At 36.5% G+C, this 122,203-nt stretch overlaps 10 protein-coding genes, 1 long non-coding RNA gene and 2 pseudogenes across 23 annotated transcripts; 7 read left to right on the forward strand and 6 right to left on the reverse strand.

Annotated features, from left to right (window-relative positions):
• Nucleotides 1–21,708: 21,708 nt before the first annotated feature.
• On the forward strand, nucleotides 21,709–23,544 carry LOC103335754 (S-adenosyl-methionine 4-1-methyl-2-pyrrolidinyl-3-oxobutanic acid methyltransferase-like; annotated as a pseudogene). The gene is made up of 4 exons (XR_016127948.1): nucleotides 21,709–21,810; nucleotides 22,010–22,416; nucleotides 22,593–22,851; nucleotides 22,939–23,544. The product of XR_016127948.1 is annotated as an S-adenosyl-methionine 4-1-methyl-2-pyrrolidinyl-3-oxobutanic acid methyltransferase-like (transcript).
• A 6,993-nt stretch (nucleotides 23,545–30,537) lies between these two features.
• On the forward strand, nucleotides 30,538–32,528 carry LOC103335681 (AAA-ATPase At3g50940-like). The gene is made up of 2 exons (XM_008238702.3): nucleotides 30,538–31,711; nucleotides 31,961–32,528. Exons 1-2 carry the CDS (start codon nucleotides 30,677–30,679, stop codon nucleotides 32,363–32,365), a joined length of 1,440 nt encoding a protein of 479 aa, XP_008236924.2. The 5' UTR covers nucleotides 30,538–30,676; the 3' UTR covers nucleotides 32,366–32,528.
• Nucleotides 32,529–33,051: 523 nt separating this feature from the next.
• On the reverse strand, nucleotides 33,052–38,364 carry LOC103335682 (bifunctional dihydrofolate reductase-thymidylate synthase-like). The gene is made up of 12 exons (XM_008238704.2): nucleotides 38,072–38,364; nucleotides 36,861–37,372; nucleotides 36,385–36,784; nucleotides 36,233–36,277; nucleotides 35,959–36,024; nucleotides 35,479–35,540; nucleotides 35,327–35,401; nucleotides 35,067–35,232; nucleotides 34,863–34,986; nucleotides 34,612–34,718; nucleotides 34,294–34,478; nucleotides 33,052–33,331 (listed from the first exon to the last, which is right to left on the reverse strand). Exons 2-11 carry the CDS (start codon nucleotides 37,295–37,297, stop codon nucleotides 34,368–34,370), a joined length of 1,593 nt encoding a protein of 530 aa, XP_008236926.2. The 5' UTR covers nucleotides 37,298–37,372; nucleotides 38,072–38,364; the 3' UTR covers nucleotides 33,052–33,331; nucleotides 34,294–34,367.
• A 3,351-nt stretch (nucleotides 38,365–41,715) lies between these two features.
• LOC103335683 (diaminopimelate decarboxylase 1, chloroplastic-like) lies at nucleotides 41,716–46,239 on the reverse strand. The gene is made up of 8 exons (XM_008238705.2): nucleotides 45,671–46,239; nucleotides 45,299–45,473; nucleotides 44,270–44,419; nucleotides 43,582–43,743; nucleotides 42,744–42,929; nucleotides 42,286–42,408; nucleotides 42,036–42,125; nucleotides 41,716–41,938 (listed from the first exon to the last, which is right to left on the reverse strand). The coding sequence occupies exons 1-8, from the start codon at nucleotides 46,168–46,170 to the stop codon at nucleotides 41,858–41,860; spliced, it is 1,467 nt and encodes a 488-aa protein (XP_008236927.2). The 5' UTR covers nucleotides 46,171–46,239; the 3' UTR covers nucleotides 41,716–41,857.
• Nucleotides 46,240–48,159: 1,920 nt separating this feature from the next.
• Nucleotides 48,160–51,522, forward strand: LOC103335756 (phosphatidylinositol/phosphatidylcholine transfer protein SFH3-like). The gene is given in 15 exon segments (XM_089055104.1): nucleotides 48,160–48,204; nucleotides 48,514–48,646; nucleotides 48,649–48,763; nucleotides 48,871–48,970; nucleotides 49,075–49,341; nucleotides 49,485–49,562; nucleotides 49,679–49,780; nucleotides 49,875–49,924; nucleotides 50,087–50,186; nucleotides 50,307–50,375; nucleotides 50,514–50,603; nucleotides 50,710–50,827; nucleotides 50,917–51,134; nucleotides 51,136–51,297; nucleotides 51,421–51,522. Coding segments are annotated over 15 exon segments (1,749 nt in total).
• Nucleotides 51,523–54,627: 3,105 nt separating this feature from the next.
• LOC103335757 (phosphatidylinositol/phosphatidylcholine transfer protein SFH3-like) lies at nucleotides 54,628–62,038 on the forward strand. 2 transcript variants are annotated; one of them, XM_089053863.1, is made up of 15 exons: nucleotides 54,628–54,742; nucleotides 54,922–55,101; nucleotides 57,754–57,982; nucleotides 58,091–58,190; nucleotides 58,295–58,561; nucleotides 58,777–58,854; nucleotides 58,977–59,078; nucleotides 59,170–59,219; nucleotides 59,354–59,453; nucleotides 59,810–60,004; nucleotides 60,149–60,226; nucleotides 60,677–60,811; nucleotides 60,953–61,036; nucleotides 61,136–61,201; nucleotides 61,315–62,038. In XM_089053863.1, the coding sequence occupies exons 2-15, from the start codon at nucleotides 55,065–55,067 to the stop codon at nucleotides 61,330–61,332; spliced, it is 1,539 nt and encodes a 512-aa protein (XP_088909989.1). In that variant the 5' UTR covers nucleotides 54,628–54,742; nucleotides 54,922–55,064; the 3' UTR covers nucleotides 61,333–62,038. The 2 variants fall into 2 exon arrangements, with proteins under 2 accessions (XP_088909989.1, XP_088909988.1); XM_089053862.1 differs by lacking the exons at nucleotides 54,628–54,742; nucleotides 54,922–55,101 and adding an exon at nucleotides 57,078–57,424.
• Nucleotides 62,039–63,189: 1,151 nt separating this feature from the next.
• Nucleotides 63,190–68,071, forward strand: LOC103335684 (phosphatidylinositol/phosphatidylcholine transfer protein SFH3). Of its 2 annotated transcripts, none has more exons than XM_089053864.1 (15): nucleotides 63,190–63,433; nucleotides 63,734–63,903; nucleotides 64,274–64,523; nucleotides 64,631–64,730; nucleotides 64,835–65,101; nucleotides 65,319–65,396; nucleotides 65,639–65,740; nucleotides 65,831–65,880; nucleotides 66,080–66,179; nucleotides 66,278–66,370; nucleotides 66,504–66,593; nucleotides 66,856–66,979; nucleotides 67,067–67,446; nucleotides 67,558–67,644; nucleotides 67,756–68,071. In XM_089053864.1, the coding sequence occupies exons 2-15, from the start codon at nucleotides 63,855–63,857 to the stop codon at nucleotides 67,771–67,773; spliced, it is 1,788 nt and encodes a 595-aa protein (XP_088909990.1). In that variant the 5' UTR covers nucleotides 63,190–63,433; nucleotides 63,734–63,854; the 3' UTR covers nucleotides 67,774–68,071. The 2 variants fall into 2 exon arrangements, with proteins under 2 accessions (XP_088909990.1, XP_016650709.2); XM_016795223.2 differs by having other exon boundaries at nucleotides 63,427–63,551.
• A 602-nt stretch (nucleotides 68,072–68,673) lies between these two features.
• On the reverse strand, nucleotides 68,674–75,705 carry LOC103335685 (phosphatidylinositol/phosphatidylcholine transfer protein SFH8). Of its 3 annotated transcripts, none has more exons than XM_008238710.2 (15): nucleotides 75,491–75,705; nucleotides 75,327–75,401; nucleotides 74,459–74,762; nucleotides 73,667–73,766; nucleotides 73,308–73,574; nucleotides 73,129–73,206; nucleotides 72,923–73,024; nucleotides 72,760–72,809; nucleotides 72,386–72,485; nucleotides 72,163–72,261; nucleotides 71,953–72,066; nucleotides 70,751–70,883; nucleotides 69,442–69,845; nucleotides 69,088–69,162; nucleotides 68,674–68,983 (listed from the first exon to the last, which is right to left on the reverse strand). In XM_008238710.2, the coding sequence occupies exons 2-15, from the start codon at nucleotides 75,358–75,360 to the stop codon at nucleotides 68,960–68,962; spliced, it is 1,884 nt and encodes a 627-aa protein (XP_008236932.2). In that variant the 5' UTR covers nucleotides 75,361–75,401; nucleotides 75,491–75,705; the 3' UTR covers nucleotides 68,674–68,959. The 3 variants fall into 3 exon arrangements, with proteins under 3 accessions (XP_008236932.2, XP_008236930.2, XP_008236931.2); XM_008238708.3 differs by having other exon boundaries at nucleotides 71,953–72,069; nucleotides 75,491–75,693; XM_008238709.3 differs by having other exon boundaries at nucleotides 71,953–72,069; nucleotides 75,327–75,432; nucleotides 75,491–75,690.
• Nucleotides 75,706–83,926: 8,221 nt separating this feature from the next.
• LOC103335686 (Homeodomain-like superfamily protein) lies at nucleotides 83,927–90,960 on the reverse strand. Of its 4 annotated transcripts, none has more exons than XM_089054764.1 (14): nucleotides 90,368–90,960; nucleotides 89,941–90,038; nucleotides 89,480–89,847; nucleotides 89,342–89,408; nucleotides 89,091–89,257; nucleotides 88,946–89,009; nucleotides 88,514–88,842; nucleotides 87,996–88,401; nucleotides 87,819–87,919; nucleotides 87,625–87,668; nucleotides 86,103–86,307; nucleotides 85,676–85,832; nucleotides 85,250–85,341; nucleotides 83,927–84,549 (listed from the first exon to the last, which is right to left on the reverse strand). In XM_089054764.1, the coding sequence occupies exons 2-14, from the start codon at nucleotides 89,984–89,986 to the stop codon at nucleotides 84,403–84,405; spliced, it is 2,193 nt and encodes a 730-aa protein (XP_088910890.1). In that variant the 5' UTR covers nucleotides 89,987–90,038; nucleotides 90,368–90,960; the 3' UTR covers nucleotides 83,927–84,402. The 4 variants fall into 4 exon arrangements, with proteins under 4 accessions (XP_088910890.1, XP_088910891.1, XP_008236933.2 ...); XM_089054765.1 differs by having other exon boundaries at nucleotides 89,941–90,034; nucleotides 90,368–90,958; XM_008238711.3 differs by having other exon boundaries at nucleotides 89,091–89,260; nucleotides 90,368–90,508.
• A 7,303-nt stretch (nucleotides 90,961–98,263) lies between these two features.
• Nucleotides 98,264–99,687, forward strand: GBF6 (G-box binding factor 6). The gene has a single exon (XM_008238713.2). It carries the CDS (start codon nucleotides 98,930–98,932, stop codon nucleotides 99,401–99,403), a length of 474 nt encoding a protein of 157 aa, XP_008236935.2. The 5' UTR covers nucleotides 98,264–98,929; the 3' UTR covers nucleotides 99,404–99,687.
• Nucleotides 99,688–108,966: 9,279 nt separating this feature from the next.
• LOC103335690 (pentatricopeptide repeat-containing protein At4g21065 pseudogene) lies at nucleotides 108,967–111,828 on the reverse strand (annotated as a pseudogene). The gene has a single exon (XR_016127713.1). The product of XR_016127713.1 is annotated as a pentatricopeptide repeat-containing protein At4g21065 pseudogene (transcript).
• Nucleotides 111,829–111,844: 16 nt separating this feature from the next.
• Nucleotides 111,845–116,331, forward strand: LOC103335691 (chaperone protein dnaJ 10-like). Of its 4 annotated transcripts, none has more exons than XM_016795199.2 (11): nucleotides 111,845–112,306; nucleotides 112,427–112,462; nucleotides 112,554–112,666; nucleotides 112,849–112,908; nucleotides 113,068–113,150; nucleotides 113,520–113,688; nucleotides 113,780–113,909; nucleotides 115,047–115,205; nucleotides 115,624–115,787; nucleotides 115,896–115,976; nucleotides 116,083–116,331. In XM_016795199.2, exons 3-11 carry the CDS (start codon nucleotides 112,580–112,582, stop codon nucleotides 116,164–116,166), a joined length of 1,017 nt encoding a protein of 338 aa, XP_016650685.2. In that variant the 5' UTR covers nucleotides 111,845–112,306; nucleotides 112,427–112,462; nucleotides 112,554–112,579; the 3' UTR covers nucleotides 116,167–116,331. The 4 variants fall into 4 exon arrangements, with proteins under 4 accessions (XP_016650685.2, XP_016650684.2, XP_016650686.2 ...); XM_016795198.2 differs by having other exon boundaries at nucleotides 112,578–112,666; XM_016795200.2 differs by having other exon boundaries at nucleotides 111,845–112,462.
• A 130-nt stretch (nucleotides 116,332–116,461) lies between these two features.
• On the reverse strand, nucleotides 116,462–116,751 carry LOC148916314 (uncharacterized). Its single transcript, XR_016127714.1, has 2 exons — nucleotides 116,686–116,751; nucleotides 116,462–116,597 (listed from the first exon to the last, which is right to left on the reverse strand). It is a non-coding gene; the product is annotated as an uncharacterized LOC148916314 (long non-coding RNA).
• Between the last annotated feature and the right edge of the window lie 5,452 nt (nucleotides 116,752–122,203).

Raw genomic sequence — 122,203 nt, forward strand, 5'->3', positions numbered from 1 at the left:
TATTATTCAGTAGAGATAAGTGATGGTTGCGCTGCATTACATATGCATCATAAAGACAGTGATGTTTGGGGTGTGTGTGTGTGTGTGTGTGTGTGTGTGTGTGTGTGTATCGTTTGAGGTATATCTAAGGTGTGGGAGAAGGCCTTAGATATATTTGAGTAAATAAAAATGTGGAATGAATTCAAGTGATGGGAGCAGGGCTTGAATATATTGAGGTGATGGGAGCAGGGCCTCTAATGAAAAGTGAAAGTTGAGAGATTTATAAACAAAAGAAAAATGGGTTAAGGGACGGATGTGCGCTAGTTCATATTTTAGGGTATTCGGAGCCACAGTGATAAAACGCATGGTATGGGACATGCAGGCTTGTTGCCCTAAGGTATGAATTAGTGGGATTAGTGGGATTAGAATGGAGTGAGTTCATGGCATCACCGCATATGCAAATTTATTTACTTGGTCTGATTGCATAACTTATATATCTTGTGTTGTTTGATGTATAACACTTTGATTAACTATGATAATTGACCTTGAGGGTTTTGACGGTACTCTACTGGGCATTAGAATGCTCATACCCTAATAGATTGTGCAGGATTCAAGGCGAAGTTTGAAGAAGCAGGTTTCAACCAAGCTACTAGGTTTTTGTTGTCGATTTGTGTAATTAACTTTTGTAAGTAGTTAACGATTTGATAAAGATCTTAGTGTGTATTTAATTACGAGTTACTGCGACTCTGATTCTGTGTTGTTAAGTAAATTTGTATTTATTTGTGGCTCTTTTTCTCATCATATCATGGTTGTATGATTTTATTCTTATGACTATGGTATGACTCACACCCTGATTCGAGAATATTCCTTATTTTCGAATCGGGTCGTGACAGCTCCATCTGCATCCACAATATACATCAACAACAATAAGGGTTTTTTTATATTTCTTTTCTAAGGATAAATGTTTCGTTATCGGCTTAGGTCCCCTCTCCCATATAGGCTTCCATAAGGAGTGTACACTAAAACTTTTGCTCTTGCCGAGATGCAACTACTTCTCTTTAATATACATATAAAATAGAGGGTTGGTGAGTTGAAAAAGGAGATTAGAATTTTTTTTTTTAGTACAAGCGATAGTCTAAATTTACACACATAATTAGAGATGGGAGATGTCATGGGGGTTCAAACTTAAAACCTCTAGTCTGCAAATCAATACTATTTTCCAATGAACTAAACCTCTCGATGGCGGGAGATTAAGATTTTATTAAATAGCTATCAGTCATTGAAAGAAGTTGAGAGAGATTGAAGACAAAAGCAGAGGGGCCAAGGGATAATAAATAATAGTAAAATTGCCATATTAAACATATGACTATTGCACAATCTAAGCCACTCAGATGATAGAAAAATCCTAACTGAAATACCAGAATTAAGGTTCGGTTGTTTTTGTACTTTGAATCCTCAGCCTCAAGCTTTTTCATGGCCACGTGAACAGTTTGTCCGAAAAATCGATAAGGAAACAAAAGAAAAACAAGCAGATACTTGTTGCACCTAGTGTTTGTGGAATGAATTAATATGGCACACACTTCTGGTTAGCACCTAGGAAAAACAAGCATACAGAACCATGATCCCCTCTACATCTACATTATGGAATTGGTTGGATTGAAACTCAATGACATGGTTTTACATGTAATGTGTAATATAGATTATTAGATATTAGCTTGACAGATAATAGTAAGTAGCTAGTAACTAACGTTAAACCACATTTATGGTTGTTATCTAGACTACATGTCAGAAATATGTTTACTACAATCAATAGCTTTTAAGTGCTAACTAGTTAATAAGCTAATACCATAATTACTTGTTTGGATTCACTCCCCAACACTTCCCATTATCCGAATAGTTCATTTTCTTTAGTCATCACGGGACGATCATCACTGGGAAAAACAATCCACTCAAATCGAAAAGTATTCAAATATGTCTAACTGAGACAACAGCAACAAAAAAGACACACTAGTTTGGGTAAAAAGGTGAATTGTATCCCTTTTTAAACAACATTAATGTAGAATATAATAAATTTTTCACCAACAGGGTCTAGTTTAATGAAAAAAGGTATTGAGTTACGAATAGTGGTATCAAGAGACGGGATAATGGAGCTCTAGTCAACAGAATACTTGTCACATGGTGAACATTAAGATGAAACCTCCTTGAAGCTTCAAGCAGTTGGTGTGAAAACCATCTTAATCAATTCTCTTAGGCCTTCTCCAACTCATTTGGTCCTAAATCCAAATTTTTCCCTTCCACAAAGTAACTATTTTGGGTTTTGCCCAGACCAAAACAGTTTTTTTCCCCCAACCCTTTATTCTCAAATTTTTAGTCCGCAATTTTATTAAATTGTTTAAGAATGGTTTAAGTCTAATTTTTTTTTTCCATGAATAAATTTTCTTCATTTAATCTTTTTAAATAACTGCATAATTTAATTTTTTGAACAATTTGACTTAAAATATTGAAATTTCATAAATATAATTTTATTTGAGAAATAAGTGAATATTTATAGAGTTTGGAGTGAGCTTTGGGGTTGGATATGATTTAAATTAATTTAAAATTTTATTTTAGCCATTAGCTTTAAATATCAGTCGTTTGATTTTTTTTTTTTATACCATTAAAATAACTTGACTTTAATCTGAATCATTGATTTGGGTTAATGTTGAAATAAATAAAAAAGAGAGAGAAAAAAAAAAGGGTACCACACCTACGCGCGACATCTTCTACAATATTTTCGCCTAATAGGATTTTGTTTCTCACGGCCCATAATATAGAGTGCTGCTATTTCTACCCACCTATCACTACTACATTTTAGTCTTTGCGCGACGAAAGGGTATTCGTCGCGCAAAATGATTTTAGTCGCACATCATTATGCGCGCGATGTTTCGTTGATCCGTCGCGCAAAGTTCGTGAAGAAAGGATTTGCGCGACGAACAAATGTCATTCGTCGCGCAGTTTGCGCTACGTATAACAACTTCGTTTCAAAAAACATTTGGGGACGACCTCATTGTCCGTCGCACAAATATTTGCGCGACGAAACAGCGGTCGTCGCAAAAAAACTGCGCGACGGAATTGTCCGTCGCGAGCTACATGAACCTTGCGCGACGACATATTATTCGTCGCGCATACACATCTTGCGCAACGAAATTACTCGTCGCGCAAGATTAAAATATATTTGTCGATTTGTTATTTAAATGTTTTTGCGCGACGATTTACGTTTCGTCGCGCAAAAGCAATATATATTATTAAAAAATTATTATTATTTGATTTTTAATTTTGTAAAAAAATAAATTTGGTTTTTTTAATTAAAATGAAATTACAATAAAAAAAATTAATCGTAAAGAAAACATCTATTATATAAAATAAAATAAATGTATACAAATTGTAAAAATAATTATAAAAATAAAAAACTAATCAAATAATGTTCCGAAATCTACTTGGTCGTCTGCCACATGCGGCTCGGAGGTATGGGTGTCTGCAGGGGCCGTGGTGTGCTGGGATGCTCGGGGTGGACGGGCTCGGAGGTCGACGCACTAAAATTCGGGATTGGAATGCCGGACCGCGCGAGGGACTGCAGAATCACCGACATCTGACCCTCAAGCTCGGCAACCCGCGATGTCAAAACAGCCACCGACCGCTTGCTCGCGACGATGACCGCGGTCGAGGTTCCTCTCGGGCATTCCCCATCCCCTACAATACGCTCCCGGCCTCCTCCCGATAGTCCGATCCAACGTCTGCGTCAAAATCGAAATCCAGGCATCATGCGGAGGATCCACAGACTCGATCGAGTCTCGGGAGGAAGTTGGGAGGCGGACTCTTGAAGAACCAACTGGCTCCTCTCCACCATCGCGTCTGCATTTAACATTACATAAAATATAAATTCAAAAATGCATATAAATTGAAAGTGTAACATAAGAATTAAAAATACATAATACTTACATGAAGGGACTCGGCCAACTCATTCCCAGTGTCGAACATAAACGTCACCAAAGACGTCGATCTCTGGGAATTTCGACCCCCCCTTAATTGAACAAGAGAAGAAAAATATTAGTATGAACAAAAGAAATTAATAATAATGACGTATTAAAAATTAAATATAAATTATATTATTCTTACCCGACGCCGTGCATCCATCCTATATGAGAAGGGCCTGGAGTGAATGGTGAAGAAGAGTCTTCTTCTTCCTATTGCCCTTATTCACTTGGGCTTTATTCTGTTATACAAAAAATAAAACGTAATAATTGAACTATAAATAAATTAAATAATAATGAGATATAAAAAATAAAATAAACATTAAACAAATATTATTAAAAAAATACCACATAATCGGCGCCTGAAAATGAGCGCAGAGCCACGCCTAACTATCCTCCCGCCCCTCATGCTCATTCGGGCAACCCTCCTGAAGAGCGACTTGCGGATCATCAAACGCTGGAAATGGTGGTGCAAGTCGCTCTTCCACTGCTTGTACCTCTCACCGAAGAGTCTCGCTGACGTACGCCAAAGTCTCCTCGTTGATGTCCTCTAAGTCGTAGTTCGTCTGCAATAAATTGATTACATACATTAAGTAATAGAAATATATAAAGTTTGAAAGAAAAATAATTAAAAGATAGGAAAAATACCGACAACTGGCCGCGAACTTGCATCTTGATCTCGTCAGGTATGACCTTCCAAGACTTCCATTGCATCGGGCAATGGGTCCGAACGACGTGCCCAATGTCGTGGGCCAAGGAGCTATGCAAGTCCGCCGTCGGTGCAGCCCGATGGCGCTCGTCATATCCGATGCTTGATACGATCGCTGGTCACCCGGTGACCTTCGCTCTTCACCGCCGACACGGCCCTCGGGTGTTCCTCTTGGCTGCAAAGGGATATGACAATATTGTTACATATACAATCAAATTGAACCATAAAATTCCCAATTAAAAAAATGTTAAAAAAAAATGAAAGGGGAAGGGTATTACCTGTAGGTGCCCCGAGGCACCAAGATATCGATGGATGTGGTGTCGGTGGTGGTAGCGGGCGGTGTCGCCGCCTAGCGCTAAGAGGCTGCACCACCGAAGAAGATGATGATGCAGCCGCGGGATCCCCAGGACCAGCTAGCACGTGGTCTGCTCCATCGCTGCCGGAGCAAGGTGATACGGCCGAGCCGGGCTCGAACTCGGTGTAGCCGTCACCGCCCTATGACGTCTAATCAAGTCTGACATCTGCACAATTTCATTAATCCAATGTAGCACATACAATGTCAGTAAAAAATTGAACTAACTAATTAAAATCATAGTTTGACCTAGGGTTTGCGATTTCGGAGTATCCGGGACTCCGATCCACGATCCGTCGATTCCTAAACGATCCTATAAATACATGGTACCACATACGTGAGTTTCAGCTCGATCCAACGGTCCGAACATATCAAACCCTAAAATCGCACAATAGGTTCGAACCGTTCGACACTCAAACGATAACCAAATTCCAATCCGAGCACACCTACGCGCTCGTGACAACGAAATGTTTGCACTGGGACAAAATGCCCTATGCCACAATACCCCACGCGGCGGCAGCGCGTGGGTGCCCTAAGCGATAACAATCCCCGGGAAATCCTACAAATTAAGGGGCAAGGTTCCTACCCTAGGTTTAAAACATCAATTGGAGGCACTTTTGTTCTCGGACCTACCCCGAAAAACGGACGGAAGTGGCCGGAATTTCAATTTCAAAACCGGCCGAAACCTAGGGTTTGAAATTGACTACCCTATGCACACAATCAATCAAATCCTACACAACCATCAGCTAGAGCATGAAAAATAGCCCAGAAAGCATACCTCAATTGCCGGATTTGGTGCCCGGAGGAGAGAGAACAACGGCGGCGAAGATTCGGCCTAAACGGAGCAATTCACGGCGGCAGGATGGACGGCGACGCGGAGAAGCTCCGGGTTCGACGGTGGCGCGGTGGTCTGATTTGGGGCGGAGTAGGGGCTGAGGTCACGGCGGAGAGAAATGGAGGTTTAGGGCCCGTTTGAGAAATTGGGGAAGAAGGAGAAGATCGCGATTTTCAGAAAACTTATTCGACTTTGCGCGACGAATAAAGATATCCGTCGCGCAAAGTTCATTAAAATAACCTTTGCGCGACGCAAAAGTAAAATTTTCGTCGCGCAACATTATAAAATTTGACATTTGCGCGACTTAAAAACATGATTTCGTCGCGCAAAGTTGTGAACAGATATACCTTGCGCGACGAAACAACTAGTGTCGTCGCGATACTTGTCCAGCCAAAATTTTGGGATTTGATTTTGCGCGGAAAAATCATTGCAATGAGATTGCGCGAAATGTGTATTCCAAGTGTTCGGGAGGAAATTTTTTATTGTTTTGCGCGACGAATGGGCACATCGCGCGCTTTGCCAAAAAAATTTAACCAATGTGTTGGAGCGGGAGGGAGGGAATTTTTTATTGATTTTGCGCGACGAATGGGCACATATTCGTCGCAAAACTGGCTTTTGCCAAAAAATTTCACTAAGTGTTGGAGCGGGAGGGGAGGGAATTTTTTTTATTGATTTTGAGGGACGAATGGGCACGTATTCGTCGCGCAAAACCATACCCTAGTACCCTAAACCCTAAAACCTGTACCCTAAGCCCTAAACCCGAACTCCTGAACTAGTTTCAATGATCCAACCGCCAATCTTCTTTTTTCATAGTTCAAGATCGTATACGTCAAAAATCATAATGAATGAACATTCAGAGATTGAGTAACGGGACAAAATGTTTCGACGGTTCTAAACAAATTGTCCCGATTCAACGGTGATTTTAACTCCGATCTTGAAAATTTTTTACAGCTACGGTTCTTGACCCTATATGAATACAGAGATGTAATTCGATCTTCAATTTCAGATATTTACAGTACAAGACATCACATAATCTTATGTTAGACTGAAGGAATGTATAAAGAAATTATTCAGTTTTTATGAATATTGTGTTTTTATGGAATACGTATTCTAGGAAACTAGTTTCAGTAATCTAGCCGTCAAATATGTTTGTTTATACTTCGAGATCTTATACGTCAAAAATGAGAAAAAAAAAACATTCAGAGCTCAAGTAACGGGACAAAACGTTTCGACGGTTATAAACGAAAAGTCATGATTTAACGGTTATTTTGACTCTGATTTTGATGATTTTTTACAGCTATACTGTTTAACCCTATGTGAATACAGTGAACTACTTCGATCGTCAATTTCAACTATATACGTGTGTATATTTCAGAAATATATATATGTATATGTTTGCGCGACGAGGTCTGTTCTTCGTCGCGCTAAAGGCACTTGCGCGACGATATTATTTGTCGCGCAAATGATAGAGTATGCGCGACGTGTACGTTATCCGTCGCGCAAAAGTTGCGCGACAATTATGCCTTCGTCGCGCAAGATTATTTGCATTCACATATTATTAATCTGAAGTATTCATCATTACATATAATTAATTGTATGAAAGTATGATTTATTCTATTTTCTTTCGATTTGAGAATGGAAGGATTGTTGATAATCTTATGTTCTTTGTATTCATTTTTTCGGTTATATGGTTTTCATTTTGTAAAAGTTTTTTGTGAAAATAAATTTAAACTTTATGATACAAATTAGTTGGCTATATTTATTTACCAATGATTTATAACTACAATTATTTTAATAATGTTTCACTTGGTATCATATATAATGTTTGGATATAACAAGTACATATATGAAAACATTTGCATTACACAAAATATGTCCACTAACATAATAAAATTACAAAAAAAATTAATCATTCATCATCTGAACTATAATAACTTTCGTTATCGTTGCTATCATCACTTTCGGTCTCCCAATCCTCTTCCTCCTCCTCCTCCTCCGCCTCCTCTATAACTACATCATCGTCGTTGCTCGGGCAAACTGCAACATCATATCGCGGAAGATCACCGAGGTCAATTGTAATTGACTGAATCGGTATTTCGATTGAAGACACTCCTTGTATTTGAAATGGCTCTTGTATAACATTAGTATCTCGAAGTGTTTCCGCATCATTTTCCATTGAAGATTCTAAACGTTGGTCAGCTACATTGTTGACGTTGTTGTCAGTTGGGTCTAGTTCTGGTATAGCATACACGTTCCTGTGATCCATCTTTTGAACAACGTTCCAACCGCTTCCGGCTTTAGGGTCATCTAGATACACAATTTGTGTTGCCATGTTTGCCAAAATATAAGGGTCGTCATCATACCAAGTTCTGTTCATGTTCACAGATAGTAAGCCATGATCGATTTTAACACTTCCCGGCCTATTTGGGTTGGTGTCAAACCATCGACACTTAAACATGATCACTTGGTATCGATCTTTGTAAAGCAATTGCACGACAGTTGTGAGTTTGCCATAGAAATCAATGTCCGTACTTTCGCCTCCACCTAGGACATGGACACCGCTGTTTTGCGTACACAACTTGTCATCTCGTGCTTCGGCCAAAAATTTGACACCGTTGACATTACAACCCGAGAACAATTCAGCGCGAATCGGGCCGAACGCCAAGTTATATAACTCATCACTGTAAGTTGGGGAATTCGATGATTTCAACTTATTCACCTAATATTATACAAAACCATTCATATGTTAGTCTGACAAAATTTATAAAAAACATTTATATTTCTCAAATAACAAACACTGATAACTTACAGAATCCAAAAACCATTGTGGAAACAATTCACGGTGTTTCTGGGCAACCAAATGTGATGGATGTTCTCGCTTCATCATCTCTTCATGCTCATATAAGTATCCCATGATCTCATCACAATTGTTCAGTACGAACCAATGCGCTACCTCCATGTCATTTCTAGAAAACGACTCTCCGCGTCCAGGATCTCCAAGGGTCGTGCGCTTTGGGCAAAAACAGAAAGTTTTTCATTTCTCATACCTCCATCATGATTGCGCTGAGGACGATTGAAAACCGTCTCCACATCTTTTAAATACATTCCGCAGAAAGTAAGCGACTCATATTGAACCCAAGCCTCTACAATTGATCCTTCGGGCTTCACTGCGTACACTTTTTTTCAGCTCTCCGAGAAGCCTGCCAAAATAAAACGATATGATTGAAATTAGCAAGCATGTGATAATGATGCATACACAAATGATAAGGATTATATACCTTTCTATTGGATACATCCAGCGATAGTTGACAGGACCAGCAAGTAATGCCTCTTCTGGCAAGTGAACCATCACGTGCATCATACTTGTGAAGAAAGCTGGAGGAAATATCATCTCAAACTTGCATAGGACTTGGACAATGTCATGGCGCAATCTGAAACATGTCCGTTTTTCGCAAAGTTTTCGCCGTCAGTTGGGAAAAAAATCTGGACAACAAAATGATTGGCTTCACTACATCTTCCGGCAATAGGTGTCGAATACCAACAGGAAGTAGGCGTTGCATAAACACATGGCAGTCATGGCTTTTAAGTCCAGTAAATTTACCCCCGTCAACATTCACACAACGTGCGATATTAGAAGCATACCCATCGGGAAACTTTACTGACGATACAAACTTTAGAAACTCTTTCTTGTCATTCGGTTTCATAGAAAAGAATGCAAGATCCCTTCTAGCTTTATCATTGTCCCTATTCATCCATAAACCCCTTCGTATGCCCATTCTTTCCAAATCAAGACGAGCTTTGATCGTGTCCTTTGTCTTCCCCTCGATATCTAGAATCGTGCCCACCAATGTGTCGAATACATTTTTCTCAACATGCATCACATCTAGATTGTGCCTCAATTTTAGTTTCGACCAATATGGGAGCTCAAAAAACATAGGCTTGTGCGTCCAGTTCATATGTGTAGAAGGTCCGACTAACTGCTTTTCCAAGGGAGCAAAATCCAACCGGTTAAGCTGGTCCAATATCTCATCATCGGACCATTCTCTGGGTCTAAGGCGACGCTCAGTGTTCCCGTCGAACTCTTTATCTTTTTCCCTCCACTCATGGTCCCATGGCAACCATCTCCGATGACCAAGGTAACAAACTTTTCCAGCATGCCAACCAGAAGTTACATCTTCCTTGCATACATGACATGCCATATAACCTTTTGCTCCACCTGAAACCATTGCATATGCTGGGAAATCATTCACGATCCACATAATCTGCTGCCCGCAAAGTGAACATCTTCCCAGTTGATTTATCGTACGTGCGAACACCGTTTGTCCACAAATCCTTCACTCATCAACCAGCGGCCTTAAGTAAACATCGATTGACCTCCCAGGATCCTCAGTTATCAAAACAGTCATCATCATGTATTCTTTTTTCATGCATTTCCAAGGCGGCAAATTATATGGGAATACGAAAATCGGCCAAGTGCTGTGGTGTTGGTTTAGAACCCCATACGGATTGAATCCGTCAGTGGCAAGTCCCAATCTAACATTTCGGGGATCAGCAGAAACTCGGGAACGTTCGATCGAACTCTTTCCATGCCTCCCCATCTGCAGGATGCCGCATCACATCATCGTCTACCCGGTTTTCCTGATGCCATCTCATGTCTGTGGCAGTATGCGTCGACATATACAATCGCTGCAACCTAGGTTTCAGGGGCAAATAACGCATGACTTTTTGTGGGATCTTAGTCGTCCTATTCTGAGATGTCATCTTGAACCTCGACTCATTGCATATAGGACATGTATCCAACGATTCATGCTCTTTGTAGAATAACATGCAATTGTTTTTGCAAGCATGGATTTTTTCATAACCCAATCCAAGACCATTCAACACCTTCTGCGCCTGTTTATGGTCTTTCGGCAAACAATTGTCCGTCGGAAGCATTCTCTTGAAAACCCCCAAAAAGTAATCGAAACACAAGTTCGACATACGATACTTTATTTTTCCGTGCATTAGCTCCACAATGGCCGTGAGAACGGAAAAGCTCTCGCACCCCGGGTATAACTCTTGGTTGGCATTTTTTAACAACTTCTCATATTGTTCAAACTCCGCACTGTCTATTGGTGTAGGCACATCATCTTACTCTTCTTGATTCATGTTGGTCGATGCAAATGGAAAAACATCCTGTATAATATCCATGACTTGATCATTAGCATCCACAATAGGTTGAACATTGTCCACTCTTGTGGCATTTGAAGACGAAGCATGCTCTAATTGTTCCCCGTGAAGGTTCCAAATGTTATATGTCTCAATCATTTCATTCCTTACTAAATGAAATCCAACATTTTCAATTGTCTCCCATAACGTGTTGTTGCACCTCCTACAAGGACAACGGATTCTAGTTGCACCCGGGTTGTGTCTACGTGCAAACTCAATAAAATCCTCGATTCCATCCAAGTATTCGTCTGCGCATCTGTTCGGGTTTTGTATCCACCTTCTGTCCATAATTCCTGAAACCAGAATCACAACACAACAATCACAACAACTTCATACGAAGTTATAATGTCACCTTATGCCTCCGGTAAGGGTCCTATCCCATTCGAATGCATACTCCTGCCACGTAACCTACGACTACATGAGATTAGATTTCGACGTGGATGAATTTCGCCACATCTCGCCAGTTCTTGAGGTGGCCATAGGTATAAATACCTATGTACCACCCGAAGAACGTACCGAGATGACAACGAAATATCCACAATCGAAACCTAATCCTGTAGCCATAGATTACGTGACAACACTATGCATTACCAAACTGTCCAAATAATGGGACAATTCAAGAATTAATTGGACCGCAGTCATGCATTACGCATCCATGCACGAAATCCAACTAATCTCGAACGGGAAACTAAGTGTTACTAAACATAAAAATAAAAGCACGAAGTTAATTTCAATTAACTTCGTACATCACAACAGATTGTACTACGTTACGCACAACATAATATAAATATAACTTCACAAGAACATTTTAAACATATATAAAACAAATAAAATACCTTCTCAATCGTTCTCCACCAATCGCTAATTACAAATATCCCTAACGAAAACAAATTAAAAAACCTTAGTACGAACTTAAATTAATACTTTTAAACTAATGACGAAAAATACTTACCCAATCAATGTATTGAAATCCCAGCAGCGGCAGAGAGGTTGAGAGAAAGGCAGAGGCAGAATGCTTTGTTTTGCATTCGCCTCTGCAATGGCAGAATTCTAATATGAAGAAGAAAGACTTTGCGCGACGAACATACTTATTCGTCGCGCAAACTCCCGTCGCAAAAAACCAAATCAATCGTCGCGCAAACCCATTTTTTCGTCGCGCAAACACCTGCCGACATCTAACTTTTGCGCGACGCGAATTTTCCGTCGCGCAAAACAAGAAAACAAGATATTCGACCAGAACGTTGAACTTTACGCAACGAAATGTAATTACGTCGCGCAAAGAAAATATCCCACCCAGGTCATTTTTGGCGCCAAAAAATAAAATATCTCTTGTTCTCTTACGCGACGAAACGTCTTTCCGTCGCGCTAAATGAGGGGACTGTCCTTTTTGCGCGACGGAGAATTTCTTCGTCGCGCAATGTTGCCTTTAGCGACGATATTTCGTCGCGCAAATGTTTCGCGCTAAAAAATTCCCCCTTTTTTAACTCTGTTTGCGCGACGAAAAATTGTTTTGTCGCAAGCATATACATTTTGCGCGACAAAAAGTTTGGTGGCGCAAATTTTCAGTGGATTGCGCGACGAATAGTTGTTTTCGTCGCGCAAGTAATGTTTGCGCGACGATTTGTTCTTCGTCGCACAATATTTCGTCGCGCTAATAGTGAAACGTAGTAGTGTATCCTATTTTTCCACTCACCTTATCTTCCCACCCACTATGTAAATTTAAAAAAACACAATCCTATCTTTCCACCCACCATTATTCCTAAAATACCTTTAATTATAATATTAAGAGTCTATTTCATATTTTTGCTTGATTTTATGTTTAGGTGTAATAAAATATTCATAGAATTTATAAAACTCAATTAAAAAATAAGAAATTTTTTAAAACAAAAACCCATCCACACCCTTCGTCGACCCCAATCCCTAGCCCCACTCCATTGCCCAATTCATCCCCAAAAACCCAAGCCTTGACACCACCACTGCCTTCGCATCCACAGCTGAAGAATTTTAAGCTTAATTTTAGGCTCTGGGCTCTGATTAAAATACATGTTTGTTTTTTTAGGAAGTGTTTGGAGGCAGCTGAAACTCTCATCAATGTTGACCATGAAGAACTAAGTTGGTGGGTTTGGGTAACGGAATATATGATTGCAAGCAAAGTTAGGATATGAGTGGAATTGATAATGAAAGCTATGTTCTTGTCAGTGGGTAAAGCTCCGGTTTCCCAATATTCATATGGTTCTTCTAGTTCGAATCACGGAAGCACTCAATTCCCACAGAGAAAACCGAGGGGGAATGGATTGGGCTGGGGTATATTACAGAGGTGGGTGCTTGGGCAACTGGGGGAGATGGCTGCCGTGCGGTGGAGGAAGAGGGAGAAGGGTGGGGTATGCGTGTTGTGAGAGAAGGGGTTTAATATTTGTTAATAATCTTTTTAGTTTTTTTTATAATCATTTTCTTATGTTTTTTAATTGGTTTTAATGATTTTCCCCTAAGCCCTTAGAAGTCATTTTATAAAGGGGTAAATTGGTCTTTAAAATTTACAAGATTAGGTAGGTGAGGAAATAGGACAAATGAGTGGAAATAGCAACACTCATAATATATTTTCGTGTTTATGATCCCATTAACATCCTTCGTGGGTTCACATCCGTACATTTGTGAGTGGCATAACCTGGGATCCTCTGGTAGGTTGGTAGGACTTAAAGTTTCTCTATTATTTAATTGACCAAAGAAAAAAGTTCCTCTATTATTAAGAGCAACTCCACCCATTTGCCCTTTACCATGGCAAGGGGGGGATAAGGCAGCCACTATTCAGGTGAATAGTGGTTGCCCTTGCAAAAAGCATTGTGTGTTTCCACCCGTACGTTGTCATAGCAAAGGGCAAATACTATTCTTTTTTTTTTTTTTCCACAAATTTTTTTACCTAAAAAATTAATTTGGATAATATTTTCGGATAAGATTTTTGAGTTCGTACGTGTCAATATTATTATAAAATTTATATCTCAATCAAATAAAATTTTCGGATAAGATGATAAATAAAAATACAATTTAAAAGTGAATAAAATGTTGAGTAAAAAGTGAATAATAGTAGAAGTAGAAGAAAATGTATGAGGATTTAGTGTTGAAAGTGAAGAGTATTTGTAGGTATTTATAGAATCCAGAATTTTTTGGTATTTTTAAAAAAAATTCCGAATTTTTTTCATGATTTTATAACTAAAAAAAGCCCAGCCGTTGGATTGGAGGAGAGCAGGCGATCGGAGCGCCTGCAGACGACGACACCTGTCTTATAGCTGTTGGTGGAGCGCAAGGTCGACGTCGCGTGCGCTGACGTCATCTCCCCCCTCGGGCTTGAACTCGGGCGATATTTGCCTTTGGGCCAGCCCGTCTTCGTGGGTCCCACCTCCAACTAGGGCAAAAGTGGCCCGCTGGAATTGGCTTTTTTGGCTTGGACTCCCCAACCTCGGGCTTGGGCTCCTCGCTGGAGTTGCTCTAAGGTGTGATTGTGATATCAGAAGAAATTATTGAGACCTTAAAACAAACTGTTCTATCTGCATCCGCAATATTTTTATTTTGGACGAAATCTGCATCCACACTATACATCAACAAAACACCTACACTAAAAAAAAAATGCCAACAAGGTTTTTTTAAATATTATTTATAAATAAAAGATTTGTAGCTTAAGTGACTAAGCGTGTTTATCCTTACACTTGATGTAGTTTTATTCCCCTTACTGTAATATTGCCGATATGAGAAAACAAATACAGAATTTTTAAAAGTGCAAAATATTTTCATATTCTCGTACACAAGTTATAAATAGAGAGACAAAAAGTCACAAATCAAATCAAAACTTGCTCTGGAAAATAAGATTTTTTGAGTGTTTCTAAAGCCCCTCTCTGTTGTTTTGGTAGATACGAATTGATGAGCATGGTGAAGAAGCACTGAAGCTTATATTAAGGAAAACAGTAGTTCATGCAGTGCGATGATCTCTTTTTGTTCTGTTTTAGAAGTTGAAGCTGTTGGATTAAAATTTGGTTTACTTGCTGCTAAACGTTTTAGTTTTTCTAATATAATTGTTGAAGGTGATTCACATTTTGTTAAGCTCTCCTCAAGATCCACTTTGGCGCGTTCAGACTAGACCTTATTCGGTTTGCCCAAGGTGGAAACAATAAGCAAACAAAGCCTAAAATGCAAGTGGAAACCATATTGGGTCAAAAGAATCATATGGACCCTAATACTGTCACCTATGCATATAAAGCTTAGCTCTCCTCTCTTATACACACATTACAAGCGCAAAAAACCCTACCCTAATTAGGCTTGCATAAGAAGTGTAGAGTAAGACTTTTGCACGCATTACAAGCACAAAAAACCCTACCATATTGGATCAAAAGGGTCATATGGACCCTAATGCTGTCACCTATACATATGGATGAGTAAAGGGGCGTTTGGTATCCTATTCAAATAGGGAACTCAAAAACTTTGATTTTTTTTTTTTTTTTTTAAACAAGGAGTTCTTAAATCTATTTTTAAGATTCAAAAACTTGTTTGGTATGCAACTTGAAAATTGTTTTCAAAACTTAAAAATTTGAGAACTTGTGGGTTATTAGAAAAAAATTGAAAGAACATATATTTTTTGTTTTTAATCATTGGGGTGTTTTTTAATTATTCTTGAGTTTGAGTTTTTGAAAATAGGGCTACCAAATAGGGTTTCTTTGTTTTGGACTCAAATTCTGTTTTTGAGTTTAAAAAGTTAGATTCAAGTTGAATACCAAATAGGCCCTAAGACTTTTGCACACTTACAAGCACAAAAACCCTACCATACATAGGCTTGCATAAGGAGTGTAGAGTAAGACTTTGCTCTTTGCCTAGATGCATCAACGGCTTCTTAAAATTGGAGCACCACTCTAAATTTATTTGGGCTCGAGAGTTGCGAACTAGTTCTAAGCTATAATCATTCACCAATTGTTCATCAAACTAAGCCAGTGGACAGTGATTCCCTAAACCCTAATATGTGAGAGAAGGGTGCTAATATATGATGGTGACCTTCCTAGATAATTTGGGTAAGCAACCGTGAACCGTGAAGATTATCCTCTCCAAGGCCCATTTTGATAATTTGCATATCGTTATATTAATAATCTTCAGAATTGCGCCTTGATTAGTCAACAATACTTGGAAAAGATCGACCAGGAGCATCAATATCTAATGTCCATGTTAAGCTTAATTAATGTACACGACAACCAATGATGCCAAAGATGCTTTAGTTAGAGGAATCTTAATCCGTCAAACTTAGGCTGTTTGTGCACTTGGATAATTATATCATATTTTTTTAGCTTATGATATATGTAATACACACCTTATTTGCAATTATTTTTTTAAGTCAAATCATTGGTTACTGGATCGTGTTTGTTGGACTTTCTAATTAATTCAATCATGGTACAAGAATATAGTTTATTCACGTGTTACGCCTTACGGCCACACAAACTTTCACATTATGATACATGTGAAAAGATGTATCTCCATTATGATATGTGCTAGAAGACATTATGATAAAGTTGCTTACCATGAAAAAGTCAAAGCCTTAGAATAGGCTTTGAGAATGTGTCAATTGCGACCATAATAGTTCTTCGGCTAAATTGTAGCAATGATCCCTGGACTAAGATCAAACTTTATTTTTCGTCCCTCATATTGCCAAATTGTTATGATGGTACTTTAATTATGCCCCTACGTTCAGAAATCGTCTTTTTCGTCAGCTCAATCAACTTTTCCGTTAAAAATGATGATATGGCATGGACAAGTCCTACTTGACATGAACAAAAATGTATTTTCACACAAAATTTTAAAAAATAAATCTCTCTATCCCAATTTCTTCTCCCACCCGATAACCTACATCAGACCCCACCAATTTCTCCTTTAGATGTGGAATCTTGGCTCCAAGTCTCTCTCCCCCACACCCATCTTTTTGATGAGATAACACACATCATACCCAAATCCTCCAACAAAACCAAACAACAAAGGAAAGACAAGAAATTTTTTATAAAAAAAAGCCTCAGTGGATGAATTTTTTTTCTCTTCATGTAGTTGCGCTAGGGTTCTATAGTTGTTGGGGTTCTGGGTTCATGGGGGTAGGTGGTGGTCATGGAGAGAGAGAGAGAGAGTTTTTTTTTTTTTAAACATTTTAATCAATTTAAAATTAATGAAAAGATAAATATGCCCTCATTTTTAACGGAAAAGTTGAGTGAGATGATAGAAATGACGATTTCTGAAAGTGGAGGTATAATTAAAGTACCACCGTAACAATTTAGCAATATGAGAGACGAAAAGTAAAGTTTGGTCTTAGTCCAGGAACCATTGCTACAATTTTGCCTAATTCTTCAATATTTAAGCAAAAGATGTGAACGTTAATCCTTTAAAATAAAATCTGTCCATCATTTGAAAAAAAAAAGTAGTATATGTCAAATTACTAGTATGTTTTAATCAAGGCGTAATTCACCGCCATGTATTGACTAATCAACCGGTCGTCTATAACTTTATTTATTTATTTATTTAGCTTTATCAACCAGTCTTCTATGACATTAAGAAATGGACGTGCAAATTTTAAAGTTGTGTCTGATTATTTAATCAGATCATACTTATTTATTATATGATTAAGAAAAATTAATTTGTGTTGGTTCCAAAAGAGCAAGAGAAGGATTGAACAAGGGAACATATGTATATCAAAGACAAGCCCACATGTTTGGAGAAATTTTTATATGTTCCGAATACACCACGTGGTTAGTGTACCATCCAATACACATGGCCCTGTGAAAATATTTTATTTTATATCCTATGTGTATTGGAGAATATTTCCACATGACCCATGTGTATTGGATGGTACACCACTCACGTGGTGACCAGGAACATACAAAAATTATTCAACATGTTGTGTTCAAGGAATAATTAGGAATTTGAAAGGGACTTCATGGTCTTTTTGAGGTCACGTGCACAAGAACTGGTGCCTAAGGGTTGAATGGTCCTCACAATCATCTACTACATAAAAAGCCAAGAGCATTTTTGCTCACCACTTTAACTTAAGGTATATCTTCACCACCCTTTTCAACGAGAAAAGCCCCGTGCCATGGTAAGCAATCCAACTAAGTATCCCTGCCCAATGACCTCTCGACAGCTATCACCCACTAATATTTTTTTAAAAAAAATTTAATTTGTTGCCTTTGCTCTTCCATCCTATGCAAATTTTGGAACTCTACTTCAACACTCGAACCAAAAAAAAAATTCTTCAGACCAACATTCAAGCCCTTCTCATCACGACCGTCGCTCCTCTCCACATTCGATCGGCGTCAAATTCGACACCTCCATCCTCCATCCTTTTTATCCCCATCCCCTCCTCCATCATTGGTGTTATTGTAAAAAAAACCCCTTGCGCAACCAAATTTTGCATGACGAAAAACTATTCGTCGCTCAAAGTCACTTTGCATGACGAAACTCAAAACTTCGTCTCTCAAAGTCTTGCGCAACCAAATTTTGGGCGACGAAAAAAAATTTGTTGCGCAAATTCACTTTGAGCGACAAACTTTTGTGCAACGACAATACATCGTCGCTCAAAGTCTAGCACGACCAAATTTTGGGCGACGAACGACAATACATCGTCGCTCAAAGTGACTTTGCGCGACGAAACAATAAACTTCGTCACGCAAAGTCCTTATAAAAATAAATAAAATTACAAAATTATTTTTTAAAATCTTTGCATGACGTAATCCAAATATTTTGTACGTATAACACTTAAGAAATTGAATAGTATATATATTTATTAATTAGCTTTAACCTTATTTATATTTTAAATCATAAAATAAAATTATTTTATTTTTTATTATTCATAACAATTAATTTTATAAATATTGTGCTATGAACCAATTTTTCGTCTTTCAAAAGTTTGCGCGACCAACTGTTCATTGCGCAAAACTCTAAAAATTTAGGGCGGGTACCAAAAATGGGACGCTGGATTTTAAAAAAATAAAATAAAATTTAGACTTTGCGTGACCAATATTTTTTGTCGCTCAAAACTTTGCGCGACCAATATATAATTTTCGTGGCAGAAAAATTTGGTACCAAAATGGGATCACGAAATTTTTTAGACTTTATTGACCAATATGTATTTTTCGTCACAAAAAATTTAAAAATTTGGTACCAAAAATAAGACGGGAATTTTTAAATTTTTTAGACTTTGCAACCAATATTCCTATATTCGCGCGCAAAACTTTATGCAACCAATATGTTTCGTCGCTCAAAAGTTTGCGCGACCAATATTCCAATATTTTTCGTCACGCAAAGTTATACGATTTTTAAAACCAAAATAACTCCTCCACCATTTTCTCAATGTCTTTCTCTACTCTTACCTCTCCTCTCTCTTTCCCTCTCCCCAAATCCCACCCTTTCTCTCACACTCACTCGTCTCACTTAATCTCTCATCTCTCTCTTCACTATCTCTCACTCTCACTCACTCTCTTATCTCTCTTTTCACTATCTCTCACTCACTCTCTCATCTCTCTATTACTATCTTCTCTAATTCTCTCACATTCACTTCTCCCTCTCATTCTCACTCACTCTCAATCTTGCCAAAAGGTATATTCTCTCCAAATTTTAAATTTTTTTAATTAATATGTGTTTTTGGAGTTAGTTTTGAGTTTGTGTGGGGTTTGGGGTTGAGTAAAGGGGAGGGATTGGAGTTTGGGTTGGATTTGTGGTACAACAATTTTAGGGGAGATTATGCCTTCTTTTTTTTTCTTTTTTTTTTGTTATTTGACCATATTTGTTTTTTTGTAGGGTTTAAAGGGGAGGGATTGGAGTTTGGGTTGGATTTGTGGTACAACAATTTTAGGGGAGATTATGCCTTCTTCTTTTTTTCTTTTTCTTTTTTTGTTATTTGACCATATTTGTTTTTTTGTAGGGAATCATCGAGACTTTGACGGCTAAAGTTGAGGATTAGGAAGCTATCAAAACATATCCTCCGCCACTACCACCACAATACGCTTGTATTAGGATTTTATTATTGTACTTTGTTAATTTATGTGTACATTTTGAAATATATATATTTATTGGATAATTTGATCACTATTTTTCATATGTAATTTATTTTGAATATGTCAATTTAAATTAAAGTAATTAAAAAAATCATACAATTAAATTAAATTTAAAAAGTAAAAGTTTGAAAAAAATTAATATATTTAAATTAAAGTAATTAAAAAATCATACAATTAAATTAAATTTAAAAAGTAAAAATTTGAATAAATTAATATAATTAAATTAATATTAAAGTAATAATAAAACAAAAAGTCAAAAACCTTGCGTGACAAAATATTTCGTCGCACAAACTATTAAATTAGTTTATTTTAATTAATAATTTAAAACACACAAAATATTTCGTCGCACAAAACTCTAAAAATTTGGGCGGGTACCAAAAATGGGACGCGAAATTTTTTTATAATTTTTAAAGACTTTGCGCAACCAATATTTTTCGTCTCGCAAACCTTTGCGCGACCAATGTGTTTCATCGCGCAAAGTCTTTCTTCACGATCTTTGCGCGATGAAGTTTCTATCGCGCTGAAATTTGTGCGACTACAATGTATTTTGTGTGACGAAATTCTCTTCGTCACACAAAGTGTAAAATGTAGTATTGTATCTATCTCTTCTCATCTCTGTCTCATCTCTCCCTCTTGTTCTCTCTCTTCAATCCAACAACAGTGGAAGCTGCGGCGAGCTTGCCAAACTCCAAATTTGAGGTGACTAACATCAAATTTTGACGTCAATCTCTCCCTTTCTTTATATCTCTTCTTGGCTGCCTCCGATGTGGCTGATGCAAAGTGGGAGAAAAGATGATGAAACGAGGGTGCATCACCAATTCAAAATCAAGCCCAAAGGCTGCTCAATGCACTCTTAAACTTTTTTGTCATTCTCATTATGTAGTTCGTAGTTTTTAATGTTTTTTAAAGGATTTTGAGCATTTAGAGTAGAAAAGCTTAGAAGGACGCCTTTGTTAACACTCCCGCTCGGCCCAATTGATTAATTGTGTCCATTTTGCATTATAAGGCATATGTTGGTTATGTTAGTTTCCCAGCACATTGAGCCCACCCCTTACACCTAAGTTTGAATCCCTCTACCTCTAGCAATTATAAGTATCAAAATTGTAGCTTGATTAGTCAGTCATGGGAAATAGAGAGTAAGACAGCACTTCCATCAATTTTTTCATTCAAGAGAAGTGATATTTTAACAAGGAATATTATTGTCAAATGATGCCAAAGATGTGTTAGTTACGTAGGAATCTTAGTACTCATAGCCTAGGATATATAAAGTCTGTGACTTATATGGAGCCCTACGTAATAAGTTGCACTATGTGAGAACTAAAGTCACCTCTCAATAATTAGGGTGTTTAAATTTGTGCACTCGGCTAATCATATTATATTTTTCTTTAGCTTATGACGTGCTTAATCCCACGTCACCTGTCTTGGATCATACACCTGTAAACATTTCAAGTTGTTGGTTTGAAAGTTAGATAACCACCGAACTTTTAAAAAGTCTCGGCATTTGGCTATAAATATTATTTGAAAAAAATGAAGAATTGGTACCAAGAGGGAGAGAAGTATTATTTGAGAACACAAAAATGAAGGTAGAGCAAGTCCTACACATGAATGGACGAGTTGAGAAAACAAGCTATGCAAACAATTCCCTACTTCAAGTTAGTCACTCTCTCTCTCTCTCTCTCTCTCTCTCTATATATATATATATATATATCCACCACTTAAAGAACATGGTTTTCTAAAATTATTTTGATAGTTAAGTTATAACCAAAATTATGCACCAAAAAAAAATCTGGTAGAGAGGAGGAATTATGCAATATTCATGCTTCCTTCAACCTCGTTTTATTTTTTCTTCAGAGAGCAGTGATTTCAATGGTGAAGCCCATAGTTGGTGCAAGCATAGAGGAGCTGTGTTGCACTCTCTTCCCAGAGTGTTTGAAAGTAGCGGACTTGGGATGCTCTTCAGGACCCAACACCCTTTTGGTGGTATCAGATATCATAGACAGCATATCCACACAACTTACCAAAAACTCAACCGCCCACCTCCATCACTCCAAGCCTTCTTGAATGATCTTCCTGGAAACGATTTCAACACGGTGTTCAGGTCATTGCCAAGCTTCTATAAGAAACTTGATGAGGAACATGAGAAGAAGTTTGGGTCATGTTTTATTGCAGGAACGCCTGGTTCTTTCTATGGCAGGCTCTTCCCCAACAATTCTCTGCACTTTGTTCACTCTTCTTATGCTTTCCACTGGATCTCTGAGGTTTCTTTTTTTTTTCTTTTTTTTCTTTCCTTCCTGTCTTTTTACTTTTTTAATCAATCCTTGTGTCCTTATTATACTGTTTACTTCTTAATCAATCCCTGGATCTCTGAGGTAAGAGAATAATATTTAAATCGTGTCTGATAATTTATAATGCAACAACGTGTGTGTGTACGTAGGTTCCAAAAGGCTTGGTGACCGAAGAAGGAGAGGGGCTTAACAAGGGGAACATATATATAGCAAAGACAAGCCCTCCAGCTGTGTTTAAGCCATACTTGGAGCAATTCAAAAGCGACTTCAGTCTTTTTGAGGTCACGTGCCGAAGAGCTCGTCCCTGGGGGCAGTATGGTCCTCACAACCCTGGGCAGCAGTAAGAGTGACGATCCCCGCTGCATTTGGGAATTTGTAGGAATGAAATTCAATGACATGGTTTTAGAGGTAATTAAATATTAGATTCTAGCAAGTAGGGCTGCAATATATTTCCTTTTTAGCTATTTAGAAATGTATATTTTGATGAATTATCAGGGTTTGATTGGTGAGGAAAAATTGGACGCATTCAATATGCCATTCTATACACCTACAACGAAGGAGATAGAAGAGGTGATCCAGACTGAAGGATCATTTACTTTGCAAAACCTAGAAGTTTTCAAAAATGATTGGGACTCTTATATAAAGCAAGCTAATAGTGGCCTTGATAAGAAGACAAGGGCTGCAATGTTTGCCACTCACATAAGGGCTGTGGCAGAGCCGATTCTGGTGAGCGAATTCGGAGAAGAAGCTATGGACGATTTGTTTCGTAGGTTTGAAGAAGATGTTCTTGATCACATGGAAAGGGAGAACCGCCAGTACATTATCCTGGTTATCTCGTTGACAAAGAAGCGTTGGTGAGATGAATATGCAAGAAATGGGGCAACAAGATTTGTTTTCTATTTGCTTTGTTTATCTTTGTACTTTTCAGGTCTTGGACTTCAGTTATTGTTAAGAATAAATTTGTTTACATTTGGTCATCTTTGTGTGATAGAAGTTGAGGTTCCACCCCAAAATCAATTGGCAATGGGGGGAGTAGCTAAACTCCTTATAAGCCCTTGCTAGATTTCTTAATTTTCTAATGTAGAACATTTTTCACCTTCACATTCTCACATTGTGCCATTCATACTTTGATTTAAAATGCATTAAAGGAAAATGGAAGTGAAGTTCTTCAGAAAATTTTCATTTTAGTTTCTATATTTGATTCGTAAAAAACCCAAAACCCTAACTAGCTATCCAAACTCAAATTTAAGACCCTTGAAAAAGAAGTTCATGTTCGAGATTGTTATTTTTTTTTTATTTTTTTTTTATTTTGTTGATTAGAATCACACCCATTAGAGTAATTTAAATGCAGCATAAGAAGTTCATTTCAACTAAGTTTTTCTCCACTTGCAGTAGTTAACAAATCAAGTCCAATGCCACAATTCCAACTAAGTTCATTTCAGCATAAGAAGTTCGTTTCAACCAAGTTTTTGTGGTCAGAAGCAGAGCCACCTTTGACCAAACCAAAAAAAAAAACAGAGCCATAGCCGTGGCTTTGCAGCAAACTTTCATTATTTCCCATGAAACTGTAGATTAAATCACAATGCAAGTCAAAGCGTGCTAACTTATTTCTTGGAATATAATTTGGGCACACTGACCAAACTTCAACCCCATTTTTTTTTTTTTGGTGAAGGGCACTTTCATTCCAACCGAAATAGAAGTACAATAGAGAGCAAGGCTACCAACAGCCAAAAACATAAAACAGCAAGGCTACCAACAGCTAGAGAAAAAAGGAAGGCTATCAACAGCCACAGCAGGAAAAAAGATGAATCAAGCTACAGACAAATTATAACAATTTTGTTGTAGGCCCAAAACTACGACACCTCCCAATAGTGAGCGTTTCAGCCATCTTAACAGCCAGAACTCACATCGTAGGTGGACATGCGAGCCCAACAGCTTGCAACACAAAGACCAGAGAGGATGGGAGGCTGGATTCCCAAACCTTATCACACATCCTCCTTCTTGCTCGACGAGCTGCAGCATTTGCTGCTTTGTTTGCTCCACGGTGAACCCAGTTCCAAGAGAACTTACTGTAACTTCTTTGAATTGCTGCTAGAACGGGGAAAATAGTCCATCTACCCTTCTGAATTTGGCCTTTGACACACTGGACCAATTCCTTGGAATCAGATTCAAAAATCACATGTGATATCCCCATTTGAGCAGCCAAATGCACTCCACTCAAAGCTGCGTGAGCCTCCGCCTTAATAGCCAACGACGCCAGTCTGGTACCACATCTACCTCCCAAAAGCACAGCATTCGAATTGCAAACCACCACACCCAATCAGGCCTGCTTCGAACCTCCCTCCCAAGAAGCATCAACATTTACTTTACAATAAGCATGGGGAGGAGCAGACCACCTTGCCTCTGCCGCCCCAACCACATCATCATTATCATTCATATTCACAACACACTCACTTTGCACTTGCATAAACTCGCTAATCAAAGACTCGACTGCACTCAAAGTCTTCCGCGAACACACCTGAACATCCTCAAAGACAACAGCGCATTGACACTTTTCCAAATGCTGCAACAAGTATAGACAATTTGCGCCATGAACCAGGTTCCATCGTGAGCAGAATTTTGAGGTAGCAGCAAAGTCCTGTTCAGCCACTCTCCTATTGTTCTAATACTTTGTCTATTAATCTTATAACATAAAGGACCTCCAAACCAAACTCCTTGAACCCAGTTGCATAAGAGAAAGATATGCTCCTCAGTTTCAGGAAACTCTCCACACAAAGGCCAGAGAGGAGAGGAACCAAGGAAATTTTTATTAATAGCATGACGAGTCGATAAGCAACCTTGCTGATTCTCCACAAGAAATTTTTTATTTTTCGCACCAACTTCAAATTCCATATCGACTTCCATACAGTTTTATCATTACCCAAGATCCAGAAGGTCTATTGGTTTGAGAACTAAGAGAAGCAGAGATGAGTAAATTATCCCCAGATTTTACCGTAAATCTTCCATCACGATTGAAAGGCCCCACCATTCTGTCAGCCTCGTTCCCATCTCCTAAAGGCATAGCTTTAATCAAACAAGCATCCATGACATCAACTTGTCTATCAATAGCATTCTCGTTCCAGACACAGGTGGTTGTGTTTATACTTGTTTCAACCTTTTCATCCACATTTACCTCCACACCTGGCTTTAGCATTAAAAGGTGATCAAGGGAGCAGGGAATCCACTTGTCAGTCCACAATTAATCCGACTTCCATCTAATACTTGCCGACAAGTGCTGCTTAGGATGACGCCCCTACCTACATAAACTATTTCCTTCATTGTTTTCCACAATTGATATTACCAGTTTTCGTTGTGAGGTTTGTGAACTCGCAAAAAGTCATTGTACTTCTTTTCCATCCACTACCTCTAAAAGTTCATTTCCATTTATGATTATTCATTCCGATGTTTGGGGTCGCTCTCAAGTTACTACATTAGGTAGAGCACGTTGGTTTGTTACATTTATTTATGATTGTAGCAGGATGACTTGGGTATGCCTGATGAAGTCCAAAGGAGAAGTGAACTTGCTATTTCATAAATTCCTTGCGATGATTCGTACTCAATACCAAGCACAAGTTCAGGTCCTCCGCAGTGATAATGGGGGAGAATATCTGAGTTCTGACATTCAGCAATACTTAGCAACACATGGAAATACTTGTCCCTCCACACCTCAACAAAATAGGGTGGCAGAAAGGAAGAATCATCACTTGTTGGAAGTTGTCCGTGCTTCTTTGATCGAAGCCCATATGCCTCTCTTTTGTTGGGGTGAAGCACTTGCCTCTACAGCTTTCTTAATTAATCGTATTCCCTCCAGTATTGTGAAGTTCCAGACTCCATCTCAAGCTCTAACAAAAGCAGTTCTTGCCTTAGCTGTCCCCAACTTAGCACATCATGTCTTTTGGTTGTGTGGCATTTGTACACCTCCACAAACATCAACGCAATAAGTTAACTCCTTGTGCATTGCGATGTGTATTTCTGGGATACGCATCTCACCATAAGGAATACCGATGTTACCATCCTCCTACTTCAAAGATGTATGTTACATTGGATGTTGTTTTTCATGAAGATACCATGTATTTTTCCTCTACGTTTGATCTTCAGGGAGAGTACGAATAGGAATTTCAGACTCTTGATTATGGTGTTTGTGTTTATGAGATTTGGGAAATTCCTGAACTTATAAACCAAAATGTGAGTGCCTTGGATACAAGTGATATGTACTTGAATGAAAGTGGTGATGAACGCTCACATAGTTCTATGAATCAAGATGAGAGTGTTTTGGATACAAGTGGTATAAACTTGGATGCAAATGGTGATGAACACCCTCCAAATTTAGAAACTGAACCAACAGGATTGACTTCAGAATCAATCCCATCGATTGAATCCCTCCCACCACAAATGTCTAATACACCAAACCAATTGCTCGTTGAGGACGTTCTGGAGTCGATGCCTAAACCCCCAGGAAAGCAGAATCCTCCCTGTAGCAACAGGGGTATTCCTAAACCCACATATGAACCTGATCTTACAAGTAAGATCTAGTACCCCATGAGCTATTATGTGCCAAGCCATTGTTTGTCTGAATCAAATAAGGCATTTGTGAATCAATTATCTATTGTATCTATTCCTAACAGTGTCCAGGAAGTCTTAGCCGACCCAATGTGGAAAGCATCTATGAATGAGGAGATGGAGTCACTGCTGAACAACAAAACTTTGGAACTTGTGAACCTCCCAACAAGAAAGAAACCTGCTAGGTGTCGATGGGTTTACATTGTGAAATACAAAGCAAATGGTACTATTGAACGCTTCAAGGCAAGATTGGTAGCGAAGGAGTATACCCAAACATAAGGGATCGATTATATGGAGACATTTGCACCGGTAGCTAAAATCAACACAGTTCGAGTTTTGTTGTCTCTGGATGCGAATTTGGACTGGCCATTACAACAGTTCGATGTGAAGAAAACTTTGCTACATGGAGATTTAATAGAAGAAGTCTACATGGATCTCCCCCCATATGTCTAATACCAGGAATGCATCGTGGGAAGGTGTGCGGGTTGAAGAAGCCATTGTATGGCTTAAAACAATCTCCTTAAGTTTGGTTTGGAAGCTTTGTGAAGTCTATGATAGCTTTTGGCTATTGTCAGAGCAACTCATACCACACCTTGTTTTTAAAGAGATAACATGATAAAATCACTGCACCTATTGTATATGTGGATGATATGGTGGTTACAAGGAATGATCCTGATGAAAGGAAGGCATTGAAGAGTTATTTATCCTAGGAGTTTGAAATGAAAGATCTTAGTCCTTTGAAATATTTTCTTTGGATTGAAGTATCTCGATCTGCAAAAGGAATCTTTCTATCCCAAAGAAAGTATGCCTTAGATTTATTGCGAGAAACTAGCATGTCAATGTGTCAACTAGCTGATACTCCAGTGGAGGAAGGATTATTGAAGTCGTGTATTGATCATGATCAAGTGCCTGCTAATAAAGGAAGATACCAGAGACTTGTATGGAGATTAATGTACTTGGCATACACAAGGTCGGACATTGCTTATGTTTTGAGTATTGTTAGCCAATTTATGCATAATCTTGGAGAACAACACATGAGTGCAGTAATGCGAATTTGAGGTATGCTTCTGGAAAAGGAATTCAATAGATGACCGTCGATCCACTTCTGGTTATTTCACCTTTGTAGGAGGTAATCTTGTTACATGGAGAAATAAGAAGCAGAATGTTGTTGCACGCTCAAATGCAGAAGCTAAGTATCGAGGTATGTCACTTGGGATTTGTGAAGTGTTATGGCTAAGACTACTCTTGCAAGATTTGGGGTATTCGTCAAGACAGTCGATTCAATTGTACTGTGACAACAAGGCCGTGTGTGATATCACTCACAATCCAGTTCAACATGATATAACAAAACACGTGGAGGTTGACAGATTTTTTACCAAGATTCGATTAGAGGATTAGTTAGCTGATGTTCTTACTAAAGCAGTATCAAATAAGTTGTTTTCAAAATTTGTTGGCAAGTTATGCATGTGTGATATCTATGCACCAACTTAAGGGGGAGTGTTGTAATAATTATGTAATTAGTAGTTAATTAAGATTTAATAAAAAGTCTAATTTACCCTTAGTAGTATATATGCCTTGTTGATGAATAAAAGATTAAAGTATTATTCCCAAAACCTCTGAATTTCAACTCTATCTTCTTCCAACCTCCATGGCATTTCCTGTTGACATAAGGTTCAGAGGAATCCCATGAACCTGGATCTAGGAAGCTACCATGTGTGTTGGAGCCTCCTCAATTGCCAGAGCACAATTGTATCTTGAATAATTTAGAATAATTTAGAAATATTGAGAGAAGTTGACAAGTTAAAGTCACTAGAAACATCCTACTAATTATATAGTGTATTATAACTAGAGAAATCTAGAATTAGAAGACAACTTGTGGCTGAAAATGACTTTGGAAAGTTTGGTTACTATGCAACCGGCTTGTCCAAAGCAAAGTTGCCGACTTAGTTTCTCTATAAATAAGCCTATAGCCTCTCAAAGTAATAAGGCTAAAAAACTACAGCAATCCAACTCTAGCCATCAGCCAACTCAAGTATTAAAGCCTTGTACCTTTCCTATTTCAATCAATAGAATAAAATTACTTTGTTACTCTTTCAAAGGTTTTCCTTTCCAAGTTCAGCTATTGTCCTAAACACTACCAACCATTCTCTAAACCTCTTCTCCCTTAAACTAACACAAACCAAGGGCCTTCTTCAATGATCTTGTCAGCCATATCCTCATCCTGAACCAGAATGGTGAAGATATTGCCCTTAATATACGTGATTTTTGCCTCACCAAAGCTTTCCCATGCGTTCGCTAGGATATTTTTTATGGCACCCCTGTTTGGTACCTTGTCAGCTATGATTGCCCCAATCAGCTTTGGACCACTTTCCAAGCTTGAAAGGCCCAGAGATCACCAACTCCTCAGTCTTGGCGTTGTCCATGTTGTCCTCCATTAATGTCTTCCTTTTAGATAGTAGGCCCGAATAAATCCCACTGAGCATGTTGCCAATAGTCATAAAGTCTGGACAATCTTTCTCCAGAGTCATAAAGTCCAGGTGAACTTACATGCGTCTTTGGTGGCTGGTAGCCTTGAATGTGGTGTAGCTTGTTTTCTTCAGTTTTGTATTTCTGATTTGGTTTCGCAAATAGGTGAGGGAGCTCTCATTCTAGATAGAGAGATTCAAACTTGATTAGTTTTCCCTGTGCTTGAGAAAAGAGTTTTGAATTTGATGCAGCAGTTCCCTTCAACCCCCATATGTACGCACTGCCATTTCTGAACCCCACAAAAATGGTAGCAATAACCAAATGGCTACATGGTTTTCGATTTGGGTGAATTTTTATAAGGATGATCTTTGGGTATGGAATTCAAACATAAACAGTTCCAATTATGAGATTAAATTGTACAGTGGGACAAAACAAGTAGTAAGAGACATTAACTATCAATACGATAACTATACTATAATAATAATCACTTCAGATAAATGCAAAAAGGTGATTTGTATTGTGCCACTTTTTTAACAACATTAATGTAGAATATAATAATTTTTTCTCCAACGGGGGTCTCTTCCAATGAAAAAGGGTATTAAGTTACGTACAATGGTCTCAGATTCGAACCCCATGACACCTTGGTAGTGATTGTGTGCTCAGTAGAGTTGGTTTGTAAGGCTCCTAATCTTGCTACAGGTGCGGTTCTTATGCTCTGCGTACTAGACTACACTAGTCTTCATGGAAGATAATTGTTTTCATTTTCTTTTATAATTGTTTTCATTTCTTCCATGAAGAGAATTTTGAGTGAATTTTTTTATGGAGTAGGTAGGAGACCGGATAATGGAGCTCTAGTCAACAGAATACTTGTCACATGGTGAACAATTAAGAAGAAACCTCCTTGAAGCTTCAAGCAGTCGGTGTGAAAACCATCTTATTAATTAATTAATTCTCTTACACCATTTCAAAGTTCCTAGTCAACAAGTCAATCTGTTGATTCCAGAAAAAAGACACCGTCTTCTACTCCAAGACCCTACATTGGTCTTTTTCTTGCAGCACAGAAATCTTCACCATCTTCAACCTCAGAATTTCCAACACATTCACAACCAAAACCCACTTAAATAATTCCTCAACAAAAATTTGAAAATTCCCATCAAACTTAATCACCATGATGTTCTCTAAGAACATGGAAATGCCTTCAGCCAAAACGGTGATCTCCACCGCAGCCTCAGTAGCCGCCGCGGCCATGTTAATCCGGTCCACGGCACGTGACTGGGTGCCCAGTGAGCTCCGACATTATGTTTCACTGAAACTCAGAGGCCTCTTCAGCTCTCTCTCTTCTCAGCTCACCCTTGTCATTGAAGAGTTCGAAGGTCTCAACCACAACCACCTTTTCAAGGCTGCCCAACTGTATTTGAGACCCATAATCTCCCCCAACACAAAAAGATTCAGAGTCGCAATGCCAACCAAAGAAAACAAGATCTCTGTTTTCATGCTGAGAAATGAAGAGATCGTCGACTTTTTCAATGGAGTCAAACTCAATTGGAAGTTGGTTTCCAAGGAAATCCGATCCAAGTACATAGACAATCCGGACAGTAGAGGTCGATTCGGGGGATGTACGCTGAAATCCGAGCTCCAGTACTGGGAATTGAGCTTCAACAAGAAGCACAAGGACTTGGTCATTGGCTCTTACTTGCCATATGTATTGGAAAAGGCTAAAGAAGTTAAGGAAGAATTTAAAACCTTGAAGTTGTTCACTTTGAAGTATGATCGGAGGATGGGAGGGATGGGAGGAGACGTGTGGCAATCCGTGAATTTGGATCACCCGTCCACGTTCGAGACATTGGCAATGGAAGGAGAGGCCCAGAAGATGATCATGGAGGATCTTGAGAGATTTGTGAAGAGGAAGGAGTATTATAGGAAAGTTGGGAAGGCTTGGAAAAGAGGGTACTTGTTGTTCGGGCCTCCGGGGACCGGGAAGTCGAGCTTGATCGCTGCCATGGCTAATTACCTTAACTTTGATATCTATGACTTGGAATTGGCTGATGTCAGGAGAAACTCTGAGCTCAGGAAGTTGCTGATTGCGACTGCGAACCGGTCGATTCTTGTGGTGGAGGACATTGATTGCTCTGTTGAAATTCAGAATAGGCTTTCAGCAGCCAGGGCTACAAATCCTCGTGGTTTTTCTGCTCAAAGAACTGAGGTAATTCATTGGTCTCACAAAAAAATAGTATTTTGGTATTGCATTTGCTAGAGTAAAAAAATTGCTACTTGCCAACTTTGAGAGGTTTGCAATGACATGAAATTGTCCTTGCATCACTGGACATGAAGAGAACCAACAATTAAGCTCGAGGTCGAGGCCTTGAGCAAAATTGTGGTTGTTTTTTGTTGCATTTGATCCGAAAATAATTAAACTTGATCAAGATCATATGTTTTCTATATTTTCTTTTAGGTGACACTGTCAGGATTGCTCAACTTCATAGATGGACTGTGGTCAAGCTGTGGGGATGAGCGGATCATAGTGTTCACCACCAATCACAAAGACCGGCTTGACCCGGCCTTGCTGCGGCCGGGTCGAATGGATGTGCACATCCACATGTCGTTTTGCAGCCCATGTGTGTTCAAAACGTTGGCCTCCAATTACCTTGGAATTACAGAGCACACACTTTTCTTTGACATAGAGCAGTTGATAGCCACCATGAAAGTGACCCCTGCAGAAGTAGGAGAGCAGTTGCTGAAGAATGAGGATCCTGAATGTGCGCTGAGAGACCTAATTGGGTTCCTAGAGAGAAAGAAGAGTGCAACTGAGGAAGCTGCAAGTAAAGCAGAAGATGGAGAACCAAAAACTGTTGAGTAGGAAGATCACAGCAACTGTGGCTGTAAGGAAAAAGGCAAGGATTATAGACCAGGGTAACTGTAACCAGGCAAGAATAAATTAGCCGTCCTCCGGAGAAATTTAAATGAGAATATCACAATATGATTATTTTGGAGTGCCAATAACAGTTCTTCGTTTTATAGAGTTAGAATTGGACTAAGAAAAATGCGAATCGGCGAAAAGGTTTTTTCTTCTGGTGACAAATAAAATTATCAGACCACAAGCCGAAAACAAAATTTGAAACTGCGAACATGTTCAATTCGATTGAGATCATTTATATTACTAATAGTTTTTTACGGCCTTATTGGAATGAGCCCTTCTTTGGATTTGTTTTGTATAACAGGTGGCACCAAATTCAATGGATAGATTTACTCAAGAATATTGAGTCTATTCAAGGCACATTTATTTCTGAACAAACATATAAGTGGAGAATTCTTAGTTGCGAATCCGAAGGTCTACAAAACTTATATTTGGACAATTTTTCAGTGAAGTCCAAATAGTTCAATTTTATCAACGTCAATGGCATCCAAACAAATCCTATTCCAAGTACATCACGAGCTCAGACAACGGCGGCCGAGAAGCCAAAATAAAACTGATCTTTCAAAAACAAAACAAGCGATAACTTGATGAAAAAAATCCACCAAATATACTACACCAAAGAAGTAATATGATCCAACTCCAATTTCTTATAACAGTACACCATAGTATTTTTAGTAATTTAGAAAATAAAGTGATGCGTTCGTATCAACTGCAAAGTGCCAAAGCAAGCTCAAAAAAGCTGGGAAGCAAAAAATACAAAGTATCCTAAATCACCTTGGAACCACCATGTGTATTGTGGAACTAAAGGATTCCAAATTACTACAAACGCAAAGCTTCAACTATATCCAACCTAGCATTTATTCATCTGTATTGAAACTCTACATCACCATGAACCTGCAGATCCCGCTCCTGAAACATAAGATATAAAGGTTTCAGTCTCACAGAATGTTTAATTTGAGGATTAGGTAATTAAATTTTACACTAAATGCTGGTTTAAATTTACAGAACTGTCTCTTCTTTTTTTTTTAGTGGAAGAGTACTTCACAAAAAGCCTGAAAGGGAAGTGGGTCCCAAAGGGGTAGCAAGTCCAAAGTCAAACAGGCCCAAAGAAACAAGAAGACCAAGAACCCCCACCAGCGAGAGAACCGATGAGGCTATAATGAGGGGTTATAATGACCTATTACACCCTCAATCAAAACAGTACACAGGCCAGTTCCCCAATCCATCCTTACTAGACCCATCCAACTAAAGCCAGATAAGGCTAAACCAAAAAGCAAAACGCCAAACACGAGAAAAAAAAACATCATCCCAATCAGATGGGAGCAGCAGCTCCGGCAACACTCCACAAGGGCGAGGGCAGTACCGATGACTCTCAACAAAAGAGAGAACGAGCACATAAAGCTACTCTCATTTATTTACCTGAAGCAGGACAAGCCTTTCTTAAGATTTACAGAATCATCTAATTAGCACTCCATCACTCATGTTATGAAGAGGGCTACCCTTTTCATTTCGTTCCTAATTTTTGGTTTGTTTATGAAACTAGAAGCTTTTCTTATAAAATTCTAAATCAAAAATTCTCATAGACAGATCACAAGGTAGCCAGACACACATACTCGACTCCTGCGTTTTCACGCCCCCATAATGTATACCACCATATGAATTCTTTAATACGACAATAACTACACAGATAATCACGGAATCTGCTAACCAACTTGATGGGCAGAGATGCATATGTAAACTCTACAGCCCAAAGAAATCTCAACCGCATGCTATGCAAACTAATTTAAAATAGTAAAGTAACAATTTGAGGCATAAGCAGGGTTAGACTCGTCAGCAGAAACAAAAAAGAAAATGTAAAATCATGTACTTGCCTTGAAACTAACAGCAGCTTCGCCTAGAAATAAAGATAAGTCTCTGAGCTCTCTACTGAAAATTTGAGAGAGCCCTATACAGCCATTTTCATTTCTATCTTCTGATGAGGATCATAACCTATCAGTTTGAAATCAGCCGCTACAAAAGAATCTATATTCTTTTTCTCAGGATTGATCTTCAAAATCTGCATAAAAATAGAGGTAAGCAGTTGTAACTGGTCAGTGCATATAACAGGTAGAAATGAGAGAGGGATGGGTGAAGTGAGTACGCTTTCAAAACTAAAAACAAGATCATTTATATAACATCATAAAACTTACTGGAAAAGGCTTGGGCAATTTCTCAAGCTGCTCCTGCAAAGGCCTGATGTGAGTGCGGTAAACATGAGCATCCCCTAAAATATGAATGAAATCACCTGGAACAAGATCTGCACAAGATAAAAGTCTATTAAAGACAGACTCTAAAGATGCAACATTAAGGTTCTTAAATCCATTAGATAGCCAATGACACAGAAGTCCCAGCTAAAATGATCTAATCCAATAACTGATAAAACTATCTTTAGAATGCGTACCACAAACATGAGCAATCATGCATGTCAGAAGAGCATATGATGCAATATTAAATGGCACACCCAGGCCGATGTCAGCAGAACGCTGATACATTTGACATGATAACTCTCCATTGGCTACGTAGAACTGCAAAGACAAATATAAGGATGTAGTAAAACAAAAGACATATGATAAAGAAACAAAAGATGTACCATCTCAAGACAAACCTGAGCAAACATGTGACAAGGTGGGAGTGCCATCAATTTGAGATCAGAAGGATTCCAGGCCGAGAGTATAATCCGCCGATCATCTGGATTAATTTTAATCTTGTCAATAACATCTAACAACTGATCAAATCCTTGGCCAGTGTAGTCAGCATTCATGTCAGTATACCTGTAATATGGAAGAGAAATAGGTGAATTCGAAGCTAGACTTTTTTGGATAAAGTAAAAATCTAGACGCTGAACTTAAACTGAGGTACACTAACCTAGCACCAAAGTGTCGCCACTGGAACCCATATACTGGTCCCAAGTCACCCTCTTCCTTGTCAGTTAAACCAACACTGAAGTGGATACAAAAATCACTTAGAAAAGCATGAAACCTGGAACTCGTCACACATTTGGGAAGTCTAATACTTGCCTGTCAAGGTAGTCTCTAGAAGCATTTCCATCCCATATGTGAATGCCTTTCTCCTGAAGGACCTGCCAACAAATCAAATATAAGCACTAAATAGAAGAACCTACTTCTTGCCGTAAACTTCTCTTTCAGAAACAGGAAATCAATGGCGTTTATGTCTTTACCAAGCCAGCAAGGTAAGTATGGTCTCATATTCATGGAAAGTTAAAATATAAATATAACTCTTAAAGTCATCAGAACAAGTATGGTCTCATATTCAAACCAATGGCCCTACTGAAAACATCAGAACAAGTCATCACTTTTTATCAATGTACAGTGGAGAAAACAGAAACACAAATTTCAAATGCTCAACTTTGGATAAACAAATCAACTTTTCAACAAGCACAAACTCAACTTGTTCAACTGTAGTCCCCTTGTGATGTAAAGAATATGAAACAAGGAAAGCATACATATGAGTTAAAACGTTCATCGAAATTGTAATACCTTGGCATTTGTTGAACCACTTATGAACCACAGAAGTTCTTCAACAACCCCTCGCCAAAATACTTTCTATTGGACCAAATGACCACAATGTATGTCAGTTTATGTACTGAAATGGATATTAAAAAAATAATAATAATAAATAATAAATAAATAAATAAAAATTCAAGTCTCTAACAATTGAACCTCTTGCCAAGAGAGAAAATTGGTATACCTATCCAAATTAAGAAAAATAAAAGCAACACATGTAAAAGAACAAATCTGAGCATATGCACACCTTGGTTGTCAGAAGAGGAAAAGTTTTGCGCAGATTGAACCGCATCTGTGGAGATACGAAGAAAATTAGCAAACATCATTTATCCGCTTTTAATCAAGAGAATGCTAAATGAAACATAACAGTAATTTCTCAAAAACTTAGCTTGAGATTACCTGACAACCAAATTTTGATAAAGTACCAGTCCCTGTCCTATCATCCTTAGAAGTGCCATCTGAGAGGATTTCTCGAACCAGACTTAGATAAATGTGCTCTTCATGTTTTTCAAAAATCATCTTGGGCAGGAAAGAGAAATTCTTTACCTCACACTTAACGGAATCCGACTTACTACTAGAGATCAGATCATTGTTTTGACAAAGGGATTCAACTGCAGAACTCCTTACACGAACATAAGTTGTGAAGGAATGGCGAATGCTATTTTCCACCTTGGGAAAGGATGAATACCACGGCTGAAATACAGAGGAATCAATTGCAGGGATAAAAGTGTCACATTCAATGTTTGTCTCTATTTCTGTAATGTGAATGGCATCACAGCCAGGCGCATTGAGAGCTTCCCTGGATACAGAAATGTTAATAAAAGAAATAAAGAAAAACACACTTAGCAATATAGAAACAAACAACAAAGTCACACCTTAGTATCTGGCCACCCCCTATGATAAAGACTTTGTCAATTGACAGACAATAAGGAGAAGCAGCTAACAATTCCAAAGCAGATGCCATGCTTCCACATATCACAACATTCTCTGCAGTAGCAATATCAAAACTCCCAGAACGAGTCAGAACAACATTAAGGCGACCAGGTAGAGGTCGATGCTCAGGGGGAATGCTCTCCCATGTTTTTCTACCCATAACAACAGCATTTTTTTTTCCGGGATCTGATGTGGTCACAGTGACTTCCTTAAAGAACTTGAGATCAGAGGGCAATCTCCAAGGTAGTTTCCCATCCTTTCCAATACCCATTTCTCGGGTCGCAGCCACAACAACTTGGTAAGTCCTTTGTGGATTAGGTTGGGTGTTACCATTGCCATTGGCGCTCACCAACAACTCACCAGCCATAGTAGAACCCATAGACTGAAACAAACTCAAAGATAACAGCCTAAAACGAGGACCGCACAGCCAATTTTTGTGGAAGTGCGGTAAACCCTACAATGTAACATAAATATGTTATAAATCAACAAAGAAAACAAAGGATTAAAGCGCAGATACGAGCATATAATCTATGAATGAGAAACAAAACAGCAAAAGAGATAAGTGAAAGTGCATAAGATAAGATAAATGAATACATCGTAAGTTATCATCTAATTTCAAACAATTGGGGCATGTAAAGGGAAACCCACCAAATTCAACTAACTATTTAGCTATAAATTATTAGAAACAACAAACAGAGATATGGGTTGCTAGTAAAACAGATACCACCATTATTGCTGACCTAGACATCAATCTGTGCAAGACACTCAGTTTATAAGATTATCTTGAGTAACATACAGTATGAAGCTCAAGTCCAGTCTCAAAATCTGTGCTTTGAAAAAGAAAAAATCAATAACAAGTAATGATTGATAGTAAAATTTGCATGCAATGTGAAAAATAATTAGAGCAAAATTCTAATCAGACCCAGTAAAATTTTAGTCCAAGAATTACACAAATGCAATGATTTTCAAATAGTTACAAATCCTGATGATTAGAAAATTGGGAAAAAGAAGTAAACCAGCACCAATTTACCAGAAATGAAGCATAAAGTAATAGATCCTCCCCAAAAACACAATTACAATAAAATAAATATATAATAAGACAAGTGAAAAAAACAATTGAAAAGAGAAGGTTGAAATGGGTGAAGCAACTGACCGATCTCAAACCGAAGAGCGAAATCTTGAGTTGTGGGAGCCAAGAGTGACAGAAAGATGGAGAAAATTTGAGTGAGAATTAGGGTTTTGCGAGCGAAGCAGTGAGAGCGAAATGGAGAGAGTAAGAAAACACAAGGAGCGAAGGGCTGAAACCGCTTTCTTCGCTTTCAATCCTTTTTCTCTTGTTCTCTCCCTCTGAGAAGAGAAAAAAAAATAAGAGAGAAAATATAAAAAGATGGGGGAAGAGAGAGAGAGAGAGAGAAAAAATAATAATAATAATAATAATTCCAACACAGCGGCTAGCTGACATGTACACGAAGAAATCCAAAAGCACATTTGACGCGGAGTTCCGCCAGGGTCTGAGTGGTTGAGGTGGGTGTGCGTGTACTCAAATGCCCCTGCTTTTCTACATTTTTGCTCACATTGCATTGCACCGACTTTTCATTTATATATATTTTTTGTTAACGAAAATTTAAGAAACCAAAGCCTTTGAGATCAGCCTAAGCACTGATAAAGGTCCACAAAAGGATTAGAATTACGATAGGTTAAGGGGTAGGTATGATCACTTCTAATGTATGAAATAGAAACATTTCATTCAACCAGTAAGAGGGCGAGTATTAGACGGACTATAAAACCAGATAGTTTACGTTTGAATTCTTAGTAGTGCAAGAACATTTAAACATTATTTTATCACGCCATGTGCAATTAATTGCTTGTATTTTAGGATTATTTGATGTATTATATCCATTAGATAGTGGTTAGCGATCATGATAGAGTTTTCCTTGGTACTCAAAAGAAATTTTGGCTCCTTGAAAAATTTATCCTGTTAGTTTGGCGTGTCATGTTGATAAACTCTCAATTTGACTAATTAATTATGTTAACGTATTTTGTTACATTGGAGAGAATCAAATCCTTTATTTATCAAAATCATAAAATGGTATCCCATAGTTCCTCACCACTTAGACTAATGGATTCTTATTCACCAAATGTCGTCTATATATGCTACTTTGCTTTTTCCTCGTGTATTATACTTTTCTTGTTTATTCTAAATACTTTTCTTGTTTATTCTAAGTGGTTTCTTTAGGGTTGCATTTGACACCACTTGGACATAAGCACCCTCAATAGATTGTTTGTTAATGTTGCTAGAGAGCCTCTTTGACCTTTTGTATGAAAGATTTAGGATCAAAGGTCGACTAAAACAAACATGAAAATTTTATGAGAAAAAAATATGCATTTCTAATTATGTAGCTCAATGACCCAATTAAGTTCTAATGAGATGTGAAAAAATGTTGAATCGTTTTTTAGTAGTTTGTTTTGACAATCGTTCATGCACGCGTGAGTGACTGTCAACCGTTGATGTATGTAAAATATGTATATAAGAATCATTCATTCTTGTAATAACTAAATAATTCACATTTTGAACTAGCATTTTCATCTCTTCTACCACATGGACACCACAGAATGGCAAAACCCTCTTCAGATTGAGCATAATGACGAACAAATTCTCATGATCATGACTGACCAAAAAAAAAATGAAAAGCAAAGTCTTTTTATAGAGTAAAGGGTACTCTGGTTATTATATGCAAATGCTGAGGGTAATTAGGAGATTCCATGATTAACCAATAAACATAAGCACCATCTCGACACTAACGGCCCAACGCACAGCCAATGGGCACACTTAAATCCAAAGCTGTGTGCTACGTAGTACGTACGGCTGAAAGGCGGGAAATCAATACCAGTCACTAGGATCATGACACATGTCCACCTCAATTCGAACTCAATTGCATACTGCATCACAGCCGTCCACTTGGCATCTATTGAAATGTCCTGTCAGCGTCCTATAGCTTTAGGGTAATTAATCATAATTAGTTGTTACTTCGACATCTCAATTACTTATCGTGCTATATTTTTCAGTTTTAATATTTTTGGATCCAAAAAACAATAATAAAATAATAAACACGATGGCAAATTGTCTATGTTGCATACAATTTTTTATTTATTTATTGAGATATGATTTTCTTTGCTGAATTTTATATTGCACCTGGAAAAATGACCTAGTTTGGTCCGATAACACAAGAATTCTGACCTTTTCTTTTTGGAACATTTGTTTAGGCATGGATTTATTTTTATTTGTTTAATTTATGGCATTCATTGGATAACTTTGGATTGAAATCTTCACGAAGAAAAGAAGATAAAATTAGTCATTGTTTTTTTTTTGTTTTTTAATGTAGACGAGAGTGAGAGTGAAAGTCAAAGAATGCACGATGGAGTAAGTGTTTTACTACTTGAGCAATAAGTCCTCATTCTTTTCCTTTTTTTTTTATGAAAGAAAACATAAAACTAAAACTCTCTAATAAATAAATAAATAAATAAAATATGAAAGAAATTGTTACGTCGAAAAAGAATTACTTAATTTCAAAATTTTCGAAATGTTTTTGTGTACATATGCTTTCTTATGTCGATTACATTTCGTGGAAAAAAGTAGTTGTTAAAATTGAACCCTATTCAAGCCCTTCACTACTTTTGGAAGTGATCCATTCATTGGAATATGCTTGCTCCATAACTGAAAAGAAGGGAGGAGGGTGTGTGTGTGTGTGTTATCTATCAAGAACCTTACCTGATTAAAGTCAACAATTGCGGAAGTAGTGACTCATTAGGGTCAACAATTGCGGAAGTAAATAGTTTAAATGATTCTCATAGAATATTGGAAAAAAGACCAATTGCTCTAACTCCACCCAAATATATTGGAGGGAACCACATACTAGTTGGTGGGAATATTGCTGTGTCTAAAACTTCACATGAAGAAAGAAAAAGCTCAGAAAAAGGCTTGCTCTATATACAAAAGAAACTTGGAACTCAATGAAGTTTTAACTTTATGATATGACTGTTTTAGTTGTTTGTGTAGTTTTTGTCGGTTTTAGTTTTGCCTTTTGAGTTAATTTATTTACTTAAATTTGTTGTTTCGATAAAGAAAAATGAATCTCATTCCATATATCCATATCCATAAACAATCGCTCATGCACTGGATGTTTTGTGTTGAATTCTCCTTCTCCTAATATCATTTGTATTATAGAAAACAAAAGGAAAAGCGTAACCCAACTAGCAGAGTTTTGACTCGGGCCGCAGTGGTTGTGTTACATTTGAGAGGTGAGTGTTCTTTTAAGGAGGGGATAAAAAGGTGAGATTACCAGTGGAATATACCTTAATTGGTTGAGCTATTCCACCTCCATCTATGTAGGCGAAGTTTGAAACTCAAGCACCCAACGAATATTTGTGTAAACCCCCCTTCCTCCCAATTGCTTGTACTTATAAAATAAAAAATAAAAAAAAAGTTGGATTAGCTTTGATAAAATCCATTTCCCACCCATTTCCCATCATGGAATATAAATCCATTTCATAACACTAGTACTGATGTAAGTTTTCTACAATCTGATGTGTAAAAGCGCATAATTACTGACAACTCACAAGATAACATGCTGGAAAAGTCTGAAATACCCCTGAAAAGGAGATCGTGCTACACAAGAAGATGACATGCTTGGAGCTTCCTGCACCATCAAACTCATTGGTATGAGCTGCAAATAATCTCCCTATGCAAAATGGTTCTGCAACTGGGAAATTTTTTATGTCTTAATTTACTGTTTCGAGTGAACAAACAAAATAAGGTGGTACAACTTATATTAAAGAGATAATTTCATATCCAAATACAAAGGTTCCAATGTTACAACAAACAACATACGAGAAAAATTCTGGCCTCTTTTACTGGCTCTAACTAATCAAAGTCGCGCAATCAAAGACCGTCAAAGAATCGCATATGATCTTCAAATGTCTCTGCATGTCGGATCTTGGCCACTGATCCATCATCTTCAACCTGAAAACATTGTGAAAACAATGAGAAATAAGTTCCTGGAAAGAGCATAGATGTTGGTGTCAGGGTGTAGGGATTGTTGGCAGTCACAAATTCATACCCAATATTCTGGAGGTCGCATTTTAAGATTGTAAGTTGAAGCCATGCTCATGCAGTAAGCGCCTGCATCATGAACAACCAGACCAGCTCCCTGAAATGGGAATATCTAGTTCAGAAATCAAGCACCAAAATCCATAAAGAAGGAAACCTCCAGAACAGATTTGAGAAGATCATTAACATTTGCTCTAACAGTTGTATCCAAGTATGGAAGATTATAGCTGTGACCCTCCCATAACAAGTTTACACATTACCTTAGGTGGAGTTGGAAGTTCTCTATCCTTCCCTAAGAAATCTGCAGACTCACAAACAGGGCCAACCACATCAAAAGTAGAAATCTCAGCATCAGGTGGAGCAGGAGAAACCAGCTCTATATGCTGCAATCAAATCCCCACAAGTCAATGAGATCCAAACCAAAAACAAGAGGGCAATTCCTAGAGAAATGAAACAAAGCTGATGAACATTTTCCTTTAGAAAAAATTATAACAGTTTTTATAGCAAAGTGAAGAAAGGGAGACAGATCAAATCTTAGAGATAAAAGAATTATTTACATGCATGCCACAGACACAATAAGATCCAAGAGTCTACATCACGGATTACTTTTATTTTTCTCTCATAATGGAAAAAAATTTGAATGTCTGTCATCTCCAGTTAACATTAATGAGTTTTACATCAAAGGCAGACTAGCAGTTGACTGAACTTGAAAACTTACTTGATAAGCATCATACAAACTTGGGCGAATGAGTTCAGCCATGCTTCCATCGATCACGATAAAGTTTTTGGTGCCATTTGTTTTGACACCTGTTACTCGGTTGACCAAGCAGCAAGAATTTGCAATAAGTGATCTCCCAGGTTCAATGATAAGATTTAGACCCTGTGACTGGACCACGTCGCGAACCTACACCCTCAACATCAATGTCGATAAAAGTTTAGTGAAATGTTACAGCAACCAAAAGATAGAAAAAACTGTTAGTTTATTTCATTACAATTCCCACAAACACAACTGTTGAAAAAGGTTCAGTGAAATGTTATATCAATCAAAGATAGCAAAAACTGTTAGTTTGCTTCATTGCAATTCCCACAATAAAGTAAGGCCTCAACTACTCAATCCTAGGAAAATCTGAAAGAAATTCTAAAAGGATCAAAAAACAAAAGAAAGTACTAGACCTGGTACATTGGTATGAACATTGATGATTTTGTACAAAATTAAAAAGAACAGTTTGGTATGGAGACCCTATCCCTTAGAGCACTTATATAATCTCCATAAACCAAATCCTTAAAGAGGCTATACATTCTTGTAATATTTGTAGATGCAAATGTCATACATGGAATCAACATTCTGAAGAACAATTTAGAAGCATAAAATTTCAAACATCCCCAAGAAAGAACAAAGTTAGTAGGTTTCAAGGAGCACTGTATCATGGATGTGCTACTACAGGGCTACTAACTTCCTTTTCTATAATACTAAATTAATGTGTTATCAAATCGCTCAAGCACACATGAGTTACATAGTTAAGCAGGAAACAAGATTCAAAAGAGATCATACTCACAGTGTCAATAAGATCTCTGGGCGCCGGAAGTACAGCACCAGCATGATAGTAATCTATGCCAAGTCCCCCACCGATATTTAAGTAATCAACTTCAAAACCTTGAGACCGGATTTCATCAATGTACTTAACCATAAGAACAGCAGCATCCCGAAATATATCCACCTGGTAATATATATATATATATATATATAGAGAGAGAGAGAGAGAGAGAGACAGAGACAGAGACAGAGACAGAGACAGAGAGACAGAGAGAGGCAAAGAGACAGAGACAGAGAGGGAGAAAGAGAGACAGAGACAGACTTAGATTTTGTGATAAGAGAAGTTGGTGTACATCTGTCATAACAATAAGGACAACAAATGAACATATACTAGCAGAAACGAAAACAAGAAGAGTCATAAGTGAACAACACTGAACAGAACAAGAAGAAAATAAATGGCCGATAATAATGTCTTCCAACCAAGACTTACCAGCTGAATTTATAATAGACAAAATGGCAAGTTATACACTGAGACACAATTATAACTTGTGTAAAGGTTCCTGTTTTTAAAACTGTTTATTAAGAATAACCCATTGATAATGGCTTTTCTTAAAGTGTTCAGAATGACCTCATACAAGCACGGGTATGAAAGGATATCACATGTAAACATAATAATATAGAGGGGTATGAACACCAAGTAATCAGCATACCTTGGTAATAGTGGATCCAAGATGACAATGGGCACCAACAAGTTTTAGCTCATTCGGATGTGCCTTCACAGCATCCAAAAACCATTGCAGCTTCTCATTTCTAATACCGAATTTGGAGTTCTTGTTCCCAGTGGCAACATAAGGATGCACCTAAGAAATTAACACAAATATTAAAACAATATACAAACAGTCAAGCGCTTCAATATGGATAACTTTCCAATAACATTCCAACAACTGCCTGAACTTGCTATTGGAGCTGGAGAAACTGGTGGGTTAGGGTGGTCTGAGCAGTATATATGAGGCATGGTAGTGTCCCATGCCAAAGATCTGTCTACATTTTTACAATAAGAAATAAAATGGCACCAAGTTCACAAAAGTACAACTATCTGAATCTAAATACATGTGGTGATCATGTCCTAACATTTTTAGATTTTTCGCAACGGCTGTCCCATGTCCAGGCTACATAGCACATATAACAAATAATGGTTTTAAAAAAGGTGGTACCATGGTAGTTGGCAAACTCACCAACTTCAGAACTGAGCAATAGAGTACTGGAAAAATCGAACATGCCATAATGGTTGTGGCATCATTGTGAAAATATGCACTCATGGCAACAACACTGTTTATTAGCTATGTAGTTAAGAACTTAAGCTAAAAATCTTGTTCTATAAATTTAACATGATAAAGCAATAATGCAATGGTATTAGTTATATTTTAATTTCTTTGAAGTAGTTATTCTAATTGCTATCAGCTTCCTGACTAATTTAATTACTCAAAAAGTATTGATACCATGAATAATATTATGCATCAAGCACATTCCAAAACTTGAAAATATTCAGGCAAGTATGATTCTAGAGTTCAGACGCATTGAGAACCTTCCTATCATAGACTTTTAGCTTAAGCATCACAATGACTAACTAATGGCTTTCAGTTAAAGATTCCATTTCCTAAGTTTTCTAAAGACCAGACTAAACATCTCATATGTCTAACATCTGCACTTCCATGATTCATGAATATCATCATCATTACCTGAGGGTCCACGTCTGGATTAATCCGAAGTAGAACATTGACCCTCTTTCCAGCAATTCTTGCAGCAGCAACAATATTTTCCAAGTCAAACTCGCTATCAACATTGATAAAAACACCTTCTTGGGCAGCCAAAACCAAGTCCTCCAACAACTTTCCATTCCCATTAAAAATGCACCTGTTCAAACAATTGTACAAGCACATTTTCAAAACACAATTATTCATACACAGGTAAACATATCACAAAGCAGGCCACAGTTTAGATGACAGATTGAAATCCCATTGATGCCATTGATACTAAAAATAATGTAATACAAAGAAACCTTTTATTCACACACAAAAATTGAAATAAATGATGGGTATGTATAATCTTACTTTGTGGGATCAAACCCAGCTCGAAGAGCCAACCTGAGCTCATTCCCACTAACCAGAACAGCACCACAACCCAACTGTCTCAGATGCTCCAATATCTTGTAATTGTTGTTGGCCTTAATCGCATATCCAATAACAGAACTCAACCCCTCCAATGCCTCCTTATAGGCCTCGACGTTTCTAGTGATCTGTGGCTTGCTGTAGAGGTAGAAAGGCCGCCTCTCAACCGAATCGATGACCTCCTGTACCTTGAGGCCTTCACAATAGAGAAACCCATCTGAGGATTTGGAGAAGCAGTGCTTAAAGGGGGTCGTTTGAGGGTCTTGGGTGAGGGATTTTGATGGGTTTTGGGAGACGACGGCTCTGAGAACCAGGGGTTTAAGGGAGGCGGGTCTGAGGGGTAGAATGGGGTTTTGGGAAAATGGGTTTCGGGTTAAAGGATGCTTTAGGGGTTTGGAAAAGGATGATGATGAGGTTTGGAAAGGGAGCTGCGCAGCCGCCATTGAGAAACGAAGAGGGAGAAGAGTAGTGTATGCGTGAGACTGAGTACGGCTTCAAACTGAATAAGGCGCTACACAAAAGGGCAACATGGTCTGAACATTTTAGTAATTTCAGCAAAATATTAGGCGCACGTTGAACAGAAACATTACATCTCGTCAAATTTATTTCATTAAAATTGAAAAGGATATCAAAGAAAACAATTTTTTTTCCTCTGAAAATCACATTTTTGACACATATACAAATTAATTAATGGGAGTTTCACTAAAACACTCAAAATAGAGCCTTAAATTAAAAAAAAAAAGCCAAACACTATTTAAACATATAAACACACCCAAAACCCATCATTACACACACTCAAAATCCATTTATAAACACACCCAAAAAGTTGACTTTGAAGGTTAATTTTGGGTGTGTTTCTATATTTAAATAGTGTTTGGGTTTTCTATAAATACATGTCTAAGATTGGGTTTATTTATAAATTTGTATTAATTTATCGCAACACAAACAAACACTTAAAAGAAAACATTTTGCACACATATCAAACTGTTATTAGTAAAAAAATAAGAATTCTTTCTTACATAGAAAGGATGCAACATTTCAAATTGAAAAACCTAACAAAAAAGTGTATTAAATTTGAAATAATAATACACCACAAAACTTTTAACAATTGAAAACTTGTTTTCGAGCTCTCAAGGTTACTCCAAGTGTTGAGATTCATGGATTGTAACTAAGGTGGTTGATTGACTCCTCCCACCATATTATGATGAATAATAATTGATCTCAGTTTAATGAAGAAGAAAAAAGATTGTTGGTACGCTGCAATAATATTTTGGACTTTTCACTAATTTTAGGATTTTGATGAATTAATTTCTCACAAAAAAGTAATATGTTAAATCTAAATTTAGCTTTTGGTCTCTAGCATTTCTCATCTCAAAATTGGAAGAGGTTCCAAGTTCAAATTCCCTGTCGAGTGCCCAACCATATTATAAAAAAACTAGTCGAATTAGAAAATAAACTGAGTCGATCATTGTGTGAAAAAAAAAATATCTTTTATATTATTAAATAATTTTGATAACTAATTTAAAATAAGGGAGTTTCACTAAAACACCTAAAATGGGGGTTGAAATTTAAAAAAACTCAAACACTATTTAAACATATAAACACACCCAAAACCCATCATTATACACACTCAAAACCCATTTATAAACACACCCAAAAAGCTTTGGGGTTAATTTTGGGTGTGTTTCTCTTGGGTTTTTTTATATACATGTCTTGTTTTATAAATTTGTATTAAAATAATTCGATTTCTTCGCTCTCATAACCTTGTTTTATCTACCTGCTATAACTTTATTTTCTAGTAAATTTTTATTTGATGCTTGTGTAATTAACTGCTTTTATTATTACAATGGCATTTTCTGGTATTTCGAATGTTTCACAATTCTTTGCCTCTTGCTTTATATATATAGATTTATTTTTTTCCTCATTGCTTACAGATAAGTGAGACCAATTTCAGTTCCACACAATGTGAGAGAAGTTGAAGAAAAAAAATGTTGGGAACAGTTGAGAAGAGAGCCGTTGGTGGTCGTGGTTTCTTTCTAGGTTTTTGGTGGAAACAAAAAGTTAGTTAACTTTGCCTGGGAAGACAAACGACATTTGAACGATCAGTTGGGGGCTTTCCATTCCGCAAAGACTCTCTCTCTCTCTCCCAACAGAACAACCTAAAAAGCTGTCATGCATTTCACCCCATGTCCATGGAAACCAAACAAAATCTCATGTCTATCTCTGTCTTTTTCTACCTCAGTTTTGTCATCCTCGTTGTCCATTTGGTCACAGTTTCAGACATTAATTCTTGTGATATACATATATATACACACACAAATATATGTAGGCTCTAAGCTCCGTACATTGTTGTCAAAACATATTCTCTCCTAAACCCTTTGGTTTCCTCGAAACAGTTGAGCAAAGCAAACCTTGCAAGACAGACATCGATCATGTGTGACGACCATATGCCCGGAACTCTAGACCAACACCTTAAATCCTAGTAAGTTCTATTAATCCGAGATTTGTCATGGAACTTTATATGAAATCAATGTATAGTTTTGAGGTTATGTATATGTGGTCTTTCTGAAATTGAAGGAAAATATTTGGCTATAGAGTCATTCCTCCTTGCCGACAAATCACATTCTTGACATGCGTGTAGATACTTTTCTTTTGTAATTTTAATGAGTTACTTTTACGTATGCGTCTAATGGTGATATTTAGATATGTAAGGAGCCAAGCAATGTCCGAAATTGAATTAACCCGTTAACTTCGTTAACATTTTCATATGGACTTCATTAGTCGGTGCAGTTCTCGAAGAACACTCTGAAGACGAGAGGAAAACAAGGCTCGGGCCTCTTAAGAAGGTAATGAATGCCTCCACCAAGTTAAGGTGTTCCTTGAGCAAGAGGGGTCGAAGGAGCAACAGAGTAATGCCTGCCTTATTGAGGACAACATTGGTGCAGAAGACTTACAGGCCGTGGATGCATTTCGCCAAGCACTTATCTTGGAAGAATTGCTGCCTTCAAAGCATGATGATCATCATATGATGCTAAGGTTACATATTTTATTCCTTGTTTCGGTTCATGTCAACGATTTTAGACGAATGAGTTGCCATTATCTGATTATGAATAGATTTGTTATCCTTGTGTATGATGGTACAGATTTTTAAGGGCTAGGAAATTTGACATTGTGCAAACAAAGAAAATGTGGGCTGACATGCTCCAGTGGAGGAAGGAATTTGGTGCTGACACTATTATGGAGGTATTCTATAAAATGCTTTTATTGAACTTGCGTATCGTGGAGACTGTCTAGTTCACTACTATCCATGTGTTTCCTAAACCATTGCCTTTGGTTATTTTGTTAAGGACTTCGAGTTCAAGGAAATTGATGAAGTCGTGAAATACTATCCACAAGGACATCATGGAGTTGACAAGGATGGACAACCTGTCTACATTGAGAGACTTGGTCAAGTCGATTCTACCAAGCTGTTGCAAGTGACAACAATGGACCGCTACGTGAAATACCACGTACGGGAGTTTGAGAGGACCTTTGTGTGTAAATTCCCTGCATGTTCCATTGCAGCAAAGAAGCACATTGATCAGAGCACCACTATTCTCGATGTACATGGAGTGGTATGTAAAAACTGATCTTTAAGTTCAAGTTTGCATTTAATCTTATTGAAATTTTTTTTTTGGAGATCTATAATATCATTTTAATTTTTCCATCATTCTCATTTTTGAAGAGGTAATTATTAGTTCATTTAATCGATGCGCAGGGGCTTACAAGTTTAAACAAATCTGCAAGGGAACTTATCCAGTGCCTTCAGAAGGTTGATGGTGACAATTATCCGGAGGTATAGTGTAAATAGCTGTTTTATTTTAAGTTTGATAAGCTTCTTGGTTTGCTTCTCTTGCATCAACAATAGCTTTTGTATTCTATGATACTTATTGAGTCTTTTGTTTACCGTAGACCCTGAACCGTATGTACATCATCAACGCTGGTTCTGGATTTAGACTTATATGGAACACTGTGAAATCTTTCCTTGACCCCAGGACAACCGGAAAAATCCATGTAAGCATTTGTATTTTGTCTCCCTTATACTTCCAGTTTGAGATTGTGATGCAGTAATGGTGCTAAACGAGTTGATGACTATGTTTGTTATCAGGTTCTGGGAAACAAATACCAAAGCAAGTTGCTTGAAATAATTGATTCTAGGTAAGAATCCTTCTAGGCAAAATATTGTTGAGAATATATATTTTCTTCTATTCAAATGTTCATCTTTCAGTACATCTCTTAGTCTATATCTAGTTCAAGCTAAGCTTAGCAATCTCCTTGATTCACATTATCTGTATTATAACTTCAAATTTTCCTGTGCAGCGAGCTGCCAGAGTTTTTGGGTGGTAAGTGTACTTGTGCTGATAGGGGTGGCTGTATGCGTTCCGATAAGGGCCCATGGAATGATCCAGTCATCATGAAGGTGATTAACTACTAATTGTGTTTTTTCTTTATTTGTGTGATATCTTTACTCTGTTCTTCATAGTCTCAACTCTTGAATGTGAATAAAAAGCTCACGAAGTTGGGTATTTTGATTAACCAGATGGTTCAAAATGGTGAGGCCAAATGCAAAAGGACAGCTTTGTCAGGCATTGAGAAGGCAGGCTCAAAGGTACTCAGACCTTGGCTCAAGTTTCCCTCTTAATTTGTGTCTATGCATGGCCTCTCTTCTAATCAGTTTTTATAAATGGTCAATTGCCTGACTTCCTATTTTTTACTATATTTTCTTTCGGTATTCTACAACATGAAGAGATGTGATTCTCTCAACTCAAAAACTGTTCCAGAGGCTGACATGAAGTCTCAAGTGAAGCAGCAAAATTTATCTCCTTTGCCTGAAGATGTAAGCTTAATGAACTTCCATCCATATTTGGAAATTATTTATGACTAAAACATGGGAACTTTTTGTGATGCCTTTGTTTTCTTTGCTATTTGCTTCATCTTTGCAGGTTGTAATTACCAAGGAGTGCAATAGGACCTATGAGCATGACGACTTTATGCCAATGGTTGATAAGACTATGGATACAACTTTCACTAAATCAATTCAATGTGATAAAATCTCCCCAAGCCAAGGTATATATAATTCTAATAAATGTAATGGCTATTCTTTCAAATGCTGATACTGAAGTATATATGTTTCTCTTCCAAAGCTACAGATAGCTTCCCTGTGCATTACGCTTGCAGGGATCTGGAAAGACTAAGCAATCAATTTGTTTCTGGAATGATGGTTTTTGTCATGGGTATTTTCACCATGGTTCGATTGGCACGAAACATGCCTAAGAAACTGGCTGAGGTTGCCCACTATGGAAGCCCTGTTTGCTCCACTGGAATGGCAAATAAAGGCCACCACTTGCCTGCACCAGCCATTTCCAGCGAATGCATATGTGACGATGATGAAGCGCATGTCCGAATTGGAGGAGAAAGTGAATGTTCTCAGCACAAAACCATCACTCATGCCACCCGAGAAAGAGGAAATGATGTACACCACTCTCAACCGAATCAACGTATTGGAACAAGATCTGCTAGCAACCAAGAAGGTAATCCATTTTTATATATATATTGAATTCTGTTATTGAAGTTTGCACTCAAAATAATCTTGAGAAACTAAACATAAACACAAACATACTCATGCACATTTTCCTTTTGTTTCGTTTCTGCAGGCACTTGAGGACGCCCTTGTTCGGCAAGAAGAGCTTGTAGCCTACCTTGACAAGGATAAGAAGAAAAGGAAATTTGTATGTGACCGCCTAATATTTGCTTAACCAGTTCAAGTTATGTGCTTTAATTCAGAGATCTATATTCATGCAAGTGTTTTCACCTTCTTGCTTTTTGGACTGTAATTGCAGAGCCTATTCTGTTGTTGGTGAGGTTATCAGCGCTGGTGTTTTTCCAGCGTAACGGGTGACCCGAAGGGGTGAGTTTGGTGGATTTGTTGATTCAGGTTTGCATGGTTCTAGGGAGGGATGAAGTGTAACTTTTTTGTCTTTGTCAGGCTATTTGCAATGACATGAATTCTACCTTGCATTGGAAAACTTCAAGCATTGGACTGAAAACTGGAAACCTCACCGCCTCGGTTTTCTTATTTTCTTCTTAACATCAATGTAGAGCAGCTGTTGAGGGAAGGTTGCACCGAGGGGTTGGTCAAATGTTGCTAGCCACGGCAAAACCAGAGCAGGGTACTTCTCTCACCAAACACCATGGAACAAAATAACGTATTTGAAACCAATACAGTTTGCAAAAGATGCAGGTTTTTGCGATCCACATGCAGAATGCAGAAGAGGACTCTGGCTGCAAAGGAGTTTAGATAAAAATGTCAATTAAACTAGTTTGTTGTGTCAAGATCCACATGGAATAAATTATAATCTGTTCATTTCGTGTTTTTTAACCTGTTTTTGTTCATGTTTCTGGTTGTTCAGGGCTTCTGCAACAACCTTTTTATATTGTTTTTTTTCATTTTTATTGATTTTGAATTATAGTTATTTGCATTAGAAAAACCTACGGTACTTTTATCTATAGTGCTCCTGCAACAACCATTAAAAGTCTTTAAGCTCCTATCTTTAGCTCCCCAAAAACTGGGGAGAGCATATTGAAGTCTTCCCAAAGGCAAAAACTGACGATTTCAAGGTCGCTGCTTCATTCTTATTTCCTGCATCTCATGGCGAGCCAATCTTTACGACCTTGGTGAACCAGCAATCAACCGTGGACAATTGTTGACTTCTAGAACCTCTTAAATCTTTTGATATCGTTTTGACAATTCCCAAGAACTACCATGGCAAGAAACCTCTTGCCTCAATGCACTTCGGGTGAGGAGGTGCTCCACGCAAAGCTAAAATTGCAACTGGGATCTCTTGTGTAGAAACGAGATCCCCATGTCGAATTCCTTGCTTCTTGTCTACATAGACCTATGAATTCTTGAAATACATTGATATGCAAACTGCACATCAACCCTTCTTCTATAACCCACATGCAGCCGCTAACTTTACTCTTGGATTTGTGGACCAATTCCTTCCCGAAATCCTTCTTTTCATCGGTGCATGGTTTGGACATGTAATGGGCTCCTATTGGACCCCTTGGTACAACAACCCCAATTTATTACACCAATTATTTTAGTTATTTTAATATGGTTAGAGTTCAGCGTACAACATGTACAATATAAGAGCATATGTCAAATATCAAACATCAAATTTAAATTTGATGGCTGATGTGACAATTTGACATTTACATAGTTTTACACTCCACCCGATATGTCAAATAAATAATTATTGTAACAGAAATCATTTAAGATAAAGAATATAAAAAGGAAAATAATAAATGAAAGTTACAACTAACTATCTTTAAAAATAATAAAATATTCATTTGACATATTACTTTTGGGATGTCAAAAATAACATCTCAACCTCCAACCTTCATTCCACATCAGTTTGACACATCGGTTGCAATATGAGATGTTATTTCTAGCCGTTATGCCTATATGGCACTTTTGACACATCGATTGTGCTCTACAAACTGCTACTCTCCCTATAAAAATTTGAAAGATAACACTAAACAAGATAAATAATAATGTAAAGCAAACAATTAGTTTTCTAGTGACAAGAAAAACAGATAAAATTGAGTAATGTTATAGGTACTCTTACCACATTTTTTACCACAATTCTATACCACATGATGTGACATATTACTTGGACATGTCATGTCATTTAATTTCATTTTAATTTTCTTAATTTTTTTAATTAAAAACCCTTGTAAAAAAAAATGATTAGATCTTACGTTTTATTCTCCACTCAATCTCTTTATTCTCTCTCCCACCATGTCGGCCTCCTCCCTTCTTGTCCTTCCGGCCATTCTCCGTTCTCCATTATTTTAGTTGATTCTTATTTGATTTCTAGCAAACCATCTTTTCTTTCCTTTTTACTTTTATGAAGAATGATTTTATCTAATTGTTTCATTGAAAATTAAAGGAGTCGAAAGGGCCATTGTTCATGGCAGAAAGTTCTCATATCTATCTACGATGATTGGTCTTTTCCTATCAATATTGCATTGACCCTGCTATGTTTATTTATTTATTTTAAATTTACTCTTTTGTATCTTTTGTGATGTTTTTTCCAGTTGTTCTGGAAAGGAGGAGGGAGGGAGGATGGAGGGTTTAGAGGGACTTTGAGGAAATTGATTGGGGGAGAGGAAGAGTGGTGCAGGAGGAGGACACAAGAATATGAGAAGTCTGCTAAAATTTATTATTATTTATAATTATTAAATATATTTACCGAAATGAATGAAAAATAAGATAACTTAAAAATGAAATTAAATGACCTGGCATGTCCAAGTAAGGTGTCACATCATATGGATTAAAATTGTGGTATAAAAATGTGATAAGAGTAGCATTATTCTTAAAATTAACGGCTATTACAATTGATCGAATAACTACAAGTCAATGGTCGCATCATATTGTCAGTTAATGTTGTTTAGAAAGAAAAAAAAATCGATAAAGTTGCACAAGAGTTATAGTAATTTTGCCTGGAAATAGGTAAATACCGTTTGGAAAACAAAAAAACAAAAAGTTGGTTTTTGCTTGGAAAACAAAGAATGAGATTGAATGGGGTGGCTTGCATTTCGCATACTGTCTCTCTTCCAACAGAAAGCCAAAAGTGGGCAATGCATGCACAGCAGAGACCTTGTCAATGGAAATTAAAAAAAAAAATCTCTCCATTCCTGTTAACTCTTTCTTTTCTATATCAGTCATGTCATCCTCGTCTTCCCTCTCTGGCCGTGCAATCTCTGAGATTAATCCGGGCCATATATATGCTTACCACTTTTATCTCCTACCCTCTACATTCTTTTTTTTTTTTTCCGATACAAAGCAAGTCTAAAGCCGGAAGAAGGGCGGGGGAGGGCGATAGTTGAACTCTGACCATGGATGTGGGGGTGTAGTGCTCAAAATCACTGAAGTTATTAGCCCCACTTAACCCCCTACATTCTTGTCAAAAGGTATTCTCACCTACATAATTTTTTCCCCTTCAAATTTGGTAATATTGATAAGGTTTCTTATTAATTTGATTCTAATTACTTCCATGCATGCTACTTACCTAGTTGTTTCTGCCTTTGGCTTTTTCTTGAATGTCTGTTTTTTGTAATCTTTGATTTGTGTTTTGTTTTGGTTGTACAAGGTTATAGGTGGAGGCATATATCTCCCGAGGGCTCTAGTTTTGAGCACCTTATGATACATAAGTGCTTGACTCTCCTATACTCTGGCGGTCTCAAAACACTTGGGCAACCTTGTGAGATATATTAATCGCGTTCGATCGACAATATGTCTGGATCTGATGTTGACCGAAACCTTAAACCTGGTAAGTTATGACATCCAATACTTGTCTCTCTACATATGTTCTTCCTCAATCTTTGGAATGATCTTCATGATTTTTAGGTTTTTATATGAAATCCCATATATAATTCTAATGATTGTTATGAAATGAATATGTAGTTTGATGGTCATATATGTGATCTTCTGAAATTGAATTTATTAACATTTTTGAGTTCTTAGGTTTCCCATGTCGATAAGGAATATGCAGATAAATACACAAAATTTCAATACAATATTACATTATAGGTTTAGGGTTTGCCCTTTTTCGGGTCAGAGGTTTAGGGGTTTGCCTAGAGCAGAAAAACACAAACAAGCAATATAGATTAGCTTACGTACATGCTTTAAGTCCTCTTAATCTATTTCTTATGGTTAAATGAGAGATAATGTAGTTAAGGGATAGAGTAAGTTCTCCACTCATGGTTGTTATGCAATCTCTCCCTTACACCAACCTGGTTATTAGGTTAAAAGAAAGACACAATTAGGATCAAGAATATGATGATTCAAGTGGTTGATAGTCTGTGCGATGAAGTATTTTCCACTACCGATTAGCATATAGAGCATATGCTAATCGAGTTCTAGTCCCACTATTTAGAATTTGAGTCCAATCATTACAGCATCCTCAATGCATATGTAAATGGGGACGGAGATGTGACTGATTTTCATCCCCAATGGCTTTTGTTCACTCCAATGGACCGGGGAAATGGAATTGTAAAACTCCCACCTCATCAATAGATTAAAAAGAGATGGAAGGATGCAACTTATTTTACATCCCCAATTGGAGGGCCACATACCGAGAAAAAGAGAGAGTGCGGAATTTTGCACATGAGAGCAAAACATGGATGAATGTGGAGTAAGAAATAAGTTCAGAACATCTTCAATGTGTATGTGTAAAATTGGGGAAGTAAATATGATTTACGTTCCCCACTAATGCAACTTCTGTAAATCTGATTTGCATCACTTTTACATCTCCACAATGGAAATTACATTTCCAACTTTTAATCTTCCCATTAGGGTAAAAAAATATATTTATATCAATAAGAGATGTAAATGGAGATATAAATTTTAGGCTAAATTGTAGCAATGGTTCCTCAAATAAGACCCGACTTTTCTTTTCATCCCTTATGTCGCAAAATTGTTATGGTCATCCTTCAATTAGATCTCGTGTTGCATTATTGGTCTTTTCGTCAATAGAGTTAATTTTTTTTGTCAAAATTAAGGGCAAATTGGGAAATCCCATATAAAATATTTATTAGATAAATAAACCCAGTCTCCCCATTTGAGCATGTGGGGAAGAAGGGTTTGTTGATTGGGGAAGTTGATTTTAGTAGCAAGTTGATTTTTGGAGAATATAAGGAGCTCTTGAGCCACCCAAAGTTGAGCTACACCTCATTAGTTGGAGGCAAAGAAAACCCTGCTGATGTGTCCAGATAAAATTCATCATGGTTTGGAAGGGAAGTGGTTGACATACCAGAGGAGACTTGGAATTTGTCACCAGAAGGTGCCGAAGGCTTTGGCCCATCTAGGATGGTTTGGGTTGCTGGGTTGGTGAGGTAGATGGATAGGCAGATTTGGGGGAAAGAGGATGGCGTGTGGTTGGGTTTAGGTAGAAGCAGGTGGTGGCTAGGTAAAAGTCTTAGTTACACTTAAAATATCTATCATGTGCTTGACATGTGATCAATTTTGACGGAAAAACAAACAGAATTGATGGAAAAGACTAGTGGTGCAACGCGAGATCTAATTGAAGTACGACCATAATAATTTTGCAACATAATGAACGAAAAGTAAAGTTGAGTCTTAGTTGATGGGTCATTGCTACAATTTAGTCTAAATTTTATGATGTATCACAAAAATGTGTATTAAAAAAACAATAATTTCAAAGAATATGACTTTACAGGTAGATATTTGCTTCTAAACAGGCCGCCCTTTAGGGAATCAAAAAACGATTATTCGGTTGATTTTGATTGAGCTTGCCGCTAGCGTTCGAAATAAGAAACATAAAAATAAAAAACGATCCTAATTCGCGCGCGTGGGATTGGGTGCCCTTCGCTGCCATTTCCATGCGCCAGGAGCGGCCCAGGCAACCCACGAGCCACCATCGTGGCCTTTGCGGCCGCCAGACAACCTCTAATGGAGGAAATTGTGTTGCCCGCCATTTCTTGTGGTTAAGAGATAGAGTGCTCTCAGGGCCTTTTGGGATCTGCCAAGCATGTTTTGGGGTCATGGGTTCAGATTTTTGGTTTCAGCCCAATACATTTTTGACAGAAGAAGATCAAAAATTGTTTCTCTTAATCAAATCTCAACACAACTGGGTGAGTTGCAGGCAGAGATGTCATTCTTTTCTTCATATTTGTAGAGAAAAATTGTTCAAGAATATACCCATTACTTTAAAAGTAGATATTTCCTTCTAAATAGACGTAACAGTACAAAGTACCCTACAAAAAGGATATTCTTTTGTTGAATTTGTTTAGCTAACATTCATGGTCTCAGTTTTGGTTTGTTGGGTTTTCTTTTTCCAATTCAAATCACTCATTTTCATTTTGTTCTTGATTGCATTTTGATTTCATAATATCTAAGAGAAAATGGAAAAGTAAAAGCCTTGTGTTTGTGGATCTATTTATTTCACTTATTCTGTGTGTAGATGAAAACTCTGAGGATGAGAGGAAAACAAAGCTTGGGTCTTTTAAGAAGGCAGCCAACATGATTACAAACTCCTTCAATAAGGGTCGAAGGAACAGCAAGGTAATGTCTTTCCCTATGGAGGATGACATTGATGCAGAGGAGCTAAAGGCAGCTCAGGAACTCCGGCAAGCACTTATCTCGGAAGAACTACTGCCCTCAAAACATGATGATACTCACATGATGCTAAGGTTACACATTCTCTGTTTTGATTGCTACTAACATTGATTTGTGATGCCTGAGTTGCTATTATCCGGTTATGAATAGATTGTTTGTTATATTCTTGTATGATGGTACAGATTTCTACGGGCCCGGAAATTTGACCTTGAGAAAACAAAGCAAATGTGGTCTGACATGCTACAGTGGAGGCAGGAATTTGGTGCTGACACTATCATGGAGGTATTCTTCAATGCTTCTATCAATCTGGGAATATAGTGGAGACAATTTAGCCTGACTATCTAATATGTGTCTGAACTTTCCCCTTTGGTTATTTCCTTGTTAAGGACTTTGAGTTCAAGGAAGTTGATGAAGTCTTGAAATACTATCCACAAGGGCATCATGGAGTTGATAAGGATGGACGACCGGTCTACATGGAGAGACTTGGTCAAGTTGATTCTAACAAACTGATGCAAGTGACGTCAATGGAACGTTATGTGAAGTACCACATACGGGAGTTTGAGAGGACCTTTGTATGTAAATTCCCTGCCTGTTCCATTGCAGCAAAGAAGCACATTGATCAGAGCACCACTATTCTGGATGTACAAGGAGTGGTACGTGAAAACTCATTCTTTTAGTTTAGGCCAATTGGAGATACTCAATTATACTGACGACAAAGTGATCTTTTCATTGAGTTAATTATGGAGGTCTGCTGGTTGCTTCTAAATTAGTGGGGTGTCAAACATGATGTTATTTCATTTAAATTTTTCCATACTTTTAATTTTAATTTTTAAGAGAGGTAATAGGTGTTTGTATAATCGGTGTGCAGGGGCTTACAAGCTTAAATAAATCTGCAAGGGAACTTATCCAGCGTCTACAGAAGGTTGATGGTGACAATTATCCTGAGGTATCCTGTAAAAAGCTGTATCATTTCAAGTTCGCATTTAACAAGCTTCTTGGCTTGGTTCCGTAGCATGAAAGGTAGTCTTTGTATTCTGTGGCACTGATTGAATCTTTTGATTGACGTAGACCCTGAACCGTATGTTCATCATCAATGCTGGTTCTGGATTTAGGCTCTTATGGAACACTGTCAAATCTTTCCTTGATCCCAAGACCACTGCAAAAATTAACGTAAGTTTCTGCCATTTGTTCACTATAAATTAGTGCTAATTTGAAATTTTGATCTAGTACTGTGCTAAAGGTGCTGGTGATTATGCATTAGGTTCTTGGAAATCAATACCAGAGCAAGTTGCTTGAAATAATTGAGGCTAGGTATGTGTGTCCTTTGGAAAAATATATTTTCTTCAGTCCTGTTCTTCATCTTGCAGTACATTAATCTATATCTAGTTCAATCTAAGCTAATCAAGCTTCCTGTGATAACACTCTTTCTTATAATGAACCTGCAGCGAGCTGCCAGAGTTTTTGGGTGGTACTTGTACTTGTGCTGATAAGGGTGGCTGTATGATATCAGATAAGGGCCCATGGAACGATCCAGAAATAATGAAGGTGATTTTCTACTGTTAGAACATGAAATAATTATTGACCACAAACCTAACAACTTAAGCTTTTGGGGATTTTGTTAAATCACCAACCTAAGTTCGAATCCCTCAATTACAACCTCTCAATATTAGGTTGAATTCAACATGTTGGGCTCTAGTGTTGTTGGAAAGAGGCCTACATGTGAGGAAATGTTAGAATAATAAATAATTATTGGCCCACAATTTAACAGCTTAGCCTTTGGGAATAGTGGTAAACCAAATAATTTTATCAACAAGTATTTGACTTTTCTTTGATTGTGACATCTCCTAATTCTTAGTGTAACGTGAACAAGAGATCACAAAATCTGTTATTTCATGAGGCAGATGGTTCAGAGTTATCGTGAGGCAAAAAGCATAAGCAACACTCCATCAGGTGATGTGGAGGAGAAAGAAGAGAAAGAGGAGAAAAAGGAGAAAGAGGAGAAAGAGGAGAAAGAGGAGAAGACAATCTCTGAACCGGAGAAGACACTCTCTGACGAGGAGAAGATAATCTCTGAAGATGATCAGGCTTGCACAAATGTATGGAGACCTTGGCCCAAGTTTGCGTTTTTTTGTTTGTTTTTTGTTTTTGTGTTTAACTGTCTTCTTTCAGTTTTTATAAATGATCAATTTCCTGACTTTCTATTTCTTTGTTATTTTCTCTTGGTATGGTCCTGCATGAAGAGAATGGATTCTTTCTGCTCAGAAACCTTTTTAGAGGCTGAAATGCATGTGGATCATCTCTCTTCTGTGCCTGAAGATGTAAGCTTAGGGGACTTTCATGTTCCATTTACATTTTACAATTGTGACCCAAACATGTGAATTCTGCGATACCTTTGTTTTCTTTACTAGTTTCAGGCTTTTAGCATCCTAATATAAGTTGTGCTACTCAAAAGAGGGTGGCTATTTGCAACTTCATCCCTTTTTCTTTCATATGCATAAAACTTCAGGTTCACAACCCCTTTCAAGCATCATTGGGAAACTTTTTTGTAGCTTCTTGCAAGACTATGTTTTTTTAAATCACGAAAACCATTTGCATATTTAGATTTACCTACTTATGGATTAGTTAACACTTAACTCTCAACCTCTCCCTTTTTCAAAACTTTTTAGTCTTATTATAGTTCAGCTTAGCCTCCATGAGGATAAAATTCTGCATCCGGCACTTGCTGGGCCATTATCATTTTATGTTTTGATTTGCTTCATCGTTTGCAGCTTTTAACTCCCAGAATATGTAATAGCCCATATTTTGAGGCAATGGACAAGGGAACTGAGAAAGAGGCCGAAAAGCTGAACTCTGCTCTCAACCGACTCAGTGCCTTAGAACAAGAGCTGTCCTCAACCAAGCAGGTAATCATCTTGGTATTCTTGAATTCTGTCAGTGAAGTTGCATACAAAAACAAAAATTAAGGAACAGAAACTAAAGATCCAAATCAAGAGAAAAATAAATGTAATCAAGTACATTTTCTTTATGTCCCTATTCTTGTCAAGGTTGAGACTCAAAAGGAGGAAAAGCTGAAGGCTGCTCTTGACCGCGTCAATGCTTTGGAACAAGAGCTGTCAGAAGCCAAGAAAGTAAAATCTTGATACTCTTGAATTATTATAGATGTTGCATACAAAGTTAAAGCCAGAAAAAGAAAATCTAGACATTTTCTTCTTGTTTCATTTTTGCAGGCACTTGAGGAAGCCCGCCATAAACAGGAGGAGCTTCTAGCCTCGGTTGACAAGGAAAAGAAGTTTGTATGTAACTTAATAATTGCTAATATTTGCTTGGCCAGTTAAACTTTATGTCTATCTCAGTTCTATTGCAAGTTTATATTTTGACCTTCTAGTGTTTTGGACTGTAATTGCAGAGTTTATTCTGTTGGTGAGGGGGATCAACGCAAGCATTTATCTAGTGTGGTTGATTTAGTAGTTCAAGTTTGCATGGTTCTCAGGAGGGAAGAAGTGGAAATGTCTGCCTATCTGTGTTGGGCTGTTTGGGATGACAGGAATTCTACCTTGCATTATTCGTGTTATAACAGCAGGCATTGTTGTTGTGCGAGGAGTTCCAAATTAGCAACCGAAAACCACCCTCCAATATGCAGAGTACTCCTCACAAAAGTAAGAGCCTCCTCCTGGGTTGTTTTATAAGATCCAATGTATATAACTAAGGGAAGACAAAACATGCACCTAGGGGTTGGAATAACTATTAGAGATGCGGGACGTGACGTTGGCAGCTATTGAAAAACCGCTAGAGAGGTACTTTTCACAAAAAAAACTATAGAACTGCAGGGCTATTTGGAAGGAATACAATACAATTTGCAAAAGATATGGCAGGGTTTGGCTCAGGAATTGTATGTGATATGGAGGGAGAACATATGGATGGAGGAGGATCCTCTGTGGCTCTTTCCGTGCCTTGCAAGTAATTCTGCAATTGTAATATCTTCATATAAAGAGAATTTTCAGTTTTGAGATTAAAAGAAAATTAGTAATTAGGCTCTAGTCCACAGTTTCAACTCTTCGTTTGTAAAAAAAAGTAAAAAAAAATTGTATCAAATACTTAATTAGATGCGGTTCTTAACTTTTCCTTTTAAATATTTAGGTCCCTTGTGAAGTTCTGGAGTTCAAATATTATGTCGCCTCTCCCCCAAACCTGTTATGCAAACTATATTTTTATATTTTAATTTTAATTTTTCATCTCTTGAAACATAACCCTATATGTGTTTAGATAACATGGAGGACTGATGTAGACCCTAAAAGGTACACCAAAACTTGACCACAAAAATAAAAAGGGACACCAAAACATTGCAACAAATCAACATGAAAGCATCTTAATATAGCATGACATTGCTGAAATAACTCAAATGTTTGACTTAAATTAATACAAATTTATAAATAAACCCAATCCTAGACATGCATTTATAAAAAAACCCAAGCACTATTTAAACATAGAAACACACCCAAAATTAACCCCAAAATCAACAATTGTATATTTTTTGGGTGTGTTTATAAATGGGTTTTGAGAATGATGGGTTTTGGGTGTGTTTATAAAGTGTTTTATAATTTCAGCCTCCATTTTGGGTGTTTCAGTGAAACTCCCTTAAATTAATCTATGATTGCCATAACCCTTTCCTAACCCTAGCTAACTAATTGGGCAGCTGGCAGAACAATTGCAAAGCACCACGATGAAAACTTAGTGGAGCACCACAATTCACAATATCCAGAGGTGCATGACTTCAATATCTTAAAAGAAAGAAGGAAAGTGGTTGACTATCTCCTCCAACCTTCAACAACCGAGTAGGAGTTCTAATTACTGAAAATAGAATAAACCCAAGAAGCAATCGACACGAAACCACTTTTAAAAACGAGCATCTCAGATTTTCATGTAAATTTATGTAGGTCAAATTAATATGGTTAGAATAAGGGACACAGATCAAGGAATATATAAAATCTATTTCTAATCTCCTATGATACTTTTCCCTCGATCTAGTAAGTGCTCTTTTTAATATCGGCACTCCAAAAAAAGTCATTCTACACTCATCCGTGACAAAAAAAAAACGTAAGGAAATTACAATTCAAGCAATGCCGATAATAGTCACATTTCCTTATATATCATTTTTAATAACATAACAAAAAAGAGATAAAATCATCAAGAAATTTGTGTAGTAGATTTTGCGTGGAAAAAGGTGGAAGCCGTTAGGAAAAGTTAGTTTACTTTGTGCGAGGGAAAAGGAAAGAGAACGAACGGAGTGGCTTGCATTTCGCATACTGCCACCAGAAACCCAAAACAACAAAAATGGTCACCATGCACGGCACAGAGTCAATGGGAAAGACGAGACAAAATCTCTCTTTTTGGGTGCCAATCTTTCTTTTCTAAATCAGTCATGTCATCCTTGCTGTCTCTCTGGCCGTCCAATTCCAGAGATTAATCCGGGGTCATATATATGCTTACCACTTTCTCTCTTGGCCACCTACATTTTTGTCACAAGGGTAATCATTCTTTCCTGTTCTACACCCAACTCTTGCTTCTCTCTCTCTCTCTCTCGCATATGCTAGCTAGCTTCTGATTCCTCAACTTTTTGAATCTCCATAGCTACCTTTCTTTTGGGTAATTGTCATGTTTCTTTCTCGATAAATATATCGATGCAGGGAAACGTTCTCCTGTCAGACAACATAAGTTTGGCAAGAGAACGATACCCTTTCAATGTGTTAACAAGTTTAATGTTTTGTCCTTGGCTTTGTCTTGAATGTTTTGGTTTCTTGATTTTTTTGGTTTTTTTGGTGTACAAGGTTATTAAGGTGTAGGCTATATCCCGAGGGCTCTAGTTTGAGCAAGTTTTGATATATGAGTGCTTGACTCTCCTATCGTTCGGCTGTCTCAAAGGTAGAGCAACCTTGCAAGATATCAACCATGTGTGGTGACACAATGCCTGGATCTCTTGACCGACACCTTAAACCTGGTAAGTTGAAACAAATCCAATATTTTTGTCTACATGTATTCTACTCAACCTTAAAGCTTCAATGAAATGAATCAATGTTGGAGTTGTCAATGTTTTGCATCTTGTAGGAGTAGGATCATAATTTGAAAAAAATTTCCTTTATCAGGATTAAGATTGCTGGTTGAGGTTTTCTTCTTGGAAACCAAAACAACATAATCGGGGATCGTTTTCTTTTCTAGTTAGCAGCATTGTCATCCTTTTGTTCATAGGCAATGGAAATAGCATATGTGTATGTGATATGTATAGAGTAAATGGTTCAACAATGAAAAAGATATTAGGTTGTAGAAATTGTTTAGCTTATGGTTTGGAAATATGATTGTTTGGTTTTCAGTTCATGAAGAAACTTCTGAGGATGAGAGGAAGACAAGGCTTGGGTCTCTTAAGCAGAAGGCAATCAATGCCTCCTCCAAGTTTAGGCATTCCTTTACTAAGAAGGGACGAAGAAACAGCAGGGTAATGTCTGTCCCAATTGAGGACAACATTGATGCAGAGGAGTTACAGGCAGTGGACGCATTTCGCCAAGCACTTATCTTGGAAGAACTACTGCCCTCAAAACATGATGATCATCACATGATGCTAAGGTTACTTATTCGATGTTTTGGTTAGCATTGACGATCATTAGATGATCAAGTTTCTGTTAATTATGTGATTGCTTACTAAATTTTTATTTTCACATACGATTGTGCAGAATTTTAAGGGCCAGGAAATTTGACATTGAAAAGGCAAAGCAAATGTGGGCTGACATGCTTCTGTGGAGAAAGGATTTTGGTGCTGACACTATTATGGAGGTATTCTATAATATGCTTTTATTGAACTTGCCATATCCTGGAGATCATCTAGGTCGCTACTATGTTTGTGCTTCCTAAATTTTTCCTTTGGTTATTTTGTTAAGGACTTCGATTTCAAGGAAATTGATGAAGTGTTGAAGTACTATCCCCAAGGACATCATGGAGTTGATAAGGAGGGACGACCTATCTACATTGAGAGGCTTGGTCAAGTCGATTCTACCAAGCTAATGCAAGTGACAACAATGGATCGTTATGTGAAGTACCACGTCCGGGAGTTCGAGAGGACCTTTGTGTGCAAATTCCCTGCATGTTCCATTGCAGCAAAGAAGCACATTGATCAGAGCACTACTATTCTGGATGTCCAAGGAGTGGTACATGAAAACTTCGTGTCTTAATCAGATTGTAGACAAACTAAGCTTTTAGTTCAATTTCAGATTGTAGCTAGATATTGGAGATCTGCTAGTGAGCACATCTAGTCTGTGGGATGTTAAAAATAATTGTTATATTGTTGTAGAGTTGGCATTTTTCTTTTTCCATCCATTTTAATCTCAAAAGAGATAATTTTTAGTTCATGTGATCGATGTGCAGGGGTTTAAACATTTCAACAAGTCTGCAAGGGAACTTATCCAGACCCTTAATAAGATTGATGGTGACAACTATCCTGAGGTATGTTATATCCTTTAAATATCATTTCAAATTTCATCAAACAAGCCTCTTGGTTTTGCTTGGTCTAGCATGTGTTGAAGAAAGTAAAAATGCCACATCAGAAACTAGACAAAATATATATGAGTGGTTCCACTACTAATAACACCGAGGCCTTTTGAGATATAACCCCACTCCTACTGAGCTATGCATGTCATGTAGTTTTCGTATTTTCTGACACTGATTGAAAGCTTGGTTCACTGTAGACCCTCAACCGTATGTTCATCATCAATGCTGGTTCTGGATTTAGACTTTTATGGAACACTGTGAAGTCTTTCCTTGATCCCAAGACCACTGCAAAAATCAATGTAATCATTTGTCTTTTCTCTACCTTAACCTGGTGCTAACCTATGATTTTGATATGTTACGGTGCTAAACAATTTGATGATTACACTCAGGTTCTGGGAAACAAATACCAGAGCAAGCTGCTTGAAATAATTGACGCTAGGTAAGTATCCCTTCCGGGCAAAATATATTTTCTTTCAACACATTTCATCATTCCATATATCTTTTAGTCTATATCTAGTTCAAGCTAAGTTTAGCAAGCCTTCTGATTCACATGATGCTGTAAGTTATCTGTTTAGTAACCGAATATCCTATTAACTTCGAATTTGTGCCATAACACGTTGTCATTATATTCGATACAGCGAGCTGCCAGAGTTTTTGGGTGGTACATGTACATGTGCTGATAAGGGTGGTTGTATGCGTTCTGATAAGGGTCCATGGAATGATCCAGATATAATTAAGGTGATTTACTCGGTTTCTCTTTAATTTTAGTATTTTTTGTCTATCTTTCATAGTCTAATATGAACAAAAGATTAAAATCAGTTATTTTGATGAGCCAGATGGTTCATAATGGTGAAGGAAAATGTCCGAGGAAGAGTTTGTCAGGAATTGATGAGAAGATAATTTCTGAAGATGAGAATGCATATTCAAAGGTACTCAAATCTTGGCTCAAGTTTGCCTTTCATTTTGTGTGTTTACGGCATCTCTTCAAACTGCCTTCTCTCAGTTTTTCTAAATGATCGATCACCTGATTTCTGTATGTTTTTTGCATGCTACCACATGAAGAGATATGATTCTCTGAAATCGAAAACCGTTCAAGAGGTTGACGTGCATTGCCAAGTGGAGCATCAAAGACTTTCTCATGTGCCTAGGGAAGTAAGCGTAGCAGACTTTCTATCCACATTTCACAATTGTGACTGGAACATGACAGTTCTGTGATACTTTGTTGTCTTTGCTACTTTTAGCATCATACTCTTAACTTGTTCAACTCACTAGTGGGTGGTTTGGAACCTTCATATTTTTTTTCATATCAGTCGAAATTCAGTTTTACAACCATTTTAGAAACTAGTGCGGATTCTGCAGTGCTGAGTCGCCTTTTATCAGTTGATGTACGCTCACTTTTCTTCATATTTTTCAGGTTCCAATGGCCAAGAAGGGCAATCGGGGCTATAAGCATGACAACTTCAGACCAATGGTTAGCAAGACTGTTGATTCAACTTGGCCTAAATTAGTTCATTATGATAAATATGCCCTTGGTGGAGGTATATACATAAAATTAATCCATTCAAGTATAATGCTTGTTCTTCCAAATGTTGATACTAATATATTTCTTTCTTCCAATGCTACAGATTGCTTCTCTGTGCATGATGCTTGTAAGGTTCCTGAAGGACTAACCAATCAATTACTTTCTGCAATCATGGCCTTTATCATGGGTATTGTCGCCATGGTTCGATTGGCACGAAGCATGCCGAGGAAACTCACTGAGGCTACCCTCTATGGAAACCCTGTTTGCTACAATGGAATGGTGGTTAAAGGCCAACAGTTGCCTGCACCTGCCATCTCCAGCAATGACTACATGAACATGATGAAACGCATGGCCGAATTGGAGGAGAAAGTGAATGCTCTCAGCTCAAAACCCGCAGTCATGCCACCCGAGAAAGAGGACCTACTGAATGTTGCTCTCAACCGAGTCAATGCCTTGGAACAAGAACTGTCAGCAACCAAGAAGGTAATCCATCTATTTCAAGATATATTCTTGGTTTCTTCTATTGAAGTTTGCATTTCCAGAAGCTAAAATGTGAACATGTTCATTTTTTTTCTTTTTGTTTCCTTTTCGCAGGCACTTGAGGACACCCTTGTTCGACAGGACGAGCTTATAGCCTTGCTTGAGAAGAAGAATAAGAAAAAGAAGAAGAGAAGCAAGTTTGTATGTGACTGAAATACCTTCTTTTTGCTTAACCAGTTCAAGTTATGTACATTTCATATGAAGTAAAGTGTTCTCACCTTCTTGGTTTCTTTTTTTGGATTGTAATTGCAGAACCCTTTCAAATGGTAAGGTGATAGCTCCGGTGATTCGATTGGATGCCCTGGATGAACCACTGAACATTCAGTGTCAGCTGCTGGTGGCGACGTTTCGATTGTGAGCCCCACGGATGCTTTGTCAAATTGCATTCCCTCTATGTTTGCTAGTTTGGTACTGTAAACTTAAAAAGCTTTTGTACATTATTGTGCAGTGTGCCTTTCCATTCAAAGTTGTGTATATTTTGACTTAAAATGGGCACCGCTTTAGTTTGACAAAGATTTCGAGGGTCCTCCTCTCTAGAGTCTAGCTTAGTTCCGGTTCAAAGTGCAAAGATAGTTGTTCTACTAATGAAAGGTGGTAAAATGAGTAGACAGTAGACAGGCAAAAGGGTTTAGGGACGAATTACGATAATGAGTATTTGGAACCATATCAGCACGGTTAGGTGAAAATTCTAACCATTTAAAAACAAATCAGTTTTTTTTAAATGACGAATTGTTATTAACACTTCAAAAAAGTCATTGACGCACGTGTAAAAGTGCAAGATCATTATCATTTATCATTATTATGCTAAATAAAATGTATAAAATTGCTTCAAAATTTCTGTGGTCGATTATCTTTAAGCCTTAGTGAATATCTAAGAGCCCATTTGATAACCATTTCAATTTTTATTTTTAGAGAGAGGATGGGAGGAAGAAGTAACAAAAGTAAAAACAAAAACTTGAAAGTGAACAATTTCAAATAGATTTCACTTTTTAAGTTTTTGTTTTCACTTATGTGTCCTACACATCCTCCCCTCTCATCTTCCCTTTCAATCTCATCTCCACTTTCATTATCATTTCCATGGTTGCAAAAGTAGAGATTATCTTTAAGTCTTTGTTCAATTATTTTTCCTTGTTTTTTTCCTTCTATAATTGATAAAAAAATGCACCAAAATAGCCATAATTATAATCGAATCTCTGATTACTCTTTTCAACATTTCCCGGAAAACGGTATAAGATTAAGCAAATCAAACTGCACAAACATCTTTCAAGAAAATAAAACTCAATTGTCATTTTCCATATCGTTCTCACTAAGACAGAAGTGGCATCATTTCAGATGATATATTCTGTGAGATCAGAGGTTGGTATGTCAAGTCAAGTACTCGTGTAGGGATCACATCTTCGAGAAACAGCTTAGCAAATCCCGTTTCGGTAGAGTCTCTCTCCATCAGGCAACACTTCTACCAGCACAAAAACTTCTTTTTCTGATGACCAGCAGCAAGAAAAGTTCTTAGAACTCATGAATTGTGGAAATTGAAAATGAACAAAAAGAATAAATCTACACGGATAGACTGTGCGGTCAACTTACCTGGAGCTTGGCTTCTTCTTGCCGGTCGATATAAGCCAACAACTCTTCTTGCCTCATTAAAGCTTCATGTAGAGCCTGCTCCATATGAAACACACAATCAACATATGCATCATTCTGAAATGCTGAAACAAGTCCAGTAACAACCGGGAAAAAAAAACCCCCAAAGTTGAACATAGCCATTTATATAAAAATGCAATGTGGTTGCATAAGGCATGTGATTGCATTCTTTCCTGGAAAGAAATAAAAATGCAATGTGACCCAAAGTTGAATACGTTAACTGCCATAATATGATTTCACAGGTGGAAGGCTCCCATTGTGTTGAGTATTCCTACACATCAAATAAAACATTAATACCTTTTTAGTAGCAATTAACTCTGCTTCCAAGGCATCCACACGACAAACAGCAGCATTCAGCAATTCCTCTTTCTCATAAGGCATCTCAGATGGTTTAGCTTGGAGCATGTCAACCTTCTCCTCAAGCTCCACTAGCTTTTTCAGTACAGAGGGTAGAAGATCTGCCCCTGTAAATGGTGCTGTTGGTGAAGGAGGACGGCCCTCTTCTTTGTTTGTTGCATCAAAAGCAGGTTTGGGAATACTTTGATCGTGATTATCCAATGTGTTAGGAAGTTTCTTAGTTACTCGGGAAGCCACTGAGCGGAAGAGAGTGAGAAAAGTCAGGAAGAAGGCCATAAGTGCTACCAAAACCCGACCTCGAATTCCTTCTGGATTTGTGGGGATGTCTGGTTGTTGAAGTGTCCCTGAAGTAAAAAGATCATTTCATTTTCTTGATTTATATAATGTCAGGTACCAAAAAAAAATATTAAAAGAAAAAAGGTTAAGAGACTCTATAAGTTGTGACTAAAAGAAAAAAGCGTACTATTAAGTATTGCAAGGGTTCTTTTACAAAGCATTTAGTTGTGACTATATAAGTTCAATACCATATAATCTAGCATCTGGACTTGGCCAACAGGTAAAGGAAGAATTGGAATGGTATGTCCCAAGTTCAAAACAAGAATATGCAAAATGATGAGGCAAAAAAGTATGAGTTTGCTAGAGTCAAATTCCAAAACAGATTTCCCATTTCTGTAAAGGATATGCTTAGTAAAAGTTGCAATATCCTTAGCAGCTTGAAAAATCTATAATCTCTCATTCAACTAATTGTTGAGAGACCAGGATAGTTGTTGCCTGGTTGCTCGGTTCAAACAGTAATGAACTAATTCAGGAAAATCAATTTTTGGTACTCAAGAGTCAAGACCATGGCATTCTGATGAGTGCTTTCTAATATTTCCTGAAGAAGGTATAGTATGTATTGAAGTACACAGATTCATTTATAGTTTTGCTGTATTCCATGTACTCAGGTCCTTTTTTCTTTTTGTTAAAAATAGGCATTTTCTTCGAGTTAATGTCATCTGTTTCCTGTGTTCCTATCCATGGTTCCTAAGTTGTTATGCAAAATCTACACTAATATATACATAATGCGAAAAATTCAGTACTAGATATACCTACCAACATCAGTATTAAAGTAAATAAATTCCCATTTCAACACCATTTTAAGGCTGTTTAGTCCTAAAACTATTTAGTTTTAATAGTTGTTCGTATAACAACAATAAGATAAATTCAAAAATGTTATATTGGCAGCAAAGACCAGGCTAGACTTGCTGACCTTTGGCAGCATGGATTCTCTGGAGGGCCACTTGCTTTTTCCAACCAGCATCAACAGCTTTGTCAACCATAGGAACATATTCATCATAACCCAAGAAGCTACCTGCACAGTTTGCCTTGCCAACGACCTTAGCCTGCATATTTCATTATACCACATCAAAGAATACACAATTCACAATGAGTACAACCAACAATAAAGAGAATAATAAGTTTCCAGTCTATACTTGTTAATTAAATAGCATTACATATCTTAACTACCCAATAGCCCTTAATTCACAACCAATTCAAGCACACTTAATCAATGGTTACTTATCACTACACCAGCCATTGCCAAATAATGCAATGCAGACAATTCACAAAACATACACCATTTTTCATTCTTCCACTCACAAACATATTTCAATTAGAATCCTTTTATAAGAAAAAGAAGAATATATAAATAAAATAAGTATACAAACAACATCGAACAAGGAATCAGTTTCGATGTAATTATTTAGCGCTTTGCTCTGTATTGCAATCTTCGTTGTGTAGTCTAGCTAGCATCTATTAGCTAGATCAGTGGACAACTTCTCCACTGTATTGTATTGTTCTTTATTAAGTAAAGTATATTTCTTATCAAATAAAACATTGAACAAGCAATCCACCAAAGGTTCAAACAAAAACTTAACATCAAACTAACAAACAGCTACAATTTTTTTTGAAAAGACAAACAGCTACAAACTCATCCAACTAAAATAACAAAGCAGCTAAAACAATCTCTAAGTAACAATGGGGAATAACAAATAATGGAATTTCCCACACATCATAGGAAACCGAAGCCACAATGATGCCCAAAAAAATTTATCCCACGAGAAAACCACCTCCTGCCTACATTCTTTTCAATGGTGAACCCTAATTGTTTCTATTTATACTAAGCCAAAGGGAATTACCACAACCACTTCCTTAGAAGAGCCACATTTCCACTTTCCAAATTGCCCCACACCTAGACCTGCATTCTTCCCGGAACAAGACAAAATTTTCCACCTCACCAAGTAATCCACATTTCTCTTCTTCCTTCTCAACTAGTCTTAAAGAGACAAACCAGATACTTGTACAAAATAAGTTCCTTTTTCCCATTAATCAGTTAAAATAAGTTATAAGCATCGAATGGCATAAATGAATATATTAATCATAATAATTACATAAAGAAAAGGTTAAACCTACCTCTTCACGAACAGGAGTCAATCGAAGATGTGAATAATTCTTCAAAGCTTTTGGGGATGCAATATCTTCCGCTTCAGATCCTGACTCAGCAGTGGATGTATCACTACCCTTTACCTGCTTCAATACATAATCCCCCAAAAAATGTGAAAAACTGATGCGAAAGTAACTCACTTATTATTCTGCAATAAGTGAAAAGTACAGAAGTTTTACCATTGGATAGTGTGGCTTAGCATAAGCAAGAACCTTCCCTTCACTGTTTAGAACTTTAACAACTTGCCTTGCACGTCGTGCTTCACCATTAAGAACCATCTGAAACAAAGAGAAGATGACATCAGAAACAAACAAATATAACTTGCAATAAAATTTGGCAGCATACCAGGTAAAAGTTAACAGAATTTGCAGCACAAAAGAAATCTAGAGGGCAGGAAATAACCTTCAGTATCTCAGGGTTTTTCCATGGCCCCTTATCAGATCGAAGGCAACCTCCCTGATCTGCACAGGTACAGCTGCCGCCCAGAAACTCTGGCAACTCACTGCATATTTTGAAGAAATATCTTTAAGTCTCAAGCTAAGTGCAATTATAAATGAACAATAGGAAACATAATGATCATCAGAGAAGACAAAAATAATCAGAGGTTGCAATGTTTTATTGCCTATCAATCAAATATCACAGATTCAGCTACGATTCCACATGATCAACAATCTTGATTCACATCACAGTTAGAACAAGAATAATACACTAAATCTCTGTGTAAACATAGCAAGGTTATAGCATTACAGATGACAGATACACTGCTGCCCCCTCACCTGGCATCTATTATCTCAAGCAACTTGTTCTGGTATTTGTTTCCAAGAACCTAAAATGTTGCATACAAAGAAAAAAAAAGGGATTATAAATACATGACATGCCAGTGAAACCAAAACTTTAATTGCTATAGTTCCAATACAAGGAAAAGTAATTTCTACATACATGAATCTTTGATGTTGTTCTAGGATCGAGAAAAGTCTTTACAGTGTTCCACAGAAGCCTAAATCCAGGACCAGCGTTAATGATGAACATTTGCCACAGGGTCTGCACCAATTAAGAATATTAAATTTTAATTTATAATATATATAACAAGTAGCATCAACAGTCTGCAACTGCGTAATTAAAGTTTTAAACATAACATTGCACACCTCAGGGTAATTGTTACCATCAACATTCTGCAACCGCGTAATTAAATCTCGCGCAGACTTTGTAAAATTCTTGAAGCCCTAAAAACATTTAAAGCGAACAAATATAGAATCATTAGATACTATGATTGCACTGAATACGCAGATTAATTATATTAAATGGTTGATTACAGGCAACATACCACGCCTTGAACATCTAAAATTGTAGTGCTTGAATCTATGTGCCTCTTCGCAGCAATGGTGCAAGCTGGAAACTTTATTGCAAAGCTTTTCTCAAACTCCTGAACATGGTATTTCACATACCGATCCATAGTGGTAACCTGCATTAGTTTGTTGGGATCTACTTTACCCAACCTTTCAATGTAAACCGGTCTTCCCTCCTTATCCACACCATGATGCCCATGAGGGTAATATTTTAGAACTTCATTCAACTCTTTGAACTCAAAATCCTGAAAGAAACATCAACATGGTAAATGGAATGAGGAAAAAGGAAAAAAGTACCAAAACCTGCAAATTCAAATGAACTTTCAACTGTGTTTACCTCCATAATAGTGTCGGCACTGAACTCCTTTCTCCATTGAAGCATATCAGCCCACATATGCTTTGCTTTTTCAACATCAAATTTCCTTGCTTTCAAGAACCTGAAAGTAAAAATCTTCATGTTTAAAACTGGCAAATCGTATCACACAAAACAAAACAAAGATGTGAGATGGTATAAACCAAATTAAAAGTATAGAAACAATCAAGTACACTTTAAAAGCACATCCAAAGCAGCATGGGTTTAAGACCAAGATAATAGAATCATTATCAATGAACAAAGTTTACTCGATAAACCATCCACATTTGTCTACCAACATGCTATATGGTATGAAATCTTTACTATTTCCACATACACTCCCAACTATCCTAATACATTATATGACTTCTAACACCATGCATGCTACATTAATATAACAGTTGGCAACTATATTTCAATAAACTACAACAGAAAACCTTATATCTTAGATAAACCGGATTTAGGTAGCACCTATATGATTGGCAAAGTGACGCTTGAGTGAGCTAAAGCTCAAAGGAGCAGAATCAGAAGAGACTTACACCTCTACTTTTGTCATTTTACGTTTTACCATTGCCCATTTCCCTAGAAAACTAAAACTAAACCCAATCGATCTAAAGCATGGGTGTGAGTTGATTGGGGGGTCAGTTTGAGTCACCCATTCATCTTAACATCAAGTGAGGATACCACTCAAGTGGCACAAGTATCTATCCAATTATGAACTTCCACAAGTATTTGCATGCATGATTACATGAAGATGCAAGGTAAACAACTGAACACCTCAACATCATATGATAATCATCATGCTTCTCGGGCAGCAATTCGTCCATAATTAGTGCTTGTCGAAAGGCATCAACAGCCTGCAGCTCTTCAACATCACGAACATCTTCAATGGAAACAGAGCTGACTCGGCCATCACTTTTTCTCCTACTGCCCTTTTTCTTGAGAGAATGTTTGAATTTGGTAGATGCGTTTATCGCCTTCTTCTTCAGAGTCCCAATTCTAGTCCTGCGTTCATCCTCGGAGTTCTCAAAGTCAGACTTCCTCTCTCTTCTCTCATCACTACCATAAAATCCTTCAAAACCTGTGGCACAATAACAATAGCATCGACATTAACAACTGGAGTGTCATGCATTGGAAAAACATGGACATGTGAGAATACAAATATGACCATCATAATCATAATTCCACATAAAAATTGAAACTTTCTTTTAAAACTTCAAATTTAACCTAAGTATTCATCAAATTAACCATAAAGCGCATTTCTCTAAGACTGCTCGTTTTGGTCCCTGATAAAATGTAAAAATAGAAAAGGAAAACATTAAAAAGAAAACTAGAAAAACAACAAATTTTTATAGGTCGACATCTTGACACAAGAAAAAGAACAGCCATATACTCAAGCAAACATTTCTCACACACAAAAAGGGGAAAGAAAAAGTCAAAATTCAAAGCTCCTTCATCTTCTGAGTTTTCTCAGCAACCAAACGGAACCCCCAAATTTAGCAAACTGAACACATCCACAACCACAGTGCCTCAAGAGCACACAAACCTAACAGATTCAGCAGCAAGAAACAAGCACACCAAGAAGCAAAACCAGCAGCATATCGCCGACAAAAAAGCAAAGAGAGGAGAGAGAAAGACGACTCACAAGGCCTGGCGAACCGATCCAGCGGGCCTGACATTCTACACTCTGATCAGCCACACGCATCAACGCAAATGCACTCTGTCAAAAACTCGCATTTACATCAGAAACCCTAGAAACCACGAATCTCCAAAGCTATCTCACAGCAAGAAATGTGAAGAGCAATGTACCTTTGGTTTCGTGTCGCCGTTGATCAGTAGGAAGATCGGTCAGCAAGCTCCCTGTGAGCCGATCTGCAGCTGGAGCGTCTTGTCTGTAACGGATTCACAGAAATTGTCGAAAGATTCTTTTTTTCTTTTTCTCTCTCTTTTAAATTAACAAATAAATAATATCGCAAACAGGCGACGGCGAAGAGAGAGAAAGAGAGAAAGAGAGAATGAGAGAGAAGAGTTTGATTTGTACTTATAGTTGGACTTGGTGAGATGCGGATGGCGGTGGGGCCCAGTGTGTCGGGGACACGTGGCGGGTGAAGAGCGTTGAAGACGGAATCTGCCGGCGGTAGTTGAGTGGTAAATGGGAGTAATTATTTGTAAAACGCCCTCTGGGCCGGGGGTTTTTTGTAATTATCTAGTAATTGACTAATAATTTTGTCAGCCGGGAATGGAGGGAGAATTCGTATTTATGGGAGTATTTATGATGTTTTGTTCTTTGTATTTTTGCACGTGCCATGTTGGGAGATGGAACAAACTTACAATTTGACACTTTTTTTTGTCTTTTATTTTAATTTTAATTTGTGTTTATTTATTTATTTTGGTATTCTGTTTTTTATTTTGTAATGTGGAGTGGAGATAATAACAATTGGAGGTGTTTTGGTCGGTAGAGAATTATACATGCTTTTCTTTGACTTTTTGGTTCCTCATAAAATATTAAAATATTAAAAAAATTGTTGTTAGTGGTATTTTTCTGTTGAAAGTCGAAAAAATACTTAAGTACGAATTTTTTTTTTAATACAAGTGATAATACAAACTACGACGGTGAGAGAAGTTTCTCACATACATATAACTTAGGTACCTTGGAATTTCAACCTATCTACAAGTCAATTCTTTCCTTGGCTTTGATTCAAACAAATACAATCAAAATGTGAAATAGTGTATGCATAGGTAAAAGAGATTATCCGAAATTTAATTTTGAGGATCTTGTTAGAAGGTTCACCAAGAATGCCTTTTCATGATCAATTTGTTTTTTGTTTTTACATTATTTTTTTTGTAAATACTACGAGGTGTATTTTTAATCAACGGAAGAAGTGATATTCAAACTTAACACTTAATATTGGGAAGAAATACTATTATGTCAAGAGATATTTGATTTGGGGGAATCAATTAAGGAGTGTGTATTCAATATAGATTTTAAAATATTCTAAAGAAGTTTAAAAGTTTAGGTGTATTCAATCATGATTTTATAGAAGTCTATTTAATTCAGACTTCATAAAAGTTCGGATGTATTAAAAAACTCATTGATTTTAAAGGGAATACAAAAAGTGATGGATTTCATTTGATAATAGACTAATTTTAGGCCATGACAATTCTTTGCTTTCCCTTAGAGATTTTGATAGATATATTATTTTTATTCTCAAGATATGATTTCACCACTTCTACTACTACCATCTTACATGACTCAACATAGCCACCGCCATCGCCACCACCACCACCACCATTCACCGCCGCCCCCAGCATCACCCTCACCGTCGCCACCACTACCATCAGCACCATCATCATCACTGCCACCACCGCCACCCTTACTCCCATCGCCACCACCATTACCACCCCCACTATTAGCCCCACCGACGCCACCAGCACAACCACTGCTAGCATCATCACCATCACTGCCATTGCCACCGCCACAACAACCACTTTCACCACCACCACCACTACCTTCCCCACAAACCACCATTGGCACCACCATTCCCATCACCACCACCGTCATCACTATAAACTCTATTAAAATCAATAATAAAATTATAACAAGTTCAATTAAAATCTATATACGAATTCAGTCAAAATCTATGTGGAGTTTCTAGAATTCAATCAAACTCAATTAAATTCAATTAAACTCCATCAACTTTATAACTCTTTTAATTTAAAATCAAATTGAATACACCCACCTAAATTAAGGGCATGTTTACGTACTGAGAATGAGAGAATTCATGCAACAAGGTAGCTTGGCCAGAGGGGAATTAGGTCAAGTATTACGGATTTTAATGTGAAACTCACGTAATGTTTTGTATTCCTTTTGTATTAATAAACACATAAGAAGTCAAACTTTGGAATAATTTCAATACATGTATTCATTAATATCATTCAGTCATCTAATTAAGCTCAAGTAATTATTATATAATAAAAAAAATAAAAAAAATAAAAAGAAGTTGAAATACATGGACGAATACAATGCTTGTGATAAAACCACTTAAATACTTTTGATGAAATTAATTACGAAATATTTTATAAGTAAACTGATTTTTACAACAATAGTTCTTGAATGGTAACTAAAATAATGAGTGATTCAAAAATTTCAAATCACAGGATCACAATGGATGCGGTCTATTTTCTTTATTTTGAATTTACATTGTATATGGAGCAGGTTTTTTTTTTTTTGGCATCAAAATTAGGAAAAAGGAAGGGGAAAACCCACACACATAGGTATTATAGAAGCTTGAACCCGAGATTATTAGGTAGCACACCAAAGACCTGGGCCAATCTAACTAACACTTCATTGGTTATTGTATGCGGAGCTCTACCAATGTAAATTGAATCATTTCTAGAGATGAGTCTTTACTTGACTCAAATAGTATGAAATAAATAGAAAGACGATGGATAGGTTTTTAATTCAAATACTCATGTAAGGAAAGATAACCATTTTCAATAAAGGTCAAAGATCCTACAACTCTTTTTTTGGATATTTTTATCAGACTTTTCAATTATTTAGTTTGTAGATGTTGGGTTTTGAATCTTGATGAAGGCCAGACCAAAAATAGCAATCTTGATAAATAATAAATATAAATAAAAAGTAGTAATAATGTGTCTCTCCTTCACTATCAATGACCCAAGAATCTTATGATATGAGTGCCAATGCTAAAAATACAAATAAATAATTATGATTTAAGAGTAAAATTTTTATGATATAATAAATTTTATTTATTTATTTAAACAAAGTTAAAAATACATTGTTAAAAGCAAGGTGTAAAATATCGATAATATCGACGAAATATCAAAGGATATTATCAATTTTTCGAGTCTATGATATTTTGGAACATATCCATACACATATCGTATAATTATCGATAATATGAAGGATAATATCAGAAAATATCGACATCGATAATTTCTCAGATGCTTCAATAATATTTTGTCAAAATATCGTGATAATATCGAAAATATCTCTATAATATTGATAAATATCAAAAATATCGCTATATGGACATCTATAAATATTAAAAATATCACAATATGGACAACGTCAACCAATCTTGAATCCATATGGGTGACATGTTAACAACTATATGCAAAACTATTTTAGGGATTTATCATTTGATAACTACTCTTCACAATACACTTACTCAACACATAGAGATGACGAAGACAATAAAAAATTTGAACATTATAGGAACTCTATATGGTACTAAGTCACTCATGTATTTTACCATGCAATGTATAAAGTGTAGAATATTATAGTAAATCATTATAAATAAATGATTATGGTGTGTTTAATCATCTTTCATTAATTACTACATATATTTTACACTCACAATGTTTGTCAGCTCGTTATATAATCAACTTAAATCAGTTAAATTCATCATGCAAAGCATTTTCTTCCAATTTGTTTGTATATAATAAACTAATAGATAATTAACTAAATAAACATCCTCAAAAGTTTCAATAAAAATTTTCAAGTTGTTCTTACAATTTTCGTGATTTTTACTCAATTTTTACCGATATCGATAGTTTTCTAATATTTTCATCAAAATTTCCGTATTTTTAAACCACCGATATTTCTGAAATCATCGATATTTTACACCTTAGTTAAAAGAATCTAAAGAACTTCACAAATATTGTCTAAGGCTTGGGCCCCACATTTTGTCACTTTCCTTTTTTGGGTAATTACATTTCATTTTAAATGTTTATAAACAAACAAAAAACACAAAAAAATCATGTCTTCGCATGCAGTGAGAGAGGGCTAAAAGTTGGCAATGTATAGCTTTCGTGGGTGACCCACCAACGGCGCATGGCCCTTTCAATGTTGGACTCACTTTTGTATTATTTTGTATGATTTCTCCTTCATAGTTTGCTCTCATTTTACTGATCTTTTTGCGCAGCCACAGAAGTCACCTACTGAAACATTAGATTGGATGACATCAGGGTGTTCTAGAAAGATGTTGGGCATTCCTCTGGTAGGATGTTGTTAAGGTGAGCACGCGTGTGAGTAACTGAATATAGCACATATATTTTTTCTTTATAAACAAATTATGATTTCTCTCTAAATTAATTAATTAATTTTTTTATATCAATAGGGTCTAGTCCGGTGGAAAGGCTTTGATTTGGGCATCAATAGTCTCATGTTTGAATCCCACGGCACCTTAATAGTGTGTGTATGTGTGTATGAGAAACTCGCATTCCTCTAATAGTTTAAACTATCGCTTGTATTTAAAAAAAAAAAACTATTTTTTTATAAATATTTTCAAATAAACACACATTAAATTATGAGTTGTTTTTAGCGAACCATAAATTGTAACTTAAATGGGCATTTATTTTTTCCTTGGTACATAAATATGCCTTTTATTAACCTAATCTCATAAGTCAGAAGGAAATACTAAAAAGATAAAAATTCATCATATTGATATCATAATAAAAGAAAGTTTATAACTAAAACTCGTGATCAATTAACAAATTCATTATCCTTATTGCAAAATAACTTCTTTTAATCAACCACTCGAGCTACAAGTCTCAAGACAATCCCTTATCGGACTACAAGCCTCAAGAGGATCCCATTTGTTGATATGCTTACTAATATGTCATCATCTTCAACAAGTTTTTTTGTTAATTTTTAAAAAGTAAAAGAGTAGTCTTTCATAAATGAAAGAAAGCAGCCTTCAGCATGAAACACGTCCAATTTGTACATCGATGGCTGAAGCAGCTTACTTTAGTTGTTGGTCATCTCCGCAGAAACCGCTAAGAAAAAACTTGCAAAATGGGAAAAGTAAAAATTTCTTTTTATTTTCACTTTTTAATATTCGATTCTTCTCCTTGGAAGGTTGTGTGCAATGGATGAAAGCAATGCGGAAGATAGCAAAGAATTTGCTATCTGTCTCAAAGAATTTGTCAAAGATGACTTTAGGGGTTTATTCTTAATTTCTTATTATGCATGCTTTATTAGCTGTCTAAATTCAATTATATTTCTCTTATTTATTTGCAAGCAAGAGAAGAAAAATAAGTAATTTGGACAAACTGTTGCCAGATTGTGGCGGCAATTTCCACAATTTAATTTAAGATTTATATGGAAGCTTTAAACGTCTGGTTTCTCCAAAGCTCTCCAAATTTCTTTCCTTTTATATATATATATATATATATATATATGCTGAAATACTCTGACAAAAAATGTTCATAACCATTCGTCATATGTGGAACTTAAATGAATTAAATAGATTGGTTTTTATATAGAGCTTAGTAAATTATTTAGAACCGACTATCTTTTTGTCTAGTGGTATTTATCTCTACTTAGAGTATGTTTACGTATTAGTAATAGGTATGGAAAGAAAAGAAATGTGATGTAGTATAACGTCCTACATCAAAATGATTTCAACTTCCCTCTCGTTTACTTGCAATCAAGAATGAAAAAATGTATGGGCCCCACTTCAAAATCCGTAATCACATTCCCTCAAAATCAGGAATCAAATCAACTAGGGGCTAATTGATTCGAGTCCCATTCCTTTTTTCCCTTACCACTTCACAATAATTCCAAAATACCACAACCCTTTGAAAAATAAAAAGTCACACCAAGAAAAATGAAGAAAAAGAAAAATTCAATGGCTATTTATTAATCACCATTGGAAAAAACAAATTTTTTCCCTTTTCACCTTGGTTGCAAGCCCCTACTTGTCTATTATATATATATATATATATATATTCTATCAGTCCCCTTCTATAGGATTCCAAATAATTTTATATTATTACAAATTTTTTCTCAATATCTAAACCATTATTTTAAGGTTTTCATTCATAGTTCCTTACAAAAAATTAGCAAATCGGAAACCGTCTTTGTGTCTTATCAATGAACCTTCATACTAAAATTTCTATAATTCAAATGAGTAGTCAAATATTTCAAGTAATTTTTTGTAGAGATGATCAAATTACAAAATAGACGGTTTGGATTAGTGAAATTCTGATTCAAATGAGAGGATCCTCAATAAACTATTATATTCCTTATATTATTATATACTATTTTTCTTGTTATGCTTCTTATCACCATGTCATATTTAGTAATCAAATTAATTTAAATTCTGATTCATGATATTAATAAACAGCTTATGAGAATGATTCTTATCATATCGATCTCATCTCAATTGATATCCAACAGTAGCTAGATTGAACTCCAATTCTTTGCCCACCACCGGAGTTTGAACCAAGAAGCCCGGTGCGATCAAAGAAGAGAGAGAAATAGTGGAACAGAGAGCAAAATATACAGAGAAAAGTGTTTCAGGTTTTCACATTTCAATTTTTATTTGTTTGTTTTTTAAATTAACCTAAACAACCAGTAACTCCACATCCACACTCGTCTCATCCAATGGCCCGTATCTTTTGGCTGTCGATGCACTTGGAGTTTGGTAGAATTTTCACTCCCTAGGAAGGATCATCCACTGAGTCACTATAGTCAAACTCAAATATGAACTTGCTTAAGTATGCATTTGATAGTAGCATCTCCAATCTGCGGCTTTAAATATTCTTATGGCTGACAGTTGACGTATCAATCGTCGGCCATAAAATATGTCCAAAATTTTAACAAGAAGTGCCTATAAGTTATATTTTTGGACTTGCCAACTGCGTGTCTAGTCCTTTTTCACTAAAAACGGGGAGTCGTGTCTTCAGCTCATGTGAAAAAAAATGAACAAATTTTTTCAGTTTTCCCCAACACCTCATTATATTTCGACTTAGTATAACAAATAACCATATGGTGAACACACAAGAAATACTTGAAGCCATTTTTTTGGGTAGGATGAAAACGAATTTCCTTTTCTTCTTTTGATTGCATACTCGGAATCAATTTTGGACTAACTTGTCTTTAAATAAGTGTCAAGTACTATTTCTTTTCATCTCAATGCTGCTAAGAAAATATATATTTTATGAATTATACACAATATAAACATGCTACAAAATAAACAGGTATTGTATGAATAGCTATAGTCGCAGTTGTCCTGTGCCAGAATATTAAGTCGCATAGGCATAGAAGGTCGGCCCTAGTTTCCTAATCATAGATCTGCTGTCCTTGTGGATGAAAGTATCGTCATTAAACACTGTTAGAATTAGAATAATGTTATTGATCATGTCCTTGTGGGATACCAGATGGATCCAAGATGACCTAGCTAATACTGCTAAAATTAAACGCTGTCTGTTTAGATGGGCATAGTCAACCCGATAGTTTAATCACGAATTTTGAGCCTATGCATTTGGCATTAGTGCACTTATATACATTGAAAGGAACGTTAGACCATTTCCAGGTGAGGAGGGCTATATTTAGCTTTGGGTTAACATTTAGTCCTCTAGCCTCACTTCCCATTCTGCTTTTTCTTCACATGGATTTTACTAGTTTCTCTTTCTCTGGACGGAGTTGCGTGCCTAGTCTGTACCGTTCGACTCCTACTGATTTTATAAGGAGTAGTGTCATGTTACATTTTAAGCGTCTCTCTCCAGCAGCAAAGGGCTAAATTTAATATTTTAATAGTCTTTAGTATATTATGTAAATTTATTAGTTAATTTAATTAAACTACTATTTATATTTTATTTAAAATACATTTTAGAAGAGAAAAATATTTAGGGATAGGATTTTTGACATCCATGTGTCAGTATAGGATTTTTGCAACTAATAATAATTGACAAGACATTGTCATGTTCAACCCAAAGAGTATTTTAATTAATTTCATAAATTGTATTTTAATTAATTTCATAAATTGTATTTTAATTAATTTCATAAATTAATTGATAAATACTAAGTAATTATATTTACTTATCTTAAACAATTTTGCGTACCTTAAAATTATTTTAAACATAATTTCAATTATTAAAAAAATATTAGTATTCTAAAAATAAATTTGAGCCTCCAAACCCCATATCCAAGTCTCCAACCTTCCTCAGGGGGCAGCGGAAGATACTGTGACCAACTTCCTCGCACCAACTGCAGAATTGATGGCCGACTTTTGTGCGGTAATCAGTCCGCATCAGCAAAATTGCCCAAGCATAAAACTCACCATTGTCACCTTATCGTTATTACTTATCAATCTCACAAAGTAATTAAAAAATTATGGAAATTAATATTCTATAATTTGTAAAGCATTGAGCTTGCACGCATCATTCACATGTCGTCTTGAAGAGCTCTCATGCATGATTGGCAGGAAACATGGATGAACCAAGGAATGAAAAACACTCAATACCTTGGACCAAATTATAACGCTTGCAAGGCCAAATAATTCCCCCATACATATCTTTACAAAAAAATTTAGATATGAGAGCATTCATTATTAAATATTTTTATCTATTTTGCTATCGAAAACAATATTACAATCGCAGAGGCCTAAAAGCTGATAAGATCAAAATATATGGTATAGTTTTGTGCCCAGATTTGAGGCTGAGGTATCGATTGTCCCGTCCCGTGCTTACAGTTCATCTGCAACTGTGTTGGCTACTTAATATACTGTATGCGTTTTTATCTCCACATTCTCCATAGTCAAAATGAGAATGATTTCCATGTGTTAGTCTTCCTTGTGTAACACTCTCAATAACAAGATTTGAATCTCCTTCAATTTGTCAGTACGATATCTTCTCGTTCAAAGTCAGTCATGGCTGAAAAAATATATTAGGGGAAAAAAACTCGTGACTTGTCATTCCGACCATGTAAATTCTTCGTCATCAATTTCATCAGATTTCAATGGATTATCAACTTCAGCATCCAAAGCTTCTTCTTGAACTTCAGCAACATCAGCTTCCTGATCTTCAGGTTCTTCCAACTCAGTTTTTTTCACTCCCTCCTGAAAGTAATAAGAAGCAGCATATTTTTTTTATTGATTAAAAAAACAAAACAAAAGAAAAGCTACTACAAGCAATAGAAAGAGATACAAAACATAAATGATTAGAAGTTGTGTAAACAATAAGAGCACAAATTGCACCAATTATCAGTTATATGTCTTAACACAGGACTGCAACTGTATGATCCTTTAACTTTCTAAGAGCCCTTAAAAATTAAACCAAGTTTAGATTTTATGAATCACTAGAGAAACACAAAAGGTTCAGAGCATGTATCCACATTCTAAAATATTCATGGAGGATGTCCAAGGGCAAAAGAGACATGCCATGCAAATTACATAGTCAATTAGTCATCCAACGGGTTGGTCCTCTAAAGAGATTAAAGCCATAAATAAATAAATAAAAATTGGATCATCTAAGATCAACCAACTCGAAGCTTTTGAAGATAATTTTTATTTTCTTTTCATAAAGAGTACAACTCCTAAACCATCGACAATTCCGGTATGCAGATTCTTTCGTGTGATATACTACCTCCTACTGGAGAATAACAAGTACAAGCCATGAAGTTTGTCTATAAAAATGAGTAACTATCTTCGTGGAGATCTAAATATAGACACACAGAAACATAATTTTTCCCAAAATATATAGCAAAAGAACATAAGCATCTCACAGAAGAGAGAAAGAGAAAAGATAGAAAATGCATACGTCAGTATCATGAGTTGGTTCTGCTTCCTCCTCCTTGTTTGCCTGAGCAACTTGTTGCAGCCTCTCAATATATGAAGTAAATTGGGAATGATCTGCAAGAGAAAATTATTATATTGTACGACAGTATGAAGCTCCATGTGTAGTTTGGGGTGGCATATAAAACAACAATTGTATTGACTTTAAGCATAGATAAATGAACATTAAATTTATTTTATTTGGTTTTTATTTATTAAAATTAAAATCAGGGAAAAAATTTCTACACAAAGTATATAAAATTGTCCTTATGCTTCATCAAATGGAATTCGTATAAGAGTAAACAAACACAACGAATAGGGAGGTTTCCATCTGCACAGGTAGGCAATTAATGGTCTTGGGTAGGTTCTTAAGGGAAGATTACAGTAAATAAATAATAAATTAAGGACTGACCTGTGGAACAAGTTGAACGACTTAATATGGCTTCATTGATACGTAATGGATTTTGACGTTCTTCCTTCTTGAATTTCAACTTGATTTGATGACGTGTTCGACCGGGAAAATAAAGTTCTTGAATCATGGTAAAATCTGATCCACACTGCTGAATAGCCTAAATCACATGTAAAGACAAATTTAATTTGACCTCTTATACAATTAGTTGCCACTCGTTTGGAAAAGAATACCAGCAACAACCTTCTTAATCAGGAATGAAACAAAGTTTTTAAATCGCAATTAGAGTTCTAAGAAAAAAAAAACTAGTGTTGTTCTGCAAACTGAGAGTGATAACTCATCAGCTTTCACCATCAATCACATATATGGTATGTCAAAGTTATTTTCAATTGGTAGCCAGTTAATTGTAGTGAATTTATAGGTACATTACCCCATAGAACAGTTCTGTGTCTTGTTTAGACCATCTTACGGTGGGTGTTTTGTCCATGTACGACTGGTAATTGAGTAAAAATGAACTCGCATTAACCCGATAACTTGCTTGATTTTCTTCAGAGTTTCCATCGTGTTCTGAAGGAAAGGTCTCCTCTTCATTCTCTTCATCGTGATAAGCTTTCTTGTGAGAATCATTGTTAGCACTGCAATGAAAGAATAACAAAAATAATAATAAGAAATGTGCATCAATGGACAATATATGACTCCAAGAATGATAGTAAAAACAACCTATTCAAAACCAAGCACGTCAGCCTTTGTGTCTACATTTCATCAAATGTCATATATCAAACATTTTTCAAACTAAACATTGCTAATGCTTACAAGGCCCCCACCCTCCTGTCCTGAAAAGACAACTCAATTATATTCGAGAAATACGTCTGTCACATGGTTGTAACCTCAAGTGGGTTCAAGCAAAGTTACTAATCTGTGAAAGCATGCTGACTCAAAAGGCCCAATTCACAATCATTCTATTCCATCCATATTAATACCTTTATAATACTTTCAAACAATACATCCTCATGTATGGCCATTTTATACAAGCGACACATACAATAATTTCATACGCATCTTACAACTACTTCATCACTATCTTTTGACAATGGGTATTGAACGTTCAGAGCTCTTGTCGCACAAAATAGGCCAGATTTGTAAGACGAACAGCATGGTGGTTGGGATGTCATATGAGGAGCGCAATGCATTAGTGATCCCAACACACAAGTGTTGTGACTCGAATCACCCTAAAGAAAGCGAGATGCCTACACATCAACCCACAACCATCCAACCTTGGCAATTTTTGTTCTAATGTTATTTGTAAATATTTCTAGTTACTGTTTTATTCAATTTATAGTAACTGACATACATATAAATTATTACTAATATTCAATTTGTAGTTATTTTAAAATGGCTTTAAATCCAGTGCACAGTCAAAAGTATCAATACATATCAGGGGATCTGCAAACTTAGAAATTACTATCAAAACAAACAACACAGAAAAAATACGACATTAACAGCACTAGTCCAGCAAAAGCGGGATCCTGGAAGTGATGGTCTACATAAGATCTTAACCTTCAAGAAATGACTGCTTTCAGTCAATAAAGAAAATTGAGAGATAAAAAGGAAAGAAGAAATAAATGCATATGACACTTTCAGCAAACTTATGAATCTAAAAAACATAAAAAGTCCAAACTATATTTATATATTTGTATGCTTCTATGCATCATGTTTGCCATTCATTTAAACAAGTATAGTACTACCATATAAAGAATCAGAAGAAAGATAAATGCACAAACATAAGAAATTCAAATCAAACATCATCAAGATTACTAGGGACATTATGCTACTATATACACTAGCAAAAAAAATTCCAATCCAAATGTCAATTGTTGCATGAACCAAAGTATACAACTTCAACAAGTATGATCAAATATAAAGATATGGTTTCTGCATAAGAATTCAAGTACCTTTCATCGGGGACTGGAGTTGTCATTTTTCTTGCCTCTTTAATCTACACGACATAGGAACAAAGCAAAAAAGCAATGTCAATGTTGGAGAAAAAAATATATATAGATAGAGCTATAAAAGGATTATTAAGTGAAACAGCATCATAGTTCCTCATACGAAAATTTAACCAGAAAAACTAGAAAAATAGAAATACCGCTAATAGCTCCCTATGCTCTGCTAGACGAATGAGATTCTTTAGAGACAACCTTTGATGGTCAATTTCATCCTCTGGGATTTCAAGCAAAGACTTGTCCACTGCGAAGGGTTAGAAAATTAAAATGACATACAAATTTCATGTCTCATAATGTTATATACCCAGAAATTCATTTACCATGTCTTTTGGTTCTACGAGTTGAATGGGAAAACCTTTTGGGAGGGTCTTTCGTTGATTTATCAGGTGCTTCCTTGGCTCTTTTACGCTTTTGTACTGGTTCTTCTTTTCCAGATTCAGGTTCCTTGGACTTTCTTGGGGCTCTTTTCCTCTGTGATGTCTTATGCTCCGTATATTCATTATCATTATTCTCGTCTTCATTAACGTTTGATCCACTAGAAGGTTCAGCAGTGAAGCTGTCTTCATTAGCCTCATGCACTAGCTCTTCAACTTCTTGACGAGGTAACCGCTTCCTCAACTTCCTGGATGATGTCCCACCTTCAGCCTCCTCACTGGCTGCAAAAGATTTGCGCTTCTGAGAATGATTTGATGCAGTAGAACCTTTTCTATTTCTACTCTTATGACCCTGTGCAATCCAATAAACAAATACAAACAGGTGTTTCAACACAATTAAACACTGAATTATATTTTAAGTCGCAATACGACATGCATGGAAATTTTAAGTTGAAAAAAGTTACCTCTTTTCCAGGTGTCCCCCCAACATCTTCTGAATGCACATCATCCCCAAAAATGGCACCATCTGAGTGGGTAGTTTCTGCAATGTATCCTGTATTCACTAGGGGATCAGAGGTTGGATGTGGGGTACTAGAATCACCAAACCTTGGAGACGGGTGATCAAGAACATGTCCGGGTGTGGGGGCAGGAAGTGAGCTCTCATTCATGTCAGTTTCAGAAGGCACCAACACAGCTTGTGAAAGCATACATTCAACTTCAGCAGGAGGGATGTGCAGATGCTCCTTTCCTTTTTTCACTTTGAGCTTGGGTTGAAATTTTCCAACACGTTGTCCTAAATCAAACCAGACTCATTGAAATACACAACAAACAATTCATTGAAATACACAACAAACAATACAGTAGCAAAGGAAAAAGTCAAGTGATGGTGCGCATACCAGACAAAATGGTAGCATCAGACACAACATCTAGAACTTCAAATTCTGAGAAAGCCCCATCTACCTGACATTGATCATAAACTGCCCAATTAATCAAAACTAATAATTGAACAAGAATCACTTCTGTGACAGTACAAGTCTTCACCTTTGTTTCTAACTGCACTTCATCCGGTTTGTTAGAAACAGAAACTTCTCTGCAGGACACAGGATCTTGGGTTGTACAACAATCAGAAAAAGTTTGAGCTTCTGCAACATCACAAACCATGAACGCTGAAGACTCAGCAGAAACATGGGATTTACTGGCAGCACTCTCTGCTGAAAGAATTAAGTGTCAACAGACAGTACTAGTCAATGTTTCTACTGTTTTTAAAAAAAATTGTATTTTGCATTAGTCACCTGTACCCCTGGTAGTTTGACCTAGAAAACCATCAAGACATTCCAACCCAGAGAATATGTCTGCATTCTGGAAAAATCAGAAGTTATCAACATGAAATGGAAAACTAAGAAACCAGGAAATAGGTATTCGTTTCTTACCTCCCCTGCTGCTGTTCCAGCAGAAGCTGCAACCTCTGGTTGAGGAGCAGCTGTTGCAGCTGACTCACAAGGTTTCGTGTCCTTGTTGCCATCAGACGATGCAACATTTGTACATAAATTCTCATTGTTTTTTGCTGGCTCTATGTTCCCAAGAATCTCTGATGTGGCTAAGGACGAACCTACAGGATCTGTTACTTTAACATCTCCAACATCAATGGATTTAACCGATGGAACAGTATCTGAGACAGTGGGAGATAATGTGGCAGGTTTTTCCGTTCTGTCATTAGGGAGAGCAGAAGCAGCTGCTGTAGATGCTACCTTGCTTGGCCGGGGCTTCGCCTTGGGTCGAAATCGGCCGCCAGGACGAGCTGCAAACGAAAATAGAAATCAGTTACCCATCTCTTGAGCCAAATAAAAATAGGAAATATGAAAAGTTCTTCAAGTTCTAGGTGCAGACTTACCAAGGGCATTAGAAGGGTCAAGGAAAATATCGTCCAAATCCTCCATGTTGAGTTTAACTTCAACAACCGTTTCTACATATAGTAGGCAGAAGCCCTGTCTTCAAATAAGGCAAACAGGAAAACAAACAAAAATCACATTGAGTTCCATGGATACAAAGCACCCTGTTTGCAGTCCAAAGTCACAATTAAAATTGCCCTACTAAAGTGAATTATCTCAGAATTTGTTTTCTTTTTGGGGTTTCCGAATTTGACTGAAACTCCCTAAAACAACGTTCAAATGATTCTCCTAGACAAGATTATTAGCACCTTCAACTGAGCAAATACAACCCGAGTATTTAACCATGAACCCATATATAAATCTTCCATCCAATAATATATTTACAATCATGTACTCTGAAGAGAAACTGATAAGTTGAAAAAGAGTTACCTCTGCTAACTGTTCTGCATCACCATTACTAGGGTTTGGGAGAGGTGGGAGGACGAGCCAACCGCTAAACGTATTCTTAGTATTTAAATGTAAAATAATTGCAAATAGCGCGTGATAGACGGGATGGTGGTGGACGTGCGCTTCTTAGGATAAGGAGGAGCTCGCTCGGGTTCGAGTCTCGCATTTGGCACAATTCGTCAAATTTGGGTAGGCCTTGACTAAGTAATTAAGAAAATATGGCATGGGCATTTTAGTAGAGAAATTCCAAGGTACCCATGAAGCTGTATAGCGTCGTGTTCCTCTTGAAGCGGTGTTTGCAAAACCGGATCCAAACCCGACCCGACGAGTTCTCAACCGCTTCGGCGTTGGCACATCAACATCGTCGACCCCTTCGCTTCTCTTTCCACCGAAGCCTGATCTCTACGGTTACCGTGGAGAGAGAGAGAGAGAGAAAAGGAAGAGAAATTTGAGCACCGTCGAAGGCTGAAGAGGCGCTCCTTTCTTCTCAGAGTGGGTTTTTTGGGTTGGGGAGGGGATCCGTCGGGTTTAGGGTTTTTCCGGGGAATGGGGTTGGGTTTTGGAGCGGCGGGACTGAGGGCGTGCGTGGCGTGGGGTGGGTTTTAAATTTAAATTTTTTTTAAAATAGTTTTCTTAATCAGTTTTAGTTTTCTTGACCCCAAAAAAAAAAATAATAATAATTTAAATTGAATTTGTAAGGGCTAAAAGTAGAAAAGTATATTTGCTATTTTAGCAAGTATGGTTTTTATGATTTATAAATTTGAAAGCAGCGGCGGGAAAGTGAGATTTATCAAAATTTGTCAACATAACCATATTATTTCAATTAGCTCTAAAGATTTTTTATTTTTTATAATTTAAAGGTCAGCAAGGCAGTTCCTTTTCCTGCAGCATATGCACTTCCTTTATCTCGATTTAGCATTTTACAAGAGTCGTTTTATGGTAAGAGTATCATATATGGATTATAAATGCGACCTTTATATTAACTACACGATGCGTCTGAATAATATCTTCACTTAAGTTTAATAAAATGATCTCGTGTAATATGAAGATTCACATAAGAGGTCTATATATGACAGCCTCGTTACAGAATTTTGCGATTTTGCAGTGGGTGAATGCTGAGTTGGTTGGGCCTGTCATGGGTTGGTTTCTAAAATTTGAGAAACAATGAAGGGCTGGAGGTTGGGCTAGAGCTAGGGCCTGGGCTGGGCTTCTATATCTATGTCAGTAAAATTATTAACTTTGAAAATGACATTATTAAAATCAAGGTCTTCAATACAATATTTTTAAGTGAGCTTAATAAAATCAACATCTTAATTATTCAGCAGAACCCTCATAAAACCTAGCATATCTTTTCTATATGTACATTTGTAGGGTTATTTATTATGCCACATGTTTATGTATCCAACTGAACGTTTGTTTTCATCAAGGGTTGTTGTCATGTGGCAAGTAGAGCCTCATTCATCTTGTAAGTACATACACATTGCATACTCAAACGTTAATAAACACACCAACCAGCTCTTAGGCCCAGTTTGAATTGCTATCACTTTTTAAAAAAAAAACAATCACTTTGGTAAATTTTAATATAAAATTGTTGTAACTGTGAATAATGACTAAAATTGCTAATCATGCAGCCACAAATTTATAAAAGTTTTGGTAGTAGACGTGCCCAGTTAGTCTAATTGTACTTATTTTCCAACGTTGAAAGATAAATTTGGGAGGATGACTCAAAAACACATTCTAAGTCCAAAACTTAAAAACCGTTTACTCTCTCTCTCTCTCTCTCTCTGAGATTGGTGGTTCTACGTTGAATCAAGGTCTCATTCATCCACTACCCGACCCAAAATTGATCAATCTTTTTTCATGTTTTGGGTTTCTAGGGTTTATATTGAAAGCTCACGGATTTTCCTTTTCTTTTGTTAATTTCAATTTGGGAATATAGGGTTTCTGATTTTAATTTCAATATTTTTGAGATCTTAAAATCACAATTTGAAAACTCATCTTTTTAAAAAGAATTATAATTTTTGAGTATATTTTTTTCGGTAAGATACCAAATAGGGCCTTAGTTTGCAAAGCAAGTGGGCTGTAATTCTGTCTTGATAGTCAGGTTTAACAGACACCATTATGCATTGCAGGTGCAGCAGAGACTCTATTTATTCGCTACCATTTTCAGACACCAACACCCACAAATGCATACAATTTAAGAAGGCCTTCAAAGAAAGAAGAAGAAAAAAACCACGCACAAAGAGCTTGTATGCAAATCACAACACAGATCTTTATGACCTTCAACAACTTTGCTGGGTTTGGTGGCCACTGACAAACCTTGAGCAATAAAAATATATTTCACTAAAACACCCAAAATGACAAGAACATGAGGCTAACAATGGAAATAAATTTGTATAAAAGTATCACAGAACTGAGGCTAACAATTCACTTATGTTTTGCTCTGCCCAAGAAACCCTGAAGGAAAATGAAAATTCCCAAGGACATTGTCCAGGCAGTGGAGTTAATTTCAATCATGTGCTCGCTGAATGACTTGGTTTGGTATGCCCGGCAAATCATGGACAGCACAGAGTGGCTTTGTTGTGGGTGCAAATTAAATTAAATTACAATACAAACAAATAAACCCCTGCGCTTTCAATCCCTTTCAGATTTTGTCCAAACAGCCCACCAAACCCTACCATTTTCTTTTTCTTTTTTGGGTTAGCTGCGATTTACTCCCTAACTTGTATGCTATTTTTAATTTGCATCCTCAACTTTTTTTTTTTTGGAAAATTAAGTATACAAACTAATTTTTATGCCAATTCTCCCCTACCATCTAAATCTCAATATTTCATTCAATTTGACATTAAATATAAAGGCAAATTGGTCATTTTATATGTTAAAATAATTAAATACTATAAAATAAATAATATGAAATCTAAAACAAATAATCAATCATTTTAATAAACAGTGGGGCCCAGCCACTTCACCTTTGCCTTCCCTTTGTTGCAATTAAAAAAATAGAGGGGAGGGGGAGCTTGAATGGGAGAGAGAGAAAAGGGAGGCTAAGGAGAGGAAGTTAGATCATCTCCAGCCATGGGCTATATCCCAAATATAGCTCTAAATTAATGCAAAACTCATCTCCAGTCATAGGCTAAATAAAATTTTGGCCAAATTTGGAGGTCACATTTACTTTAACCTTCCAACCCAAATGTAGCTTAGCTTTAGCCAAATTTATAGTGGGACACATTCCATGTATTTTTCAACAACCAATCATTAAAGACTCTACTCCCTTTTTGAAAATAATAAAATATGAAGGACTTAAAATATAGCCTACATGGTGGAGATGGAAAAATTTAGCTCTTCACTATTCTTAAAAAATTAATATTTTGGGGGCTAAATTTTTAGTCCTGACTACATTTAATATGACTGGAGATGGCCTTATGTTGGGGGTGGGGGTTGGGTCTGGGGTGAAAAAAACAGAAGGAGAAAAGGGTCTGTTATGGGTGGAGAGTGGTTATGGGAGAAGAAAACAAGGGGCCCGAGCCTCAACCCAAGCCCTACTCCCACTCCCATCCTTGGCCACATGGGGAATGGATTTCCCGACCCTACCCATTACAGAAGAAAAAATCAATATAAAAATACTTTGTTAAAAATAAAAAAATAAAGAATTAGGGCAATATAATGAATATATAATATATACGAATAAGATAATATAAGAATGTTTATATATTGACTAATTTTTAACTAAATATATAGCTAGTGTGACTTAAGATTCATATATATAATATAATAATATAAAATTTAGTTGGCACAATCACTTTAATATCATATTTATATATATTGTAATATATAATTTATATATATATATATATTCTAAATGGGGAGGATTTAGGTCAAGGATTAAAATACCATCCCCGCCCCTCCCAGAACACTATACCCAAAAAATTTCCCTTCTCCGTCTCTATATCCATTTTTTTTATCCTTCATACTCTACCCACTAGGGTCAAATCCTCGCGAAGACACTTATCCACATAGAAAATTGCCATCAGAAAATCCAATCATTTGTACTTTGTGATGTGTTTGGTGTATTCGTTGAAATGCTTCATTTTGGATATGGGTAGTGGAATTCGACTCAACTGAACTTGGGTTTCATCTTTTTAGAAGAATCAAAGAGGTTCTCAGTGTCAGATTCACAAATTTTGGTTTGCACAATAACGAAACAAAGGGATTATAAGCAATTTGGTATTTCGAATTCATTTTTCATGCATCTAGTTTGATCAAGTGAAAACCTTTCATCTCAAATAAACTCAATTGTAATCAAGTTTCAACATTTCGACTGATTTTCGTATAGCCGGGGACTTGTGGGGATTGTTCTGGGGGTGGAGGGTGGCTTGTGATGGGTGGTGGAACATGGGAAATGGGAGGATAAGAAAATATAGTAGGGGGTTCTGGGTTTGTGTTCTGTGGGTCTCTAGGATTTTTATTTTTTTTTGGTTATCTTTTTCTTCAAATTTTTCCAAAAAAAATATGTTGAGATTTAAACGGTAGGGGGGAATTGGCAACAAAAATTAGTTCGTGTACTTAATTTTTCAAAAAAAAAAAAATAATGATGCAAATTAAAATTAACATACAAATTCAAGGAGTAAATTTACAATTAACCCTTTTTTTTCTCATCACAGTGAAGGCACTGAGGCCACTAAGTCAAGTTGCAGTTGAGAATTCTTTGAAAGGCTATCAAAAGCACATAAATACATTGCACCAAACCGGGAAACACATATTTAATTTTCGTTTTGATCATCAAGGGATTTTTGTGAGACTAATGTTTCACAAAATGATGGCTATTTCTTTGTTAGAAAACTAAAGCCTCTCCATCTTTTGCTTAATGGATAACAACATTTAGGCTTTTCCTTAAAGAGGTTTTGTGTGTATGAAAAACGTGTGTGCAAGATTACTGGTGTGGCGGCCAAATCTTTTGACATAGAAGAACAAAAAACTAAAGGGTCTAGTTAGAATAACTAAATCCATACTAGCTAGTCAACGGGGCTGTAGCTCAGTGAAAAAGGGCATTGATTTGCAGATCATTGATCTCAAGTCAAACTCTCATGACACATTAGTAGTATGTAATGTGTGTAAGAAATCTCAATCCCCTTATAGTTTAGAGTATCATTTGTATTATAAAAAAAACACCTATACTAGCTAGGTCAAAAAGATTTATAAGTTGCATGATTTTGGCACTTCAACATCACTACTTAAATAACCACATGCACTTCTCATGCGTGAAAGAGCATAAGACTGTGGGAAGGGATATTTGAAGTGCTAAAATCATCTCTCAAGGAGAAGTTGTATATTATTTATAGCAAATTACTTCTTCTTTTCTTTTGACAAAACGATATTGTAAACTACTCTAATATATGTATACGAAAGGGGATCGAATTTAGATGTAAAGGGACACGCAAACTACCTTGGTTAACTAACCTAACCATGTATGCTAGCAAATTACATCTTTAAGTCTCTCAACTGTAGGGGTCATTCATTGTTGTACCTAACTATCAGGTGAGAAAAAAGAATTTGTTCAATTATTCAAAAGCAAAAAAAAATTATAATTAAAGAAGAAAAAAAACCTAGAGTGAGTTCATTTTTCTTCTTTCTCTTTTCTTTTTCTTGTTTGCTTCCTTCCCTTTTATAAAAGCACTAGCCAACTTGCAGTTGAAGTTCAGTTGGAGCTTGAGAGCGGTATGGTGGCTGTGACTTTCATACAGTCCTCTTATCTTTGCAAAATCTTGAGAAAAGGAACCCAACTGTTTACAAAATTTCAAGACAAATACCAATGGACCCTCCCTTCTTGGTGCTTCTACTCCCATAAAATTCCAGGGGTAGTTTGGACATTTATAATTATTAAATTCCAGGATTTTTTTTTCCCTTGATGCAGATCAAGTCCTTGATGTTGGGGCCCAAACTCCAAAAGTAAAATTAATATACCAACGGAGAGCATCTCTAAGGGATGAAGTAAAAGAGTAAGTAAACCTTATTTGTCTTGTCATATCAGCATTTTCATAAGGAAATAAGTAGGCAAAAGATACATTCTCTTCCCCAACAAGGCAATATTGCATACTTCAAAGAGAAGAGGTATATTAAACCCCACTTGTTTTTTATAATAAAATATCATCTCCTCTCTCTTACCTACTTTTTATAAAATATAATAATAAATGTAAAAGATACAAATAAATAATATAATAATAGTATGTAGACTTGCATTGCATAGTCTCTTGAAGTGACCAACTTTTTTCATGAGGCAAATGAGTAGGCAACATGCCACCTAAGTTGTTATATTACAATTTTGCCTACACTCTTGGAGATGCTCTAACCTAGTTGAAAAAAACTTTGATTTGCAAACACTGGTCTCAAGTTCGAATCACCATTCCTTTATAGTTTATACTATCGTTTGTTTACTACCCAAAAAAAAAATCGCTTATATTAGAAAAAATTAAATAAAAAAGTATGAGTTTTTTAAAATAAGAAAAAAATAAAAAGGTAGCTCACAAACACGAGAAAAACTTGCATGTCAAATTATACATGACAAGAATTCTACATGACAAACCGTGATTAAATAGGAATAGCAAAACAGTATTATCTCAATGACATGCCAATTATTCTCCACCAACACACCTACCCTATATCCGTAGATTTTGCTAAATTCAGAGATCAAAGATTATAGCTTTGTAGTTTTGTAATGTGCCCAATAAGATCACTGAAAAGACAATTAGAAATGTGATTTATACAATTGTATATATTCAAATCGTTAATATAACATAATATAATATAAACATAGCTGTTGGTCTGGAAAATATAAAAAAATATCCATATTGTACAATTGGTGAAAAATAGGCAACATTGGGGGCAGTGTAAAATGATTTTCTACTGTGCTCTCTCTGTACACAGTTCACAAAGCAGCTACTCCAAAATGTCATGGGCCATGGTTTTTGTTTAGCATAAACTTCAGAAGAAGCAATTCTTTACTTCTGAATTTAGCTTGGGATACATAGAAGTAAAGTTGAACCTCCATTGCATACGGCATGAAAACTGGTGAAAAAGAAGTACATTTTCTTCACATCATCAAGGAGATGAACACAAAGAAAATAACACCAATATTAATTATCTTCAACCCTGCATTTGTGATGGTGACACCACTTTATACCGACATCGTGTCACAAGTTCATAACACAACTTATAATGCGCATATTAAAATATTAAATTTAGATATTTTATTGTATATTATAATTTGAACGAACTCAGTTCATAGTTCGATAAAATTATAGCACGTCACCGTGTTACGGTCACATAGAAATTTTTTTTTTTTTTTTTTGGGAGTTTCACTAAAACACCCAAAATGGAGAGTGAAATTATAAAAAAACTCAAGCACTATTTAAACATATAAACACATCCAAAACTCATCATTATACACACTCAAAACCCATTTATAAATACACCCAAAAAGTTGACTTTGTGGTTAATTTTGGGTGTGTTTCTATATTTAAATAAGTACTTGAGTTTTTTATAAATACATGTTTAGAATTGATTTATTTATAAATTTGTATATTTTTTTCTGGTTGAACGAAGAGGAATGAGTTACCTATCTATTTTCTATCCGTCACTATAAAAAGATTAACAAATAACATGAGATTGTTGGTTCCCAGCTGGATCTGGACGGTTGTGGATTGAGGGCTTCTCTCTCCTCACCCCACATGTCTCGTCACTTTTATATAATATGAGATTCCAAAGTCCTTTTATCACTTTGTTTTTTTTTCTCATTTTTTATATTTCTTTTTCCAAATTTTAATTCATTAATTCATCTTTATGACGAACTATTTGGTTCCTTTTGTTCTATAAATTCCATTTCCAAACCCCTCAATGCCCTCTTCCCTTTTGCTTTCTCTTCCATTGTTTCCTTTGATCTTGGCTTGTGTTTCTGCAGTCCAGAAACCCATTTGAGCCATCTGAGTCTTTCATCATCTTAGCTTTCCCATTTTGCTATTAAAGTTGGGATTTTGGGGTCAAAATCCCCAAACCCATCTTGAAATCCAGCTGGTTTCTCCATTTTTTCTCACTTTCTTGATCTCAAATCTCAGAAAGTTTCCAACTTTTATTCTGGGTTGGGTTTTCCGAGACTCTTTCAAATACCCAAATTCACGAACTTTCTCAGGGACTGGTTTTTGTTTCCAGAAGCTTATCTTAATGCATAACATCTGGTTCTTGATGTATGATGTTCATGTCTCCAGTTCTGAGTGAAATCCTTATTTTCGAGTGTATGATAAATTCTACATTCAGGCGCAGGACCCATTTAGTTCAATCATTCTCAGTTGTTTTCCTTTACTGGCTTTATTACGTTTCATGATTTAAGCTCTCATCAAACGCTAATAATAAGGCTACTATCTGCAATAATATTATTATTACTTCTATTATCTGCAATATTTAAGTTTATTTTGTTTCTGGGTCCTGCTGTTCTCTCTCTCTCTGAGTTGCTCTCAATTACTGTGAAAATCTGCAAACTTTTCTGTGGTTTCAATGGCTTCTTCAAGTGGGACATCCTCAGGTTCTTCCATGCTTCAAAACTCTGGTTCTGAAGAAGACTTGCAGGTTCTGATGGACCAGAGAAAAAGAAAGAGAATGATTTCCAATCGTGAATCTGCAAGGAGGTCTAGGATCAGAAAGCAGAAGCACTTGGATGATTTGATGGCTCAGATGGCTGAGCTGAAGAAGGAGAACAATCAGATCATCACCAGCGTGAACATCACAAGCCAGCATTACATGAACATTGAGGCAGAGAACTCTGTTCTCAGAGCCCAAGCGGATGAGCTTAGCAACAGACTGCAGTCTCTGAATGAGATTGTGAGTTTCTTGAATGCAAGCAATGGGGTTTTTGCTGCTGGAGATTCAAGCAGCTTCAATGAGCCCACTGACAACTTCTTCAACCCATTGAATCTGTCATATTTGAACCAGCCAATCATGGCTTCTGCTGCAGAGATGTTTCATTACTGATCTCCATGGGATCATCTGGATTTTGGATTGATTAAGTTTTAGGGAGAGCCAGAGAGGTTTCTAGTTCTATTTCAACTTTTGTGTTTTAGTCTGAGTTGTGGAATCTCACTGTTAATTAGATGGTGTCTAATGAATAATTTATGTGTAATGTAAAAGAAATAGTTTTGGTTTTGGGTTCAAAGACTGTAAATGGGGTTATGATTTGTTCAAGTGGAGTTTAATAGCTATTTATGTAGTTGTGTTTCAAGTAATTTTATAATAATATTGACTAAGTTGTCTTCAAATTGTCTTCTCTCTAGCATGTGTAGAAACTTTTAACAAAGCCATCTCTTCTTTCTATTTGACTCAAAACTCAATTCAAAATCATCACACAAATTAAATATTGTCTTGTATACATGTTTGACAAATTGCAAATCATCAAGTTACTTCACCATTGTATAAAAATTGGAAAATACTTGCCCCATTCCGTGAAAGTAGGGACTCTTATTTTATTGTCAATCACAGTTTGGCATGTGTGCATAAACTTTTCTTTTTTGGTTTTTAATGAATTATTTTTGTCAATGTGTCGACATAATTTGCACGTTAGTTTTTCTGCTTTCTAGTTTCTCTCTAAGGTTTGACAAATTTCTGCCTTCTAGTTTCTCTCTAAGGTTTGACATATTGGAATTTGGAACCAATTGTTCTATGATCAACTGTAGATGATAAGGTGAAATCCAGAAAATTAGGTTCACAGATTCTCAAAGATAAAAAATCAAGCATCAAAATCATATATACAACTTTTCCACCAGTGTAGGCAAGAGATGGTGATTGATCTTACTTGGTCACCAAACTACAGATCTACCTACCCTCGGTTTCATTTGGTGTACGTGTACCTTCTGCAGAGCTAGTTATGTGGAGCTTTCATAGCCAACCTCTTTTTTCTGAGAAGATTTACCCGTAATTTGAATTATTGCAAAGATATTTTGCTTTAGGTGAGTTCAATGGCCTAGGAAAGAACACTTTTGTCATCCAATTCATTACCACTTTTGGACCACAAAAATACTGAAAGCAAAATGGCCAAAAATTACAAATTACCGCTGTGATTCAAGGTAAACTGTGGTTTCAAAATTGCTTCCACAAGTCAAAATGAGTCTTGGAATGATCAGAATGAGTGTCATAAGCATAACCACATTCACCGTTCGGATTAACCTTAAGACACACTTCCTCTTCATATCTTAAGACGCACTTCCTCTTCATATTGTTACATTAAAAGGATCATACATTTGACCTGCCGTAATTATAACTCAATGCCACACACTTCTTCACCATTCGGATTAACCCCGAGGACTTCAAATGTTAAATGTTTAAGGTTTACGATTTGTACTAGAACGAACTTATAATTTTCTTATGATTCTCAAAATATCTTAGACTTAATATTAAAAAAATCAAAAGGTGAAGGGTACTACAGGTAACAAATGAAAAGTTAGTCAAAAATAAAGGTTGAATTATGGTTAAAGTCAGCAAGTGGGGTGATGAATGCTTAAAAAAAAACAAAGGAAGGCCTTGGTAAGAAGAAGAAGGTTTACCTTGGAAGTGCTCATGTTGTGAAGGAACAAGTCCCACGTGCAGGGAACAGTTTGAGCTCTGCAAGTTCTCAAACATGTACATCAAGGCATCAGGAAATAATGAAGTTGTGGTTAAAATAGTAATTAATTCTATGAGATCTACCTGCTACCTGCACAATTATTTAAAAATAATAATAATTATTATTATTAATCAGACAGTAAGCGTGTGCTTTAGATGCTGCTTCCAATTAGCTTTTGACGTGCATGTGTGTGTTAATTATCATATTCATTTAGCATTTTGGAGAGAAACCAGAGTCACTAATCACTAATTTATTCTCATTTCTGATGCTGGGTTTTTTTTATAAAAATTATTTTTTATTATTATTTAATAGAGAAGCTTTAGATGCCTCTCCATCTTTTTGGTTATGCCTAAAAATATATAATTGCTTTAATTAATTTAAGTCCACTTTTTGCTGTATTAATTTTTATTTTATTTTAAATGGCAAATGATAGGCCATTATTATCAAATAAATTTCAACTGAAAACTGCAAAACTTTAAATCTGTTAAGTAGCAAGAATTAGAGAGATTATAGAATACTACAGTAATACAGTCACATGATATATATAATATTTTGTACATGTATTATAATATAAGTGGATATTTATAGATATTATTCCCTAAAAGGGGGGAAATAAACTCTATCTTTTACCCATATTATAACATGTTTATAAAATATACCACGTGACCGTACTACCGTAGTATTTTATAATTTATCTAAAAATGAGTGGGTTCCGCATTCTATAATGATAATTTCCTTGAATTGGTAGATAAGTAAGTCTGGGAATTGTTTGATAAGATAAGGTTATTTCATAATGGTGATGTCTTATCAATCGGTAAGGGTTTCTTTGATAAGGCTTGTGTTTCGTTTTCATGTTTTTTTTGTAATGTGGATATAGGACATTGTAAGGACAGTCCTATGACTTTGGGGCGTCATAAGTGAAATTATGAGGACGGTTCTATGTACCCCATTATTAGAGCACTTTCATCCATTTGTCACGGTAAAGGATAAGGGGAGACAAGAGCTATTATTATTCACGTGAATAGTGGCAGTCCTTGCAAAAAGCTTGTAGTGTTTCCATTTATTGTCATGACAACTACTATTCACATGAGATACGATGAGAGAAATTTGTATAGAGTTTTGGCGTGAGAAGTTAAAAATATGACTAAGTATTTATTTAAAAAAAATTATGAAGTTTTTAGTATTTTTAATTTTTTTAGATGTTTTTGTTGTTGTTGACGTCTATCGCTGACGTCAGCAAACCCAAACTAGAGTAAGGGCTGGTTTTGCCTGAGGGCCAGCCTAGGCTTGTAGAGCCCACCAACAGCCGTGGCAGCATTTGTCCGCTGGAAGCCCTTTTTGGGCCTAGGCCCCCACCTTGCTCGGAGCCGCTGGAATCACTCTTAGATGAAGCCTCAAAAGGGAGAAAATTTTGTATGTAACCGTAATATCACATGCCCCCGAAGTCACAAAACATACCAAAGTGCGAGGATGGTCCTATGACTTCGGGGGCTTATATCATATGATAGTGTTTGCTAGTTTTGTTACAGGTTTGTAGCTTAAAGCGTCAAAATATTTACTCATATAGTCAATGTCTTGTATCTGATTTCACATGTACATCAATATCTTTGTGTAAAAAATAAATATCAACTAACTTCAAGTATAATGATACCTTTCTTTATGAGATTAGAAGATCTTTTAGGGTTCGGATACTCTCTATTGATAAAAGAAAGGAACTTCTTAACACAATTCGATGAAAAAGGAAAATAAGTCATCCAAAGCACATTTTGTGTGAAGAAGCAGCCTTAAGGGAACATGGCAATCCTCCAACTTGATTTTTTTTTGGGGGATATTTTGAGGTTCTCGTTTTCTTAAGATTCCAACAACTTTTTCACTTCCCACGCTTAAATATAACGAAGCAAACAAAAACAAAATAATAATTATATGTTTTATCATGTTTAAAGTTCAATCACTCAATTTGTCATTTAATGCCACATTCTTCTAACACATGATACAAAAACACATCACAAGGGGACAAAGGGTTGTCATGTTTTAGTCGCATGTGTCGCAGACAATCTGTTGATGTTTTAATCATGGTTCCGTGAGCACTTCTGCAACTCCACCCTCCTCCTCCTCCTCCTCCTCCTCCTCCTCCCCCATGTTTTTCAAACAAATGTCATGTGAGATGGTCAATTATCACCAAAGCACAGCCTCATCAACACGTCTCTGAAAAATACAAGGGGAAAGAAACCGTGGCATGCCATGTAAAATGACCAAAATACCCTAGCTCGAGCATGAAAGTTGTATGAGAAAGTGACATTCATATGCCTTAGAGGATGCACTAAATAATATAAATAATATATAAGTTAGCTCTGTTGTGTTATAACTGAGGTGTTATTGTCCAATCATATGCTTTTTTCAATTACAAAAGCTAATGATTAGACTTGGAACACAAGTGTGCTCAAATGTGAGACAAGTTTAATTGGTGATCCTGCCGACGCATTTGAATGAAATATCTTCAAACGAATGAATGAGATGACCAATGTTCGTATATATATATATATATTTTAAATATTAAAAGTAAAGTTATTTGTTAAGTTCATAAATTTTTCTCTCTTTTTTAATCGGATTTTTTTATAAGTCTTTTAGTAAACAACATATAGAGAATCAATATCATTCATACTCCGATTTTAGATAGTTTAGTAAATAGCTTCAACGGGAATCCAAATTTTGACAACTCTTCAATTCAATTCCTCTATCCAATTACAAATTAGTAAACATGCCATTAGTCTTGGTCGAAGATATCTTCGTTTTTAGGGCTTCTTAGATTTAGGTCCAAAACGATTAGCTGTCATTGGGTTTAGTCCTTGCTTTTTTGGTTTTAGATGTAGGTCATTTGACATTTATTACTTTTTTATTGTGTCGATTTTACCTTTTGAAGTAAATAAGGAAAACACATTGAAAATCTAAATTTAATGCATTATTTCTTTGTAATTGAATTCCAAAATTTAAATTTTGAATTCTTTCCTTGATAATATTCATAATATATGGATAAAATACAATTTAATCAATAAAAAGTAAAGACCCACATATTATATCAATTGATCAGACAAGCACCAACATTAAATTATGTACCTGACATATAGGTTATTATTAGCAACAAAAAATACTTAGTGATAAATTGTGTTACCTATAAGTTAGGAACATAAATTAGAAGACTACCTATAAGTGAGATACAAAAATGGACAAAATTAAAATTGTATGTTACCTATTAAAAAAAAAGATAAATAAAATACTATTATATATTGTCGAAAATATGAAAAAACATATGTATACCTATGCGATAGGTAATATGACATAAATGACTATTACCTGATTCAAGTCATAAGGGGCAACATTGAAATAAAAAATAATTTTAAAAATAAAATAATAAAAAGATTACTTTTAAAATTATATGTGGCATAAAAGTCAAAGGACTTGAATTAAAGTCACACAAATCCGAGGATTAAACCAAACTCCTTAATAAGAATTTGGATCTATAACTTTTCTATTGTTTTTAAAACTAAACTCAAACAAATTTTGTCTATTCTGAAAAGAAGATTTTCCTGAGGTGTCAATCACAATCACTTTTATCTTTATTTTATTACAATAAGGTGGAAGAATATATCTGACCTAAAAATTAGGTTGGAGAATATAAAAACTTGCAAGTAGGCACAAAGGACCCATCGATGTAATTGTCAAATCGACATATACATGCAACTTCCTATCTTCTTTAAATAGAAGTCATGAAATTAGATGGCTATGGTAAGAGCATCCAAAATGATGCTCTCTATTTCTTAGCTAAATTTTGGTTAAGAATATAAGAAAGCTATTTTATGAGCTCTCTAAAAAATTTCAACTCCAATCAGACTCCCTAATTTGGAGAGTCATAAATGTTTTAACTTTTTTTTAATTGGTCAATCTCTATTATAAAATAAAATAAAAAATAGTTAGCATTAAATAAAGGTTTGAAATATTCATTAAATAAAGCAGCATTAAATTATAGGGAGCCATTAGGAATCCTTTCTTTCTCCTCAAATTTAGGAGCTCCTAGAGTACTCCCTATTTTAGGAGGTGGATAGGGAGTGTGGTTGGAGTTGCATTTTTATGATTCCTCCCTAAAATTTATCTAAAGAGGTGGTTTAGGGAGCCCATTGTGGATGCTCTAATAAACATAAAGGCTATACTGGCAATTAATTGGAGAGAATAATATCAGGAGGTTCTAGAAAATGGATTTCGAATCTCTATATTTATCATTCACGTATTTATACGTATTTAAAATTATTTTAAAATTTTAATTAATTTAATGAAATCGATCCGTCCACGTCATAATATTTGTACTAGACTAAACAATCACCCATTGCACCTTATCGTTTTCACTTGCCTATCCAATGTGTCCCCTCCTTTCTCTCATGCCTACCTAAGAAGATTTGGAAGAAGTTTGATAAACATGAAGGACCAAGAATCAACCCAAAGCATGGATGAAGAAAACTGTCCACAAAATTCAACGCATTTTCTAATTTCATTGGCAGTGAAGAAATAATTAAGGAGTTAGTCCAGAAACCCAAGTTGTTCAATTGTCCCAAAAATTCAATAAATTTTCTAATTTAAGTGGGCAGTGAAGAAAGAATTAAGGAATTACCCATTAAGCCAATTCAATTTTTCTCTTTTTTTCTTTGGAAAATTTGGTACGTCATGTCTTTTGGTCTGCCAATTCATATTTGAGTTTTAGATTTGTGAAAGTTTTGCAACTTGAAGTCAGAGACGTGCCTCTCTATACTTCATTGAGGAGATTGTCAGATTTGTGGGGAAAGACAGATCTGGTATTAGACTAAAAGGATACGGTGCAAAGGGGTGAGTTTTTTTTTTTTTCTAATACAATTATGGTGACATGAATTGATCAAATTCATTAGATTAATTAAATGGTTAAGATCTTTTTAAATGCGTGTAAATGTGTAGATGCTAAATGAGAAGGCTCGGGATCCCTAGAAAAGTAATTCAAAATTATAATTAAGAATTGCTCGAGAGAATTGTTTGTTGAAAATTAATTTATATTCTTCGGCAAAACAATATACATTCTTGACATCCCTTCCTTACATTTCAGTCTTGATGGGACCAGTGGAGAATGAATAATTCTAAACATAGGACGCAACTTTACCTTGAGGCTCTGTTTGGTTCATGGGAAAAGAGATTTGGAGATGGGAAATCAATTACTTTCCCATGTTTGGTAAGTCCAAGCATGAGAAATCTTTGCATGACCCATGAGAAAGTAGGGGAGAAAGTGAAGTCATCCTCCCAACTTAGGTTTTGTTTTCTCTCTTCATGGAAAAGTTTGAGAAAATGAGCCAATATTAAATAAACATTTTTCTTGACCATTTTGTCGTCATTAACAATTTAGAATTACTAAATGCATTCTTTTTTTATTTGATTTAATATGGGTATAATTGAAAATTTATACAAACTTTATTTTCCATTCCTATTCAAAACAAACATGGGAAAGGGAATAAAGTGATATCTCCCAGTTACTTTCCTAGCATTACCAAACGTGAGAAATGAATATTCTATTTCCCATTCATTGAGAAATAACATGGAAAATTATTTCCCTTCAAATTCGTTATATGAACCAAACTAGGCCCAAATGGTTTGAGCATTCACTCCTCTACTTGAGATTATGTGTTCGATTCATCCTTCCTTTTGGTTATGCTTTTTGGTCTGCCAATTCGTATTTGAGTTTTAGATTTGTGAAAATTTTGCGACTTGAAGTCAAAGACGTGCCTCTCTATACTTCATTGAGGAGATTGTCAAATTTGTGGGGAAAGGCATATATCTGGTATTAGACTAAAAGGATATGGTGCAAAGGGGTGATGATTTTTTTTTATTTTATTTCTAATACAATTATGGTGACATGGATTGATCAAATTCATTGGATTAATTAAATGATTAAGATCTTCTTAAATGCGTATAAATGCGTAAATGCTAAATGCGGAGACTCGGGATCCCTAGAAAAGTAATCAAAAATTATAATTAATAATTGCTCAATAGAATTGTTTGTTGAAAATTAATTTATATTCTTAGGCAAAACAATATACATTCTTGATGGGACCAGTGGAGAATGAATAATTTTAAACATAGGACACAACTTTACCTCAAGTGGTTTGAGCATTTACTTCTCTACTTGAGGTTATGTGTTCGATTTATCCCTTTTTTTGGTTAATTCAAGAGGATTCAAGCAAGTTTATAGGTGAAGGTAGACTTGTAAATAACCGGACATGGATCAAATATTGGGTGATCTGATTTTAAAAGAATTTTAACCTGATCCAATTTGATAATTCAATGGATAATTCACAACTAAATCCATATCCGATTAAAAGACCCACTAATGTAGTGGTTTGGAATATTTACTCCTTAGGCAAGGTCTTGGGTTCGAATCCTAGCATCCGTATAGTGTTGTGAGTTTAGTATACTATGCCCCTCTCAATAGAAAAGTCCTAAAAAATAAAATAATTAAAATACATATCCGATCTGTTGGATTATGGGATGTCGGATCCAATAACCCGATCCGAATTCTTTTATGTCATATATAAAAAAGTTGAAAAATATTCTAATTTATTTACAAAAATTTCACAATATTATTATATGTCCATATATATGTATATAGTAAATAATAAATAAATAAAAATATTATATCAAATTGGACCGGCTCATTATCGGATCGAATTAGACCAAATTCAAATTTTGTTAACTTCACTGGATTAACGGATTATCAGAATTATGCCACAATATCTATCTCCAATTAATTAAATCGAATCGGATCAAAATCCAAAAGAAAATAAGGGGATACATGAAAAGTCGGTGAATTTAGGTGTTATTTTGTATTATTTCAGTCCAAAATAAAAGAAAGTGCATTGTACTTGTATAGACCCATCTTCTGAAACAGGGAACAAAGATGATGCAATCACCTGCCAATCTCCCTTTCTGCTTGGATTTGATTGCATGTTGGGAAAGAAGTGTACTTAAAGGCATCAGTGAAGGGATGGTGAGAGCTAGTGGGCAGCCATGCTCTTTCAATGGCTCACATGGATTAGGGAAAAAGGGCGAAAAAGGCATCTCAATTCTTTGGTTTTGTTTAGTGGGAGATTAGTGTTGTTTAAAATGGAAGCTTAAATTAATTATGTTGATCATGTTAGATAGGCTGTGATATAAGACTTTGATGCTTGTCAAAGATTTATTAATTCTATTGATGTTATTCTTAACAACTGATTACCAATATAATATGCGTTCATGATCCATCTCGCTCTTTATTATCCAATCTTTGGAACTCATTTTGCTTTCAAGTACCATATCTTTAGACTTTTTGCTTTCAAATATTTCTATAGAATAATATAAATATGATAGAAGATGTTGCAAGGAAGGAATAAAATGACATGCGCATCTAATCACTTGGTGGTTGTGCACTTGCGGAAGCAGAGTTTCTTCTATATATTATTTATTTAAAAGGAACCGATAATAACATCTGGACGTTTGCATATATATTTTAGCAGTTTAGAAATGCTTCAATCAGAATATTTTTATTTTATACTGAAAATGCTTCAATCAGGAACTACAATCGTGCAAGTAGCGAGATTCTGCACTATATGATATCTATCTGGGTGTGTATAAGAGTCAGATAATTGGTTTTTAATGTACTTGATATTCTACAAGTCTCTGATGACGTCCCAAAACTTTATCCATTAGAAAATGAAAAAAGAAGGGTGAAAAAGGTCCTAAACTAGTTTGAGAGGATTTACCATTGCTGAAACCTAGAATTCACCAAGCAAATTATGTGAAATAGAATCCATGAGAAAACAAGGAAGAGTTACTTATTTCTTTTAGTGTTCAGGTTTGATGCAAATACCACATCCAGCAGTTAAAGCCATCGATGTAAAATTCAGAAACAGAGAATCTAAATAAATCAAACCAAAACCATAGTCAGATGGTTCAAATTTAACATTTCTGGGATGATGAAAACTCAAACCCTAATGGGGTGGCTGATAGTAAGTAAACTAGAGCTCTATTTCAATGTCATATCTCAGTTCGAACCTTGGCTTGCCACAACAACTTTAGGGTTTTGTCCCAGAGTCTCAGCAGTCAGTGCTAAAGCTCAGAGACCGGATTGCATCGAATCAACTATCTAGTGAATTTTAAACAATACAGTTTGTTTCTGTAGGTCATAAATACAATTAGAAAAGTTCAACCGGGCTTTTTTATGCTATTAGCAGAGCTTTTCCTTTGGCTCTTCAAATGGAATATATGCCATGGGCTTACACTTATCTTTGACAAAAGTGAATATACTTGACCTTTCCTTCATCATAATATTCTGGTTTGGTAGTTTGATGTGTATGCTTTCTACAATTTTACATGGATAGCAGTAAAATGCACCCAATGGTGGATTAAATTGTATGAAGACATAAATGAAGAGCAGTGACAGCTAAATCTTATCTGAAAAGTGGCCGTTTGTTAGTAGCAGGGAGACATTCCTTTATTGGCATCTGCTATAGATGTGGCCTTGTGTTAGTAGCAGAGACCTTCCTTTCTAGGCATCTGCTATAGCCTGTATGCAATTTCGTTGAGAACACAGGTAAGTAAACCATGTACATCCCAAATTTCCAACCATATGCTTTCATTTTCTCCCCATCAGGTTTCTTGCCCTCTCAGTTCCATTGAGTTCTCCCATGATGATTGAGGAACAGGTGGTCATGAGGTTACTCGGTCGGTATACATGTCACTTATAATTTGGAAATGCAAAGAATTAATTACCAATCAAAATGGTAATCCTACAGGAATATCACCAGTAATCCCTGCAAGAGCAATCCCCATTCTTGAAATGGTGGAATCGTATTCGATCCCTCATTATTATCTCTCGTTGGTATACCTTTGAAATTAGTTTCATAACAGCATGGCAGTTCTCACAAGATCGCAAGTTCTTCACAATCCGAATTTCAGACCCTGGACTTGTTCTAATTAGACCAAAGGCAAGAGCAAGCTTCTCACTGTGGTGACTCAATTGAAAAGCTTTCTCCTCATCATCAATTTCAAGCAAAACCTCTGAAAGCTTTGGATCATACCCTTCTTTCCTCAAATTATCTTCTATTTCTTCCAATTTTCTGTATATTGTTTCTGCTTCCGGGTGACCTGAATCTCCTACGGCAAATTCATGAATTTCTCCGTCTAACTCAATCCTACTAAACCCTGGTGGTTTTACTAGTCCTTTTTGCTTCATTAATTCTCTAACCCTTGCCTTGTCATGCCATTTTCCCGCTGATGCATACACATTGCCAATAAGTACATAACTTCCGCTATCATTTGAACCCATCTTTAGCTGCCTAAGATGTATTATCAAACGCTCTGCTCTCTCATTATCCTTGTGGACCTTGCAAGCCCATATCAAGTTTCTACACATAACCACATCAGGTTCAATGGGCATTTTTCTGATGAACTCTTCAGCCTCTTTCAAGTGACCCGCTCGAGCAAGGAGGTCTACCATGCATCCATAGTGTTGAATTGTAGGCCTAACACCATATTCATTTTGTATACTTCTCAAATATGCATAACCTTCTGCAACCTGACCTGCATTCCTACACGCCGATAAAACTGCAGTCATTGTCCTCTCATCAGGTTTAATACCAAAATCTTGCATCTTACTGAACAAGTCAATAGCATCTTGACAATGACCATGGCTAGCAAGGCCCGATATCATAGCCGTCCATGCAAAAACATCTTTGTCCACAACGTCATCAAAAACCTGCCTTGCGTTCTTTATACACCCGCATTTTGCGTACATATCAATAAGGGCACTACTAACATTAGCCTTCAAACCAATCCCTCTACTTTCAACAACCCCATGCACTCTCCTCCCAACGCCTAACGCCCCTGTCTCTGCACAAGCTCTCAAAACCGACACGACCGTCGCATCATTATCCTCCACCCCATCATCCACCATTTGCTCAAACAACCTTATTGCCTCGATGGGCCTACCATCCTCAACAAGCCCATCAATCATTGAGGTCCATGACACCACATCTCTGTCAGGCATTCTGTCGAACACCATATAAGCAAGACCCGACTCGCCACCCAAACAGTACATATGTATCAATGAGTGCTGGATATACCGGTCCCACTCGAGACCCGACTTGACTATCAACCCATGAAGCTGTTTTCCTTCATGGGTCAGTCTCAAACGGGCACAGGACTTGAGGAGGAAAGGGTATGTGAACTTGTCGGGACGGGGCGTGTGGTGGGTCGGGTCTTCAAGCATAGGTAGAAAAAGAAGGAGCGCTTGAATCGGGTCGGAGCTTTGAGAGTAGGCTCGGATCATGGTGTTGTAGTAGTAAGAGTTTGGGGCAGGGAATGAGTCTAAAATGAGACGGGCGTAGGAGAGGTCTCCAGAGGGAGACAGAGCAGAGAACGTGAAGAGCTTTGAGAGGTTTTGGTTTTGCTGGTTGCCTGCTTTGAGGATTTGGGCATGGAGCTGCATGGCTTGGGACATGGTGGTGATCTCCATTTGTTTGACAAATTGACAGAAATGAGAGATGGAGCTCTACTTCTGCATGGCAGCTCCCTATTAGGCAGTGTCTTATCTCATTATATATACACTATGGTTTTATGTAAGGATGTCAATTTTCCCCACGCATTACGGGCTACGTTCTTCGCAAGGCTTTCGTCCCTAATGAGTCGGGAATGAAGGATAGAAATCCGGGTATGGAGATGAGTTCGGGGAAATTTTCGGACATGATGTTACGGGCGGGTTGGCGAAGAGGAGTGTCCGACGGTTCGAGTGTGGAAATTTGCGTAACAGGTCGTATTTGTGTCCTAGTCTAGGCACAACTCGGTTCAGTTCAGCAAAAAGTCTAACCGATTGGGCCTCAAACCGATTGCGTAACGGGTCGTAACTGTACTGAACTTTAGATAGGCCAAAATCTCCCCTGTTAATTCATACCTTGGGCCTCAAACCGATTGGGTCGTTATACTAAACTTTTCTGTTCGGTTTGAATCAGTAGGAAAAACATTGCTTGAAATTTTTTGGCACACAGTAGGTTATTCAGCAAAAAGTTCAAAACCATACATTTGGAGGGTGCCAAAATAATGAATAACCTTCTGTGTTTTATTTTTCTTCTTCCTATAAGTGTAAGGGTCCGTTTAGTTTCCGATTGAACTTCTTGAAAATGAACTTCCCATGTCTATGCTATTCTATCGGGAATTACGGATCATGGAGCACCTAAAAGGTTGGGTATAGTTTGTTAGACAGTTAGACGTTTTATTTTCCAATTTTCTTACACAGTACATATCCTCATCTCATCATTCTCTCTACCATTTACTGTGTTTCGTTACCTGAGCTGTGGCAGACATAAGTTACAAGATTCAAAGTTATCTTTAATTTGGTAAGATTAATTTTTCCTTTTGGCAGCATACTTCTTTTCTGAAAAAAATGTCCCATTTAAATGATTCAGTGTGCTTTGCTTGTGTGCTAAGGTTGTGAATCTTGTGATCTGATAGGCATGGTGAGGGAGACTGGGTATTACGATACATTGGGCGTCAATGTTGATGCCACTTATTTTGAGATAAGAAAGGCTTACTATCTCAAGGTAATCAAATCCAAACCTCTCAATTTTCTGACAAAAAGCTTTTAAGAACATCGTAGAACACATTGTTTAGGCAAATGTACTCTGATATATTTTTCTTAGATTTCCTTCTCACGTTTGAAAAAAAAGGCACTTTGAAGAATATTATTGTAGCATCTATCTACTGTGCTTGATGTGTTCTTTAGGCAACACAAGTTCACCCGGATAAAAATCCTGGAGATCCCAAGGCTGCCGAAGAATTTCGGGTAAGCTATTATATTTTGATGCATAAGTGCAAAACAAAAACCCGAGATTTAGAGAATTAAATTTGATGCCAACTTGAATGTGAGTCAAGTTTGGTAGCTTCTAGGGTTTAGCATATAATCTTATGATGCTCATTTGTCCTGGTTATCGTCTGCATGAAGGCACTTGGTGAAGCTTTCCAGGTTCTAAGCGATCCTACCACGCGTGCACGGTTTGGGAAGCATGGAAAGCTATGCATATCACAGTATGTTTGTCCAAACTTGGAAATAAAATTAACCACCTTTGGGTCCGTTTGATAACCATTTTCAGGTTGCTTGAAAGACATATAGTTGCAAAGGCAGCTTCCAAAATATTTGCTTTCGATTGATTCTTTTTTATGTTGAGTTTTACACATACATACTTTTTGTAATGAACTAATGGGTGATGATAGAGAGACGACATTATGTACCACATCTCTAGAGTGGAACTCACCTATACAATAGGTCTCACCTCTATTAGAGAAGAGGTGCACAATGTGTTTATAAATGTGGTCTCCCTAGCATTCTCATGAACACAATACATCAAACACGAAACCGGTTTTTGTTACATTGAAATTACATTGTCGTTTTGGCAGGGATTATTGGATACACACTGATACTACATATTGTATTATGTTCGGGAGTGAACGTTTTGAAGATTATATTGGTCAATTTGCTATGAATACTTTCTATTCACTTCTTGAAATGGAAGAAGAAACCCTGGATCTTGAAGTCCGCAAGGAGAAGGCAATAGAGAAGATGGGAGTATGCCTTTTTACTTTCAGTGTGCTTGATAAATTCCTTTCCTCTAAAAAATTACATCCATTTTCCACCTAATTTTTTTCTTTCTGTGTAGGCATTCCGGAAGGAAAGGGAAGAAAAACTTATAAAGTTTATGAAAGATCGCATCCAACCATTTGTTGATGGTCGTAAGGATGAGTTTGTAAAATGGGTAGATTCAGAAGCACGAACCCTCTCAACCTTTGGTTAGTTTCTTACTCTCTTTTTTCCCTATACAATACAAGAGAAAAAATTCATATATGAATATGTATTGTCAGATTGACCTTGTATATTGTTAGAATCATTCTTACCCCAATTTCAGATATTACCCCAATTTCAGTAAACTTTGATTGGACTCCGGACTCCTCCACAATCCAACTCATCATCAACCCAATTCCTCCTCATCCGAATTACGAATTAGTAAACATGTCATAAAAAGAGTTCATTTGATGAAACATTCAAAAGATTAATGGCGGAACCATGAATTTATTTAGGGTCTGGCTAATTTATTTTTTTTCTTGGCTTCTTCTATAATATAATAGATAATTATTCAAATTGTCTAGAATTTTTTTTTGGGAAGGGGGGCTAAAGCCCCGAAAACAGCATAACTAAACGCGAATGAGGCCTATAATCTAGTTCAATTTAGAAATTCTTTTTTCAAACTCTAACACAAATAAGTACAACCAAACCCCCAAAAAAAAAAACACAAATTAGTAGAACTAAAAGTTGTAGCCAATTAATTAACAAACAAACAACCAATGAATAAAGATTAGGAACTTGAGAAATAAAGCTGAGGTAATCCCTTTAGGTTGCATGTAGATTGGGGAAGATTCAGAGCTTGTTACCATTGATTTAATGATGTTCTAATATATTAATGTTGTATTTGAGTTTGATCAATGACAAACAATAATGGAGCAGGAAAAAAAAGTGTAAGTTGTGTTATTTTAATGTTCTAATGTTTTACCTTTTCATTTTTTAAATCTTTTTGCAAGTTATGTTTGTCTGATCTTGCCCCTTTCCGTTGGTTAAAAAAAAAGAAGAGTGCTATGAGGTACTAGACTAATATTTAATTGTACTGCATTTTTTTTTAGACATTAATTTAAGCCTAAAATGAAACTCAACACCATGCTAAAACCCAATACAGCCCCTTGATAGTTGCACCTTTGCAAAAGATTATGTAACATCCCAATTCTCAGTAAAATTTGAAATGATTGGACCAATTGCAAATGTATTGCCAAACTAGTTTTGCCTTCAGAAAATATGGCAACGCTTTCAAATTGGTTTTGATTGTTGCAATTTATATTGGCACGTATATATATTAATTGTATATATTTTTTTTTCAGCCTGTGGCGAGTATATGCTACATTCAATCGGCCATGTTTACTGGGCGAAGGCCAGACAAGAACTTGGAAAGAAGCGCGCGTTTGGTGGTTTAGACGGATGGGTGGAGAATAAAGGTCCCAGAGCATACGAGATGAGGCCACAAATAGGATCAGCTAAAGGTGCATTTTCTGGTATCAAAGAGTTCTACTTTTTTTTTTTTTTTTTTAAAGTACCATGAGGTGTCCGGGCCAGTTTGCGCGCACATCGACTAATCCCTACTCGCGGGACTGAGTCTGCCGCTGGCCACCAGGTGTTGCAACTGTCGGAACTTGAACTAGGGAGCAAACCCAGCTGAACCCTAGAGTCTTACCCAAATGGCGGACAAACCACTGGGCCACTCTTGGTGGTTAAGAGTTCTATTATTTGGATTGAAACTAAGAATAAAATTATTTGAACTACGTCTACGGAGCAAATAGAGCAAAATTGCTAGTAAATATGGTTTAAATAATAATACGAATGAAAAATGAGTTGTATATATCTTATTTATTTATTTATTTTAAATGTATTGCCAAACTCATGCTTTGTCTGAATTTGTAGAGGCTGAACGTGTAGTTCTACAACAAGACATGATGGAGCCTGAAGACTTTGAAGATCGCTTCCGGACGCGTATTATTCAAGACTTAGAAGCTCCAACATTTGGTATACGATGGGATGCCGCTATGCTTGATCTTGTGATAACTTTGTCAAATGTCTCCCATGCAGTGAGTTCTCATTATTTCCTAGAGACAGACTCCTAAAGAACTCCGCACGTAAGGCACGGGCATATGTTTGAAGAGAAATGATTTGATACATAATGTTTTCCTTTTCAGATACTTAATGAACCCACTGTGCCGGAGGATGTTCTAAAGTTACGCGCTGAAGCGTTGGAGATGTTCGGCATGATCTTCCAAGTAACCCATGCTTCTTTCTTTGCCTGTATATACTTGTTTTAGTATTCACTTGTGCGGCAAGGATTTTATCCACGACCTAATCAAGCTCAAATTGCATTTGTTTTAGGGTGCAACCGCTCCTTTCCTGAGAGAAGGCAGTCTCCGTAATGAAGATGAAGTAGAATATCCAGATTCTGATATGGATATATAATTTGTCACTGTAATTGCTTCATGTACGGACACAATGTTATGTGGACCCATTTGAAGGTTTTAGGTGGGACCTAGAAACACTTTGATTGGGTCGAGAGAATGCGATTGTAGTAAAATTATACCACATTTTCTTATATAGTTGATCTGCCTAGGTTGGTTTCTATGTCTATATCAGAAGCACTACACATGCGATCGATGCATGCGATGCAAGTGGCTAATGGTAATCAAATCAGAAAAAGAAAAAGAAACTTGTGCATGAGAAAGAAAACATGTGTGGGTAAATTGCGACTGTACACTGATACAAAAGGGGGATTTGCACTAAGGCATTAATTATCCAACAACACGCTCTGCCAATTAAGCATTACAATCTTGATGGAATCCAGGTTACAACGAGTTTAAAGTAGCCAATTCTTGGTTGGAAACAGAGTAAGACTACGGCATCCCGTAAGACTCATCTTAACAAGCTTATGAAGGAATCCAGCAGAAAGATGAAGCTCAACTAAACTTGTACCAACTAAACTCCGTCAATAACTCATTCTCGGCAGTGGGACGAGCGAGGCCAAAATCACATATCTTAAGATCGCAACTTGACATATTCATCAAGCATAGCTAGGTACGCACACATTATCTATTCATAGATTACACTATATATATATATATATATATTTATATATATTTTTTTTTTTTTTTTGCTTTGGAATTTATTGTGTGCCTTTTCACATATCAGTCCTCACTCCTCAGCACCTGTGGAGTTGACAGAGCCAGAAAGCGAATATGCAGTTAATGTTGTCAAGCACATTTTTGATAGTCATGTTGTATTCCAGTACAACATGAGAAAGAGAGAGAAGAGATTGACTTGATTTATGAACATATTTTTCTTCTATGCATCTCGAACCAGATTGTTACGCAGTCTCCAACAAGTAGTCAATCTCATTTCCATGAACATTTGAGGCTCTTTACGTTCCAAAAGAGTCACAAGTGATTCTGCACTCCTTGAATCTTCAGACTCAGCCATTTTAGGAAATGAAACCAATTTTGAGCATTTAAGGACAGAAATTGTCTTTAGGTACTTCAACTCAGAAATGCTGCATGGCAGATTTGTAAGGTTTTCACATCCGGTTAAATTCAATTTCTTGAGACGAGTGTAATGTCGACGATGAAGGCAATTCTTTGATGGAAGTCCTGACAATGCAATAAATTACCATAACAATGCAAGAAAGCTACTACCTTTATGAAGGAATCCAGTTCCCATTTGAATGCTGCATGGCAGATTTGTAAGGTTCTCTCCCTTTTTGAAGAACTTCCAGTTCCCATTTGAATGGCAGTTCTTGGAAACAGAGTAAGACTACGGCATCCCGTAAGACTCAACAAGCTTATGAAGGAATCCAGCAGAAGGATGAAGCTCAACTAAACTCGTATCCAAAACTAACACCAAGTATTTCATGTTGCATCTTACAGATCTGGAACACAAATCTGAAGAACAGCCAGATCCGGAACACAAAAAGAAAATATTCCACAGAACTCAAACATAGCTAAATTTCAAGACCTCCAATCAAATCTGAAATCAAAAATAAAAATCCAACATCCACAAATATATATAGAAATTGAAACAGAAAAACAAAATCGCAATAGCATTAATAAAATTGAAACAAAAAGTAAAATAGGGAGATGATACCTTGATACAGACAGCGGATGCGAGAGGGGCGCGGTGGTGGTGACTAGTGAGACCGTGAGAGGGAGACGGAGATGGTGAGAGAGACACGCAGAGGGAGAGACAGTGATAGACGGAGGCGATGGTGGTGGCCTGATGAGATCGTGAAAGAGACAGAGAGCGTTAGAGAGAGACAAATACAGTGAGGGAGAGTGTAAAACAAGCAGAGAAGAGAGAGATAGAAGGAAAGAAAAAGGGCGATGACGCGAAGGGAGAGAGGGAGAGAGAGAGAGAGAGAGAGAGAGACTGAGTGAGAGACTGAGTTAGAATGAATTAGAATTTATAGAGAGAGAGAGTGAGTGAGTGAGTATTGCACATAGTATTGGCTGGTTCTGAATCAGGGGGAGCTAGAAGTGGAGATTGTTGGAAATCCCTCCTTATTATATTGTTGCTTTCGGCGCTCGGTTTCTTGTGAGTGGCTATGTACATGTGGCTGCACGCGCATGTTGGAAGCTATTTGTGGCTGTGTTCTTGGGCTGCACGCTTTACAATGATGGGAAACATCCTCATTGGTCTTGAGTGATGGTGTTTTTGAGGGAGCTTTTGACCGGATATCATTGTGGCTGCCCCCTTTTGGCATGCGGGTGCTGATTTTGGAGAGAAAAATCAGCCTTCCTTTGTGAGCCGCACCAAAGGAGAGAAGGTGCGCTAGGTACGCTTTACAATCTTGATCACGATTCATCAAGTCGCATAGCTAGGTACGCACACATCATTTATTCATAGATTATATTTTACATATATTACATTGATATCAATCAATATATCTACCCATAGCAGGTATATGGTACGTGCTCGTACGTCACAGGTTGTACGCCTGCTACAATTGATCATTGTAAGATCCGCTTGGCGATCAAAGCAAAGTATGACTTCCAGCAAATATTGATCCGTGTTGTTTATCGCCATGCAACTGAGAAGAGGTGTGCTCCCGTTTATAGTGTCTAATGGCTGATTCAAGGATGTTATAGTGATATTGCTTGCCACCCCAAGAGCAGCAAAAGCGTTGTATTTCTGCCACAAATGCTGTGAATTTGATATTTGACTGAATGATCATTTTTTTTTTTGGGTGAAACAGGGGGTTATAAAACCCCAGGAGACAAAACAACTAAACAGAATTGATAAATACGGGTCTTAGTAACCCTATTGAGTCATCCAACAACAGAGGCCCAAGCCAAGTCGGATTTTCCTCAAGAAACCAGCACCCCAGATCAATGTCGTGGCTCCAAGCAGCCAATCTGTCAGCTACAGCGTTCTTCTCCCTGTAGATGTGGTGAAGTATACTTCTTGGAATTTGGCTGAGAAGTCTCTTGCAGCTGCTAACCAAACCAGCCATAGGATGACAAATATTCAGATCATTACTCAGGATAAGATTAACGGCATTGATAGAATCCATTTCAACAACAATATCCATTATTCTTCTTGTAATAGCTAAATTTAGGCCAAAAAATAAACCCCACAGCTCAGCTTCAAGGATTTTCCCTTTCCCCATATTCACGGCGAAACCACAAATCCAGTTACCTAGGTGATCTCTAATAACTCCTCCAGCTCCAATGGACCCCGAACTTCTTATGAAGGATCCATCCACGTTTAGCTTTAACACACCATTCTCAAGGGGGGTCCAAGCCAAACTAACCTGGATTTTATCACCTCCCAATTGATTATTAGTAGAGGCCTTGATCCACTCCTTGGTAGCAGACAGAATCATCTCTCTAGGATTAAAAGGCAAATAATCCTTATTTTTGAAAATAAAATCATTTCTTCATTTCCAGAGGTGCCAGCAGATGACACCAAACAAAGTTTTCCAAGGGATCTGCAGGAACTTATTTTTAGAGCAAAAGTTGCTGAGCAGCCAGGAGTGTAGCTCAGCGTGGAAAAAATGGACATCCTAGTTAGCGTTCAGAAAGGTTCCACACCCTTTTAGCTCTAGTGCAGTCCCAAAGAATATGTAAATTGTAGATTCTGTATGCCAATCACAAATGCAACAAGCAGGGTCACTTGCGAAAAGCCTACGGGCACGCTGCTCATTGGACATAGATTATATATTACATATAATACATTAATATCAATATATCTACCTATGGCAGATACAAGATAGGTGCTGCTACATTACAGTTTGTAGGCCTGACACAATTGATCACATGATTGCGCTTGGTGATCAAAGCAAATTATGACTTCCAGCAAATATTGTTGGCCGTTCCTAAACCAATTGCATTTGAGACGAGGTATGCCCTGATTTATATTTCGCTAGATCGAAGGAAATTTTTAGATCCGAGGGAGACAGGCGCCCCGAGTATGTTCGCTTTTTCTCTTTTTTATATGACCCCGCCTCGCCCCTCTTTCTCACCCATTGACTTGAGCATTTGTATACCAGAATCCCAGCAAGGCGGTTGTGTTTCTCTGGTCGCTGAAGTTGTGAGTTCTCTATTCCCTAATTTTTCTCACAGCTATTTATCCTATTGGTATCCTCTTCCAGCAGTGCTTAGGGAAAGGAAAACAGCCAAAACCACCACCAAGTATTTCATGTTGAATCTTGATGGATGTCGAGAAGGGCGATTAATCAGAAGGGAATTAGGAGGTTGATGGAACCTATGAAAGATCGGAGAATAATTGTACTGATGATGCGAAGATGAAAAGATCTTAGAAGAAATAGATTAAGTTTTTTAGACTCACATCACACGTGGAGGTGTTGTTGACAAAAATGATGTTCGTCTAGTACTATATATAGGGGTAGTTTTCTCCTCAGTTAATAAATTTGGAGAAAACGTGGTATTACTTTTTTTTTAAAAAAAATTCACCCATTTTCTTGGTATCTCAGTGATCAGTCAAGCTTGGATTAGACCAGCTATGATTATGACTCCACTAACTTTACAGACATTTGATTTGATTGAATGACCACATCAGTGAGTAGTCTTTGTCTCACTTCCAGTACAATGATTTGTACGAATGTATTTATAAGGGAGGAGCAAATCTAATTTGTCTAACTTTGAATCTCAAGGTTCTGACTCTGAATCACTAGCATTTCAGGCTAGCCGAATCTACTGTTTGAGTCCATTCAATTTGAGGTTAATTCTTTTCACAATTTTTTAGTTTTCTAGTTTTGGTATTGAGACTCTGATATTGTTAGAGAGAGAGAGAGAGGATTGAAATAAGCAAAGTTGTTGATGCTTCAATTGAATTGTTCTAAGGGAGATTGATGAATGCTTTTAGGTGATTACTTACTGATGTTGAGTTCATTTGGATGGAATTATTGATATTGATATGATGATTGAAATGAAATTATTTATGGATTATGAATGGAAGTATTATGAATTATGATATTGCACCTTATAACGTCATGAATTATGAATGAAAGTACTGTCATTGTTATTCTCATCTTAAAAAAAGAAAAAGAAAAAAAGAGGGACCTTTTATACTATTGGACCAAGAAAGAAGAATAAGGAGACTATTGCACTCACCTTATGCTCCAGCTCCCTTCAAGGCTTAATTCAAGAGAACCAGTTCACTTCATTTTCAAATCCTAGGTCCCTCCTTGTTTTGAAATCTCCATTTTCTAGTAATTTAGATTGCTTGTACTAAAAAAAAAAAAAAATCATATATATCCATGGTCTCATCACCCACCCTGCTTATATCAAACCCGAGGACTAAAGGGACGTGGGGTCATTAAACAAGGGTGGCCCTAAGGGTGTGCAAGTGATGTCACCGCATAGGGTCCCTGATTTTTTTTATGTGTATAATATATGTATATATTAACAAATGTTATATATATATATATATATATATATAAGCGAGCAAATTTTTGACACAAAGACGTTTCTAGTTGTGTTGGTTTGCAAGGGCCTTAACTTCTATTTAGGGCATGACTTCAAAACCCGCTTGTGTAGATCATAATTTTAGTTCTTTTTTGGTTTTTGTAACAATAATTAATAATCATAATAATAAAAAAGGCAAACACGTTATTTGCTGTAAGTAATAATCATCTCTCTTTGGCTCTCTTTTTTAATCCTTTGATAATATATATTTTTTCAATTTCAAGGATTTCAACACAAAAAATCGACCAAAAAAATTCATAAATGTCACTCAAAAGCAAATAGTCAAATTTAAATCTGAATTCAAATCAAGTATGTATCTAAATTTTAATTTCTATATACTAAATGACTTACTTCATTATCATGTTGATTGGTTATATAATGAAAGATGATTTAATTTGTAATTTGTATATTAATTGATGATGATTTTTACTTCAAGAAAATCTTGAGGCAATCTTGAGGATTTTTGCACAGTGCACTCGAGTTCGATTCACTTAAAAGACAATATTGAGGCAACCCAATAT

The sequence above is a fragment of the Prunus mume genome, linkage group LG6, assembly GCF_029339155.1.
Source record: "Prunus mume cultivar Tortuosa linkage group LG6, ASM2933915v1, whole genome shotgun sequence".
NCBI lineage: Eukaryota > Viridiplantae > Streptophyta > Magnoliopsida > Rosales > Rosaceae > Prunus > Prunus mume.

Bases quoted from the DNA above. Each gene is read 5' to 3' on its own strand.
- LOC103335681 (XM_008238702.3), top strand. From the start codon at position 30,677: ATGATGTTCTCTAAGAACATGGAAATGCCTTCAGCCAAAACGGTGATC. The intron at 31,712-31,960 runs GTAATTCATTGG...ATTTTCTTTTAG, and splicing joins TTTCTGCTCAAAGAACTGAG to GTGACACTGTCAGGATTGCT.
- LOC103335682 (XM_008238704.2), bottom strand. From the start codon at position 37,297: ATGGGTTCTACTATGGCTGGTGAGTTGTTGGTGAGCGCCAATGGCAAT. The intron at 36,785-36,860 runs GTGTGACTTTGT...TTCTGTATCCAG, and splicing joins GGGGGTGGCCAGATACTAAG to GGAAGCTCTCAATGCGCCTG. The intron at 35,402-35,478 runs GCAAGTATTAGA...TATCCACTTCAG, and splicing joins TCTAGAGACTACCTTGACAG to TGTTGGTTTAACTGACAAGG.
- LOC103335683 (XM_008238705.2), bottom strand. From the start codon at position 46,170: ATGGCGGCTGCGCAGCTCCCTTTCCAAACCTCATCATCATCCTTTTCC. The intron at 44,420-45,298 runs GTAATGATGATG...TTAATTTCTTAG, and splicing joins ATCCAGACGTGGACCCTCAG to GTGCATCCTTATGTTGCCAC. The intron at 43,744-44,269 runs GTATGCTGATTA...ATATATTACCAG, and splicing joins TTGGATCCACTATTACCAAG to GTGGATATATTTCGGGATGC.
- LOC103335757 (XM_089053862.1), top strand. From the start codon at position 57,322: ATGTTTTGGGGTCATGGGTTCAGATTTTTGGTTTCAGCCCAATACATT. The intron at 57,983-58,090 runs GTTACACATTCT...ATGATGGTACAG, and splicing joins GATACTCACATGATGCTAAG to ATTTCTACGGGCCCGGAAAT. The intron at 60,812-60,952 runs GTAATCATCTTG...ATTCTTGTCAAG, and splicing joins AGCTGTCCTCAACCAAGCAG to GTTGAGACTCAAAAGGAGGA.
- LOC103335684 (XM_089053864.1), top strand. From the start codon at position 63,855: ATGTGTGGTGACACAATGCCTGGATCTCTTGACCGACACCTTAAACCT. The intron at 65,741-65,830 runs GTAATCATTTGT...GATTACACTCAG, and splicing joins AGACCACTGCAAAAATCAAT to GTTCTGGGAAACAAATACCA. The intron at 65,881-66,079 runs GTAAGTATCCCT...TATTCGATACAG, and splicing joins CTTGAAATAATTGACGCTAG to CGAGCTGCCAGAGTTTTTGG.
- LOC103335685 (XM_008238708.3), bottom strand. From the start codon at position 75,360: ATGTCAGGCCCGCTGGATCGGTTCGCCAGGCCTT. The intron at 73,207-73,307 runs GTATGTTGCCTG...AAATGTTTTTAG, and splicing joins TTTTAGATGTTCAAGGCGTG to GGCTTCAAGAATTTTACAAA. The intron at 68,984-69,087 runs GTAAGTTGACCG...GCTGGTCATCAG, and splicing joins AAGAAGAAGCCAAGCTCCAG to AAAAAGAAGTTTTTGTGCTG.
- LOC103335686 (XM_008238711.3), bottom strand. From the start codon at position 89,986: ATGGAGGATTTGGACGATATTTTCCTTGACCCTTCTAATGCCCTTG. The intron at 88,843-88,945 runs GTATGCGCACCA...GGTTTGATTTAG, and splicing joins TGATGCTACCATTTTGTCTG to GACAACGTGTTGGAAAATTT. The intron at 87,669-87,818 runs GTATTTCTATTT...TATGTCGTGTAG, and splicing joins AGCATAGGGAGCTATTAGCG to ATTAAAGAGGCAAGAAAAAT.
- GBF6 (XM_008238713.2), top strand. From the start codon at position 98,930: ATGGCTTCTTCAAGTGGGACATCCTCAGGTTCTTCCATGCTTCAAAAC.
- LOC103335691 (XM_016795200.2), top strand. From the start codon at position 112,580: ATGGTGAGGGAGACTGGGTATTACGATACATTGGGCGTCAATGTTGAT. The intron at 113,151-113,519 runs GTATGTTTGTCC...TCGTTTTGGCAG, and splicing joins GGAAAGCTATGCATATCACA to GGATTATTGGATACACACTG. The intron at 113,910-115,046 runs GTTAGTTTCTTA...TTTTTTTTTCAG, and splicing joins ACGAACCCTCTCAACCTTTG to CCTGTGGCGAGTATATGCTA.